Here is a 132,946-nt window from a genome sequence, read left to right on the forward strand (position 1 = left end):
ACTGGCTACAAAGTAAACAAAAACGGAATGCTGGACGACAGCAAAGACTTACTGTGGCACGAAGGCGGCGTCCACAATGTACATCCGAACATGACATGACAATCAACAATGTCCCCACAAAGAAGGATAAAAACAACCGAAATATTCTTGATTGCTAAAACAAAGGAAGACATGAAACTGCTACAGGAAAATACAGAAAAAAGAGAAAACGCCACCAAAATAGGAGCGTAAGACAAGAACTAAAACGCTACACACAGGAAAACAGCAAAAAAGTCAAAATAAGTCAGGGTGTGATGTGACAGGTGGTGACAGTACACCTACTTTGAGACAAGAGCTATATTTATGCATGCTTGGTTATACTTTAAATTCATATCCAACGACTTCTTACTGTCAACTGAGTTTAATTTTTTTAATGATTTCTGCTGGTGGATTGTTTTCCACGCAGAAAATGTGCCTTGGCTCAAAAAAAGGTTGAAAAACACGGCATTAGAGGTAGATTATGAAATAAATATGGTATATTATATGTATTTTAAGTAAATATGCAATATTAGAGGTACATTTTAAAGTGAAGAAGTAGACTATGAAGTGCGCTGACAGCAGCTAACAGTGGATGGTGCAGGTGGAGGTGTAGGTGGAGGTGGGGAATGTCAAAGCTGTGAAGCGCGTGATCTGACGGCTGACACTCGAACGCGAGCAGGGAGCGTCAAGGCGGTCTCAGGTGGTGTGATTAACATGTCAAGCCGGGGAGTGAAGGTGAGGTTCAAGGTGTGACGAGGACACTTCACGCACAAACCGCCGTTAGCGCCGGGTCACCTTCCTCCGAGGCGCGTTACGGGAGTGATTATTATCGTGCGTGAGGTCAGGCTACAGGACTGCGTTGTATCGCTGTGAAGCGGACGTTACCATGGAAACAGATTCAGGTTAGTCGCATCACGAGTACTTAGTGAAAACAATGAAATGATTACATTAAAAAAAAAAAAAAAACGACGGAACACCACGAAATGACTTTCTGACGGACATCGGGACCTCAAAAGTATTTCATGACCTTTTTGTTGGTGTCAACCTTCCAATGTCTTCGGTCCAAAACACATTGACGGACTCCCTGGTCGCTGGTCCCAGTCCTCTTCTTTGCCACAGTTCAACCCTGGAACGGATCAAGTCAATCTGAGTCGTATTCTGCTAACAATAATATTATTTGTTTTACATTTTACAACAGTAAACGCCTTTAGATAATGTGAACGACTATTACGGGCTATTATGGGCCTGCTGCAATGCAAGCAGCCCATATTATTATTGCTCATACTTCAACTTTTATTATAATTATAGTTCCGCACGTTTCTCTTCCGCTGAATACGAGACGAACCGGCCAACGAACCCCCGCGTACACTGTATTGCCGGGCAGAGACAGAGTTAAATTTTGCTCATGAGGAGAACGCATGGAGCTGCGCACTAAGTTACAGTCTCACCCTCCGCTCTGAGGAACAGTCCTCGCGCTCCTCTATTTATTCAGTTTAGGACGTTCCCCCAGTTACGTCGCTGAGGCTGCTTCTAAAGGGAGGGGTCTCACATTATGCGAGCATCTCAGTACGCACAATATGTAACCTTTTGGGGTCGCAGGAGGGGCAGGGGGGTTGGAGCCTATCTCAGCTGCATTCAGGCGGAAGGCGGGGTACACCCTGGACAAGTCGCCACCTCATAACATATATAAATATATATATATTTATATATATATAATAGGGCTGCAACTAACGATTAATTTGATAATCGATTAATCTGTCGATTATTACTTCGATTAATCGATTAATAATCGGATAAAAGAGACAAACTACATTTCTATCCTATTCAGTATTTTATTGAAAAAAAAACAGCATAGTGGCACCATACTTATTTTGATTATTGTTTCTCAGCTGTTTGTAAATGTTGCAGTTTATAAATAAAGGTTTATTTAAAAAAAAAAAAAAAGTGAAAACAAATAAATAAATAAAAAGCCTCTGTGCATGCGCATAGCATACATCCAACGAATCAATGACTAAATTAATCGGCAACTATTTTTATAATCGATATTAATCGATTTAATCGATTAGTTGTTGCAGCCCTAATATATATATATATATATATATATATATATATATATATATATATATACACTACCGTTCAAAAGTTTGGGGTCACCTAAACAATTTTGTGTTTGAGCCTTCATTTCTAAGAACAAGAATAGACTGTCGAGTTTCAGATGAAAGTTGATGTGATGAAAGTCAGATGTGATGCTCCAGAAACTCAATCTGCTCAAAGGAAGGTCAGTTTTGTAGCTTCTGTAACGAGCTAAACTGTTTTCAGATGTGTGAACATGATTGCACAAGGGTTTTCTAATCATCAATTAGCCTTCTGAGCCAATGAGCAAACACATTGTACCATTAGAACACTGGAGTGATAGTTGCTGGAAATGGGCCTCTACACACCTATGTAGATATTGCACCAAAAACCAGACATTTGCAGCTAGAATAGTCATTTACCACATTAGCAATGTATAGAGTGTATTTCTTTAAAGTCAAGACTAGTTTAAAGTTATCTTCATTGAAAAGTACAGTGCTTTTCCTTCAAAAATAAGGACATTTCAATGTGACCCCAAACTTTTGAACGGTAGTGTGTGTATATATATATATATATATATATATATATATATATATATATATATATATATATATATATATATATATATATATATATATATATATATATATATATATATATATATATATATATATATATATGTAGCTTTGATGTAGCAAACTACTTTTGTCGTGTAACTTGTAGCGTAGCTTGCTACAATTCCCTGGGGATAGCTTCCCCTGTAGCTTAGTTACATTCAACCGAGAGTAACTTGTAGCTTAGCTTACTTACAGGTTGCCCATCACTTGTTGTAGCTTTGAAGAAAACAATTTTCAAGTTCAGCAATCGCCATGTAAAATCGCTGATGCTAATCGGCAGCATGTCAATGGCATGTCCAATGTAAACTAGCATTGGGCTAGCGCTATTTTGAAAAGCGCAGCCTAACTTTTGAGTGTTTTGCTATGTCGGCATGGGAAATGACAGTATTTTTTTTTTTTTTACCTCCGGGCAGTCTACTAGGAATACACCCGTTTTTTTCTGCCAAGTGCTTTTATTGTTGAGTTTAACATAAAAACACTTCCTGTGCCTCACCTTAAATACGTACCTTGTGGGGACTCGGTACCGGACGGAATATTCCCTCCCGAAAAATCTGTTACACCTCTAATACTACTGCACAGGAGCGCTTTAGTGTATTCAAAAACAAAAAATGTTAGGATGTAAACGTTAAGTATCGTCTTCTGAAGGCAACTTTTTAAGATGCAGCCTCACTGAGCTACCTGTGTTGCATCCTTTTCATTTCTTCTTTTAATAAAACGCCTTCTCCTGAGACCGGCCTTGTTATGATGCTAAGGCAGTGCTCTGCTGTGCTGATATCATCGCACACACGTACACACACGTACACACACACACACACACACGCACGCACACACACTACAAAGAGTAAACATTACAGGATGATGCATGCTACTTGGGGCCTCCATGACTCGTAAGATAAATCAAGAACAAGGACGAGTTGTAAAGACGATGAACAGGATCCACCCTGGCTGAGCTCTGTTGTGCTCGTATGTGGAAGAAAGCATGGGAATAGTCTGTTCCAGTGTCAAACTGGAACTGCACGGGCAACGTGTCAGGTGCCACTTACTTACAGCACTGCAATATAAGTGGAAAAAGAGCTCAAGCGCTGTATAAAACTGCAAAACTCAGCATCAAGGGTTGGAATTGAGGAATGAGAGGTACTGGGTTCGACAGTTGACAGCGTTTTGTTCCACCTCAGGAGTCCTTGATTACATTTGTGTATGGAACAAAATCATGTCTTCACAAGACCCAGGATAGGCCAGGGGTTAAGACTGCTGACTCGGAATGAAAGGTACTGGGTTCAAACCCCACTCTGGTTGATGGTATTTTGTTCTACCTCATCATACTTTACTGAGCCAGGAGTCCTCGATTGTAATTTATGTATGGAACAAAAGAATGTCTTCACAAGACCCAGGATAGACCAGGGGTTAAGACTGCTGACTCTGAATGAAAGGTACTGGGTTCAAACCCCACTCTGGTTGATGGTATTTTGTTCTACCTCATCATACTTTACTGAGCCAGGAGTCCTCGATTGTAATTTGTGTACGGAACAAAATCATGTCTTCACAAGACCCAGGTTAGACCAGGTGTTGAGACTGCTGACTCGGAACGAAAGGTACAGGGTTCAAACCCCACTCTGGTTGATGGTATTTGGTTCTACCTCATCCTACTTTACTGAGCCAGGAGTCCTTGATTACATTTGTGTATGGAACAAAATCATGTCTTCACAAGACCCAGAATAGGCCAGGGGTTAAGACTGCTGACTCGGAATGAAAGGTACTCGGTTCAAACCCCACTCTGGTTGATGGTATTTTGTTCTACCTCATCATACTTTACTGAGGCAGGAGTCCTCGATTACATTTGTGTATGGAACAAAATTGTGTCTTCACAAGACCCAGGATAAACCAGGGGTTGAGACTGCTGACTCGGAACGAAAGGTACAGGGTTCAAACCCCACTCTAGTTGATGGTATTTTGTTCTACCTCATCATACTTTACTGAACCAGGAGTCCTTGATTACAATATGTGCATGGAACAAAATCAAGTCTGCACAAGACCCAGGATAGACCAGGGGTTAAAACTGCTGACTCGGAATGAAAGGTACTGGGTTCAAATCCCACTCTGGTTGATGGTATTTTGTTCAACCTCATCAAACTTTACTGAACCAGGAGTCCTTGATTACATTAGTGTATGAAGTGCTGTATAAAACTGCAAAACCCAGCATCAAGGGTTGGAATTGAGGAATGAGAGGTACTGGGTTCGAACCCCACTTTAGTTGACAGCGTTTTGTTTCACCTCATCATACTTTACTGAGCCAGGAGTCCTCGATTACATTTGTGTATGGAACAAAATCATGTCTTCACAAGACCCAGGATAGACCAGGGGTTGAGACTGCTGACTCAGAACGAAAGTTACAGGGTTCAAACCGCACTCTGGTTGATGGTATTTGGTTCTACCTCATCCTACTTTACTGAGGCAGGAGTGCTCGATTACATTTGTGTATGGAACGAAATCGTGTCTTCACAAGACCCAGGATAGACCAGGGGTTGAGACTGCTGACTCGGAACGAAAGGTACAGGGTTCAAACCCCACTCTGGTTGATGGTATTTTGTTCTATCTCATCATACTTTACTGAGGCAGGAGTCCTCGATTACATTTGTGTATGGAACAAAATTGTGTCTTCACAAGACCCGGGATAGACCAGGGGCTGAGACTGCTGACTCGGAACGAAAGGTACAGGGTTCAAACCCCACTCTGGTTGATGGTATTTTGTTCTACCTCATCATACTTTACTGAGCCAGGAGTCCTCGATTGTAATTTGTGTATTTAACAAAATAATGTCTTCACAAGACCCAGGATAGACCAGGGGTTAAGACTGCTGACTCGGAATGAAAGGTACTGGGTTCAAACCCCACTCTGGTTTATGGTATTTTGTTCTACCTCATCATACTTCACTGAGCCAGGAGTCCTCGATTACAATTTTTGTACGGAACAAAATCATGTCTTCACAAGACCCAGGTTAGACCAGGTGTTGAGACTGCTGACTCGGAACGAAAGGTACAGGGTTCAAACCCCACTCTGGTTGATGGTATTTGGTTCTACCTCATCCTACTTTACTGAGCCAGGAGTCCTTGATTACATTTGTGTTAGGAACAAAATCATGTCTTCACAAGACCCAGAATAGGCCAGGGGTTAAGACTGCTGACTCGGAATGAAAGGTAATGGGTTCAAACCCCACTCTGGTTGATGGTATTTTGTTCTACCTCATCCTACTTTACTGAGGCAGGAGTCCTCGATTACATTTGTGTATGGAACAAAATCGTGTCTTCACAAGACCCAGGATAGGCCAGGGGTTAAGACTGCTGACTCGGAATGAAAGGTACTGGGTTCAAACCCCACTCTGGTTGATGGTATTTGGTTCTACCTCATCCTACTTTACTGAGCCAGGAGTCCTTGATTACATTTGTGTATGGAACAAAATCATGTCTTCACAAGACCCAGGATAGACCAGGGGTTGAGAATGCTGACTCAGAACGAAAATTACAGGGTTCAAACCACACTCTGGTTGATGGTATTTTGTTCTACCTCATCATACTTTACTGAGCCAGGAGTCCTTGATTACATTTGTGTATGGAACAAAATCATGTCTTCACAAGACCCAGGATAGACCAGGGGTTGAGAATGCTGACTCAGAACGAAAGTTACAGGGTTCAAACCCCACTCTGGTTGATGGTATTTTGTTCTACCTCATCATACTTTACTGAGCCAGGAGTCCTCGATTGTAATTTGTGTATGGAACAAAATAATGTCTTCACAAGACCCAGGATAGACTAGGGGTTAAGACTGCTGACTCGGAATGAAAGGTACTGGGTTCAAACCCCACACTGGTTGATGGTATTTTGTTCTACCTCATCATACTTTACTGAGCCAGGAGTCCTCGATTACAATTTTTGTACGGAACAAAATCATGTCTTCACAAGACCCAGGTTAGACCTTATGTTGAGACTGCTGACTCGGAACGAAAGGTACAGGGTTCAAACCCCACTCTGGTTGATGGTATTTTGTTCTACCTCATCATACTTTACTGAGCCAGGAGTCCTCGATTACAATTTGTGTATGGAACAAAATCATGTCTTCACAAGACCCAGGATAGACCAGGGGTTAAGACTGCTGACTCGGAATGAAAGGTACTGGGTTCAAACCCCACTCTGGTTGATGGTATTTTGTTCAACCTCATCATACTTTACTGAACCAGGAGTCCTTGATTACATTTGTGTATGAAGTGCTGTATAAAATTGCAAAACCCAGCATCAAGGGTTGGAATTGAGGAATGAGAGGTACTGGGTTCGAACCCCACTTTAGTTGACAGCGTTTTGTTTCACCTCATCATACTTTACTCAGCCAGGAGTCCTTGATTACACTTGTGTATGGCACACAATCATGTCTTCACGATACCCAGTATAGACCGGGGGTTAAGACTGCTGACTCAGAATGAAAGGTACTGGGTTCCCACTCTGGTTGATGGTATTTTGTTCTACCTCATCATACTTTACTAAGCCAGGAGTCCTCGATTACATTTGTGTATGAAGCGCTGTATAAAACTGCAAAACTCAGCATCAAGGGTTGGAATTGGGGGTTAAATCACCAAAAATGATTCCCGGGCGCGGCCACCGCTGCTGCTCACTGCTCCCCTCACCTCCCAGGGGGGTGATTAAAGGTGATGGGTCAAATGCAGAGAATAATTTCGCCACACTTTGTGTGTGCGTGTGACAATCATTGGTACTTTAACTTGAAAAAGTACTCTTTGAAGACGCCTGACAGTTTTTGCAGGGAGGCACTGACACCTAGTGGCCTTTCATGAGGACTGTTGCACTTAATAAGCGGTGCGGTTTGGGTCGAACGCCACAATTGTACCATTTTAGGCCCGTAAATAAAATAAAACTACCGTATTTTCCGGACTATACGGCGCACTTAAAACCCTTTCATTTTCTCAAAAATCGACAATGCGCCTCATAACCCGGTGCGCCTAATATACGGAATAATTTTGGTTGCGCTTACTGACCTCGAAGCAATTTTATTTGGTGCATGGCGTAATGATAAGTGTGACCAGTAGATGGCAGTCAAACATAAGAGATATGTGTCGACTGAAATATGATGGTAGTAAGCAACACCAAAACTTTAAATGTTCCGTTGAGAATATAGAACATTACACACGGTACTCAAAAATCTGCCAAAATGTTTTTAGTAGGACTTTGGTAAGCTATGAAGCCGCACCGCTTGATGGGTTGTCGGCGCATTTAACATACGAGTATTATTATGGTGTGTGTGTATAAGGACCGCAAAATAGCACCTATTAACAGACATATTATCTGGCGTTTTGTTTCGCAATATTATGCAAAAGCAACTTTTCTTACTTTCTGGTACCTGCTGATCTGTATTTGGGATCTGCATAAGTCCTGAAAATGCGCGTGCGTCCGCCATTGTAGTCCGTGCCGACACCGTAGTCCATAAGCTCCTTCTTTTTCTCTATCTTCTTGTTATGGGACATTCATCCTCCGCTGTTTCCATTTCTAATATAAAGTAGCGTAAAGTTCTTACTTATATCTGTCAGTAGACTCGCAATCAAAGCGCTAAAACATACCGGTGTAGTGAGTTTACATTATTCACCCGAGGAACTTTAGTTATTAGAGGGTTACGGTCGGACGGTTCTTCACGGGACACATTTCCGGCGTTGTTCTACCTCATCATCACCGGCGTTCTTATTGCACAAGAAAATGTTTTCAATTTAGAAAAAAAAATCCTAATATGATCCCTTTAATGCGCCTTTTAATCCGGTGCGCCCTATGGTCGGAAAAATATGTGTTGTGAGCTTTATTAGCAAGTGTGTCCTACAATACAATGATGCTTGGGGATGGACAAGATTAGCTATCTACCTTTATTTTAGGATGGATTTTGTGCGATAAAAAATAGTGATGTAATCATAGTAGTATCGACTAGATACGCTCTTGTACTCGGTATCATTACAGTGGATGTCGGTTCTAGATCCACCCATGGCGTTTGTTTACACTGTTAAATTAAAGTACCAATGATTGTCACACACACACACACTAGGTGTTGTGAAATGTGTCCTCTGCATTCGACCCCTGGAAGGTGAGGGGAGCAGTGTGCAGCAGCGGTGGCCGCGCTCGGGAATCATTTTTGGTGATTTAACCCCCAATTTGAACCCTTGATGCTGAGTGCCAAGCAGGGAGGTAATGGGTCCCATTTTTATAGTCTTTGGTATGACTTGGCCAGGGTTTGAACTCACAACCTACCCATCTCAGGGCGGACACTCTAACACTGAGTAGGTAGTATCGAACTAGATTTGCTCTTGTATTCGGTATCATTACAGTGGATGCCAGGTGTAGATCCACCCATGGCGTTTGTTTACATTGTGACGCCAGTGAGCTGTTGTGTCCTCCTACGGTGTGTAGCGAAGCATGTTTAGCCATTCCCCGTCCTCCAGTGATAATGATACTTGTAAGAAACGTACTTTATTTGTCGCCATGCAGGCGAAGATTAGTGATTTAGAAGAAGCTGCAACTTTATCTTTACTTTTTAAGCTAAAATGCATCCGTTCTCGCTTTTCTGTCTACACGCTGTGTCTGCTTGTAAGTACTCTGTGTGTGTGTGCTGCCGAACATGCTCCTCCGCTTGTAAAACCAGCAATGTCACCACGTGACGACGACGCACCGTCATGACTGTAAAAAAAAAATAAAAAAATGGTACTTTTCAAACAGGGTATAGTACTGTTTTTGATTCATTAGTACCGCGATACTATACTAGTACTGGTATACCGTACAACCCTAGCACCCATAGACAGCTACCTTTTTAATAGATCCGGTTCCTAACGTTTTCAGTTCCGGAAACGTTAAGGAACCGGGTTTTGTTAGCCATCTTTGATCTGGAGGTTCGCCAGCAGCTTCATTTTAAGGTCAAATAAAAGTCATTAAGAGCTGGTAGTTATTGTGCAGTCATGTGGTGGCTTCCTCCACAGGCTGCTGAGGAATGATGCTAATGTAGCAGGAAGGAAGACGAGGAGGAGGAGGAGGAAGAGGCGGGAGGTTGAGATAAGCCCACCTCTCTCTCTCTCTCTCTCTCTCTGCTGAAGATGCTGCAATATGTCGCATGACCGCCGCCAGGACTGCGGTTAATACTCCACGTAGTGGAACCCGTTTGAGTCGACCGAGTCCGGGTCGCGTTCTAACCGCCCGACAAAGTCCACGTCGACATGAACTAAGAGATCCAAAGGCGTCGTTCCTATGAATAATGTCCTGTTTATGTCGACATGTGTTATAATGATGTTATATTCCTCCTTATCACTAAGCAGCAGCATAACCACTGTCTAATGGCACATGGAAACTGGACTTCCTGTTCAGCTTCAAAACAAAAGCACGGCTGTATTGGCCTGAATTCTACCAATGCAACAAATGAAATACACGTTTTATTTTATATATATATATATATATATATATATATATATATATATATATATATATATATATATATATATATATATATATATATATATATACACATATATATATATATATATATATATACATATATACACACATATACTGTATATATACACACATATATATATATATATATATATATATATATATATATATATATATATTTATATATATATAAATACATACATATACAAATACATATATATATATACATACATATGAGCGATGAGCTAAAAACTTTTTTTGTTGTTGTTGTTTTTTTTAGCCATTCCTAAGAATGATGAGTTGGTATGAATAAGAATCATACGGAACCCCTAAAGAGACATGGGGGAATTTTTCTTTAAAATATTTTCATTTTATTTTATTTATTTTTTTAGACATGTATCTCGTGCGCACAAGAAACTATCTCGTGCGCATGAGAAACTTTCTTGTGCGCACGAGAAACTTTTTATAAAGTTATAAAAAATTGTAAATTTTTTAAAAATATTTTTAATTTTATATTTTTCTTATAAAAAGTTTCTCGTGTGCACGAGAAAGTTTTTTATAAAGTTATAAAAAAAAAGAAAAAAAATGTTTATATATATATATATATTTTTTTTTTTAGACATGTATCTCATGGACACGATAATACATATCTAAAAATATATATATATACATTATCAATTTTATTTTTATTTTTATAACTTTATAAAAAGTTTCTCGTGCGCACGAGAAAGTTTCTTGTGCACGAGATACATGTCTAAAGAAAAAAAAAATAATTGAAAAAAATAACATTTCCCCCATGTCCCTTTAGGGGCTCCGTAGAATCACAATATGGATGTGAGTTGATTTTTTGGAGCCCCCCTAATAATAATAATAATCATCATTTTAGTCGTATCGCAGTCTACACGTATCTCTTATGTGTGACTGCCATCTACTGGTCACACTTATCATTACACCATGTACCAAATAAAATAGCTTTGAGGTCGGTAAGCACAACCAGAATTACTCCGTACATTAGGCGCACCGCGTTATAAGGAGCACTGTGGAGTTTAAAAAAAAAAAAAGAAAAGATTTAAAGTGCGCCTTATAGTCCGGAAAAATACGGTAGCGCCCACCTTGTAGTGCAGTGGTCCCTTGAAAATGTGTCCCATGGACCGGGGGGGGGGGGGGGGGATTTTTTTTTTTTTTTTTTTTTTTAAATAAAAAAATACAATCATGTGTGCTTACGGACTGTATCCCTGCAGACTGTATTGATCTATATTGATATATAATGTAGGAACCAGAATATTAATAACAGAAAGAAACAACCCTTTTGTGTGAATGAGTGTAAATGGGGGAGGGAGTTTTTTTGGCTTGGTGCACTAATTGTAAGTGTATCCTGTGTTTTTTATGTTGATTTAATAATTTTTTAATTTTTTTTTATTGTTTTTAATTCTTTTGCGGCCCGGTACCAATCGATCTGCGGCCCGGTAGTTGGGGACCACTGTTGTAGTGTGTACTGATGCACTCTTCATTACACATGTACTAAATCACGATATCCATGATTAATGGCTTTATAATTCCAGAGAGTTTATGCACGGAATGGTTTCCTTGGCTCGTTAGTGCGTGTTGGTTTTAGAAGTAATGCACACTTGTCTGCACGTGTAATATATCACCACGTTGCTGATTAAACATCTTGTAATTCCGTGAGTGTTGGGTTTCAGCAGCACAGGCGTGCACGCACATTTTAAACAGTAAAAAAAAGAGATTGATAACGTTTCCAGGGCTCTGTGTGCACGTGCAGGCTTGGTTTTAAAGATAATGCACATGTCATTGTACGTTTGTACTAGACGTACAATGACATGTCAAATATATGTAGGTTGTATATCAAAATAATGCTTTTTCCAGGCTTCTGATTGGACGATATGTGCATGCCAGCAGGTGTGTGTGTGTAGATATAGACACTTTTGAAACTACACTTGTGTGGACGGAGATCGTTTTAACCCCAAATATGTGTTGTTCGCATGGACATGTTGATGATGTGCGTTTATTAGAAAAAAAACGAAAGAAATTAAAAAAATACATCCATCTTCTTCCGCTTATCCGAGGTCGGGTCGCGGGGGCAGCAGCCTAAGCAGGGAAGCCCAGACTTCCCTCTCCCCAGCCACTTCGTCCAGCTCTTCCCGGGGGATCCCGAGGCGTTCCCAGGCCAGCCGGGAGACATAGTCTTCCCAACGTGTCCTGGGTCTTCCCCGTGGCCTCCTACCGGTCGGACGTGCCCTAAACACCTCCCTAGGGAGGCGTTCGGGTGGCATCCTGACCAGATGCCCGAACCACCTCATCTGGCTCCTCTCGATGTGGAGGAGCAGTGGCTTTACTTTGAGCTCCTCCCGGATGACAGAGCTTCTCACCCTATCTCTAAGGGAGAGACCCGCCACCCGGCGGAGGAAACTCATTTCGGCCGCTTGTACCCGTGATCTTGTCCTTTCGGTCATAACCCAAAGCTCATGACCATAGGTGAGGATGGGAACGTAGATCGACCGGTAAATTGAGAGCTTTGCCTTCCGGCTCAGCTCCTTCTTCACCACAACGGACCGATACAGCGCCCGCATTACTGAAGACGCCGCACCGATCCGCCTGTCGATCTCACGATCCACTCTTCCCTCACTCGTGAACAAGACTCCGAGGTACTTGAACTCCTTCACTTGGGGCAAGATCTCCTCCCCAACCCGGAGATGGCACTCCACCCTTTTCCGGGCGAGAACCATGGACTCGGGACTTGGAGGTGCTGATTCTCATCCCAGTCGCTTCACACTCAGCTGCGAACCGATCCAGTGAGAGCTGAAGATCCTGGCCAGATGAAGCCATCAGGACCACATCATCTGCAAAAAGCAGAGACCTAATCCCGCAGCCACCAAACCGGATCCCCTCAACGCCTTGACTGCGCCTAGAAATTCTGTCCATAAAAGTTATGAACAGAATGGGTGACAAAGGGCAGCCTTGGCGGAGTCCAACCGTCACTGGAAACGTGTCCGACTTACTGCCGGCAATGCGGACCAAGCTCTGACACTGATCCTACAGGGAGCGGACCGCCACAATCAGACAGTCCGATACCCCATACTCTCTGAGCACTCCCCACAGGACTTCCCGAGGGACACGGTCGAATGCCTCCTCCAAGTCCACAAAGCACATGTAGACTGGTTGGGCAAACTCCCATGCACCCTCAAGGACCCTGCCGAGAGTATAGAGCTGGTCCACAGTTCCACGACCAGGACGAAAACCACACTGTTCCTCCTGAATATGAGGTTCGACTATCCGGCGTAGCCTCCTCTCCAGTACACCTGAATAGACCTTACCGGGAAGGCTGAGGAGTGTGATCCCCCGATAGTTAGAACACACCCTCCGGTTCCCCTTTTTAAAGAGAGGAACCACCACCCCGGTCTGCCAATCCAGAGGTACCGCCCCCGATGTCCACGCGATGCTGCAGAGTCTTGTCAACCAAGACAGCCCCACAGCATCCAGAGCCTTAAGGAACTCCGGGCGGATCTCATCCACCCCCGGGGCCTTGCCACTGAGGAGCTTTTTAACTACCTCAGCAACCTCAGCCCCAGAAATAAGAGAGCCCACCACAGACTCCCCAGGCACTGCTTCCTCATAGGAAGACGTGTTGGTGGGATTGAGGAGGTCTTCGAAGTATTCCCTCCACCGATCCACAACATCCGCAGTCGAGGTAAAAAAATACAAAAAATAAAATAAAATTAAATGAAAATATTGACAAGAAAAGAAAGAAGAAAAAAACGAAATAAATTAAATAAAACAAATAAAAAGACAATTTAATAAAATTAAAATATTGAAAAATAAAAAAAGACGAAAAACGAAAGAAATAAAAAAAAATAATAAAAAAAATTAAATAAAATTAAAATTCGAAGAAAAAAAAAGAAAGAAGAAAAAACGAAAGAAGGTTACGGCAAGTAGAACAATTGTTGTTTTTTATCCATCTTACTCAGTGGCGAAAGAAAAATTAAATACAATTTAAATATTGACAAAAACAGAAAGAAGAAAAAGTGAAGTGAATTATATTTATATAGCGCTTTTCTCTAGTGACTCAAAGCGCTTCACATAGTGAAACCCAATATCTAAGTTACATTTAAACCAGTGTGGGTGACACTGGGAGCAGGTGGGTAAAGTGTCTTGCTCAAAGACACAACGGCAGTGACTAGGATGGCGAAAGCGGGAATCGAACCTGGAACCCTCAAGTTGCTGGCACGGCCGCTCTACCAACCGAGCTATACCGCCCCAAAAAACGAAAGAAATTTAAAAATACATTAAAAATAAATAGCATTTTATAAAATTAAAATATCGAAAAAAAGAAAGAGAAAAAACTAAATAAAAAAAAAAAAATATATCGAAAAAAAAAAAAGAAAGAAGAAAAAACGAACAGTTACAACAGCGCAGTGCAGAGGATGCTAAAGTGCTACAACAGCGCAGTGCATAGAATGCTAAAGTGCTACAACAGCACAGTGCAGAAGATTCTCACGTGCTACGACAACGCAGTGCAGAGGGTGCTAAGGTGCGACAACCACGCAGTGCGGAGGATGCTAAAGTGCTAGGACAGCACAGTGCAGGGAATGCTAAAGTGCGACAACAACGCAGTGCGGAGGATGCTAAAGTGCTAGGACAGCACAGTGCAGGGAATGCTAAAGTGCGACAACCACGCAGTGCGGAGGATGCTAAAGTGCTAGGACAGCACAGTGCAGGGAATGCTAAAGTGCGACAACAACGCAGTGCGGAGGATGCTAAAGTGCTACGACAGCACAGTGCAGAGAATGCTAAAGTGCGACAACAACGCAGTGCGGAGGATGCTAAAGTGCTACAACAGCACAGTGCAGAGAATGCTAAAGTGCGACAACAACGCAGTGCAGAGGATGCTAAAGTGCTACAACAACGCATGCAGCGCGGAGGTCATTATGTATGAAGAATTATGTCAACATGTTGTGGGGCGTTGTTGCTTCTTCCTTCTCCTTTTCGGACAACTCTTTTTATTTATTTATTTATTATTCCCCTTTTCCCATACGACTTTAGTTTGTTTGAAACCAACTTGACAGAGAGGATGTTCCCATGACAAAGAGGTGCTTTTTCATCCATTTGGACTAGAAACAAGTCTTTGCATGAAAGACATTCATGACTTCTTTGACATTCATGCGGCTCGAACCTGCGACTGCTTTGGTGCATTGTCCTCTTTTTTTTTTTTTGTGTGTGTTTTTTTTTCCTTTTCTCCCCCCCAGCCAGTCTCAAAGCTCTAACCCCATCACGCTCATCTCGCACCCCTCTTGGACATTATGCGCCGCAGCATCCCTGCCGCCATAGCAACCAAAAGGAGCATCCTGGGTGGTGGCACGGGAGAGAGAGAGAGAGAGAGAGAGAGAGAGAGAGAGAGAGAGAGGGGGGTGGGGGGAGAAGCCGAGGGAGGAGAAGTGAGCGAGGTTAACCAGAGAGGAAAAGTGACTTTAACGGGTGAGTACGGCACGTTGTGTGTTCTTGCATTGCTGCTGGATTGTGTGTTTTTGGCAACACGTAGCGGAGTTGTGTTGACTTTCTCACCGGCCGCCGTCTTCCGTTCTGCGGCATAGCGCCGACCAGATTGTCAAGTCGGGCTTTTTCCCCTCGCCGTCTTTTCCCCTGTCACTCGACTTTGATGGAGGGCCGCGGGGCTAATGAGGAGGAGATGAGCAGGAGGAGCCGGGAGGCGGGGGAGGGGGAGAAAAAAAGTCTAATTGTGACCGCCGAGTCGGCGCTTTTCAGACGCTTGTTGTGCGCGATAACGAGCCAGGCGGGAGACAAAAGGTGCAACCGGTGAATGTCACCGGTGGTTTCCTTCCAGCCGCTCCACGTTGCGCCTTCAACGCAGCAGCTGCTCGCATGAAACCTCCATCACTACACTTTCCTCGCCTTCATCCTTGTCAAAAGTTGTGACGGGCGGACGCTGCGGAGACTTTCCCTTTGGCCACTTGACAGCAAAAAAAAAAACAACATCGATTTTTTTGGGGGGTTTTTGTCAAGTTTCTCCCAAATCGGAAGTGCAGAAAGGGGTGCAATACGCATGCCAGGCCAGTAGTTGGCGATGTAACACGACATGTGGGGTTGTACGGTATACTAGTGTTAGGGCTGCAATCAAAAACTAATTTGATGATCGATTAATCTGTCCATTATTACTTCGATTAATCAATTAATTCCAGTATTTTATTGCAAAAAAAACAGCATACTGGGACCATACTTATTTTGATTATTGTTTCTCAGATGTTTGTAAATGTTGCAGTTTATAAATAAAGGTTTATAAAAAAAAAAAAGGAGCCTCTGCGCATGCATCCCTAATTTTGAGTGACCTGAACATAATCTGGACTGTACATACATTTTTAATTTTTTTTTGAAAATGTAATTTTGTTTATATATTATATGCAATCTGTTGAGTTCCCAAATTTTTTAAATTTTTTTTCAGTGTACATGAATGAAGGTGTGTGTTGCTGAACCCGACTTGGACATTATCTGGACTGGACCTGGTTTTAAAAACCCTTTAAACAAATATAATTTCATTTACAACCTGGTCTGGTGAAAATAAGGCGAAGTTGGTAGAGTGGCCGTGCCAGCAATCGGAAGGTTGCTGGTTACTGGGGTTCAATCCCCACCTTCTACCATCCTAGTCACGTCCGTTGTGTCCTTGGGCAAGACACTTCACCCTTGCTCCTGATGGCTGCTGGTTAGCGCCTTGCATGGCAGCTCCCGCCATCAGTGTGTGAATGTGTGTGTGAATGGGTGAATGTGGAAATACTGTCAAAGCGCTTTGAGTACCTTGAAGGTAGAAAAGCGCTATACAAGTATAACCCATTTATTTATCATTTATCCGATTATTAATCGATTAATCGTAGTAATAATCAAAAGATTAATCGATTATCAAATTAGTTGTTACTTGCAGCCCTAGACCAAATTAATGGCCAACTATTATTAATCGATTAGTTGTCGCAACCCTAACTAGTATAGTATCGCGGTACTGATGAATCAAAAACGGTATTATACCCGGTTGGAAAAGTCGTCGTCACGTGGTGACATTGCCGGTTCTACGAGCAGAGGAGCATGTTCGGCAGCGCGCACACACACGGGGTACTTGCAAGCAGACACGGCGTGTAGACAGAAAAGGGAGAACGGACGCATTTTGTCCTAAAAACTGACGATAAAGGTGAAGTTATAACACTGGAAGACAGTGGTCCCCAACCACTACCGGTCCGTGGATCGATTGGTACCGGGCCGCACAAGGGAGGAAAAAAAAATATAAAAAATAAAAATAAAAATATTTTTTTTAATTTCTTTTTTAATTAAATCAAAATAAAAAACACAAGATACACTTACAATTAGTGCACCAACCCAAAAAACCTCCCTCCCCCATTTACACTCATTCACACAAAAGGGTTGTTTCTTTCTGTTATTAATATTCTGCTTCCTACATTATATATCAATATATATCAATACACTCTGCAAGGGATACAGTCCGTAAGCACACATGATTGTATTTCTTTATGACCAAAAAAATAAAAATAAAAAAAAATACAAAAATAAAAAAATACCATATATATATATATATATATATATATATATATATATATATATATATATATATATATATATATATATATATATATATATATATATATATATATATATATATATCCCTACAAGCCTCTTTCGCAGATTTTATATATATATATATAAACTATATATAAAATATATAGTTTATATATATAAATATATATATATATATAAACTATATCTAAAATATATAGTTTGTATATATAAATATATATATATACATAAACTATATATAAAATATATATATATATATATATATATATATATATATATATATATATATATATATATATATATATATATATATATATATATATATATATATATATATATATAGGGAAACCTGTGAAACAGGCTTGTAGGGATGATATAGCCTCTGTGTTTTTTCCTGACCTAACATATAGATAGATAGATGGATAGATAGATATACCGGCCCCCAGACACATTTTTTTCTCTCAATTTCATTAATGGCGCCTTCACAGATGTGTAAGTTACCCATGTCTTGGGCACTAATACACCCCCATACCATCACACATGCTGGCTTTTACACTTTGCGCCTAGAACAATCCGGATGGTTCTTTTCCTCTTTGTTCCGGAGGACACGACGTCCACAGTTTCCAAAAACTATTTGAAATGTGGACTCGTCAGACCACAGAACACTTTTCCACTGTGCAATTAGTCCATCTTGGACGAGCTCAGGCCCAGCGAAGCCGATGGCGTTTCTGGGTGTTGTTGATAAACGGTTTTCGCCTTGCATAGGAGAGTTTTAACTTGCACTTACAGATGTAGCGACCAACTGTAGTTACTGACAGTGGGTTTCTGAAGTGTTCCTGAGCCCATGTGGTGATATCCTTTACACACTGATGCCGCTTGTTGATGCAGTACAGCCTGAGGGATGGAAGGTCACGGGCTTAGCTGCTAACGTGCAGTGATTTCTCCAGATTCTCTGAACCCTTTGATGATATTACGGAGCGTAGATGGTGAAATCCCTAAATTCCTTGCAATAGCTGCTTGAGAGAGGTTTTTCTTAAACTGTTCAACAATTTGCTCACGCATTTGTTGACAAAGTGGTGACCCTCGCCCCATCCTTGTTTGTGAATGACTGAGCATTTCATGGAATCTACTTTTATACCCAATCATGGCACCCACCTGTTCCCAATTTGCCTGCTCACCTGTGGGATGTTCCAAATAAGTGTTTGATGAGCATTCCTCAACTTTATCAGTATTTATTGCCACCTTTCCCAACTTCTTTGTCACGTGTTGCTGGCATCAAATTATAAAGTTAATGATTATTTGCAAAAAAAACAATTTTTTTTATCAGTTTGAACATCAAATATGTTGTCTTTGTAGCATATTCAACTGAATATGGGTTGAAAAGGATTTGCAAATCATTGTATTCCGTTTATATTTACATCTAACACCATTTCCCAACTCATATGGAAACGGGGTTTGTAGATAAATGTCCGCTGTTTGGATATTTGCTTTGGAGCATCCGCACGATCACGCTGCATTACTGCGTGTCAATATGATGCTACGCTAATATTAACCCTTTAGTGGACTGATCCTTCTTCCCTGCCTCAGAGTGGCCTTTTCTTCCTCGCTCTGTGTGTGTGTGTGTGTGTGTGTGTGTATCAGTGTTGACATGATGGCATGCGATGAGGATGTCTGCATGGGCTTGGGGGGGAGGGGGGGGGGGGGAAGGGGGTCGCTCTGGCTGTTCTCCGGATTCATGGATTTGCGGTGCCTGTTGCGTGACATCTTTCACGACTCCGTGTTTAAATGTCACTCACTGAGGCCCGCGCCGAGAAAAGGCATGCACACAGGCCTGCGATAGCGCGCGGCGGCCTGATATACGGGGGGCTGGGAGGGGGGTTAGCGCAAACTGCAGGCCTGATAATGCTGAGCCCCTCCAAAGCTCTGCTGCAGGCGCACTTGTTTCAATACCAAATTAGAGCAGATTGCACGGCAGCCGGGCGGGATCGATCGCGCGTGAGCGGAAACAGTATCGGTGAACGGGGGGGGGGGGGGGGGGGTGAGGTGCTGGACTGACAATGCCGTCACTTGTTACAGGAAGCTCATTTTTAATAGATGACATGAAACATCTCCTCTCGACGAGCCTCACTTCTATGGAGAGATCAGAAAAGCAAACCAGCCTGCGGACCCTCCATCGCCATCTTTATGGCCGATAAACAGAGCGCTGTAAATTGAATGCTCCTAAAAACCAGCCAGGCCAAACTAATCCATACTTTTCAGTACATTAGCTCTCCAGTCAAACAGGGGAAAGCAGCTTACTTTTTTTTCTCCTGGTTACGTGCTCGCTCCCATTGATGATTATCGTAAATTCCCAGACTATAAAAGCAGCGATGGTAATTTATGGGGACAAAAACAAGCAAATACACTGAAAAGGTGTGTTCTTGTTTGTGCTACGGCACCGTCTTTGGGACGAGGTTCGCGACTTGCAGGTTGCTGCAGTGTCCTTCCATTAATTGCTTTGAACCGGAAATGGTGTGGTTCAGTCCTCTGGCCGTCCATAGCGTTTTTACTTGCATGGCGTCTTCATTCATCACTCCCAGCAATGTTTGTAAGTTTGACAATATAACTAAAACTGTTCATACTGACTTAACCAACCCATGTGTGATGTAACTTCAAGCAACCTTTCTAGGTTTTACAATATAACTAAAACTGTTCATAGTTACTAAACTCTCCCATGTCTGATGTAACTTTAAGCAATGTTTGTAAGTTTTACAATATAACTAAAACTGTTCATATTCATTAGACTGTCCCATGTGATGTTTGTAGTAACTCCAAGCAACGTTTGTAGGTTTTACAATATAACTAAAACTGTTCATAGTTACTAAACCCTCCCATGTTTAAAGCAAATTCAAGCAATGTTTGTAAGTTTTACAATATAACTAAAACTGTTCAAACTGACCAGACCGTCCCATGTGTGATGTCTGTAGTAACTCCAAGCAACATTTGTATGTTTTACAATATATCTAAAACTGTTCATAGTTACTAAACCCTCCCATGTTTAAAGTAAATTCAAGCAATGTTTGTAAGTTTTACAATATAACTAAAACTGTTCATAGTTACTAAACTCTCCCATGTCTGATGTAACTTTAAGCAATGTTTGTAAGTTTTACAATATAACTAAAACTGTTCATATTTATTAGACTGTCCCATGTGTGATGTTTGTAGTAACTCCAAGCAACGTTTGTAGGTTTTACAATATAACTAAAACTGTTCATAGTTACTAAACCCTCCCATGTTTAAAGTAAATTCAAGCAATGTTTGTAAGTTTTACAATATAACTAAAACTGTTCAAACTGACCAGACCGTCCCATGTCTGATGTCTGTAGTAACTCCAAGCAACATTTGTATGTTTTACAATATAACTAAAACTGTTCATAGTTACTAAACCCTCCCATGTTTAAAGTAAATTCAAGCAATGTTTGAAAGTTTTACAATATAACTAAAACTGTTCATAGTTACTAAACTCTCCCATGTCTGATGTAACTTCAAGCATTGTATGTAAGTTTTACAATATAACTAAAACTGTTCATAGTTACTAAACCGTCCCATGTGTGATGTCTGTCACACCAAGCAATGTTTGTAAGTTTTACAATATAACTAAAACTGTTCATATATACTAGACCGTCCCATGTGTGATGTCTGTAGTAACTCCAAGCAACGTTTGTAAGTTTTACAATATAACTAAAACTGTTCATAGTTACTAAACTCTCCCATGTCTGATGTAACTTCAAGCAATGTTTGTAAGTTTTACAATATAACTAAAACTGTTCAAACTGACCACACCGTCCCATGTGTGATGTCTGTAGTAACTCCAAGCAACATTTGTATGTTTTACAATATAACTAAAACTGTTCATAGTTACTAAACCCTCCCATGTTTAAAGTAAATTCAAGCAATGTTTGTAAGTTTTACAATATAACTAAAACTGTTCATAGTTACTAAACTCTCCCATGTCTGATGTAACTTCAAGCAATGTTTGTAAGTTTTACAATATAACTAAAACTGTTCATATTTACTAGACCGTCCCATGTGTGATGTCTGTCACACCAAGCGATGTTTGTAAGTTTTACAATATAACTAAAACTGTTCATATATACTAGACCGTCCCATGTGTGATGTCTGTAGTAACTCCAAGCAACGTTTGTATGTTTTACAATATAACTAAAACTGTTGATACTTACTAAACCATCACATGTCTGATGTCTGTAGTAACTCTAAGCAATGTTTGTAAGTTTTACAATATAACTAAAACTGTTCATAGTTACTAAACCCTCCAATGTCTGACGTAACTTCAAGCAACGTTTGTAAGTTTTACAATATAACTAAAACTGTTAATACAGACCAGACGTCCCATGTGTGATGTCTAGTAACTCCAAGCAATGTTTGTAAGTTTGACAATATAACTAAAACTGTTCATAGTTACGAGACCGTCCCATGTGTGATGTCTGTAGTAACTCCAAGCAACGTTTGTATGTTTTACAATATAACTAAAACTGTTGATACTTACTAAACCATCACATGTCTGATGTCTGTAGTAACTCTAAGCAATGTTTGTAAGTTTTACAATATAACTAAAACTGGTTATACTTACTAGACCGTCCCATGTGTGATGTCTGTAACTCGAAGCAATGTTTGTAAGTTTTACAATAAAACTAAAACTGTTCATAGTTACTAAACTGCCCCATGTGTGATGTCTGTAGTAACTCCAAGCAACGTTTGTATGTTTTACAATATAACTAAAACTGTTGATACTTACTAAACCATCCCATGTCTGATGTCTGTAGTAACTCTAAGCAATATTTGTAAGTTTTACAATAAAACTAAAACTGTTCATAGTTACTAAACTGCCCCATGTGTGATGTCTGTAGTAAATCCAAGCAATGTTTGTAAGTTTTACAATATAACTAAAACTGTTTATACTTACTAGACTGTCACATGTTGTGATGTCTATCAATACTCCAAGCAACATTTGTAAGTTTTACAATATAACTAAAACTTTTTATAGTTACTAAACCGTCCCATGTTGATGTCTGTAGTACGTTTGTAAATCCAAGCAACGTTTGTAAGTTTTCCAATATAACTAAAACTGTTGGTACTTAGTAAACCATCCAATGTGTGATGTCTGTAGTAATTCTAAGCAATGTTTGTAAGTTTTACAATATAACTAAAACTGTTGATACTTACTAAACCATCCAATGTCTGATGTCTGTAGTAATTCCAAGCAACGTTTGTATGTTTTACAATATAACTAAAACTGTTCATAGTTACTAAACCGCCGTATCTGTGATGTCTGTAGTAACTCCAAGAATGGTTGGAAGTTTTCCAATACAACTAAAACTGTTGATACTTGCTAAACCATCCAATGTGTGATGTCTGTAGTAATTCCAAGCAACGTTTGTATGTTTTACAATATAACTAAAACTGTTCATAGTTACTAAACCGCCGTATCTGTGATGTCTGTAGTAACTCCAAGAATGGTTGGAAGTTTTCCAATACAACTAAAACTGTTGATACTTGCTAAACCGTCCGATTGTGATGTCTGTAGTAACTCCAAGCAATGTTTGTAAGTTTTCCAATACAACTAAAACTGTTCTACATTACAACCGTCTATATTGCAGTTAATTCATTGTGTTTGGGTAAACGCAGCATTGACGCTAGTGTTAAAAAAAAGTAGGTCAGGCTGAGCATTTGATCGGCATCGTGATCATTGACCAACATATCAAAAACAAAGAAGAAAATGGGTCTGGTTAGATAGTTGGTAGTAACATTACGCTTGTGTTTATTGTCGAGCAATATCAATCCATCAACACCAGCGTAAGTCAGCTAGCTAAGCAGGCTAACGCCATAATGATGCAACTGGGCCGCCTGTCAGCTGATGTGACAGGGTGACGGCGACGGATGCATCACTTCTTCATGCTGACTTGCTGTTTGCAGCCGTCCTTCACGGCCCACCCCCGGGGGTGAGGGGGCAAAGGTCATGTCAAAGCTCAGGGAAATCTGATGCGGTGGCAATTTTTTTTTCCCGAAGCGCAACACCATCTTGTTAGCCTACTACGCTCCACTGAGCTCCTTAATGATGGTCGTTTTATCTTAGCAAATAATAACCAGCTGCACAGAAAGTACCGAATAAGTGACATGAAAAACTGCCAAGAAACATTTGATGTCATTTCCTGTCACCACCAGGTGGCTAACTGAGGACGTGACCAAGGGTTCTTTTCAAGGCGACGTCATACACTCCAAATATGGTCACGGTCTGACCTTGCGGCGTTTACCTTTTTTTTGGGACTATTCATCAGACTCTGAAATTCACCCGAAATGGACGCTTCACGCCAACATGGCCAACTTTCCTGCTCGATGGTTTATTGAGACTTTTTCTGACCATGTCACAAAATAGAGTCCTATTTTTTCTCTCAAAAGAATAGAACTTTAACGTCGTCACACTTAAAAAGTACCGCGACATTTCATTTTCAGTGCACCCGTTCAAGAGCCGACGCACGTTGTACAGAACGATCGTCTCCTCCTGAAAAAACACGACAACTTCAACGGTCGGGGACACATTTTATCGTCGATATTTGTCGACAACGTTGACAAATTACATGCACGAGTTTTGGGTCGATATAAAATGCATGGGAAACAAACCGTTCAATAATATTTTTGGGTTGCAAAATAACTAAATACCATATTTTTCGGAGTATAAGTCGCTCCGGAGTATAAGTCGCACCGGCCGAAAATGCATAATAAAGAAGGAAAAAAAACATATATATAAGTCGCACTGGAGTATAAGTCGCATTTTTTGGGGGAAATTTATTTGATAAAATCCAACACCAAGAATAGACATTTGAAAGGCAATTTAAAATTAAAGCTGCAAGCAGCGTTGGTCAGGCCCGCATATTTGGCAGGTGCTAGTCCTAAGTGGTCAGTGTATGAAATGTAGCTCTAAGTCAGACCTACATAGAGGTTTTTGTTTCATGTCTCTACGATATTCGTACTGGGAGTTAGAGGAAGTTGTGTCTGTGTTTTTTTCCTAGGTGCTGCGGCACAGTGGTTCTTTGAAGGCTCGTAAAATCAAAGCCGTAGCACTTATCCAAACCTTGTCCTTTAATCAGAAGGGTTCAATCTCTCTCCTGTAGTAGTTTGAAGCCGAAACAACAAACGCGCTCAGAGGAGATAATGTTTGATGTTTGGTGACCGTTTTTTTACAAAAATTTTGTTTTGAAGGGGGCATTGCAAACTTCCTGTTGATTTTTGCTGAAGGATGTCAATCTATGAAATGTAGGTCTAAGTGAGACCTACATAGAGGTTTTTGTATCATGTCTGTAAAACGTTCCTACCGGAAGTTACAAGCAGTTTTGTCTGTGTTTTCCTCTGAGGAGCAGTTTTGTCTCTGTTTTATGAAAAAAATTGCGCTAGAGCGCAATTTTGAGTTTTGGGGTTCGGTTATTTTATTAGATCGCAATTTCCGCCAGTCCTGATGTGTGTGAAAAGTTTGGTGAGTTTTGAAGTATTTTAAGGGGGTCAAATTACAGCTCACTGAGGCAAAAATTAGTGTTTTTAGTATAATTTTGTCTTGAAGGGGGATTTGCCAACTTCCTGTTGGTTTTTGCCCGAGGATGTTGAATTATGAAATGTAGGTCTAAGTGAGACCTACATAGAGGTTTTTGTTTCATGTCTCTACAACCTTCCTAGTGGGAGTTAAAGGCAGTTTGTTTTTGTTTTTTCCTAGGGGGCGCTAGAGCGCAATTTTGAGTTTTGGGGTTTGGTTTTTTTATCATATGGCAATTTTCGCAGGTCCTGATGTGTGTGTCAAATATGGTGAGTTTTGAAGCATGTTAAGTGGGTCAAATTGCAGCTCGAAGAGGCGGCGGAAGAAAAATAAAAATAAAAAAAAATAATCAAACCTTAAAAAATTCAATAGGTCCTTTCGTCCCATTGTCAAAGGACTCCCTTTGGGAGTCCTTTGACAATGGGCCGAGCGGGCCCTAATAAATAAAGAATAGTGAACAACAGGCTGAATAAGTGTACGTTATATGAGGCATAAATAACCAACTGAGAATGTGCCTGGTATGTTAACGTAACATATTATGGTAAGAGTCATTCAAATAACTATAACATATAGAACATGCTATACGTTTACCAAACAATCTGTCACTGACAAAGCTTAACCTATTGTTACTATAACAATCTACAAGGTTAATGTAGGTTGCTTCTCTTTCTTCCCCTTTATTTTTCTGCATTCTTTCGTATCTCTAGTTATCATTACGTATATGTATTGTTGCATTTGAACAGCTGTATTGTTGATAATAGAGGTAAATTATTGGTATTGTTCATTATCAATAGCGCTATTTCTATTGGTATCTGTATTGCTCCATTTGTAGTGTAAAAATGCTCATTGTCATTTCTGTATTATTTTTTATTTTCGCTAACTGCTTATTTGCTATCACTTTTACTATCATATTTGTACATGTCGTATTTGCTGATGTTGCTCTGTTGTTGTTGTTGTTGTTGTTCTGTTTGCTGTTGTTGTTTTTGTCTCTCTGTCTTATCCCCCTCTTGTCCCCACAAGTCCCCCCTCTGTCTTCCTTTTTCTCTCTTTCTATCCCCTCCTGCTCCGGCCCGGCTGTACCGAATGATAATATACAAACCCCGTTTCCATACGAGTTGGGAAATTGTGTTAGATGTAAATATAAACGGAATACAATGATTTGCAAATCCCTTTCAAGCCATATTCAGTTGAATGCACTACAAAGACAACATATTTGATGTTCAAACTGATAAACATTTTTTTTTTTTTTGCAAATAATAATTAACTTAGAATTTCATGGCTGCAACACGTGCCAAAGTAGTTGGGAAAGGGCATGTTCACCACTGTGTTACATGGCCTTTCCTTTTAACAACACTCAGTAAAGGTTTGGGAACTGAGGAGACACATTTTTGAAGCTTCTCAGGTGGAATTCTTTCCCATTCTTGCTTGATGTACAGCTTAAGTTGTTCAACAGTCCGGGGGTCTCCCTTGTGCTATTTTAGGCTTCATAATGCACCACACATTTTCAATGGGAGACAGGTCTGGACTACAGGAAGGCCAGTCTAGTACCCGCACTCTTTTACTATGAAGCCACGTTGATGTAACACGTGGCTTGGCATTGTCTTGCTGAAATAAGCAGGGGCGTCCATGGTAACGTTGCTCCAAAACCTGTATGTACCTTTCAGCATTAATGGCGCCTTCACAGATGTGTAAGTTACCCATGTCTTGGGCAGTAATACACCCCCATACCATCACACATGCTGGCTTTTACACTTTGCGCCTATAACACTCCGGATGGTTCTTTTCCTCTTTGGTCCGGAGGACACGACGTCCACAGTTTCCAAAAACAATTTGAAATGTGGACTCGTCTGACCACAGAACACTTTTCCACTTTGTATCAGTCCATCTTAGATGAGCTCAGGCCCAGCGAAGCCGACGGCATTTCTGGGTGTTGTTGATAAACGGTTTTCGCCTTGCATAGGAGAGTTTTAACTTACACTTACAGATGTAGCGACCAACTGTAGTTACTGACAGTGGGTTTCTGAAGTGTTCCTGAGCCCATGTGGTGATATCCTTTACACACTGATGTCACTTGTTGATGCAGTACAGCCTGAGGGATCGAAGGTCACGGGCTTAGCTGCTTACGTGCAGTGATTTCTCCAGATTCTCTGAACCCTTTGATGATATTACGGAGCGTAGATGGTGAAATCCCTAAATTCCTTGCAATAGCTGGTTGAGAAAGGTTTTTCTTAAACTGTTCAACAATTTGCTCACGCATTTGTTGACAAAGTGGTGACCCTCGCCCCATCCTTGTTTGTGAATGACTGAGCATTTCATGGAATCTACTTTTATACCCAATCATGGCACCCACCTGTTCCCAATTTGCCTGTTCACCTGTGGGATGTTCCAAATAAGTGTTTATCAGTTTATCAGTATTTATTGCCACCTTTCCCAACTTCTTTGTCACGTGTTGCTGGCATCAAATTCTAAAGTTAATGATTATTTGCAAAAAAAAAAAAAAGTTTATGAGTTTGAACATCAAATATGTTGTCTTTGTAGCATATTCAACTGAATATGGGTTGAAAAGGATTTGCAAATCATTGTATTCCGTTTATATTCACATCTAACACAATTTCCCAACTCATATGGAAACGGGGTTTGAAAATACATTTAATAAAGTCAAATACAAATAAGGCAACAAGAGAAGTATCCTACACTTCTCTTTTGTAAAGTCAATCTGAACAGCCGATATGGGCATCTACATCTGCTATATGATTTGCCTGAGAAGCTGGACAGGACAAAAAAACCTAAAGAAAACCCAAAAATAAATAAATTAAAAAAAAAAAAAAAAAAACAATCTGTCGCGCTGATATACGCCTAGTGTCTCTAACGTGAATGAGATAAATAATATTATTAGATATTTTACGGTAATGTGTTAATAATTTCACACATAAGTCGCTCCAGAGTATAAATCGCATCCCCGGCCAAACGATGAAAAAAACTGCGATTTATAATCCGAGTTTTTTTAAAATTGTATTTATGGTACAATGTGACCATGTGGTCAGAATTGATCAAACAATTGAACAAAAAACTACAAGCAAATATCATGTGACGCTTTGGTGAGTTACTGTATCATGTGTCCAGGGACGTATTTACCGAGTTTACCATCATAATATGAATTTAAAAAAAAAGGAAAACAGATTTTGTGTCGATAAAAAATATCGATGTACCGTATTTTCCGCACCATAAGGCGCCCCGTGTTATTAGCCGCACGTTTAATGAACGGCATATTTCAAAACTTTGTTTACCTGTTAGCCGCCCCGTGCTATTAGCCGCACCTACGCTACGCTAAAGGGAATGTCAACAAAACAGTCAGATAGGTCAGTCAAACTTTAATAATATATTACAAACCAGCGTTCTAACAACTCTGTTCACTCCCAAAATGTAATGTGCAAATGTGCAATCACAAAAATAGTAACACTCAAAATAGTGCAGAGCAATAGCAACATCAATAACTCAACGTTGCTCATACGTTAGTGTCACGCAACACACAAAATAAACATTTAAAGCTCACTTTCTGAAGTTATTACTCATCTACAAATCCCTCGAATTATTCTTCTTCGGTGTGCTTCACTTGTTTTTTGACACCATCTGTGATGTGGACGCGCATGCAGTCGTAGATCAACAGGAACGGCGCTGCGTGAAAAAAGTCACCCGGTGTCTTCGCGTAAACGTCTATCAACCACTCGCTCATCTTTTCTTCAGCCATCCATCCCTTCGAGTTAGCTTTTATGATGACACCGGCTGGAAAGTTCTCTTTTGGCAAGGTCTTCCTTTTGAATATCACCGTGGGTGGAAGTTTCTGGCCGTTAGCATGGCAAGCTAGAACCACAGTAGGACGACTTCTCATTCCCTGTGGTGCGAATATTCACCGTACGTGCTCCCGTTGTATCCACAGTGCGGTTCACATGAATATCAAAAGTCAGTGGAACCTTGTACGCGTGTCTCTTAGTAGGAGACATTTTGTTGTCTTTACAGAAAAACAAATTAAATTAAATATCCGCGAGCTTCTTCTTCTCCGGGGGCGGGTGCTCACCTTGGCGGTTGCTTACAGTAGAAGAAGAAGCGCTTCCTCTTCTATGGGGCGGTTGCTTACCGTAGAAGAAGAAGCGCTTCCTCTTTTACAGGGAAAAAAGATGGCGACTGTTTACCGTAGTTGCGAGACCTAAACCTTATGAAAATAAATATGAATATTAATCCATATATAAGGCGCACCGGGTTATTAGCCGCACTGTCTGCTTTTGACAAAAATTGTGGTTTTTAGGTGCGGCTTATGGTGCGGAAAATACGGTAATCATAGTAGCATCAACTGGATACACTCTTGTACTTGGTATCATTACAGTGGATGTCAGGTGTAGATCCACTCATGGCATTTGTTTACCATTGTATCCTCCTACGGTGTGCAGTGAAGCATGTTTAGCTATTCCTCGTCCTCCAGTGATAATGCTACTTGTAAGAAACGCACTTTATTCGTCGCCGTGGAGGACATGCGCATTGTCACGACGGTTTTATAAACAGTAAACCAGGTCATGTGACCTCAAATTTTTATGAGCAAAGAATGGCGATGGTGTGCAGTACTGATGCATGAATGGATGAATGAATGGATGAATGAATGAATGGCCTCATTGCAGCAACTGAAAACGCTCCTCACTAAGGTTGCCGGCTCCCTGAAAAGAAATAAGTGACAATAAGTGGCCGACCTCATTTCTTTTTGGGTCTTTTTTTTATTTGCGTGAAAGGAGTTTTCTACGTTCCACAAAGGTTGAATGGACTCTTTTTTGTTTGTCAAAGATGTTTCAGAGTCACTTCCATTAAACCTTTGTGTGGCTCTTATGAGCTGATGACTGACAAGCTGCATTAGGGCTGCGACTAACGGCCGACGTTGATAGTCGATTAGTCGTCGACTAATCGTTAAGATTATAAAGCGTAGACAAATGCAGTGGTTCTAAATTATACATCGACTTTTAAACTCTCAGTTTTGCTCATGAATATTTATTCATACTGTACCTATGTGTTCAATTGGCTGTTACATAAATACAAATAACTACTAAATAGGGATGTCCGATAATGGCTTTTTTGCCGATATCCGATATTTTCCAAATCTTAATTACCGATACTGATATCAACAGATACCGATATAGACAGTCGTGGAATTAACACATTATTATGCCTAATTTGGACAACCAGGTATGGTGAAGATAAGGTCCTTTTAAAAAAAAATTAAATAAATAAAATAAGATAAATAAATTAAAAACATTTTCTTGAATAAAAAAGAAAGTAAAACAATATAAAAACAGTTACATAGAAACTAGTAATTAATGAAAATGAGTAAAATTAACTGTTAAAGGTTAGTACTATTAGTGGACCAGCAGCACGCAAAATCATGTGTGCTTACGGACTGTATCCCTTGCAGACTGTATTGATATATATTGATATATAATGTAGGAACCAGAATATTAATAACAGAAAGAAACAACCCTTTTGTGTGAATGAGTGTAAATGGGGGAGGGAGGTTTTTTGGGTTGGTGCACTGATTGTAAGTGTATCTTGTGTTTTTTATGTTAAATTCATAAAAAAAACAAAAAAAAAAACGATACCGATAATAAAAAAAACGATACCGATAATTTCCGGTATTACATTTTAAAGCTTTTTTCGGCATCTCTACTACTAAACCTTGGTCCATTTACAAAACCCCCAAACCAGTGAAGTTGTCACGTTGTGTAAATGGTAAATAAAAACAGAATACAACGATTTGCAAATCCTTTTCAACTTATATTACATTGAATAGACTGCAAAGACAAGATATTTCATGTTCACACTGAGAAATAAATAATCATTAACTTAGAATTTAATGGCATCAACACATTGCAAAAAAGTTGTCACAGGGGCATTTTTACCACTGTGTTACGTGGCCTTTCCTTTTAACAACACTCAGTAAACATTTGGGAACTGAGGAGACACATTTTTGAAGGTGGAATTCTTTCCCATTCTTGCTTGATGTACAGCTTAAGTTGTTCAACAGTCCGGGGGTCTCCCTTGTGCTATTTTAGGCTTCATAATGCGCCACACATTTTCAATGGGAGACAGGTCTGGACTACAGGCAGGCCAGTCTAGTACCCGTACTCTTTTACTATGAAGCCACGCTATTGTAACACGTGGCTTGGCGTTGTCTTGCTGAAATAAGCAGGGGCGTCCATGGTAACGTTGCTTGGATGGCAACATATGTTGCTCCAAAATTTGTATGTACCTTTCAGCATTAATGGCGCCTTCACAGATGTGTAAGTTACCCATGTCTTGGGCACTAATACACCCCCATACCATCACACATGCTGGCTTTTACACTTTACGCCCAAAGTTCTTTTCCTCTTTGTTCCGGAGGACACGACGTCCACAGTTTCCAAAAACAATTTCAAATGTGGACTCGTCAGACCACAGAACACTTTTCCACTTTGCATCAGTCCATCTTAGATGATCTCGGGCCCAGTGAAGCCGACGGCGTTTCTGGGTGTTGTTGATAAAACGGTTTTCGCCTTGCATAGGAGAGTTTTAACTTGCACTTACAGATGTAGCGACCAACTGTAGTTACTGACAGTGGGTTTCTGAAGTGTTCCTGAGCCCAAGTGGTGATATCCTTTACACACTGATGTCGCTTTTTTATGCAGTACCGCCAGAGGGATCGAAGGTCACGGGCATTTAATGTTACGTGCAGTGATTTTTCCAGATTCTCTGAACCTTTTGGTGATATTACGGACCGTAGATGGTGGAAATCCCTAAATTCCTTGCAATAGCTGGTTGATAAATGTTGTTCCTTAAACTGTTGGACAATTTGCTCACGCATTTGTTGACAAAGTGGTGACCCTCGCCCCGTCCTCATTTGTGAATGACTGAGCATTTCATGGAAGCTCCTTCTATACCCAATCATGGCACCCACCTGTTCCCAATTTGCCTTTTCACCTGTGGGATGTTCCAAATAAGTGTTTAATGAGCATTCCTCAACTTTCTCAGTCTTTTTTGCCACCTGTGCCAGCTTTTTTGAAACATGTTGCAGGCATCAAATTCCAAATGAGCTACTATATGCAAAAAATAACAATGTTTACCAGTTCAAACGTTAAATATCTTGTCTCTGCAGTCCATTCAATTGAATATAAGTTGAAAAGGATTTGCAAATATTCTGTTTTTATTTACCTTTTACACAACGTGCCCACTTCACTGGTTTTGGGGGTTTTGTATTTCAGTGACGTGGTAGCCAAATGTAGCATCCGGCTTTTTGTGCGTGGGCAAGCTTGTTAAACCCGCCTCTGATCACTAACCGTTTCCGGGGCCTCTTATTTAGCACTTAGCCTGCCGCCTCTGCATCCTGAGGTCCCGCCAACGTCCCTCATGCCAAGCGTGCTTCTTTAAAAGTCACACAGCGTTTTCCCCTCCTGGTGGCTCGCAAACAAATCCAGCGCTCCTCGAAACTCTCCCGCCTCCTCTCCCGCTAAAATCGGTTTCCCCGAGATAATCCGAGACGTTAAGTAGCTAAAGCGTCTTCCCCCTCAATTCGCCATCACTCGCCGCACTTGACAGGCTCGCCAGCAGAGTTAATTCATCACAACAACGCAGCGCCTTGCAGGCGTGTGGCAGGCACTTCTATTATTATTATTATTATCACTGTAATGGCCTGCGTGTTTGGAAAGGATGCAGCGAATCCATTTCAAATCCCCGCTGATGAAAATTAGCCAGACTGAAAATGAGAGTTGGGTTGTGTTTTTTTTCCCCCCACTAATGATTGCAGCCTGTTGGTTTTTATTGTGACGCTTCCAGAAACCTGACTCCTTTATTATTGTGATTGAATGGCATCATGTTGTGATGCTCTTATCCGCTCTGATACTAATAGCGATGACTCCAAAGGCTTCACTTTGAGTTATCCACTCACTTCCTGTGTATTTTCTTCCATGTTATTCTCTTAAGGCTGCGTTTAATTATGGCCGGGCTGTTTATTTAGCCAACGCGCAAAGACGAGGCGGTGTTAATTGGAGGCAGGCGATGACTGGAAAGTAGAGATGGCTTTTTTGCCAATATCCCATATTGTCCAACTTTTAATTACCGATTCCGATATCAACCGATACCGATATATACAGTCGTGGGATTAACACATGATGCATTAAACCTGGGGTGTCAAACTCAAATACAGAGTGGGCCAAAATGTAAAACTGAACAAAGCCGCGGGCCAAGGTTGAACAAATTAACATTTTAATAGGGACCCAAACAAGTTTTGCATTGAATATTGAACAAGCAAGGCTTATATAATTTTATAATGACATGCAAAATCGAGTTTCAAATAATAATAATAATAATTAAAAAATATCAATTGCATAGCAAATACAATTTAAATAACAATGGAATGCCTCTTTTCTATTCGCAGCCTTCTGAGGTAAATATCAACATTAACTTTTTCCACAGGTTAATAAAAATGAAAATAAAATAACAATGAATAAAACAACCATTCACGACTTTAAACTGCTCAGTTTGCAACACACTGATCTAATCTGATGTGCCTAAGCCAGATACCTGCCATCTTTTCTTGGATGCTAGTTCATTAATGTCGGGGCTCAGGCTTTGAGCTGAGGCAACCTTCATTATCGAACAAAGGTGTTCATCAGCCATCATATTTTTTTTTATTGTAAAGAATAATAAATGCATTTTAATTTAATTCTTCATTTTAGCTTCTGTTTTTTCGACGGAGAATATTTGTGAAATATTTCTTCAAATTTATGATTAAAATTCAAAAAAATTATTCTGGAAAATCTAGAAAATCTGTAGAATCAAATTTAAATCTTATTTCAAAGTCTTTTGAAATTCTTTTAACATTTTTGTTCTGGAAAATCTAGAAGAAATAATGATTTGTGTTTGTTAGAAATATAGCTTGGTCCAATTTGTTATATATTCTAACAAAGTGCAGATTGGATTTTAGCCTATTTAAAACATGTCATCAAAATTCTAAAATTAATCTTAATCAGGAAAAATTACTAATGATGTTCCATAAATTCTTTTTTAAAATTTTTTCAAAAAGATTCAAATTAGCTAGTTTTTCTCTTCTTTTTTTCGGTAGAATTTTGAATTTTAAAGAGTCGAAATTGAAGATAAACTATGTTTCAAAATGTAATTGTCATTTGTTTCGTGTTTTCTCCTCTTTTAAACCGTTCAATTAAGTGTAAATATCATTAATTATTAATAATAACAGAGTTAAAGGTAAATTGAGCAAATTGGCTATTTCTGGCAGTTTATTTAAGTGTGTATCAAACTGGTAGCCCTTCGCATTAATCAGTATCCAAGAAGTAGCTTTTGGTTTCAAAAAGGTTGGTGACCCCTGATGTAAACATATCCGAAAAGGAGTGAGAAGAAGTAAAAACGTATGTACTCCCACCCCTCTTATTACTTACTGTATGTTTAATAATAATAATAATAACAGTATATAAAAATGTTATGTCATATAAATACATATACATATATAAGTATGTACATATATATATATATATCTACAACACACATTTAACAAGTACCAAGGAATGTGACACAACAGCGTGTATACATAGTATACATATACATACACATACAAATGTAACAAGAAAATGTTGCAATGTTTACTCTAATAACACAAAGCTGCCAGGCAGGCTGTTTCTTTCATTAAAAAAAATAAAATAATGAATCAAAATCAATTTCATTATGAATTATTGACCTATTCAAGGCTCCAATTACATCACCACTTTGAGATATTTTTTGGGGAAAATGTTGCATATTTTGTGTTTGCCATTTAAAAAACACATTTTTATTTTTATTTTTTTGAAGAAGGGCCTAAAAGGAACAAACAAAAAACACAAACAACAATAAATCTTATAATTGACGGATAGATCTGAAGTTGATCTTGAGACTATTGTGTTAAAAGTAAAAAAAAAGTATGATTTATTTTTTAAAACTTTACTGATAATTTTTTTAAAGTGTCATTGCTCAAAAAATAATAATGAATCAATGTTGTTATGAGTTATTGACATTTTGAAGGCTCCAATTATTATATAATCTCAAATATCCCACTTAAAAAATGTATTGGGTGAAAATATTGCATATTTTGTTTTTTTCATAAAAAAACTGGGTTTTCTTTGACAAAAAAGGCATACAACTTAAATCTTTAACAACTTTATATTGACAGACAGACCTCATGTTGATCTAGAGATTTAAACCTTGAATAATAATACTACTAAACAATGACATATTTTTTTATATATTTTTTTTCCAAAACCCTTTGGGGTCCTTTGGTGGATCAAGCCTGAGTGGAGGCCTAAATGTATATTTTTTATACATATATTGTATTAATGTTTTAAATAAAAAATATCAAAATTGCCCCCGCTTGCTTTGATTTTTCAGTGTGCGGCCCTCAGTGGAAAAAGTTTGGACACCCCTGCAGTCTAATTGTTCATGTGTGAGCAAACGCAAAAACTCCCTGAGCATTCAGTGAAGGCCATGTGAGCAACATCAGACGTGCACACTGTGGCTACACCAGCAGCACACCTGTCCCAAACCTGACTAAATGACAAGTTACATCTCCATCCATCCATCCATTTTCTACCGCTTGTCCCTTTCGGGATCGCTGGAGCCTATCTCAGCTGCATTGGGGCAACAAGTCCCCACCTCATCGCAGGGCCAACACAGATAGACAGACAACATTCTCTTATTATTATAATCAAATGACAGCAGTCATTTCCATTTGTAATATAAGTGTTTAGGCCCACTTACAATGACAATAACAACAAATATTGTTTTCATGAACTGTGTACTTGTATTGTTTGTCTGGGTGGAGGTCCTGCTTTGGAAATAATTTGTACCCCTTTCAGACATTGCATTTAGTTCCCATTAAAACATCCACATGTTGCACAATGAGATGTAAGCAGGGGATCATGTGTACATTCCTGCAACTTCCTGTTTGTAAAAAATATATTTGTATTAGTATTTATTTAATATACTAAAAGCATTTCATGATTAATATTTATAAATGAAGATTCCTAATAAATGACACTAGAATAAGCACACATTTGATTGGTAAATCATAGTGTAACGACCTGGAATGACACTTTATGTGTGGTGTTGGAGTTGTCCGACTTTTTGTGTGGCTGTAAACGCATCACTGGCTAAGTGCCATATGTGCATGTGTTGGCGCAAGTGAGAAAGAGCGAGCGGCTGCTGTTGATATAACAAAGTTGCTTTTGGTCTGCTTTGTACTGCAGAAAATGACCACTTTTGCTAGATATCATTTTTTTACTAATGTTTTGGTGATGTGTTTATGGCCGACAATAAAGAGTTTTGCTCATTAAAGTGATGGATGGAATTCATGTCCTCAAAGCGTCTCGACAGATGTTACAATATTTGAACAATGATGACGAAAACAGTTTTCTCGGTCGTGTCCGTGTGTGGAAAATTGTTATGCACTTATTTTTTATTTGATTTCTAATATAAAAGTAATGTAAAGTTCTAATTTATACTTCGCCATGAAAGCGCTAAAACATACCGGTGTAGTGAGTTTACATTATTCACCCAAGGAACTTTAGTTATTAGAGAGTTCCGGTCGGACGGTTTTTCACGGGACACATTTGTTGTGAGTAATATGCAACTACAGTATTTTCCGGACTATAAGGCGCACTTAAAATCCTTTCATTTACTCAAAAATCGACAGTGCACCTTGTAACCCGGTGCGCCTAATGTACGGAATATTTCTGGTTGTGCTTACCGACCTCGAAGCAATTTTATTTGGTACATGGTGTAATGATAAGTGTGACCAGTAGATGGCAATCACGCATAAGAGATACGTGTAGACTGCAATATAAGGCCAGTGAACAGCACCAACACTTTTCGTACCTGCTGATCTGTTTTTGAGATCTGCATAAGTCCTGAAAATTTGCGCACGTCTGGCACTGTAGTCCGTGCCGATGCCGTAGTAAATAAGCTTCTTCTTTATCTCTATCTTCTTGTTATGGGACATTCATCCTCTGGTGTTGCCATTTCTAATATAAAGTAGTGTAAAGTTCTAATGTATACTTCGCCATGGAAGCGCTAAAACATACCGGTGTAGTGAGTTTACATTATTCACCCAAGGAACTTTAGTTATTAGAGAGTTCCGGTCGGACGGTTTTTCACTGGACACATTTGTTGTAAGTAACATGCAACTACCGTATTTTCCAAACTATAAGGCGCACTTAAAATCTTTTCATTTACTCAAAAATCGACAGTGCGCCTTATAACCCGGTGCGCCTAATGTACGGCTTGATTCTGGTTGTGCTTACCGACCTCGGAGCAATTTTATTTGGTACATGGTGTAATGATAAGTGTGACCAGTAGATGGCAGTCACACATAAGAGATACGTGTAGACTGCTATTTAACGCCAGTAAACAACACCAAAACGTTAAATGTTCCATTGAAAATAAAGAACATTACTGTGGAGGGGGGGGGGGCGTGGCCTGCGCGCCTGCCGCGGAACGGGGTGTGCCAGGACCGGCCTCGAAGACAGCGACAGGTGAGTAGATGGCCCAGGTGGGGCCTTGTTATCTCATCACCTGTAGCCTTTATTAGCAGCAGCCGGAATGAGACACGTTGTTGGAGTTGGAGGTGCTGATGTATATATATATATATATATATATATATATATATATATATATATATATATATATATATATATATATATATATATATATATATATATATATTTGATACTTATTTATATTGACAAATGTGCTGTTTTAGACTGCATTTATTATGTATGTCGAGCTTGTTTGCTATTGTGTGCTTAGCTGTTGTGTAGCCCCTAGCTCATAGTAGCCTATAGCCTACCATGTTTACCTTTTTGTAAATGACTTGACTCAAATAGAAGAAAAGACCAACTTTGCGTGCCTATCGGAGGACATTTAGATGGTAACTGGCTATTCTTTTTTTTTGTTGATGCTGATATCGGAGCCCTAATTTCCTGCTTACTGAATCTAAAATGCAAAATATGCTTCTCGTTTAAAAAAAAAAATTGTTAACAACATTACACTAATGGCTAAGATGGTTCGGTTTTAGCGCCACCTGTTGCCGCGTCGTAGTCTTGGATACAATATTAAGTTTATTTTGACCCCCGGGGGCCAGGAGGAAATTTGTTTTGACTTCATACGGCGACTGCTCGGCAAAAGCAATTTGATCCTCGACCCCCAGCTAACTGCAACATATTGGGGCTGGAAGTCCTTTAAAAATACATCAATCATATTTGACACGCCGTGGAAAAGGACGACGATGATTGGCCGGGGGGAAAAAAATGCTGATTCGGAAACACTTTCTCACGAGGGAAGTCGTGGAAATAGAAATAATCTGTTCCAGGGTTAAGCTGTGGCCCCCAAAGATCATGTTTTTAGTGTACAAGCAATGGTTCAGGTCACTTTTCAGAATGGCTCAAATGGAGTGAGACGTGTTTAAGTCCACGACAAATCAAGTCCTGGTCCACCACGTTGTTTTATTACTTAAGTCAACATCAATGATTGAAGCGTTTTAGTTGAGATAAAACATGAGAGCCAAAATGGGCCATTTCTAGGAAAAAATGTATGTTGACATGTGTTGTTGTATTGTTAACTTCATTATTGTCACTAAATAGCAACGTAACGGCTTTCCAATTACACAACATTAAAAAGTTCCTGCTCAGTGCAAAGTAGGTTTGAAAATAAAAGTATGGCAGTATAGTGTTTTCCATAAACTGCCAAGATACCTGTGGCGGTGGGGGCGTGGCTATGAGCGTGGCTATGGGCGTGGTCACCATGACATTTTTGAGTAATACGCATAATTTCCTACAATGATATGATTTTCTCTAAAAAGGCTCAAAAAATGTATACTTACTAATTAATAATAACAGTTTTGTTTTAAACATCCATCCATCCATCCATTTTACAATATAATTACAACACTTTATGTACATATTTATATACAGATTTGAACAATAAGTTATTCACTGAAATGTATTTATTAATTGTGGTTCTTACAAAAAATATATCTTATAAAATATAAAAGCTAAAATGTCTCTTAAAGCTCTGCCCCTTTAATTAGTGCATACTAAATAATTTAACTTTAGCCTACTACTACAACCATATTATTTACCAGCAACATAAAGTGAAACAGAGGCAGAGGTGTCCTGCCACAGTCAGTAACAAATAAACAGAAAACAGTAGTGGTCAAATACAAATAAGGCAACAAGAGAAGTATCCTACACTTCTCTTTTGTAAAGTAAATCAGCCTATATGGGCATCTACATCAACTATATGATTTGCCTGAGAAGCTGGACAGGACAAAAAAAAAAAAATAATAATAATTTTTTTATTTGTGGCGGACGTAATTCTTTCGTGGCGGGCCGCCACAAATAAATGAATGTGTGGGAAACACTGCAGTATGAACCAGAATTGTACTATGGCAACTAACAAAATGCAAACATTTATTATTATTTTTTGACTGTTATTGACAGATTAGTTTTTATAGCAGGCCTGGGCAATTATTTTGACTCGGGGGGCCAAAATTAGAGAAAAAAAAAAGTGTCTGGAGGCCGGTATATATATATATATATATATATATATATATATATATATATATATATATATATATATATATATATATATATATATATATGTATATATATATATATACATGTATATATATATATATATATATATATATATATATGTATATATATATATATATATATATATATATATATATATATATATATATATATATATATATATATATATATATATATATATATATATATATATATATATATTAGGGCTGCAACAACTAATCGATTAAATCTTAAAATCGATTATTAAAATAGTTGCCGATTAATTTAGTCATCGATTCATTGGATCTATGCTATGCGCATGCGCAGTTTAAAAAATTTTTTTTTTAAGAAACCTTTATTTATAAACTGCAACATTTACAAACGGCTGAGAAACAATAATCAAAATAAGTATGGTGCCAGTATGCTGTTTTTTTTCAATAAAATACTGGATAGGTTAGAAATGTAGTTTGTCTCTTTTATCTGATTATTAATCGATTAATCGGAGTAATAATCGACATATTAATCTATTATCAAATTAATCGTTAGTTGCAGCCCTAATATATATATATATATATATATATATATATATATATATATATATATATATATATATATATATATATATATATATATATATATTTATATACACATACATACCATCCATTTTCTACCGCTTATTCCCTTCGGGGTCACATAAGTCGCACCGGCCGAAAATGCATAATAAAGAAGGAAAAAAACATATACAAGTCGCACTGGAGTATAAGTCGCATTTTTTGGGGAAATGTATTTGATAAAACCCAACACCAAGAATAGACATTTGAAAGGCAATATAAAATAAATAAAGAATAGTGAACAACAGGCTGAATAAGTGTACGTTATATGACGCATAAATAACCAACTGAGAACGTGCCTGGTATGTTAACATAACATATTATGGTAAGAGTCATTCAAATAACTATAACATATAGAACATGCTATACGTTTACCAAACAATCTGTCACTCCCGATCGCTAAATCCCATGAAATCTTATACGTCTAGTCTCTTACGTGAATGAGCTAAATAATATTATTTGATATTTTACAGTAATGTGTTAATAATTTCACATATAAGTCGCTCCTGAGTATAAGTCGCACCCCCGGCCAAACTACGAAAAAAACTGCGACTTGTAGTCGGAAAAATACGGTACATACATATTGTTGCGTCTGGACCAGTTCTTCCTCCAAGGGAATTTAAGTTACTGGTCAATCCCAAGTTCTTTTGGATGACATATTTGCTGAGCAAGAAGGATCACCAGAACAGAATAGGAATATCAACAAGTTTTACTGAAATTTCAGGAGAACAACCCAGACTAATACATTCACCCCGTCTTCCTATGTTGTTCTAACACTCATACGGCAGAGACTACTTCTTGAATCTGCCAACAGCCCCCACCCTCCCCAGATGGGACATACAGGCTCATTGTTCAACTAAAGATAAGATATAAGGGAGTACTCCAACTCCCTACATTCCAAAGCCTCAAGGTAACTCACACAGTGTACTTGCGGGCATAAGACGAAAAAATAGAAAGAGTACAAATGGAAAAACACTAGCTGTTTCAAATATGACTATAAAAAGAAATAACTCTTAAATATGTATATATATATATATATACTAGGGCTGTGAATCTTTGGGTGTCCCACGATTCGATTCAAAATCGATTCTTGGGGTCACGATTCGATTCAGAATCGATTTTTTTTCAATTCAACATGATTCTCGATTCAAAAACGTTTTTTTTTTTGTTTTTTTTTATGAAAACAATACACAACAATACCATAATAATGCAATACAGTTTCAAAACAAAACCCGACCCAGCAACATTCAGAATAGCAATAAACAGAGCAATTGAGAGCAATTGAGGAGACACAAACATGACACGGAACAATCTAATAGTAGTGAGACAAAAATGAATATTATCAACAACAGTATCAATATTAGTAACAATTTCAAAGTAGTAGTGATTAAAAATCCCTCATTGATATTATCTTTACAAACATTAATAAAAATAAATAAATACAAAAAAAGAACAATAGTGTCACAGTGACTTACACTTGCATCGCATCTCATAAACTAAATGTCTAATGATAATGTCAATGAGGGATTTTTAATCACTGCTATGTTGAAATTGTAACTAATATTGATACTGTTGTTGATAATATTCATTTTTGTTTCACTACTTTTGGTTTGTTCTGTGTGGTGTTTGTGTCTCCTCTCAATTGCTCTGTTTATTGCAGTTCTGAGTGTTGCTGGGTCAGGTTTGGTTTTGGAATTGGATTGCATTGTTATGGTATTGCTGTGTATTGTTTTGTTGGATTGATTAATTAAAAAAAAAATAAAAAAATAAAAAAATAAAAATAAAATTATAAATAAGAAAAAAATAAAAAAATTCGATTTTTTAAAAATGAGAATCGATTCTGAATCACACAACGTGAGAATTGCGATTCGAATTCGAATCGATTTTTTCCCACACTCCTAATATATACATATATATATCCTTCACAATATACGTACACACACACACACACACACACACACACACACACACACACACACACACACACACACACACACACACACACACACACACACACACACACACACACACACACACACACACACTGAAAATCTGCTTTACAGTACACTACCGTTCAAAAGTTTGGGGTCACCCAAACAATTTTGTGGAATAGCCTTCATTTCTAAGAACAAGAATAGACTGTCGAGTTTCAGATGAAAGTTCTCTTTTTCTGGCCATTTTCAGCGTTTAATTGACCCCACAAATGTGATGCTCCAGAAACTCAATCTGCTCAAAGGTAGGTCAGTTTTGTAGCTTCTGTAACGAGCTAAACTGTTTTCAGATGTGTGAACATGATTGCACAAGGGTTTTCTAATCATCAATTAGCCTTCTGAGCCAATGAGCAAACACATTGTACCATTAGAACACTGGAGTGATAGTTGCTGGAAATGGGCCTCTATACACCTATGTAGATATTGCACCAAAAACCAGACATTTGCAGCTAGAATAGTCATTTACCACATTAGCAATGTATAGAGTGTACTTCTTTAAAGTTAAGACTAGTTTAAAGTTATCTTCATTGAAAAATAAGGACATTTTAATGTGACCCCAAACTTTTGAACGGTAGTGTATGTGTGCTTGGGTCCTATTTTTAGGAACACTAATACAAAACCTCACAATAATGTTTGATTGAATGCTAAAAACATTACGACAGACCGCCTGAAAAAAACGGAATGGAATTTTAAATTTTTTTACTGACTGAGACACCCAGAATGTACATGAAAATAAAGAATGTGGGATTTACAATATTAACTATGAAGGATAAAACACTGAATATTGACAACGCACCCCCTCTCCATCCACATATTTTACAATCAACAAAAATGCAAAAAACACAGGGAAATATGAACGTGAAGGGTAAAAATAAACCCACCTACAATCTGATATATCTGATACACCACTAAGCTTTAGAACGTTGTTGTAAAAAACGTCTGTCCCTGACACCCACATTTCAGGCTGGCCCCTCTGGAAACACTCTGTGGAAAAGCTCCCCCACCCACACTGCTTGGTGCCTGGTCTGAGCTGCTGTGATCTAGATTAGTAATCTAAACTAATTAGATTACCATAGTAACTAGTATATCATGCAAAACCATTGAAATACTTTGTACAGTTCAAGACTTACGGTCATTTGAAAACATCACCGCACATCATAATGGCAGCTACACTTTCCATCTTATAGATCTAAAAATATTATTCGGAAATGTCTGGCGGGCCAGATTGAAAAGGTTAACGGGCCGCATGTGGCCCCCAGGCCTTAATTTGCCCAGTTCTGGTTTATAGGAAAGTTTTATTGTTATTGTAGATGAGCTCAGCAACTCTGTTGGATACAAATATAAGAGTAGAACACATCTTTATTGTCTACTGAGGTGGAAAATGGTCTTTGTGGACACGGACTTGTTTCTTTCAGCAATGTCCACACATTTAAAGGCCTACTGAAAGCCACTACTACCGACCACGCAGTCTGATAGTTTATATATCAATGATGAAATCTTAACATTGCAACACATGCCAATTCGGCCGGGTTAACTTATAAAGTGCAATTTTAAATTTCCCGGGGAACTTCCGGTTCAAAACGCCTTTGGAGGATGACGTATGCGCGTGACGTCGCGAGGTCCACGGAAGAGTTTGGACCCTATTGGACACAATACACAGAGCTCTGTTTTCTTCGACAAAATTCCACAGTATTCTGGACATCTGTGTTGGTGAATCTTTTGCAATTTGTTTAATGAACAATGGAGGCTGCAAAGAAGAACGTTGTAGGTGGGATCGGTGTATTAGCGGCTGGCTGTAGCAACACAACAAGGAGGACTTTGTTGGATAGCAGACGCGCTAGCGGCGAACTCACCTTCACTTCATACGTCTCCGGGCCGCCGACCGCATCGTCGATCGCTGGAACGCAGGTGAGCACGGGTGTTGATGAGCAGAGGAGGGCTGGCTGGCGTAGGTGGAGCGCTATCGTTTTTATCATAGCTCTGACGAGGTCCCGTTGTTAAGTTAGCGTCGTTAGCAACAGCATTGCTAGGCTTCGACAGGCGTCGAATACACATTAACCGTGTATTTACATGTCCAGTGTTTGGTTCGGGGTCTCCTGATAGTAGTATTGTTGATCTTCTGTCTATCCTTCCAGTCAGGGATTTATTTATTTTGTTTCTATCTGCATTTGAGACAGATGCTATCACGTTAGCTCATGCTAAAGAGCTTCGTCGATGTATTGTCGTGGAGATAAAAGTCACTGTTAATGTCCATTTCGCCTTCTCGACTCTCATTTTCAAAAGGATATAATATCCGAGGTGGTTTAAAATACAAATCCGTGATCCACAATAGAAAAAGGAGAGAGTGTGGTCTCCAATGAGCCAGCTTGTACCTAAGTTACGGTCAGAGCGAAAAAAGATATCTCTTGAACTGCATTCTAGTCCGTCACTCTAACGTTCCTCATCCACTAATCTTTCATCCTCGCTCAAATTGATGGGGTAATCGTCACTTTCTCGCTCCTAATATCTCTCGCTCCATTGTAAACAACGGGGAATTGTGAGCAGCACTACCGCTTGTGACGTCACGCTACTTCCGGTAGGGGCAAGGTTTTTTTATCAGCGAGCAAAAGTTGCGAACTTTATCGTCGATTTTCTCTACTAAATCCTTTCAGCAAAAATATGGCAATATCGCAAAATGATCAAGTATGACACATAGAATGGATCTGCTATCCCCGTTTAAATAAAAAAAATTCATTTCAGTAGGCAGTTAAGTCAGGACTTTGGGAAGGCCATTCTAAAACCTTCATTCTAGCCTGATTTAGCCATTCCTTTACCACTTTTGACATATGTTTGGGGTCATTGTCCTGTTGGAACACCCAACTGCGCCCAAGACCCAACCTCCGGGCTGATGATTTTAGCTTGTCCAGAATAATTTGGAGGTAATCCTTCTTTCCTCCAGAAGATTTGATCTTTGTCCATGTGATGTCAGATGAAACAAAAATATACATATGCATATACACTACCGTTCAAAAGTTTGGGGTCACATTGAAATGTCCTTATTTTTGAAGGAAAAGCACTGTACTTTTCAATGACGATAACTTTAAACTAGTCTTAACTTTAAAGAAATACACTCTATACCAGGAGTCACCAACCTTTTTGAAACCAAGAGCTACTTCTTGGGTACTGATTAATGCGAAGGGCTACCAGTTTGATACACACTTAAATAAATTGCCAGAAATTGCCAATTTGCTCAATTTACCTTTAACTCTATGTTATTATTAATAATTAATGATATTTACACTTAATTGAACGGTTTAAAAGAGGGGAAAACACGAAAAAAAATGACAATTAAATTTTGAAACATAGTTTATCTTCAATTTCGACTCTTTAAAATTCAAAATTCAACCGAAAAAAAGAAGAGAAAAACTAGCTAATTTGAATCTTTTTGAAAAAATTAAAAAAAGAATTTATGGAACATCATTAGTAATTTTTCCTGATTAAGATTAATTTTAGAATTTTGATGACATGTTTTAAATAGGTTAAAATCCAATCGGCACTTTGTTAGAATATATAACAAATTGGACCAAGCTATATTTCTAACAAAGACAAATCATTATTTCTTCTATATTTTCCAGAACAAAAATTTTAAAAGAAATTCAAAAGACTTTGAAATAAGATTTAATTTTGATTCTACAGATTTTCTAGATTTGCCAGAATAATTTTTTTGAATTTTAATCATAATAAGTTTGAAGAACAATTTCACAAATACTCTTCGTCGAAAAAACAGAAGCTAAAATGAAGAATTAAATTAAAATGTATTTATTATTCTTTACAATAAAAAAAAATACATTTACTTGAACATTGATTTAAATTGTCAGGAAAGAAGAGGAAGGAATTTAAAAGGTAAAAAGGTATATGTGTTTAAAAATCCTAAAATCATTTTTAAGGTTGTATTTTTTCTCTAAAATTGTCTTTCTGAAAGTTATAAGAAGCAAAGTAAAAAAAATGTATGAATTTATTTAAACAAGTGAAGACCAAGTCTTTAAAATATTTTCTTGGATTTTCAAATTCTATTTGAGTTTTGTCTCTCTTAGAATTAAAAATGTCGGGCAAAGCGAGACCAGCTTGCTAGTAAATAAATACAATTTAAAAAATAGAGGCAGCTCACTGGTAAGTGCTGCTATTTGAGCTATTTTTAGAACAGGCCAGCGGGCTACTCATCTGGTCCTTACGGGCTACCTGGTGCCCGCGGGCACCGTGTTGGTGACCCCTGATCTATACATTGCTAATGTGGTAAATGACTATTCTTGCTGCAATATCTACATAGGTGTATAGAGGCCCATTTCCAGCAACTATCACTCCAGTGTTCTAATAGTACATTGTGTTTGCTCTTTGGATCAGAAGGCTAATTGATGATTAGAAAACCCTTGTGCAATCATGTTCACACATCTGAAAACAGTTTAGCTCGTTACAGAAGCTACAAAACTGACCTTCCTTTGAGCAAATTGAGTTTCTGGAGCATCACATTTATGGGGTCAATTAAACGCTCAAAATGGCCAGAAAAAGAGAACTTTCATCTGAAACTCCACAGTCTATTCTTGTTCTTGGAAATGAAGGCTATTCCACAAAATTGTTTGGGTGACCCCAAACTTTTGAACGGTAGTGTACACACATATATATATATATATATATATATATATATATATATATATATATATATATATATATATATATATATATATATATATATATATATATATACAAACGTTTGTACATACAGGTTTTGGAGCCATCCAAGCAACGTTACCATGCTTATTTCAGCAAGACAATGCCAAGCCACGTGTTACATCCTCCTTCAAAACCGCAATTATCCTCCTTCAAAACCGCAATAAAAGTTCACCTCCAGGCAGCTACAACCCTAAACTAACACCCTCCCCGGATTGCTAAAAATCAAATGTAAACAATCAAATGCAGATACTTTTTCTTTTTCTTATGCCTTCTGATCTCTCTCTCTCTCTCTCTCTCTCTCTCTCTCTCTCTCTATGTCCACTACTTGATGTCCATATCCCCCCCCCCCCTCCACACCCCTGATTGTAAATAATGTAAATAATTTAATGTGATTATCTTGTGTGATGACTGTATTATGATGATAGTATATATGATAGTATATATCTGTATCATGAATCAATTTAAGTGGACCCCGACTTAAACAAGTTGAAAAACTTATTCGGGTGTTACCATTTAGTGGTCAATTGTACGGAATATATACTTCACTGTGCAACCTACTAATAAAAGTCTCAATCAATCAATCAATACATCAACGTGGCTTCATAGTAAAAGAGTGCGGGTACTAGACTGGCCTGCCTGTAGTCCAGACCTGTCTCCCATTGAAAATGTGTGGCGCATTATGAAGCCTAAAATAGCACAAGGGAGACCCCCGGACTGTTGAACAACTTAAGCTGTACATCAAGCAAGAATGGGAAAGAATTCCACCTGAGAAGCTTCAAAAATGTGTCTCCTCAGTTCCCAAACGTTTACTGAGTGTTGTTAAAAGGAAAGGCCATGTAACACAGTGGTGAACATGCCCTTTCCCAACTACATTGGCACGTGTTGCAGCCATGAAATTATAAGTTAATTATTATTTGCAAAAAAAAAAAAAAGTTTATGAGTTTGAACATCAAATATGTTGTCTTTGTAGTGCATTCAACTGAATATGGGTTGAAAAGGATTTGCAAATCATTGTATTCCGTTTATATTTACATCTAACACAATTTCCCAACTCATATGGAAACGGGGTTTGTATTTATTTCGACTAGCTGACACATACAGAAGAGTGTGATACGAGTCATCAGGTTAAACTATTAAATCAAACACAAGTCGCAAGCAGGATTTTTTTTTTTTTTTTTGCCTGCTGTCCTCGGTTGTTAAAGGTCACGTCAAGGCGGGAACGGAACAATGAACCCGCCTGTTGAAGGCGCGCCGCTATCAGTGCGGCGCAGCTTCTCCGCCGGGCCTGCTTGCACATGGCAAATATTGAATAATATTCAATTATTTAAACCTGACTGAGCAAACGGAAAGACGACGTGCCGTGTTGAACGTGTCAGACCATCTGCAGACTTGAACCATCTTTGTGTTGTCGCTGCAGTTAGCGTTTACATATTTACTCACACAAAAACATCTTTTTTGGCCCGACAAAGTTGATTCTCAGATAAAGGAAAACCTTAAAGGCCTACTGAAATGAATTTTTTTTATTTAAACGGGGATAGCAGATCTATTCTATGTGTCATACTTGATCATTTCGCGATATTGCCATATTTTTGCTGAAAGGATTTAGTATAGAACAACGACGATAAAGATCGCAACTTTTGGTATCCGATAAAAAAAAGGCTTGCACCTACCGGAAGTAGCGTGACGTAGTCAGTTGAACATATACGCAAAGTTCCCTATTGTTTACAATGATGGCCGCATGAAGTGAGAGAGATTCGGACCGAGAAAGCGACAATTTCCCCATTAATTTGAGCGAGGATGAAAGATTTGTGGATGAGTAAAGTGCAAGTGAAGGACTAGTGGGGAGTTGAAGCTATTCAGATAGGGAAGATGCTGTGAGAGCCGGGGGTGACCTGATATTCAGCTGGGAATGACTACAACAGTAAATAAACACAAGACATATATATACTCTATTAGCCACAACACAACCAGGCTTATATTTAATATGCCACAAATTAATCCTGCATAAAAACACCTGCGTGTTTGTTATGCTAGCTCCTATGTTAGCTCCTAGCTCCATAGAACACGCCAATACAATTCAAACACCTGATCAACACACACAATCACTCAGCCCAAAAGACCGTTCACCTAACCCAAGGTTCATAAAGCTTATATATTTTTAAAAAGTTACGTACGTGACGCGCACATACGGTCAAGCTATCAAATGTTTAGCAGCCAAGGCTGCATACTCACGGTACCTGATATTCAGCTGGGAATGACTACAACAGTAAATAAACACAAGACATATATATACTCTATTAGCCACAACACAACCAGGCTTATATTTAATATGCCACAAATTAATCCTGCATAAAAACACCTGCGTGTTTGTTATGCTAGCTCCTAGCTCCTATGCTAGCTCCTAGCTCCATAGAACACGCCAATACAATTCAAACACCTGATCAACACACACAATCACTCAGCCCAAAAGACCGTTCACCTAACCCAAGGTTCATAAAGCTTATATATTTTTCAAAAGTTACGTACATACGCAAAAAAAAGTTGCGCACATACGGTCAAGCGATCAAATGTTTAGAAGCCAAAGCTGCATACTCACAGTAGCACGTCTGCGTCTTTGTCATCCAAATCAAAGTAATCCTGGTAAGAGTCTGTGTTGTCCCAGTTCTCTACAGGCGTCTGTGTATCGAAGTCAAAAGTCCTCCTGGTTAGAGTCTCTGTTATCCGAGTTCTTCCATCTTGACTGCATCTTTCGGGAATGTAAACAAAGAAGCGCCGGCTGTGTACTGTTGTTGCTGACTACGTTCGAAAAATACGTCCATTTCGCACCGACAACTTTCTTCTTTGCTTGCTCAGCTTCCTTCTCCATAATGCAATGAACATGATTGCAACAGATTCACGAACACAGATGTCCAGAATACTGTGGAATTATGAAATGAAAACAGAGCTTTTTCGTATTGGCTTCAATGTGGAAGGCATACCCGTGTTCGCCGGTCTACGTCACGCGCATACGTCATCCTCAGAGGCGTTTTGAACCGGAAGTTTAGCGGCAAATTTAAAATGTCACTTTATAAGTTAACCCGGCCGTATTGGCATGTGTTATAATGTTAAGATTTCATCATTGATATATAAACTATCAGACTGCGTGGTCGGTAGTAGTGGGTTTCAGTAGGCCTTTAAATAAGTATCAGATTTACACAAGTGTGTTAGCCTTGATGCTGGAACTTGTGTGTGTGTTCTGGCTTAATGGGGACATCGCTCTGTTTACACACTCACCTTTAGGGGACCTCTAACGGTATGGGGACCATATTAACTAATTATGAACCATATTAAGTTTTTTCCCCCAGGGTCCCCAGTAAGAATGATCAGCACATTACTTCATCAATCCAGAGATTTAAAGACGTGTATGAGCTAACTGGGCAGGGGACATTTTACACCATTTTTTTTTATGCCTCCACAACCTGTAGAAAGGCTGGCCCCCACAAGTTCCAAATGATAACACGTGTGTGTGTGTGTGTGTGGCTTTAATGCTCATAAGTTGTGTTTTCATCAGACCGAGTGTGTCTACAAGAAGCACTATTGTGTAGTTAACCCACATTGCCTTTTAACATCATTCTCACTTAGCAACACTAGCATGGCTACATGCCAACATTACATTTGAACATTATGCTAGGTTAGCAACACTAGCACGGCTACGTGAGCTACATGCTGACGTCACATTTTAACATCGTGCTAGGTTAGCAACACTAGCATGGCTACGTGAGCGACATGCTAACATTACATTTTAACATCACGCTAGGTTAACAACACTAGCATAGACATGTGAGCTACATGCTAGCGTCACATTTTAACATCATGCTAGGTTAGCAACACTAGCATAGTTATGTGAGCAGCATGCTAAGATTGCATTTTAACATCACGCTAGGTTAGCAACACCAGCATGGCTGTATAGGCCTACATGCTAATATTACCTTTTAACATCATGCTAGGTGAGCGACACTAGCATAGCTAGGTGAACTACATGCTAACGTCACATTTTAACATCGTGCTAGGTTAGCAACACTAGCATAGTTATGTGAGCAACGTGCTAATATTACATTTTAACATCACGCTAGGTTAGCAACACTAGCATAGCTATATGAGTTACATGCTAGCGTCACATTTTAACATTGTGCTAGGTTAGCAACACTAGCATAGCTATGTGAGCTACATGCTAACATTACATTTTAACATCACGCTAGGTTAGCAACACTAGCATGGCTATATAGCCCTACATGCTAATATTACCTTTTAACATCATTGTAGGTTAGCAACACTAGCACAGCTATGTGAACTACATGCTAACATTACATTTTAACATCATTCTAGGTTAGCAACACTAGCATAGCTATGTGAACTACATGCTAGCGTCACATTTTAACATCGTGCTAGGTTAGCAACACTAGCATAGTTATGTGAGCTGCATGCTAAGATTGCATTTTAACATCACGCTAGGCTAGCAACACCAGCATGGCTATATAAGCTTACATGCTAATATTACCTTTTAACATTATTGTAGGTTAGCAACACTAGCATAGCTATGTGAACTACATGCTAGCGTCACATTTTAACATTGTGCTAGGTTAGCATCATTAGCATAGTTATGTGAGCTGCACGCTAAGATTGTTTGTTTACATTGTGACGCCGGTGAGCTGTTGTATCCTCCTGCGGAGATATCGATCCGATACCAAGTAGTTACAGGATTATAAATCATAATTTAAGTTCTCATGTGTCCACGGACGTATTTACTGAGTTTATAAACATAATATGATTTTTTTTTTTAAAGATTTTGTGACGATAATAAATATCGATGTGATCATAGTAGTATGGACTAGATACACTCTTGTACTTGGTATCATTACAGTGGATGTCAGGTGTAAATCCACTCATGGCGTTTGTTTACATTGTGACGCCGGTGAGCTATTGTATCCTCCCACGGTGTGTAGTGAGGCATGTTTAGCTATTCCTCGTCCTCCAGTGATCACGTTACTTGTAAGAAACTCACTTTATTTGTCGCCATGGAGGCAAAATTAGTGATTTAGAAGTAGCTACAACACTAGTTCGCCGTGTTTTGACGCACCTCTTCCTGAGACAAGAAGACAAGCATGTTATTGTTTGTTTTCAGACCAAAATGCGTCCGTTTTCCCTTTTCTGTCGTCATACCGTGTCTGCTTGCAAGTACTCTGTGTGTGCGCGCTGCCGAACATGCTCCTCTGCTCGTGAAACAGCAATGTCTTGACGCGACGACGTGCCCGGGAACCGGTACTTTTTCAAACAGGGTATAGTACCGTTTTTGATTCATTAGTACTGCGATACTATACTAGTACCCGTATACCAGGGGTCACCAACGCGGTGCCCGTGGGCACCAGGTAGCCCGTAAGGACCAGATGAGTAGCCCGCTGGCCTGTTCTAAAAATAGCTCAAATAGCAGCACTTACCAGTGAGCTGCCTCTATTTTTTAAATTTTATTTATTTACTAGCAAGCTGGTCTCGCTTTGCCCGACATTTTTAATTCTAAGAGAGACAAAACTCAAATAGAATTTGAAAATCCAAGAAAATATTTTAAAAGACTTGGTCTTCACTTGTTTGAATAGATTCATAAATTTTTTTTTTACTTTTCATCTTATAACTTTCAGAAAGACAATTTTAGAGAAAAAATACAACCCTAAAAATTATTTTAAGGATTTTTAAACACATATACCTTTTTACCTATTAAATTCTTTCCTGACATTTTATTTGAAATAAAATATTTCTTCAAACTTATTATGATTAAAATAAAAAAAAACTATTCTGGCAAATCTAGAAAATCTGTAGAATCAAATTGAAATCTTATTTCAAAGTCTTTTGAATTTCTTTTAAAAATTTTGTTCTGGAAAATCTAGAAGAAATAATGATTTGTCTTTGTTAGAAATATAGCTTGGTCCAATTTGTTATATATTCTAACAAAGTGTAGATTGGATTATAACCTATTTAAAACATGTCATCAAAATTCTAAAATTAATCTTAATCAGGAAAAATTACTAATGATGTTCCATAAATTCTTTTTTTAATTTTTTCAAAAAGATTCAAATTAGCTAGTTTTTCTCTTCTTTTTTTCGGTTGAATTTTGAATTTTAAAGAGTCGAAATTGAAGATAAACTATGTTTCAAAATTTAATTGTCATTTTTTTTTCGTGTTTTCTCCTCTTTTAAACCGTTCAATTAAGTGTAAATATCATTAATTATTAATAATAACATAGAGTTAAAGGTAAATTGAGCAAATTGGCTATTTCTGGCAATTTATTTAAGTGTGTATCAAACTGGTAGCCCTTCGCATTAATCAGTACCCAAGAAGTAGCTCTTGGTTTCAAAAAGGTTGGTGACCCCTGCCGTATACCGTACAACCCTAATGTACAATGTCATATACTGTATGATGTCATTCAAAATGTTAAATCCCACAAATTGTTCAATGGTGACACACTGAATGAAGCCCATTGTTTGTAAAAAAAAAAAAAAAAAAAAAAAAAAAGTTAACATATTGAGCTTTCTAGTGGCTTAATATTTTAAGTAGGACAAAGCAGAAAGTAGTAGAATCCCCGCATGGGCATCGTTTACCTCCTCATACATCGACTTATCCTCCGGTGTTTAACACCACCTCGCCAGTGCTGCAGCTTTAGGATGTGTGTGTGTGTGCGTGTGTGTGTGTGTGTTGGGGACGAGTAGGGGATTATGGGATTTGGTGGAAAAGACACCGTGGAGTAAGCGCTCCAAAAATGGCTGCGGTGCCCACATCGAGATTAGTGGGAATTATTCGCCGCCCTCAGGGAAAGTAGACAAGAAGACAAGCGCGTTGACGAAAAGGGCTTTCACAAATGAATGTCGCCGGCCGCTAAATCCTGTTTTTGTACATATCCTGTGTCGTGAAATGTCAAACTTCCCCCCCCCCGTTCCCGAGAGACTTTTCTTCTTCGGGCAAACTTAATTAGCACTTACGTTCAAGTAAATCATACAGTACATGTATTTGCATACAAATGGTAAATAAAAACAGAATACAATGATTTGCAAATCGTTTTCAATTTATATTCAATTGAATAGACTGCAAAGACAAAGATATTTAACGTTCACACTGAGAAACTTTGTTATTTTTTTTTGCAAATAATCATTAACTTAGAATTTAATGGCAGCAACACATTGCAAAAAAGTTGTCACAGGGGCATTTTTACCTCTGTGTTACATGGCCTTTCCTTTTAACAACACTCAGTAAACGTTTGGGAACTGAGGAGACACATTTTTGAAGCTTCTCAGGTGGAATTCTTTCCCATTCTTGCTTGATGTACAGCTTAAGTTGTTCAACAGTCCGGGGGTCTCCCTTGTGCTATTTTAGGCTTCATAATGCGCCACACATTTTCAACGGGAGACAGGTCTGGACTACAGGCAGGCCAGTCTAGTACCCGCACTCTTTTACTATGAAGCCACGTTGATGTAACAAGTGGCTTGGCATTGTCTAGCTGAAATAAGCAGGGGCGTCCATGGTAACGTTGCTTGGATGGCAACATATGTTGCTCCAAAACCTGTATGTACCTTTCAGCATTAATGGCGCCTTCACAGATGTGTAAGTTACCCACGTCTTGGGCACTAATACACTCCCATACCATCACACATGCTGGCTTTTACACTTTGCGCCTATTACAGTCCGGATGGTTCTTTTCCTCTTTGTTCCGGAGGACACAACGTCCACAGTTTCCAAAAACAATTTGAAATGTGGACTCGTCAGACTACAGAACACTTTTCCACTTTGCATCAGTCCATCTTAGACGAGCTCGGACCCAGCGAAGCCGGCGACGTTTCTGGGTGTTGTTGATAAATGGCTTTGCATAGTAGAGTTTTAACTTACACTTACAGATGTAGCGACCAACTGTAGTTACTTACAGTGGTTTTCTGAAGTGTTCCTGAGCCCATGTGGTGATATCCTTTACACATTGATTTCGGTTTTTGATGCAGTACCGCCTGAGGGATCGAAGGTCACGGGCATTCAATGTTACGTGCAGTGATTTCTCCAGATTCTCTGAACCCTTTGATGATATTACGGCGCGTAGATGGTGAAATCCCTAAATTCCTTGCAATAGCTGGTTGAGAAATGTTGTTCTTAAACTGTTGGACAATTTGCTCACGCATTTGTTGACAAAGTGGTGACCCTCGCCCCGTCCTTGTTTGTGAATGACTGAGCATTTCATGGAAGCTGCTTTTATACCCAATCATGGCACCCACCTGTTCCCAATTAGCCTGTTCACCTGTGGGATGTTCCAAATAAGTGTTTGACGAGCATTCCTCAACTTTCTCAGTCTTTTTTGACACTTGTGCCAGCTTTTTTGAAACTTCCAAATGAGCTAATATTTGCAAAAAAATAATATTTACCAGTTCGAACGTTAAGTATCTTGTCTTCGCAATGTATTCAATTTAATATAAGTTGAAAAGGATTCGCAAATCATTGTATTCTGTTTTTATTTACCATTTACACAAAGTGCCAACTTCACTGGTTTTGGGTTTTGTAAAATATTGCAACCCTCTGTGCAAGACTCAAACACCAGGCGTAGTAGCCGGAACACAGGCTTTTATTGGCAGCGTTGCAAGTGGCTAACAGTCACACGAAACCCTGTCACGGGTTACTTTCATCGGCTATAACACACGCCACTTTTGTGACTCCTCCCACATACACGCTACATCCTATGCGTCACTTCCGCAAGCTCCAAACACAAACACGTTACATAAACATGCTAACAACAATACATTCCTCATCCTCGACGGAACAACAGTCTCTGTGGCGCTGTTGTTCCTGTTCTTCCCCAGGAAGCTAAAGCCTCTTGTGTCTTTGAGGACGAGGCAACCGTCTCTGTGGGTAGTCAGGGGAGACATTTGGTGGGGTGGGGGGGGGGGGGGGGGTTCGCTCCCGCTTTTTTGGGAAGGTGGGGAGGGCGTGTCGTCTATATGGTGCCAGTGTGTCTCTGTGGATGACAACTTTCCTGACTTTGGGTGGCAGCTGCACCCTGTAGACATCCTCCCCAACCCTTTCCAGCACACTGCAGGGCCCCTCCCAGCTGCGTCCAGCTTGGGACATCGGCCCTTTTTCCTCTTCTAATATCATAGTTCCGCTTTTGGCGCGACCAAGCGTTTGCCACATGGTCTCTGGCAAAGGTGTGTGCGGATTTCACCCAATCGTGCAGCTTCTTCGCATATTGTGGGCCAGGTGGAACATCAGGAGCATCAGCGAGTCTGCCGAAAGCGACCTCTGCAGGGGTGCGCAGCTCTCTTCCAAGTATCAGCAAAGCAGGAGTGCACCGGGTGGAGTCCTGAACAGCCGACTTGTAGGCCATAAGGATCAGTGGAAGGTGGGTGCCTCAGTCCCGCTGGTGTCCTGTGGTCAAGATAGCTAGTTGTTGTGCCAGCGTCCAGTTAAACCTTTCCATCAGGCAGGCACTCTGGGGGTGCAGAGGGGTTGTGCAGGTCCTCTGCATTTCCAGGCGGTCACACATGACTGCAAACTCTTTTGACTCGAAATTGCAGACCCTGGTCGCTGTGCAGGATGGTGGCTGTCCCAAACCGGCTGAACATCCCTTCCACTAAGGCATCTGCTAAAGTCTCAGCCTCTTGGTGTGGAAGAGCATATGCCCCTGGCTATTTGTAAAAAAAAAGTCCATGGCCACTAAGACATAATGTTTACTTTTGTCTGTTCAAGGAAAGGGTCCCATGAAATCTACGGCCACTCTCTCCATCGGCGTACTTGCCGGCGACACTGGTCCAGCGGCTCCTTGTGTGAAGAACAGGCATCGCAGCCGCGGCAGAAGTCTTCTACATCTTTGCGCTGCCGTCCCCAGTTGTAGCACTGTCGCAGGCGACAAATGGATTCTGAGACGCCAAAGTGGCCTGAGCCAGTACCGCCATGACACGCTGCCATTACCACTGTCCTTACCACTGTCCTTATGGGTTTGGGCACCACAATCTGCCATCTCTCCTCCCCCACAGCAGGGTCCCTCCACGCCATCTGCAGTGCACCTTTATTTAAATAAAGCCTGTCAAACTTGGCCCACAGTCCCTTTGCGAAGATGAAGAGCCCTGGGACCTCACACCAGGGTGGCCTCTGCCACTGCTCCAGCCAAATCAGCACTGAAACTTGCTCTGCATCTTGTTCTTGCTGTGTCCGCCGCTCTACTGCGTCTAAAGCCTGGATCATTCGGCAAGAGAGTGCATCCGTGTTGCTGTGGCATGCACCAGCCCTGTGCTCCACAGTAAAATGGAAGGACTGTAGCCACCTTACCCTTCGGAACCTTAAACGACATCAGCCACTGCAATGCCGCATGGTCAGTCCGGATGGTGAATATTGTGCCACAAAGGTAGTCCCTGAAGTGCCTTGCAGCCATCACCACGGCTAGGAGTTCTGGCCTTGTGACACAATAGCGCCGTTCACTCTTACACAGGATACGGCTGAAATACGCCACTACTCTGTCAACGTCTGGCCCCTTTCGTGACAGCACCGTTCCCAGCCTTGTCTAGGATAAAGGCAAGTGCTGGGTCAGGGGGTGGCAGTAATGGGAATTCAGTCAGCGCTCTTCTGAGGTTATCAAAGGCCTGTTGACATTCCTTGCTTCAACTGAAATCTAAATCTTTCCGCAACACGTTGAAAAGTGGTGCCGTAATAGACGATAATCCTCTCACAAACCTCCTGTAGTAGGAGGTCAGACGCAGGAAGTTCTTCACCTGAGTCTGGTCTGCAGGCATGGGCTTATTCTTGACAAAATGGATCTTTTCTTCAGTGTTCTGATGCTCTCACATCCCAATTTATACCCCAAAAACTCAACTTCTTTCCTCATAAGGTGGCACTTGTCAGGATGGATCTTCAGGCCTGCGGCCACCACACTCTAACCTGACTCTCGCCAGATCCTTGTAGTTGGCTGAGCTCCACACAAAGATCTGGGACTTCTTAATAGGAGATGTATTTCAGAATGCGGGGCCTTGTAAAAAAGTCATTGTATAAATTGGATAAACCACTTGTCTGTTATCTTGAATGACGTGCTACTTCAACCACTCACATCGAAATCAACCCGTGACGCTGATGAGAGCGACGCTGGGAAATCCAAAACAGAACAGCCGACATATTGGATAACGACAGAGCGAAAAGTTAGAGAACTTTTACTGAAACAACGCAGCAATGTCAGTAGACGATCGATGTCGCAAAACAGTTGCAATAGCAGAATCAATGTCAGCACGCGACTCCTCGCTGCATGCCGCCATTGTTGTTTGAATCAAACAGTCGCTTCGGCGCTAAGTCACATCTATGAAATCCCGCCCGGCGATCCTGATTGGTTCATTATTTTTTTGCTATCTTGAAGGAGTTTGCAATGCCCTCGAGCCCAGATCCTTGTGTGGAGCTCAGCAAACTACAAGGATCTGGCGAGAGTCGGGTTAACCACACTCCGCAGCTGGCGTAAAATGAGCTTCCATGCACTAACAGGTCGTCGAGGTAGACGGAACACTTTTGACGAGGGACCCAAGCTAGTGCGCGGTCTATCAACCTCTCAAATGTGGCAGGGGCATTAGAGGCCGAAGCTCATTAGTTTAAACTTCCACAGTCCTTCAGTGGTACAGAAAGCAGTCTTTGGCTTGGACTCGGGTGAGAGTGGGACTGTCAATACTGTCAGGTTCAAACACCGATGACATCTATTAAACGGACAAGAAGCAAGGAATTAAACAGAGACAGGATTCAATTTAGCTCAATGAGGAGAGCGCGTACACCTGTACTCTTGTACTGTGTCGCCCCACGCTCTGACGAAAGGATTGCACGCCTCCTCTTTTATTTGGACTTTCCCTGATTACATGGCAACAGCTGTTTCTAAGGGGAGAGGGGGTCGTTAACAGCCGTTGCCCTCGGTCACAAAACAGTTCAAAGAAAAGATGCCTCGAGCTTGCGTCAGGTCCTGCTTCCTCTCCGCTTTGTAGATCTCGGGTCAAGACAAGATCTTCCTGTGGATTACAATAGATCATACTTGCCAACCTTGAGACCTCCGATACCGGGAGGTGGGGGTGAGGGGGCGTGGTCGGGGTGGGGGGCGTGGTTAGGGGCGTGGTTAATAGGGGAGTATATTTACATCTAGAATTCACCAACTCAAGTATTTCATATATATATATATGGAAGAGGGGTTAGTGCGTCTGCCTCACAATATGAAGGTCCTGAGTAGTCCTGGGTTCAATCCCGGGCTCGGGATCTTTCTGTGTGGAGTTTGCATGTTCTCCCCGTGACTGCGTGGGTTCCCTCCGGGTACTCCGGCTTCCTCCCACCTCCAAAGACATGCAGGGGGGATAGGTTGATTGGCAACACTAAAAATTGGCCCTAGTGTGTGAATGTGAGTGTGAATGTTGTCTGTCTATCTGTGTTGGCCCTGCGATGAGGTGGCGACTTGTCCAGGGTGTACCCTGCCTTCCGCCCGATTGTAGCTGAGATAGGCTCCAGCGCCCCCCGCAACCCCGAAGGGAATAAGCGGTAGAAAATGGATGGATGGATGGATATATATATATATATAAATATATATATATATATATATATATATATATATATATATATATATATATATATATATATATATATATGTATGAAATACTTGACTTTCAGTGAATTCTAGCTATAAAGCTAGAATTCACTGAAAGTCAAGTATTTCATACATATATATATATATATATATATATATATATATATATATATATATATATATATATATATATATATATATATATATATATATATATATATATATATATATATGTATGAAATACTTGACTTTCAGTGAATTCTAGCTATATATATATATATATATATATATATATATATATATATATATATATATATATATATATATATATATATATATATATATATATATATATCCATCCATCCATTTTCTATATATATACATATATGTATATATATTTATTTTATTATACATATTGATAAAATAAATACTTGAATTTCAGTGTTCCGGGGGCTATCCAGTAGATGGCAGTATTGTCCTGTTTAACTTCTCCTCCGTTCATGACTCGGCCACCGTGTTCAATGGAGAAGTCTGTTGTACAAAATGTACAGGCAACATAATTACATACCCCTTCCCCTTCGAACTGTCCTGGATGAACTGAAATTCTTGTTCCCATTCGTTTTGGAACTTGCAAGCGTATTTCTTCATCTTGCTCGTCGACGGCGTCGCCATGTCTGTAACTTCCTCGTTCTTCTGCTTCGTCTCCTTGTTGTGTGCGCAGTTGTGCACTCTACTCTCTAAAAGCCGTAGATGTTATGACGTCATTGGGCAGGCAAGCAGTTTATATTGTGGGAAAGCGGACGTGAGAACAGGCTGTCTCCACTCTCAGGTCCGCATTGAGCTGGAGGGGGCGTGGCCTCCAGCTCTAGCTGAATACCGGGAGTTTGTCGGGAGAACATTTCTGCCGGGAGGTGATTGGGAGAGGCGCTGAATACCGGGAGTCTCCCGCTAAAAACGGGAGGATTGGCAAGTATGCAATCGATCAAAGAAACCGACACCTTCATGTCGCTTCCCATTGTACACAGTGGAGTTTTACAAGCCTTTTGCTTGGTAAGATCAGAGACAGCTTTTGTCTGCTCGCCGGGAACTTATGGGAACAGACAGTTTTGTGATAACTTACATACAATTATTCTGACAAATACCCACTCCTGGGGTCAAGTGAAGAAAACCATGCAGACCCTGCCACCAAGTCATGGGACTTGTCAATCCTGGGGAAGGGGTACGAGTCATTTCTAGTGACTTTGTTGTTTGTCTGTCGACACAAAAGCAAATCTTAGAGCTGTTCTTTTTGGGCACCATCACCACAGCAGAGACTCAAGGCCATCAGACGGCTCAACTATGCCGGCTTTCAGCATCTCATCCAGCTCTTTGTCTGATGCCTCCTGGCGAGCAAGGGCAAGGAGACACGGACGCACCTTGATGGGCTGAGCCTCCCCAGTGTCTATGGTGTGTTGCACCATGTGAGTCAAGCCCACTTCACACTCTTGCAGTGCAAAAATGTCTTTGAACTCCAGAAACAACTGCCACAGTCTGGTGGTGATTTAGACCCTCACAGTTCTTTATCCAGATGTCTTTCATTGCAGAAGTCCGCTTCTCCCCATCTGTCTGCGTTACGGTGCTGACGGTGCCTCCATGGTGCTGGCTGCCACTGCACCAGATGTCGAACATGCCGTGGGGGGGTGACAGCTGCACCACAAAAAAACAGGCAACTCTTGCCCAGGTCTACAATGGCCCTAATAGTCAAGCCTGAGGATGCAGGACTCTTGCTCATCAGCCACCCATGCAGTAAAAGGCACCGCATGGCCTCCCGCACAACCTTGAACAGTGCCTTCCCCTTCCCTCTCACGGGTGCCAGCGCGCCAGTCACAGTTGTCAGCTGCACCACAGTAGCCTCCGGCAGAGCTCCCGCAGGAACAATATCGCGTTGGACTCCGTGTCTAGGAAGGATGTGAACTTCTTGCCTGCCACTGACACCGTAATTTGGCAAACGTCCCCAACATGCCCCCAACAGGCAGCACCCTAAGGCTTTCAGTGGCACATAGGAGTGTTTTCATGCATATTTGTACGTGCTTTGGTGATGTAATGACGCTAGCATCATTAGCATTAGCGAATAAACACGTTTACAAGTGTATTTGTTAGTATTATTAACTTACAATGGCATTCTTTTTGTGTTGCTTCAGTTTTGTAAATTCACAAAAACGTCACCGACTGCTTGGTATCGAATCGATACCTAAATGTGTGGTATCATCCACAACTAATGTAAAGTATCAAAGAAGAGAAGAATACGTGATTATTACATTTTAACAGAAGTGTAGATAGAACATGTTGAAACAAAAAATAATCAGATATTAACAGTAAATGAACAAATAGATTAATAATACATTTTTACATTTTGTCCTTTATAATGTTGACAAAATAATAGAATGATAAATGACACAATATGTTGCTTTTTGAGAACCGGTACCCGTTATCGAGACCACTATAGTAAAGAAAAAGAGTTGGTTCTTTATTCAAATCCCGGGGAATGAATCCCAAATGGGCAATGTTATGCCCATTTGATTGTAGACTCTTACTGACACCTTGTGGCGATATGAAAATACTACGCGTCATTAGTCTGGCCACTTCCGGGTTGGCGAGTCAGTCTAGTTCATGAAACAATTGAGAAGTAGACAAGTTGTGTTAGCTCTTACAAGCCTTGGAAAAGATAAGTCTGTAAGTAAACTGTTTAACTTGTTTATGTAACTCAATATTAAGGTGGAAAGTGGTTAAATTTAAAACTAAGATGTTTATTGAAAAACGATTTTTGTGCACGGTTTCAAAGGATGTTTTGAGGACTTAAAATGGCTGCCAGTCGTGTATTTCCACCATCGAAATAGTTTCAACACTCAGAAGTATTTGTTTGATGATAGTACTGTATATTTGTGTGAAGCTAATATTTACATATTGTGTATTAAATTTGAGTATGTTAATTGAATCACATAGCTAATACATTTGTCATTGTGTGTATTTCAGTAAAAAAAAAAATAATAACAGTCCAGTGCAAGACAAAAGTAAAGATTGGAAAAGACAACAATAAAGAGCCTAAATGGATTAATCTGCTTTGGAACTTTATTAGACGTCTTGGATTGTTTGTTAGCTGTCTGCCTGTGTGTGTAGTTAGTATGTTCCAATAGCAGTAGAAGTGCACTTTTTGGAGAGCTGTGTTATTTTCAGTTTTGTGCCCAAGGGACTGAAAATCCCACTTAATATACTTTGGGTAACAACAGTCAATATTTATTTTTTTAGGGGGGGTAACAGTCAATATTTATTTATTTATTTATTTTAATTTTTTTTTTATAAAATAAAAGTGAGCTTTTGTTAAACCAAATATTGTGTTTTTTTCCATATTTAACAACCTATCTGGATTCGATAAGAGAATCGATAAGGAATCGGTTCGATAAGAGGATTCGATAATGGGCTCGAACTCGATAATTTCTTATCAAACATCATCCCTAAAAGTACCAATGATTGTCACACACACACTAGGTGTGGCGAGATTTGTCCTCTGCATTTGACCCATCCCTTTGTTCACCCCCTGGGAGGTGAGGGGAGCAGTGAGCAGCAGCAGTGGCCGCGCCCGGGAATCATTTTTGGTGATTTAACCCCCAATTCCAACCCTTGATGCTGAGTGCCAAGCAGGGAGGTAATGGGTCCCATTTTTATAGTCTTTAGTATGATTCAGCCGGGGTTTGAACTCACGACCTACCGATCTCAGGGCGGACACTCTAACCCAGGGGTCACCAACGCGGTGCCCGCGGGCACCAGGTAGCCCGTAAGGACCAGATGAGTAGCCCGCTGGCCTGTTCTAAAAATAGCTCAAATAGCAGCACTTACCAGTGAGCTGCCTCTATTTTTTAAATTGTATTTATTTACTAGCAAGCTGGTCTCGCTTTGCCCGACATTTTTAATCCTAAGAGAGACAAAACTCAAATAGAATTTGAAAATCCAAGAAAATATTTTAAAGACTTGGTCTTCACTTGTTTAAATAAATTCATTAATTTTTTTACTTTGCTTCTTATAACTTTCAGAAAGACAATTTTAGAGAAAAAATACACCCTTAAAAATGATTTTAGGATTTTTAAACACATATACCTTTTTACCTTTTAAATTCCTTTCTCTTCTTTCCTGACAATTTAAATCGATGTTCAAGTAAAATTTGTTATTTTATTGTAAAGAATAATATATACATTTTAATTTAATTCTTCATTTTAGCTTCTGTTTTTTCGACAAAGAATATTTGTGAAATATTTCTTCAAACTTATTATGATTAAAATTCGAAAAAATTATTCTGTTTCAAGTTTTTATAGTTTATATAAAACTATAAAAACAAATCTAGAAAATCTGTAGAATCAAATTTAAATCTTATTTCAAAGTCTTTTGAATTTCTTTTAAAATTTTTGTTCTGGAAAATATAGAATAAATAATGATTTGTCTTTGTTAGAAATATAGCTTGGTCCAATTTGTTATATATTCTAACAAAGTGCAGATTGTATTTTAACCTATTTAAAACATGTCATCAAAATTCTAAAATTAATCTTAATCAGGAAAAATTACTAATGATGTTCCATAAATTCTTTTTTAAATTTTTTCAAAAAGATTCGAATTAGCTAGTTTTTCTCTTCTTTTTTTCGGTTGAATTTTGAATTTTAAAGAGTCGAAATTGAAGATAAACTATGTTTCAAAATGTAATTGTAATTTTTTTTTGTGTTTTCTCCTCTTTTAAACCGTTCAATTAAGTGTAAATATCATTAATTATTAATAATAACATAGAGTTAAAGGTAAATTGAGCAAATTGGCTATTTCTGGCAATTTATTTAAGTGTGTATCAAACTGGTAGCCCTTCGCACTAATCAGTACCCAAGAAGTAGCTCTTGGTTTCAAAAAGGTTGGTGACCCCTGCTCTAACCACTAGGCCACTGAGTATATTCCCGTTAATTCCCATGGAAAGCTTCAAACTTTGAATATTCCCGGAATTTTGCAACAACTACTGGCCATTGCAGCGTTCCGTCGCCAAAATTTCCCGCAAAAAAGCGACGTTGTAAACGCAGCGCGAGCCTGCCTGCGGCTTCTCGCTGAAGATGTGATGAGCGTGTCTCCGACAGACGACCCGGTTGCCGTGGAAACTCCGTTTGATTCGATGGAAGGGGGAAAAAACAAACAAAAAAAAAACACCCCTCGGGCGTCAATTTAGTGTCTCACTTCATTTCAGCGCAGACGTCCGTTCAACGCGTGAACAAACACGTCAACTTAAATTGTGTGCGGAAGGAACCGGAAGGCCGTTGCCCTCCCTACTTCGACCCGGCGGCCACCTGAGAGGGCGTGGGGGCGACGGCCCCCCGATTGATTCCGCCGGAGAAGTATTGATTGCGAGGAAGTGTTTCTCAGCATGAAGGGTCAGCGGGAAAAAAAATAAAAAATAGGCGCGGGCGTTGTCGTTAATAGCCGCGGGTCGCTCCATTCTCACGCTGTCAGGGGGAAATGGCGTCCGGCGGGAATAATGCACTCGCTCAGCTGCGCTCCATTAGGTGCGCGGCGGCGGGGGGGAAGAGCGACGACTTCTTTATCGCTGCCCATCGGGCTTAAAGTCACGCCCGCTGAAGTCGCTGGCTGCTTTTCAACTTCTATTTGTGGGGGCCGCTACGCTACACGCTCCTCCCGCGTCTGATTGACGAGGGAGCAGGTGCGGGCGCGGCGGCGGCGCGGATGTTTCCTCGTTAACCTTTTCGCCAGAACGCATTTATTCTCTTCCGTCCAGTTCCTAAAACTACAGTACTACCTATGTTTGAGGTGAGCCGAGACACAGGGGATTCAATGCAGTCTGCTGAAAATAATGGAAAGCATCACAGTAGGGTTGTACGGTATACCGGTACTAGTATAGTATCGCGGTACTAACGAATCAAAAACGGTGCTATACTCGGAAAAGCATGACGATGCGTCGTCGTCATGACATTGCTGGTTTTACGAGCAGAGGAGCATGTTCGGCAGCGCGCGCGCACGGAGTACTTACAAGCAGACACGGTGTGTAGACAGAAAAGGGAGAATGGACGCATTTTGGCTTAAAAACTGACGATAAAGAAGAAGTTATAACACTGAAACGCCCTCAGGAAGAGGTGCTTTAAGACATGGCCAGATAGATGGATACCTACTCAGTGGACTAGTGGGTAGAGTGTCCGCCCTGAGATCGGTAGGTCGTGAGTTCAAACCCCGGCCGAGTCATACCAAAGACTATAAAAATGGGAGCCCTGCTTGGCACTCAGCATCAAGGGTTGGAATTGGGGGTTAAATCACCAAAAATTATTCCCGGGCGCGGCCACCCGCTGTTGCTCACTGCTCCCCTCACCTCCCATGGGGCGAACAAGGGGATGGGTCACATGCAGAGGACAAAATTCACCACACCTAGTGTGTGTGTGACAATCCTTGGTACTTTAACTTAACAGTGTTTTAGCTACTTCTAAATCACTAATCCTCGCCTCCTTTGCGACGAATAAAGTGAGTTTCTTGCAAGTATTATTATCACCGGAGGACGAGGAATAGCGAAACATGCTTCGCTACACACCGTAGGAGGATACACAAGCTCACCGGCGTCACCGCTAACAAAAGCTAGCGCGTCTGAATTTAAACAAACGCCACGGGTGGATCTACACCTGACATCCACTGTAATGATACCAAGTACAAGAGCGTACTACTATGATTACATCGATATTTTCTATCGTCACAAAATCTTTTTTCTTTTCTTTTTCAAAATTCATATTATATTAATGAACTCAGGAAATACGTCCCTGGACACCTGAGAACTTAAATTATGACCAATGTATGACCCAGTAAATGCTTGGTATCGGCTAAATTTGTGGTATCATCCAAAACTAATGTAAAGTATCAAAGAAGAGAAGAATAAGTGATTATTACATTTTAACAGAAGTGTAGATAGAACATGTTGAAACAGAAAATAATCAGATATTAACAGTAAATGAACAAGTAATAATACATTTTTACAGTTTGTCCTTTATAATGTTGACAAAATAATTGGTGTATAAATGACACAATATGTTACTGCATACGTCAGCAGACTAATTAGGAGTCTTTGTTTGTTTACTTACTACTAAAAGACAAGTTGTCTAGTATGTTCACTATTTTATTTAAGGACTAAATTGCAATAATAATATTTGTAATGTACCCTTAGATTTTTTGTTAAAATTAAGCTAATAATGCCATTTTCTTGTGGTCCCCTTTATTTAGAAAAGTATCAAAAGGTATCGACAAGTATCGTAACACATTTTGGTACCGGTCCCTAAAATATCGGTATCGGGACAACACTACGGCAAAGTTGGAACAATCACAAGACACATTATAAGATATTCAACACTCCACTACCGTGTGGCGGCTAAAGGGGATAGTGCACCCCTCCAATTGTCACGTTTCATGTGTCAGGTAAACCGCGTCGAATGGGGCCATATGAATCCCCGTCCTACTGTATTGGAAAATACTCGTAGTAAAAATGGGAGCTATTACCTCCCTGCTTGGCACTCTGCATCAAGGGTTGGAACTGGGGGTTAAATCACTGACATCGATTCCCGAGCGTGGCCACCGCTGCTGCTCACTGCTCCCCTCATCTCCCAGGGGGTGGAACAAGGGGATGGGTCAAATGCCTAGGTTAATTTCACCACACTTAGTGTGTGACAATCATCAGTACTTTAATTAATTTAATTAATTAATTTAAATCACCGAAATCGATTCCCGAACGCGGCCACCGCTGCTGCTCACTGCTCCCCTCACCTCCCGGGAGGTGATCGAGGGTGATGGGTCAAATGCAGAGAATAATTTCGCCACACCTAGTGTGTGCATGTGACAATCATTGGTACTTTAATTAATTTCATTAATTGATTTAAATCGCCAAAATCGATTCCCGGGCGCGGCCACCCGCTGCTGCTCACTGCTCCCCTCACCTCCCAGGGGGTGATCAAGGGTGATGGGTCAATTGCAGAGAATAATTTCACCACACCTCGTATGTGTGTGACAATCATTGGTACTTTAATTAATTAATTTGAATCACAAAAATCGATTCCCGGGCGCGGCCACCGCTGCTGCTCACTGCTCCCCTCACCTCCCAGGGGGTGATCAAGGGTGATGGGTCAGATGCAGATAATAATTTCTCCACACCTAGTGTGTGCATGTGTGTCAATCATTGGTACTTTAATTAATTTAAATCACCAAAATCGATTCCCGAGCATGGCCATCGCTGCTGCTCACTGCTCCCCTCACCTCCCAGGGGGTGGAACAAGGGGATGGGTCAAATGCAGAGGTTAATTTCACCACACTTAGTGTGTGTGTGTCAATCATTGGTACTTTAATTTAATTAATTAATTTAAATTACCAAAATCGATTCCCGAGCATGGCCACCGCTGCTGCTCACTGCTCCCCTCACCTCCCAGGGGGTGGAACAAGGGGATGGGTCAAATGCAGAGGTTAATTTCACCACACTTAGTGTGTGTGTGACAATCATTGGTACTTTAATTTAATTAATTAATTTAAATCACCAACATCGATTCCCGAGCGTGGCCACCGCTGCTGCTCACTGCTCCCCTCACCTCCCAGGGGGTGGAACAAGGGGATGGGTCAAATGCCTAGGTTAATTTCACCACACTTAGTGTGTGACAATCATCAGTACTTTAATTAATTTAATTAATTAATTTAAATCACCGAAATCGATTCCCGAACGCGGCCACCGCCGCTGCTCACTGCTCCCCTCACCTCCCGGGAGGTGATCGAGGGTGATGGGTCAAATGCAGAGAATAATTTCACCACACTTAGTGTGTGTGTGTGTGTGTGTGAGACAATCATTGGTACTTTAACTTTAAATATGTAAACAAAGACAAGATGGTTCAGTAGAGATGGAGAAGAAGACTACAAAGTTGAACTTTTAGTTCTGCATCATAAACTTTTCAACAAATAAAACCCTCAAGTTGGGAAAAAAAAAAAGTCAGCAAAATCCACAGAAGTTTGATAAGAATCGTCCAACATACGAACAAGGTGAAGCTACAAAAGGGTTGATTTGGAACGAGAAAGGGAGCGTTAAGGGACTCGAACCCCCGATCTTCAAAAGTCAATTAAGGTCACGTTACATGCGAGCGTCATTTTAGTTTGCGACGTTTTCTGCGTTTGGGAGGAATCCCGCTGAGGTCGTCAAATGTGGAGCTGCGCATGTGGAGTGTCAGCAGAGTGCTGGGTCAGCGTCAATTTGCCGCGATGAAGGATGATCGCTGTCAGCCGCCGTTCAGTCGGACCGGGCTTAGGCCGTGAGAGCCTCTGTGAAATCTCCCACGTGGACATCTGAGACCTCCTCGGCTCTAAATCCCTGCGCCAGCGGAAATCCTGTCCCGCTTTTTGGCTCAGCTTAAAAGTGTTTGAGTTAAGAAGCGAGACCATAACAACCCATTCAGTAAATACGCACTTATTTTTTACATTCCGGACCACCCGCTGTGCAAGAATTGTATCATTTGTATTACTATATTTATTTAAAGTTTTTACAAACCCCAAAACCAGTGAAGTTGTCACGTTGTGTAAAAGGTAAATAAAAACAGAATACAATAATTTGCAAATACTTTCCAACTTATATTCAACTGAATAGACTGCAAAGACAAGATATTTAACGTTCAAATTGGTAAACGTTATTTTTTTTGCAAATATTAGCTCATTTGGAACTTGATGCCTGCAACGTGTTTCAAAAAAGCTGGCAGAAGTGGCAAAAAAGACTGATAAAGTTGAGGAATGCTCGTCAAACACTTATTGGGAACATCCCACAGGTGAACAGGCTCATTGGGAACAGGTGGGTGCCATGATTGGGTATAAAAGCAGCTTCCGTGAAATGCTCAGTCATTCACAAACAAGGACGGGGCGAGGGTCACCACTTTGTCAACAAATGCGTGAGCAAATTGTTTAAGAACAACATTTCTCAACGAGGTATTGCAAGGAATTTAGGGATCTACGCTCCGTAATATCATCAAAAGGTTCAGAGAATCTGGAGAAATCACTGTATTTAAGCAGCAAGGCTGAAAACCAACATTGTATGCCCGTGACGGTACTGCGTCAAAAAGCGACATCAGTGTGTAAAGGATATCACCACATGGGCTCAGGAACACTTCAGAAAACCACTGTCAGTAACTACAGTTGGTCGCTACATCTGTAAGTGCAAGTTAAAACTCTACTATGCGAAGCGAAAGCCATTTATCAACAACACCCACCCAGAAACGCCGCCGGCTTTCGCTGAGCCTGAGCTCATCTAAGATGGACTGATGCAAAGTGGAAAAGTGTTCTGTGGTCTGACGAGTCCACCTTCGAAATTGTTTTTGTAAACTGTGGGCGCCGTGTCCTCCGGACCAAAGAGGAAAAGAACCACCATGTAATAGGTGCAAAGTGTAAAAGCCAGCATGTGTGATGGTATGGGGGTGTATTAGTGCCCAAGACATGGGTAACTTACACATCTGTGAAGGCGCCATTAATGCTGAAAGGTACATACAGGTTTTGGAGCAACATATGTTGCCATCCAAACAACGTCTGTTTCATGGGCGCCCCTGCTTATTTCAGCAAGACAATGCCAAGCAACATTCTGCACGTGTTACAACAGCTGGCCTGTCTGTAGTCCATCACATGGACAAAGATAAGACCTTCTGGAGGAAAGTTACGTGGTCAGATGAAACAAAAATTGAGCTGTTTGGCCACAATACTCAGCAATATGTTTGGAGTACAAAAGGTGAGGCCTTTAATCCCAGGAACACCATTCCTACCGTCAAGCATGGTGGTGGTAGTATTATGCTCTGGGCCTGTTTTGCTGCCAATGGAACTGGCGCTTTACAGAGAGTAAATGGGACAAAGAAAAAGGAGGATTACCTCCAAATTCTTCAGGACAAGCTAAAATCATCAGCCCGGAGGTTGGGTCTTGGGCGCAGTTGGGTGTTCCAACAGGACAATGACCCCCAAACACACGTCAAAAGTGGTAAAGGAATGGCTAAATCAGGCTAGAATTAAAGTTTTAGAATGGCCTTCCCAACGTCATGACGTGTAGACAATGCTGAAGAAACAAGTCCATGTCAGAAAACCAACAAATTTAGCTGAAGTGCACCAATTTTGCCAAGAGGAGTGGTCAATAATTCAAGCAGAAGCTTGTGGATGGCTACCAAAAGCGCCTTATTGCAGTGAAACTTGCCAAGGGACATGTAAGCAAATGTTAACATTGCTGTATGTATACTTTTGACCCTCACATTTTCAGTAGACCCATAATAAATTCATAAAAGAACCAAACTTCATGAATGTTTTTTGTGACCAACAAGTATGTGCTCCAATCCCTTTATCACAAAAAAAATAAGAGTTGTAGAAATGATTGGAAACTCAAGACAGCCATGACATTATGTTCTTTACAAGTGTATGTAAACACCATAATACACTATATTACCAAAAGTAGTTGGCCACCTGCCTTGACTCACATATGAACTTGAAGTGCCATCCCATTCCTAACCCATAGGGTTCAATATGATGTCGGTCCACCCTTTTGCAGCTATTACAGCTTTAACTCTTCTGGGAGGGCTGTCCACAAGGTTGCAGAGTGTGTTTATAGGAATTTTCCACCATTCTTCCAAAAGCGCATTGGTGAGGTGGAGAAGGCCTGGCTCTCAGTTTCCGTTCTAATTCATCCCAAAGGTGTTCTATTGGGTTCAGGTCAGGACTCTGTGCAGGCCAGTCAAGTTCATCCACACCATGTCTTTATGGACCTTTGTTTTGTGCACTGGTGCACAGTCACGTTGGAAGAGGAAGGGGCCCGCTCCAAACTGTTCCCACCAGGTTGGGAGCATGGAATTGTCCAAAATGTTTTGCTATCCTGGAGAATTCACAGTTCCTTTCACTGGAACTAAGGGGCCAAGCCCAACTCCTGAAAAACAACCCCACACCATAATTCTTCCTCCACCACAATGCCGTCGGAAATGTAGCGTTCTCCTGGCGAGCTCCAAACCCAGACTGGTCCATCAGATTTCCAGATGGAAAAGTGTGATTCATCACTCCAGAGAAGGCGTCTCCACTGCTCTAGAGTCCAGTGGCGACGTGCTTTACACAACTGCATCCCACGCTTTGCATTGGACTTGGTGATGTATGGCTTAGATGCAGCTGCTCGGCCATGGAAACCCATTCCATGAAGCCCTCTGCGTCCTGTACGTGGGCTAACTGGAAGGTCACATGAAGTTTGGAGCTCTGCAGCAACCGACTGTGCAGAAAGTCTTTGCACTATGCGCTTCAGCATCCGCTGACGCCTCTCTGTCAAGTTTACGTGGCCTACCACTTGGTGGCTGAGTTGCTGTTGTTCCCAAAATCTTTAATTGTCTTATAATAAAGCCGACAGTTGACTTTACTTGGTCATTTAAAAAGCAGCTCGCCTGCTGAAAAAGTGCGGGCATCCCAAAGGGTTAAGAGCTCCGTCACAGAACCAATTAAGCTGTTGAATTGAGATACAGCTGTATCCATCACTATTCGACTCCTCTAAGCGTGGACCGAGACTGCAATTATTCCAGTGCAGCCCGACCGCCCGGCATGAAATAATCACATTTTAAGTGGTAATTGTGTTTAAGTCCGCGTCTTGAGTGACGACGGCTAACTAACAAGTCTTTGCACTATGCGCTTCAGCATCCGCTGACCCCTCTCTGTCAAGTTTACGTGGCCTACCACTTGGTGGCTGAGTTGCTGTTGTTCCCAAAATCTTCAATTGTCTTATAATAAAGCCGACAGTTGACTTTACTTGGTCATTTAAAAAGCAGCTCGCCTGCTGAAAAAGTGCGGGCATCCCCAAGGGCAGGGGTCGGCAACCCAAAACGTTGAAAGAGCCATATTGGACCAAAAATACAAAAAACAAATCTGTTGGAGCCGCAGAAAATGAGAAGCCGATAATCAGAATAGTTGTATTGCCATTGTTTGAGAACGGGTTCACAAACTAGGAATTTTTCTTGGTGCAAACGTGCGACATAAAACACATATAACACATATTTGGTATAAAAAGAGCTGTGACTGAGCTATCAGATAGACTTAGAAGGGATTCAAGGAATTCAAGGAGCTGCTGTTAGGAGTTCTTGTTCATTTGCCTGATGGCCGAGGGGAAAAAACTGTTCAGGTGGCGGGAGGTGTGGGTCTGGATGGAGCGTAGTCTCCTGCCTGAGGGGAGAGGGGAGAATAGTGTGTGTCCAGGGTGAGAAGAGTCAGCTGTGATCCGACCCACACGCCTCCTGGTCCTGGAGGAGAACAAGTCCTGGAGGGATGGGAGCTTGCAGCCAATCACCTTCTCCGCAGCACGTACGATGCGTTGCAGTCTATTCTTATCCTGGACTGTGGCGCCGGGGAACCACACTGTGATGGAGGAGGTCAGGATGGACTCTATGATGGCTGAGTAAAACTGCACCAGCATCTCGGTCGGCACCTTAAGTTTCCTCAGCTGCCGCAGGAAGTACATCCTCTGCTGGGCCTTCTTGATGAGGGAGCTGATGGTCGGCTCCCACTTGAGGTCCTGGGTGATGGTGGTGCCCAAGAAACGGAAGGAGTCCACAATGGGGACGGGGGAGGGAGAGTCAATCAGGGTGAGGGGGGATGGTGGGGCTGTGACTTTCCTGAAGTCCATGATCATCTCCACTGTTTTCTGGGCGTTCAGCTCCAGGTTGTTGAGGCTGCACCAGGACGTCAGCCGGTCCACCTCTCTCCTGTAGGCGGACTCATCGCCATTCGAGATGAGCCCGATGAGGGTGGTGTCATCCGCAAACTTGAGCAGTTTTACAGATTGGTGACTGGAGGTGCAGCAGTTTGTATACAGGGAGAAGAGCCAGGGGGAGAGTACACAGCCCTGAGGAGTACCAGTGTTTGTGGTTCGACTGTCCGAGACAATCTTCCCCAGCCTTACGTGCTGTCTTCGGTCTGTCAGGAAGTCATTAATCCAACTGCAGAGGGAGTCGGGCACACTGAGCTGGTAGAGCTTGTCTCGTAGCAGTCCAGGGAGGATGGTGTTGAAGGCAGAGCTGAAGTCCACAAACAGGATCCTAGCGTAGGTTCCTGGGGAGTCCAGATGCTCCAGGATGAAGTGGAGGGCCAGGTTCACTGCATCATCCACAGACCTGTTGGCTCTGTAGGCGAACTGCAGTGGGTCCAGGAGGAGGGCGGTGATGTCCTTGAGGTGGGGCAGGACCAAGCGCTCAAAGGACTTCATGACCACAGACGTCAGCGCGACCGGCCTGTAGTCATTTAGTCCTGTGATCCGTGCTTTCTTGGGGATAGGGACAATGGTAGAGGTCTTAAAGCAGGACGGCACACGGCATAGCTCCAGAGAGGTGTTAAAAATGTCAGTGAAGACAGGAGCCAGCTGGTCCGCACAGTGTCTGAGAGTGGAGGGGGAGACACCATCCGGCCCGGGGGCCTTCCGCGTATTCAGCTTCAAGAACTGCCGGCGTACATCCTCTTCTTTAATGGAGAGGGTCTTTACAGTCTTATTGTGTTTTTGGAGTCCTGTGATGTCATTGGAGTCCTTTGAGTCCTTTAACTCCTTTAATGATGTGCTGGCATTGGTGGGGAGGGTGATGGTGGGGGGAGCATGGCTTTGATGAGCTGAAGGCCGTTCATGACGACAGTAATGTGTGTTGAGGCCCTGAGCGAGAGTCCGGTTCTCGCTCAGGGCCTGGGGGGTTTTGGGCTTATAGTTCGTAAGGGCCCTTAGACCTCTCCAAACTGCCGCAGAATCATTGGAGCGGAACTGTTCCTGTAGACGGTTAGAGTACACAGATTTAGCTTTCTCCACTTCCCTGGTGAAGTGGTACTTCGCTTCTCTGTATGTACTTCGGTCCCCGCTTCTCCACGCAGCCTCCTTCTTCTTGCGCAGCTGTCGGAGCTTGGGTGTGAACCAGGGCTTGTCGTTGTTATAACAAACCCTGGTGCGCGTTGGAATGATGCGCGCCTCATGAAGGCAACACATGATATAAGTGTCTATATTAGCTATATTAGCCTACTATCAAAATGACTATGTGTCGCAGGCTGAAGCAAATCTTTGTTGGCAGAAATGTTGAAATGTAATATTTATTCTACACATTTTTACAACATTAGAACACATTAGTAAATCAGAGGCTACTCAGAAGGTGAGATAACTCCTGGAAATGACTGGCTTTTAATTGCCGAAGGTATAGATGTGTGTGTCCAAATTAAAGGCTGTCTTCTTTCAATAGATGTATTACAATCTTTGGCGAGCTAGGTAATGTTTGCTGTGGTCTGGAACAACATGGCACACAAACAACTATGAGAAACGCAGCCAATATTACATACAGATAACGTGTCATGAGACATGCAAAACTAAATTATATACAAAGAGGATACAAGTAAAGGATATTAAATGAGCTCAAATATAGCTACAAATGAGGCATAATGATGCAATATGTACATAAGAACCCCGTTTCCATATGAGTTGGGAAATTGTGTTAGATGTAAATATAAACGGAATACAATGATTTGCAAATCCTTTTCAACCCATATTCAGTTGAATGCACTACAAAGACAACATATTTGATGTTCAAACTCATAAACTTTATTTTTTTTTTGCAAATAATCATCAACTTAGAATTTCATGGCTGCAACACGTGCCAAAGTAGTTGGGAATGTCATGTTCACCACTGTGTTACATGGCCTTTCCTTTTAACAACACTCAGTAGATGTTTGGGAACTGAGGAGACACATTTTTGAAGCTTCTCAGGTGGAATTCTTTCCCATTCTTGCTTGATGTACAGCTTAAAGGCCTACTGAAATGAATTTTTTTTATTTAAACGGGGATAGCAGATCTATTCTATGTGTCATACTTGATCATTTCGCGATATTGCCATATTTTTGCTGAAAGGATTTAGTATAGAACAACGACGATAAAGATTGCAACTTTTGGTATCTGATAAAAAAAAAGGCTTGCACCTACCGGAAGTAGCGTGACGTAGTCAGTTGAACATATACGCAAAGTTCCCTATTGTTTACAATGATGGCCGCATGAAGTGAGAGAGATTCGGACCGAGAAAGCGACAATTTCCCCATTAATTTGAGCGAGGATGAAAGATTTGTGGATGAGTAAAGTGCAAGTGAAGGACTAGTGGGGAGTTGAAGCTATTCAGATAGGGAAGATGCTGTGAGAGCCGGGGGTGACCTGATATTCAGCTGGGAATGACTACAACAGTAAATAAACACAAGACATATATTTACTCTATTAGCCACAACACAACCAGGCTTATATTTAATATGCCACAAATTAATCCTGCATAAAAACACCTGCGTGTTTGTTATGCTAGCTCATAGCTCCTCTGCTAGCTCCTAGCTCCATAGAACACGCCAATACAATTCAAACACCTGATCAACACACACAATCACTCAGCCCAAAAGACCGTTCACCTAACCCAAGGTTCATAAAGCTTATATATTTTTAAAAAGTTACGTACGTGACGCGCACGTACGGTGCGTGTTATGCTAGCTCCTAGCTCCTCTGCTAGCTCCTAGCTCCATAGAACACGCCAATACAATTCAAACACCTGATCAACACACACAATCACTCAGCCCAAAAGACCGTTCACCTAACCCAAGGTTCATAAAGCTTATATATTTTTAAAAAGTTACGTACGTGACGCGCACGTACGGTACGGTACGTGTTATGCCAGCTCCTAGCTCCTCTGCTAGCTCCTAGCTCCATAGAACACGCCAATACAATTCAAACACCTGATCAACACACACAATCACTCAGCCCAAAAGACCGTTCACCTAATCCAAGGTTCATAAAGCTTATATATTTTAAAAAAGTTACGTACATACGCAAAAAAAAGTTGCGCACATACGGTCAAGCCATCAAATGTTTAGAAGCCAAAGCTGCATACTCACAGTAGCACGTCTGCGTCTTTGTCATCCAAATCAAAGTAATCCTGGTAAGAGTCTGTGTTGTCCCAGTTCTCTACAGGCGTCTGTGTATCCAAGTCAAAAGTCCTCCTGGTTAGAGTCTCTGTTATCCGAGTTCTTCCATCTTGACTGCATCTTTCGGGAATGTAAACAAAGAAGCGCCGGCTGTGTACTGTTGTGGCTGACTACGTTCGAAAAATACGTCCATTTCGCACCGACAACTTTCTTCTTTGCTTGCTCGGCTTCCTTCTCCATAATGCAATGAACATGATTGAAACAGATTCACAAACACAGATGTCCAGAATACTGTGGAATTATGAAATGAAAACAGAGCTTTTTCGTATTGGCTTCAATGTGGAAGGCATACCCGTGTTCGCCGGTCTACGTCACGCGCATACGTCATCCTCAGAGGCGTTTCGAACCGGAAGTTTAGCGGCAAATTTAAAATGTCACTTTATAAGTTAACCCGGCCGTATTGGCATGTGTTATAATGTTAACATTTCATCATTGATATATAAACTATCAGACTGCGTGGTCGGTAGTAGTGGGTTTCAGTAGGCCTTTAAGTTGTTCAACAGTCCGGGGGTCTCCGTTGTGCTATTTTAGGCTTCATAATGTGCCACACATTTTCAATGGGAGACAGGTCTGGACTACAGGCAGGCCAGTCTAGTACCCGCACTCTTTTAATATGAAGCCACGTTGATGTAACACGTGGCTTGGCATTGTCTTGCTGAAATAAGCAGGGGCGTCCATGGTAACGTTGCTTGGATGGCAACATATGTTGCTCCAAAACCTGTATGTACCTTTCAGCATTAATGGTGCCTTCACAGATGTGTAAGTTACCCATGTCTTGGGCATTAATACACCCCCATACCATCACACATGCTGGCTTTTACACTTTGCGCCTATAACAATCCGGATGGTTCTTTTCCTCTTTGGTCCGGAGGACACGACGTCCACAGTTTCCAAAAACAATTTCAAATGTGGACTCGTCAGACCACAGAACACTTTTCCACTTTGTATCAGTCCATCTTAGATGAGCTCGGGCCCAGCGAAGCCGACGACGTTTCTGGGTGTTGTTGATAAACGGTTTTCGCCTTGCATAGGAGAGGTTTAACTTGCACTTACATACGTAGCGACCAACTGTAGTTACTGACAGTGGGTTTCTGAAGTGTTCCTGAGCCCATGTGGTGATATCCTTTACACACTGATGTCGCTTGTTGATGCAGTACAGCCTGAGGGATGGAAGGTCACGGGCTTAGCTGCTTACGTGCAGTGATTTCTCCAGATTCTCTGAACCCTTTGATGATATTACGGAGCGTAGATGGTGAAATCCCTAAATTCCTTGCAATAGCTGGTTGAGAAAGGTTTTTCTTAAACTGTTCAACAATTTGCTCACGCATTTGTTGACAAAGTGGTGACCCTCGCCCCATCCTTGTTTGTGAACGACTGAGCATTTCATGGAATCTACTTTTATACCCAATCATGGCACCCACCTGTTCCCAATTTGCCTGTTCACCTGTGGGATGTTCCAAATAAGTGTTTGATGAGCATTCCTCAACTTTATCAGTATTTATTGCCACCTTTCCCAACTTCTTTGTCACGTGTTGCTGGCATCAAATTCTAAAGTTAATGATTATTTGCAAAAAACATTTTTTTTATGAGTTTGAACATCAAATATGTTGTCTTTGTAGCATATTCAACTGAATATGGGTTGAAAATGATTTGCAAATCATTGTATTCCGTTTATATTTACATCTAACACAATTTCCCAACTCATATGGAAACGGGGTTTGTACATCTGTATCCATCACTATTCGACTCCTCTCAGCGTGGACCGAGACTGCAATTATTCCAGCGCAGCCCGACCGCGCGGCATGAAATAATCACATTTAAGTGGTAATTGTGTTTAAGTCCGCGTCTTTAGCGACGACGGCTAACTAACAAGTCACCTGAGGTTGCAGGGATCAAGATCAAACACCCGCGGCGCTCTGACCAAAAAAAAAAAAAAAACGCCGCTGCGTTAGCGACGTCTCCGGAGGACGCCGCCGTTTAAACGCCGGCGGCTCCTTTGATTCCGCTCGGTCGGCCCCTCGGTTGTGCGAGACAATAAAGACGGAAGCGGCTCACGAGCCCGACACGATGCAGATCAAAGTAATCTGCTTCTCTATTAATAACACTTTCATTGTGAGAGCTGCAATCTGCTCGCAGCTTCCAGCCGCTCGTGTTTGTCTTCAGCGCAGGAAAGATTTAGCTCGGCAAACATTTGCGGGGAAGGAAAAAAAAAGAAGAAGAAAAAAAAAAAAAAGAAGCTAATTCAATGTGCCCTGAAGCGTCTTCCTGCTATCAGTGCACTATTACGCTGAAAGAGCAGCACTCAGCTGTGGCACATAAATTAAAGTCGAGGCGGTGCGTGGAAAAGAAAACACTCCCGCGAACTGCGGGGAATTGAATTCAGGCCGGGGCCGGCGGGGAATGTTCCAGGTATCAGATGCGGAAATATGATTATATGGCATCAAGAAACTGCATGTTTTGCCCGTTCTCCCCCCGGGCCCCGTGCATCCTGTCCAGGTCTTTGAGTGCGCGCCTTCAAAGACAATCTCTTGGTATCGGTTAGCCTTTCTGCCGCCTCCTCTCTCATCCCGGCCGTCCTCTTGTATTAGCATTTAAATGCTTTATATTTCAACTGTAATTTGTCTTTACTAGGGGTGTAACGGTACGTGTATTTGTATTGAACCGTTTCGGTACGGTGGCTTCGTTTCGGTTCTGAGGTGTACCGAACGCGTTTCCACACGGACATATTAAGTAGCGTACCGCATGTTGTGTAAACAATGCACACGGCAGGCTAGCAGCGACCGGGCTAGGACAACATATAAAAGCCAGAGCTGGAAGACACTCCTGCCTCGCTAAAATCTCCCGTTCGGGAACATTTCGGCTCGCGGTGCGATACAACAATGGAGGACGGAGGTTTGCCGACATTGTTCAGCAGCTGCTTCTGACAACACGTCAAACATGCTAACCCATTTGAAGCGTCACCACCGCATTCAAGCAGCCTCTCCTCGGCGAGTCAGGCAGGGCTAAAGCAATAACAAATGTTTTTATAGCAGCAGATATAAGTCCATATTGCATTAGAAACTAGATTTTGACCCACTTCTATGGTGGAAGAACAATGAGCCCATATATCCTCTTACTGCCAAGTTAGCCAGGCTGGAGTTGACTTGAAACGGTTTAATGTTGCACTTTTTATATGTAGAAGAAAAGTTTTGTCATTTTATTTAATCTGAGCAACAACTTGAGGCAGTTTAATGTTGATTAACGTGGACCCCGACTTAAACAAGTTGAAAAACGTATTCGGGTGTTACCATTTAGTGGTCAATTGTACGGAATATGTACTGTACTGTGCAATCTACTAATAAAGGTCGCAATCAATCAATCAAAAAAAGCACTTTATATGTAGAAAGGTTTTGTTAACAAACCATTTTGAGCCTTATTTTATTTAGTTTTTATTTTATATATGTTGACCACATTAACCCTGGCAATGGACCCTGTGTGTATATGTATGTCATGCCATTGTTTACAAATTTAGTAAATAAATACCGTATTTTCCACACTATAAGGCGCACCTTCAATGAATGGCCTATTTTAAAACTTTGTTCATATATAAGGCGCACCGCAGTATAAGGCGCACCGCATTATAAGGCGCATAAAATAGACGCTACAGTAGAGTCTGGGGTGACGTTATGCATCCCGTAGTTGCGAGACCTGTTGTGGCTCAATATTGGTCCGTATATAAGGCGCACCGGATTGTAAGGCGCACTGTCAGCTTTTGAGAAAATTGGAGGTTTTTAGGTGCGCCTTACAGTCCGGAAAATACGGTAACCAAAAATTTTTATATTTTGTTGTTTTCTTACTGTACCGAAAATGAACCAAACCGTGACCTCTAAACCGAGGTACCGTATTTTTCGGACTATAAGTCGCAGTTTTTTTCATAGTTTGGCCGGGGCTGCGACTTACATATACTCAGGAGCGACTTATGTGTGAAATTATTAACACATTACCGTAAAATATCAAATAATATTACTTAGCTCATTCACGTAAGAGACTAGACGTTTAAGATTTTAATGGGATTTAGCGATTAGGAGTGACAGATTGTTTGGTAAACGTATAGCATGTTCTATATGTTATAGTTATTTGAATGACTCTTACCATAATATGTTACGTTAACATACCAGGCACCTTCTCAGTTGGTTATTTATGCCTCATATAACGTACACTTATACAGCCTGTTGTTCACTATTCTTTATTTATTTTAAATTGCCTTTCAAATGTCTATTCTTGGTGTTGGATTTTATCAAATAAATGTCCCCCAAAAATGCGACTTATACTCCAATGCGACTTGTATATGTTTTTTTCCTTCTTTATTATGCATTTTCGGCCGGTGCGACTTATACTCCGATGCGACTTATACTCCGAAAAATACGGTACTAATAAAAGTCTCAATCAATCAATCAATCAAAAAAAGCACTTTATATGTAGAAAGGTTTTGTTAAGAAACCATTTTGAGCCTTATTTTATTTAGTTTTTATTTTATATATGTTGACCACATTAACCCTGGCAATGGACCCTGTGTGTATATGTATGTTATGCCATTGTTTACAAAATTTGGTAAATAAATAACCAAAAAAATTTATATTTTGTTGTTTTCTTACTGTACCGAAAATGAACCGAACCGTGACCTCTAAACCGAGGTACCGTATTTTTCGGACTATAAGTCGCAGTTTTTTTTCATAGTTTGGCCGGGGGTGCGACTTACATATACTCAGGAGCGACTTATGTGTGAAATTATTAACACATTAGCGTAAAATATCAAATAATATTATTTAGCTCATTCACGTAAGAGACTAGACGTATAAGATTTCATGGGATTTAGCGATTAGGAGTGACATATTGTTTGGTAAACGTATAGCATGTTCTATATGTTATAGTTATTTGAATGACTCTTACCATAATATGTTACGTTAACATACCAGGCACGTTCTCAGTTGGTTATTTATGCCTCATATAACGTACACTTATTCAGCCTGTTGTTCACTATTCTTTATTTATTTTAAATTGCCTTTCAAATGTCTATTCTTGGTGTTGGATTTTATCAAATAAATGTCCCCAAAAAATGCGACTTATACTCCAGTGCGACTTGTATATGTTTTTTTCCTTCTTTATTATGCATTTTCGGCCGGTGCGACTTATACTCCGGATCGACTTATACTCCGAAAAATACGGTACTAATAAAAGTCTCAATCAATCAATCAAAAAAAGCACTTTATATGTAGAAAGGTTTTGTTAAGAAACCATTTTGAGCCTTATTTTATTTAGTTTTTATTTTATGTATGTTGACCACATTAACCCTGGCAATGGACCCTGTGTGTATATGTAGTTATGCCATTGTTTACAAATTTTGGAAATAAATAACCAAAAAAAAGTATATTTTGTTGTTTTCTTACTGTACCGAAAATGAACCGAACCGTGACCTCTAAACCGAGGTACGTACCGAACCAAAATTTTTGTGTACCGTTACACCCCCAACGTTCCCTCTAAGGTGCGCGCCTGTGCAATTGCGCACTGCTCAAGCGTCCTCTGCACACGGCAAATCTATGCCACGCACAAAATCAAACAAGAAAATAAGCGGATAACAATTTTCCACACACGAACACGACAAGAGAAAACAGTTTTCGTCATCATTGTTCAAATATTGTAACGTCTGTCGAGACGCTTTGAGAACATGAATTCTATCCATCACTTTACTGAGCAAAACTCTTTATTGTCGGCCATAAACATATCAACAAAACATTAGTAAAAAAAAGATATCTAGCAAAAGTGGTCATTTTCTGCAGTACAAACCAGAGCAAAAGCAACTTTGTTATATCAACAGCAGCCGCTCGCTCTTTCTCACTTGCGCCAACACATGCACATATGGCACTTAGCCAGTGATGCGTTTACAGCCACACAAAAAGTCGGACAACTCCAACACCACACATAAAGTGTAATACCAGGTCGTTACACTATGATTTACCAATCAAATGTGTGCTTATTCTAGTTTCATTTATTAGGAATCTTTATTTATAAATATCAATCATGAAATGCTGTTAGTAAATTAAATAATTACTAGGTATGTCTGATAATGGGTTTTTGCCGATATCCAATATTCCGATATTGTCCAACTCTTAATTACCGATACCGATATCAACCGATACCGATACATACAGTCGTGGAATTAACACATTATTATGCCTAATTTGGACAACCAGGTATGGTGAAGATAAGGTCCTTTTTAAAAAAATTAATAAAATAAGATAATTAAATTCAAAACATTTTCTTGAATAAAAAAGAAAGTAAAACAATATAAAAACAGTTACATAGAAACTAGTAATTAATGAAAATGAGTATAATTAACTGTTAAAGGTTAGTACTATTAGTGGACCAGCAGCACGCACAATCATGTGTGCTTACGGACTGTATCCCTTGCAGACTGTATTGATATATATTGATATATAATGTAGGAACCAGAATATTAATAACAGAAGGAAACAACCCTTTTGTGTGAATGAGTGTGAATGGGGGAGGGAGGTTTTTTGGGTTGGTGCACTAATTGTAAGTGTATCTTGTGTTTTTTATGTTGATTTAATAAAAAAATGAAATAAAATACATTTTAAAAAAACGATACCGATAATAAAAAAAACGATACCGATAATTTCCGATATTACATTTTAAAGCGTTTATCTCTAATAAATACTAAAACAAATATATTTTTTACAAACAGGAAGTTGCAGGAATGTACACATGATCCCCTGCTTACATCTCATTGTGCAACATGTGAATGTTTTAATGGGAACTAAATGCCATGTCTGAAAGGGGTACAAACTATTTCCAAAGCAGGACCTCCACCCGGACAAACAATACAAGTACACAGTTCATGAAAAACAATATTTTTTGTTATTGTCATTGTAAGTGGGCCTAAACACTTATATTAGAAATGGAAATGACTGCTGTAATTTGATTATAATAATAAGAGAATGTTGTCTGTCTATCTGTGTTGGCCCTGCGATGAGGTGGGGACTTGTCCAGGGTGTACCCCGCCTTCCACCCGAATGCAGCTGAGATAGGCTCCAGCACCCCCCGCGACCCCGAAAGGGACACGCGGTAGAAAATGGATGGATGGATGGAGATGGAACTTGTTATTTAGTCAGGTTTGGGACAGGTGTGCTGCTGGTGTAGCCACAGTGTGCACACAGTGTTTCCCACACATTCATTTATTTGTGGCGGCCCGCCACGAAAGAATTACGTCCGCCACAAGTAAAAATAAAAATAAACTTTTTTTTTTTTTTTTGTCCTCTCCAGCTTCTCAGGCAAATCATATAGTTGATGTAGATGCCCATATCGGCTGTTCAGATTTACTTTACAAAAGAGAAGTGTAGGATACTTCTCTTGTTGCCTTATTTGTATTTATATTGGAAACACAACATGTGTATATAACAAAGGGTGCAAAGTCTGCAGGCAGTAGGAAACACATGGTTAAGTGTTGGGAGTAAAACTGATGGCAGTCTAAAGTTCAAGATTTTTGGAGCTCTTTGTTCAGTGGATCAGATGTTTGATGAAGCTCTGTGTCTATCTACCACCACTACTGTTTTCTGTTTATTTGTTACTGACTGTGGCAGGACACCTCTGCCTCTGTTTCACTTTATGTTGCTGGTAAATAATATGGTTGTAGTAGTAGGCTAAAGTTAAATTATTTAGTATGCACTAATTAAAGGGGCAGAGCTTTAAGAGACATTTTAGCTTTTATATTTTATAAGATATATTTTTTGTAAGAACCACAATTAATAAATATATTTCAGTGAATAACTTATTGTTCAAATCTGTATATAAATATGTACATAAAGTGTTGTAATTATATTGTAAAATGGATGGATGGACGTTTAAAACAAAACTGTTATTATTAATTAGTAAGTATACATTTTTTGAGCCTTTTTAGAGAAAATCAAATCATTGTAGTAAATTATGCAAATTACTCGATGATGTCATGGCGACCACGCCCATAGCCACGCCCCCACCACCACAGGTATCTTGGCAGTTTATGGGAAACACTGGCACGTCTGATGTTGCTCACATAGGCTCCACTGAATGCTCAGGGAGTTTTTGCGTTTGCTCACACACATGAAAAATTAGAGGGAACATTGCACTTTAAAGTCATCTGAAGACCGAGAAAATGAAATGAAATTCATTTATACAAGAAACTCGCTGTTTTTTACATAACGTTAAATGTCCTTTTTCAGCCGGACCCTTGCTGGCAATGTCGGGACATCAATAAATCATCATGATATCATTTGACTGTGATTGATGATGCATTTGTGTTTTCATGTCGCTGTGTGCAAGCGTGAGAATGAGCTGAGCATTGACCTAACAAAGTGTCTCTCTGTGTCCTCCCGCCCTCGCCCTCGCCATCTGCTCCTCCATATTGTGTTCCCGGACCCCGCGGCGCGCCACCAGACGCTACTTTTGGCCTCCTGCTCGCCGTGTTTGTGCTCTGCGGCCTGGTTCTGCTGGGCCTCCTGGCCTTTGGCTCCTGGAAGCTGTGCGGGCCGTCCGGCCGGAGCAAAGCCAGCTTCCCCGGTCCGTCCCGGAGCCCGGAGCACCACCCGCTGCAGCCGGCCTCGCCGCCGCCGCCGCTGCCGGGCCCCCACCACCACTACCAGCAGCATCGACAGCAGTGGCAGCCGGCGGTTACCATGGCGACAGAGAAAGTGAAAGACCCCGTGGGCCCTATGGGCTTCCTGGAGGCGGCCGTGAAGATAAGTCATACATCTCCTGACATCCCCACCGATGTTCAGCTCTCCATGAGGGAGCACTTCCTGCGCCGCACGCAGCGCATGCAGAGGCAGACCACGGAGCCCGCCTCCTCCACCCGGTTAGTCCACAGTCACACACCACCAGGTTTGCAACCATCAACTACTAGGCAGTAAGAGGGCGACCGCGATGTGTCCTCGTCGCGTGATAACGAGCTTTGTCGGTAAGGCAGGATCTCAAATGAAATCGGATCATTGCGGGATAATGGCCAGATGAAATGAATAAGAAGCGCTTTGTTACGTAAGATGTCAGCCATGCCGCCTCGAAGGCACCGCGTCTCCTCGCCGGTCATTACGGTGACGCTAATTACACCGGACAAATTCATCATGAGCTGGGGGGGGCTAAAGCGGCTTCAGCCTTTCTGGCGTGCTATAAAATACACTTGTGGATTTTATAGCACGCTTGTGTTACTATAGCTCAGTTGGTAGAGCGGCATGTGCCAGCAACTTGAGGGTTCCAGGTTCGATCCCCGCTTCCGCCATCCTAGTCACTGCTGTTGTGTCCTTGGGCAAGACACTTTACCCACCTGCTTCCTGTGCCACCCACACTGGTTTAAATGTAACTTAGATCAGTGTTTTTCACACTAGCATGCGGTGAGATACAGTCTGGTGTGCCGTTATCTAATTATCTAATTTCACCCATTTGGGTTAAAAATATTTACTGCCAACCAATAATTATAGTCTGCAAATGATGTGTTGTTGTTGAGTGTCGGTGCTGTCTAGTAACCGTGTAATACTCTTCCGTATCAGTAGGTGGCAGCCGGTAGCTAATTGCTTTGTAGGTGTCGGAAACAGCGGGGGGCAGCGTGCAGGTAAAAAGGTGTCTAATGGTTAAACCAAAAATAAACAAAAGGTGAGTGCCCCCTAAGAAAAGGCATTGGAGTTTAGGAATGGCTACGCAGAACGAAACTACTTTGTAGCCAGTTCAGTTTTAAACAAAAACAGAATGCTGGACGACAGCAAAGACTTACTGTGGAGCAAAGAGGGCATCCACAATGTACATCCGTACATGACATGACAATCAACAATGTCCCCACAAAGAAGGATAAAAATAATACAATATTCTTGATTGCTAAAACAAAGAGAAATATCGCTCAAAGGATGACATGGAACTGCTACAGGAAAATACCAACAAAAGAGAAAAAGCCACCAAAATAGGAGCGCAAGACAAGAACTAAAACACTACGCACAGGTATCGAATATCGGCCCAGGCCGAGGTATGACCAATACTGCTCCTGTAACTACTTGGTAGTGTAATACACAGTACAGGCCAAAAGTTTGGACGCACCTTCTCATTTCAGTGCGATTTTCTTTATTTTCATGACTATTTACATTGTAGATTGTCACTGGGGCGTTATAGTTTGGTTGGTAGAGCGGCTGTGCCATCAACTTGAGGGTTCCAGGTTCGATCCTCGCTTCCGCCATCTTAGTCACTGTCGTTGTGTCCTTGGGCAAGACACTTTACCCACCTGCTCCCAGTGCCACCCACACTGGTTTATATGTAACTTAGATCAGTGTTTTTCACACTAGTGTGCCGTTATCTAATTATCAAATTTTACCCATTTGGGTTAAAAATATTTATTGCAAACCAATAATTATAGTCTGCAAATGATGTGTTGTTGTTGAGTGTCGGTGCTGTCTAGAGACCGTGTAATACTCTCCCATATCAGTAGGTGGCAGCCGGTAGCTAATTGCTTTGTAGGTGTCGGAAACAGCGGGAGGCAGGGTGCAGGTAAAAAGGTGTCTAATGGTTAAACCAAAAATAAACAAAAGGTGAGTGCCCCTAAGAAAAGGCATTTAAGGAAGGAAAGGAGTTTAGGGATGGCTATGCAGAACGAAACTACTTTGTAGCCAGTTCAGTTTTAAACAAAAACAGAATGCTGGACGACAGCAAAGACTTACTGTGGAGCAAAGAGGGCGTCCACAATGTACATCCGTACATGACATGACAATCAACAATGTCCCCACAAAGAAGGATAAAAATAATACAATATTCTTGATTGCTAAAACAAAGAGAAATATCGCTCAAAAGAAGACATGAAACTGCTACAGGAAAATACCAACAAAAGAGAAAAAGCCACCAAAATAGGAGCGCAAGACAAGAACTAAAACACTACGCACAGGTATCGAATATCGGCCCAGGCCGAGGTATGACCAATACTGCTCCTGTAACTACTTGGTGGTGTAATATACAGTACAGGCCAAAAGTTTGGACGCACCTTCTCATTTCAGTGCGATTTTCTTTATTTTCATGACTATTTACATTGTAGATTGTCACTGGGGCGTTATAGTTTGGTCGGTAGAGCGGCTGTGCCAGCAACTTGAGGGTTCCAGGTTCGATCCCCGCTTCCGCCATCTTAGTCACTGCCGTTGTGTCCTTGGGCAAGACACTTTACCCACCTGCTCCCAGTGCCACCCACACTGGTTTAAATGTAACTTAGATCAGTGTTTTTCACACTAGTGTGCCGTTATCTAATTATCAAATTTTACCCATTTGGGTTAAAAATATTTATTGCAAACCAATAATTATAGTCTGCAAATGATGTGTTGTTGTTGAGTGTCGGTGCTGTCTAGAGACCTTGTAATACTCTCCCATATCAGTAGGTGGCAGCCGGTAGCTAATTGCTTTGTAGGTGTCGGAAACAGCGGGAGGCAGGGTGCAGGTAAAAAGGCGTCTAATGGTTAAACCAAAAATAAACAAAAGGTGAGTGCTCCTAAGAAAAGGCATTTAAGGAAGGAAATGAGTTTAGGGATGGCTACGCAGAACGAAACTACTTTGTAGCCAGTTCAGTTTTAAACAAAAACAGAATGCTGGACGACAGCAAAGACTTACTGTGGAGCAAAGAGGGCGTCCACAATGTACATCCGTACATGACATGACAATCAACAATGTCCCCACAAAGAAGGATAAAAATAATCAAATAATCTTGATTGCTAAAACAAAGAGAAATATCGCTCAAAGGAAGACATGAAACTGCTACAGGAAAATACCAACAAAAGAGAAAAAGCCACCAAAATAGGAGCGCAAGACAAGAACTAAAACACTACGCACAGGTATCGAATATCGGCCCAGGCCGAGGTATGACCAATGCTGCTCCTGTAACTACTTGGTAGTGTAATATACAGTACAGGCCAAAAGTTTTCGTTATTTTCATGACTATTTACATTGTAGATGGTCACTGGGGCGGTGTAGCTTGGTTGGTAGAGTGGCCGTGCCAGCAACTTGAGGGTTCCAGGTTCGATTCCCCGCCCCCGCCATCCTAGTCACTGCCGTTGTGTCCTTGGGCAAGACACTTTACCCACCTTCTCCCAGTGCCATCCACACTGGTTTAAATGTAACTTAGATATTGGGTTTCACTATGTAAAAGCGCTTTGAGTCACTAGAGAAAAGCGCTATATAAATATAATTCACTTCACTATTCAATTCCCACTCAGGACGTGTTAAAAGTGAAAGAGAGGAAGTATTTCTTGTGTCCTGCATTTACTGTACTCGCTAAACAAATCCAAGCAGTCACAGAAGGCGACCTGTTCGCCACGGGCGCGGGGGATCCAGACATGCAGCACACCTCCACAAGCCCGGGGACTGTGCATTAGGACTGGTGTGGAAGCGTGCGGAACAACTCCACACAGCCTGCAGCTCAGCCTTTGACTAGCGGGAGTCACGATTACCTAGTGTACAAAGTACGGCCATTTACGAACCGCAGCTGGGTTTTTTTTTTTGGGGGGGGGCTTGTGGCACATTATTTAAATAAAATAAGCAAAAAGATTTAATAAGAAAAATATTTATAAAATAATCTAAATGAAAAATGTGTCTGATATCAGAAAAAAACAAGCATCAGATTTGCATGTAAAAATGTAAACTTACTTAGTTAACAATTAAATGTCCTCCAATAAGCACACAAAGTATTTTTTTTAATTTTTGTCAAGTCATCTACATAAGGTAAACATAGGCTTCTAGGAGCTAGTAGCTACACAACAGCTCAGCACACAATAGCACGCAAGCTAGACACATGTAATAAGTGTCCTTAATTGAAGAACATTGCAGTCTAAAACAGCACATTGTCAATATAAATAAGTATCGACTAACAATAGTTGCATACTTCATGAATTATTGTGGCCACTAAGTGTCCTCAAAAAACAATTGCCACTCCACTTCAACTCAAAGACGGCAGAAGTCCATTGCGGATGGTAAATAATAAATAGGTTAGTGCAGTATTTCCCATAAACTGCCAAGATAACTGTGGCGGTGGGGGCGTGGTCATCATGACATCATCGAGTAATTTGCATAATTTACTACAATGATATGATGTTCTCTAAAAAGGCTCAAAAAATGTATACTTACTAATTAATAATAACAGTTTTGTTTTAAACGTCCATCCATCCATCCATCCATCCATCCTACAATATAATTACAACACTTTATGTACATATTTATATACAGATTTGAACAATAAGTTATTCACTGAAATATATTTATTAATTGTGGTTCTTACAGAAAATATATCTTATAAAATATAAAAGCTAAAATGTCTCTTAAAGCTCTGCCCCTTTAATTAGTGCATACTAAATAATTTTACTTTAGCCTACTACTACAACCATATTATTTACCAGCAACATAAAGTGAAACAGAGGCAGAGGTGTCCTGCCACAGTCAGTAACAAATAAACAGAAAACAGTAGTGGTCAAATACAAATAAGGCAACAAAAGAAGTATCCTACACTTCTCTTTTGTAAAGTAAATCTGAATAGCCTATATGAGCATCTACATCAACTATATGATTTGCCTGAGAAACTGGACAGGACAAAAAAAAAAATAAATAAAAATAAAAACAATTTAAAAAATTTTTTTTAAAACATTTTTTATTTGTGGCGGACGTAATTCTTTCGTGGCGGGCCGCCACAAATAAATGAATGTGTGGGAAACACTGTAGTGTTTTTCATACCGACTGTTGTTCTCTGTGAGATACGCTGGATTAGTTTTTGCTTAAATCGTGAGTGAAGAACGCTTGACAAATGGGGTTTCGTCGACATGAAGACCTGATAAGTCCCAAAGAGTAAGAGACGATACAGTATTAATTGCTCAAAGATGCCACATGGTGGTTGTTTGAGCACACTGCAGCTAGTCCCGGAGTACTTAACCTACCCCACTCCTTAATGTTTCGGCCACACGCAGGGTTCTCACAGGGATGAGGCAAAAATGTATCCGGTTTTACTTGATAAAACCTTTTTTTTAACATCCCACACTGCAAAATAATAAAAGCATTCATGACTCCTGCTGATGTTGTATCAAATAAAAATCGGTATTGGCCAGAATTCAAGGCTTCTATATGGGTATTAGGATTGTACGGTATACCAGAACTAGTATAGTACCGCGTTACTAATGAATCATATTCGGTACTATACCGCCTCTAAAAAGTACCGGTTTCAACAACCCCCCGACCCCTTTTTTTTTTTACCGTCGTCGTCGTCCAGTCGTGACATTGCAGAGGAGCATGTTTGGCAGCGCACACACACAGAGTACTTCCAAGCAGACACAGTGTGTAGACAGAAAAGGGAGAATGGACGCATTTTGGCCAAAAAAGTAAAGATAAAGGTGAAGTTATAACACTGAAACGCCCTCAGGAAGAGGTGCTTTAAGACATGAAGAGGTAGCTAGCAGCTAACGTCCAGCCGCAATCTGCAGTGTATTAACTATTTCTAAATCACTAATCCTCGCCTCCATGGCGACAAATAAAGTACGTTTCTTAGAAGTATCATTATCACTGGAGGACGAGGAATAGCTAAACATGCTTCACGACACACCGTAGGAGGATACAATAGCTCACCGGCGTCACAATGTAAACAAATGCCATGGGTGGATCTACACCTGACATCCACTGTAATGATACCAAGTACAGGAGTGTATGTAGTCGATACTACTATGATTACATCTATATTTTTTTAGCATCATTTAAAAAAAAAAAATTATATTATGTTTATAAACTCAGGAAATATGTCCCTGGACACCTGAGGACTTTGAATATGACCAATGTATGATCCTGTAACCACTTGGTATCGGATCCATACCTAAATTTGTGGTATCATCCAAAACTAATGTAAAGTATCCAAATAACAGAAGAATAAGTGATTATAACATTTTAACAGAAGTGTAGATAAAACATGTTAAAACAGAAAATAAGCAGATATTAACAGTAAATGAACAAGTAGATTAATAACCAATTTTTACAGTTTGTCCTTTATATAATTTTGACAAAATAATAGGTAGATAAATAACACAATATGTTACTGCCTACGTCAGAAGACTAATTAGGAGCCTTTGTTTGTTTACTTACTACTAAAAGACAAGTTGTCTAGTATGTTCACTATTTTATTTAAGGACTAAATTGCAATAATAAACATATGTTTAATGTACCCTAAGATTTGTTGTTAAAATAAAGACAATAATGCAATTTTTTTGTGGTCCCCCTTATTTACAAAAATACCGAAATACATTTTGGTACCGGTACCAACATATTGGTATCGGGACAACTCTAATCGGTATGGCATCAGTCGTGCACAAGTTGTATTGGGATACCCCAAATGTTTACCTAGTGGCCTAGTGGTTAGAGTGTCCGCCCTGAGATCGGTAGGTTGTGAGTTCAAACCTCGGCCGAGTCATACCAGAGACTATAAAAATGGGACCCATTACCTCCCTGCTTGGCACTCAGCATCAAGGGTTGGAATTGGGGGTTGAATCACCAAAAAATATTCCCGGGCGCAGCCACCGCTGCTGCTCACTGCTCCCCTCACCTACCAGGGGGTGATCAAGGGTGATGGGTCAAATGCAGAGAATAATTTCACCACATCTAGTGTGTGTGTGACAATCTTTAACTTAACTTTTAACTTATACCAGAGATTTTACATAAGCTGGTATCAGACCGATATCAAATCGAGATCCACCTAGATTGGAGCGCACCAGGTGTGCTGGGGATAAGCGAGATGAAATGCAACATTTGCTCAGACTTCCTGTCCCCCTTGTCCGTCCGCAGGCACAACTCCTTCAAGAGACACCTTCCCCGGCAGATGCAGGTGGGCAGCCTGGACCTGGGCAACGACTTCATGTTGGACAAGGAGGAGAAGTCCACCAGCATCGGCCGCATCCAGCCGGAGCTCTACCAGCAGAAAACCTTGGAGTCGGAGGACTCGTCCAAGAACGGCAGCAGCAAAAACTGCGGCAGGATTAACATCTCCCTCAAGTACGACTACGACAGCGAGGGCCTGGTGGTCAACATCATCCAGGCGGAGGACCTGCCCGCCAAAGACTTGTGCGGCACGTCCGACCCTTACGTCAAGATCTACTTGCTGCCCGACCGCAAGAAGTTCCAGACGCGCGTCCACCGGAAGACCCTCAACCCCACCTTCGACGAGAGCTTCCACTTCCCCGTGCCTTACGACGAGCTGGCCGCCAGGAAGCTCCACATGAGCGTCTTCGACTTTGACAGGTTTTCCCGGCACGACATGATCGGGGAGGTGGTGCTGGAAAACCTGTTTGAGATGTCCGACCTGTCCCGCGACACCAACATTTGGAGGGACATCGACTACGCCACCAGCGTAAGGATCTTCTTCTCCACAAAAAAAAAACGATACACAGCCGAATCGCAGTTCTTATCATTCATCTTGATTCTAAAGCGATTCATCATTTTCAAAAATCCATTACAAAAAAAATAAATATATATACAGTATATACAAACACTGTTTCCATATGAGTTGGGAAATTGTGTTAGATGTAAATATAAACAGAATACAATGATTTGCAAATAATTTTCAACCCATATTCAGTTGAATATGCTACAAAGACAACATATTTGATGTTCAAACTGATAAACATTTTTTTTTTTTGCAAATAATCATTAACTTTAGAATTTGATGCCAGCAACACATGACAAAGAAGTTGGGAAAGGTGGCAATAAATACTGATAAAGTTGAGGAATGCTCATCAAACACTTATTTGGAACATCCCACAGGTGAACAGGCAAATTGGGAACAGGTGGGTGCCATGATTGGGTATAAAAGTAGGTTCCATGAAATGCTCAGTCATTCACAAACAAGGATGGGGCGAGGGTCACCACTTTGTCAACAAATTCCTGAGCAAATTGTTGAACAGTTTAAGAAAAACCTTTCTCAACCAGCTATTGCAAGGAATTTAGGGATTTCACCATCTACGCTCCGTAATATCATCAAAGGGTTCAGAGAATCTGGAGAAATCACTGCACGTAAGCAGCTAAGCCTGTGACCTTGGATCCCTCAGGCTGTACTGCATCAACAAGCGACATCAGTGTGTAAAGGATATCACCACATGGGCTCAGGAACACTTCAGAAACCCACTGTCAGTAACTACAGTTGGTCGCTACATCTGTAAGTGCAAGTTAAAACTCTCCTGTGCAAGGCGAAAACCGTTTATCAACAACACCCAGAAACGCCGTCGGCTTCGCTGGGCCTGAGCTCATCTAAGATGGACTGATACAAAGTGGAAAAGTGTTCTGTGGTCTGACGAGTCCACATTGAAATTGTTTTTGGAAACTGTGGACGTCGTGTCCTCCGGACCAAAGAGGAAAAGAACCATCCGGATTGTTATAGGCGCAAAGTGTAAAAGCCAGCATGTGTGATGGTATGGGGGTGTATTAGTGCCCAAGACATGGGTAACTTACACATCTGTGAAGGCGCCATTAATGCTGAAAGGTACATACAGGTTTTGGAGCAACGTATGTTGCCATCCAAGCAACGTTACCAAGGACGCCCCTGCTTATTTCAGCAAGACAATGCCAAGCCACGTGTTACATCAACGTGGCTTCATAGTAAAAGAGTGCGGGTACTAGACTGGCCTGCCTGTAGTCCAGACCTGTCTCCCATTGAAAATGTGTGGCGCATTATGAAGCCTAAAATAGCACAAGGGAGACCCCCGGACTGTTGAACAACTTAAGCTGTACATCAAGCAAGAATGGGAAAGAATTCCACCTGAGAAGCTTCAAAAATGTGTCTCCTCAGTTCCCAAACCTTTACTGAGTGTTGTTAAAAGGAAAGGCCATGTAACACAGTGGTGAACATGCCCTTTCCCAACCACTTTGGCACGTGTTGCAGCCATGAAATTCTAAGTTAATTATTATTTGCAAAAAAAAATAAAGTTTATGAGTTTGAACATCAAATATGTTGTCTTTGTAGCGCATTCAACTGAATATAGGTTGAAAAGGATTTGCAAATCATTGTATTCCGTTTATATTTACATCTAACGCAATTTCCCAACTCATATGGAAACGGGGTTTGTATATGTATATATATATACTACCGTTCAAAAGTTTGGGGTCACATTGAAATGTCCTTATTTTTGAAGGAAAAGCACTGTACTTTTCAATGAAGATAACTTTAAACTAGTCTTAACTTTAAAGAAATACACTCTATACATTGCTAATGTGGTAAATGACTATTCTAGCTGCAAATGTCTGGTTTTTGGTGCAATATTTACATAGGTGTTTAGAGGCCCATTTCCAGCAACTATCACTCCAGTGTTCTAATGGTACAATGTGTTTGCTCATTGGCTCAGAAGGCTAATTGATGATTAGAAAACCCTTGTGCAATCATGTTCACACATCTGAAAACAGTTTAGCTCGTTACAGAAGCTACAAAACTGACCTTCCTTTGAGCAGATTGAGTTTCTGGAGCATCACATCTGTGGGGTCAATTAAACGCTCAAAATGGCCAGAAAAAGAGAACTTTCATCTGAAACTCGACAGTCTATTCTTGTTCTTAGAAATGAAGGCTATTCCACAAAATTGTTTGGGTGACCCCAAACTTTTAAACGGTAGTGTATATATATATATATATATATATATATATATATATATATATATATATATACATATATATATATATATATATATATATATATATATATATATGAAACTCTAGCATAGCTATGTGAGCTACATGCTAACATTACATGCCAACACCATACTAGGTTCCCAACACTTGCACAGCTATATGTTAAAGTACAATTATTAATTTATTTATTTTTGTAATAAAATAAATAATTACACAAAATAAATGGATGGATGGAAATAATATATAAATCCAATCCAAAGAAGGCATTTTAAGGCCATCTACGTGCAACCAGAAGGAGCGTTTCTAACGTGTTTAAAAAAAAGTTTAATTATAATAAATTATACCAAATGATAAATTGTGAGAATCGGTTTGAATGGAGAATCGATTCCGAAACGAATCGTCACCCCAAGAATCGGTCTGAATAGTAGTGTGCCCTTGACAAATATGTTTTTGTTGGCCTTGCCTTGATTCGATCATCGAATCTGTGTTTCTTTTTGCCTTCGTTTGCAACCAGTGTCACAAAAAAAGACAAAAAAAAAAAAAGTAACTCGAAGCGTCATGGCTGTCGGAAGTGTGTCACACTGGAAACACTTCCTGCGCGGTGTCACTTCATGCTTTGGCGACACCTGACTGCTGCGCTCTGCCGCTCTGAGCTCAACTTTCACAGCTTTCACAGCCAATCCCCCGCTGACGGCGCAGAGAAGACATATGGCGTGAGACAAGCACCTGCTCTGGCTGGAGGCCTGCTTTCATGCCACTGCCTTTTCACTGAAAACTAATGAAAAAAAATAAAAAGTGTCCCATGACTTCATAGAGCAGGGGTTCTTAACCACTTTAACCCCGGGGCCTAACTTTTTCACCACAAAGGGGCCCACTCAAGTAATCTTACTTATTCAATATTCATATCTAACCTACTTACAGTTTAACAGGCTAAACCTTGTCAAATGAAATTAAACATGTGTTAATCACAATGGTTATTTATTATCAAGGCTTAGGTCAGGCTGATCACAGAAATAAGTACTATATAAATATACTGCAAAAGAAAGGAGTCATAAAAACTGATTAAAATAAATGTACCGTATTTTTCGGACTATAAGTCACAGTTTTTTTCATAGTTTGGCCGGGGGTGCGACTTATACTCAGGAGCGACTTATGTGTGAAATTATTAACACATTACCGTAAAATATCAAATACCGTATTTCCTTGAATAGACGCAGGGGCGCTAATTAATTTAAAATCTGCTGACACTCCGCCGCTTACCAGAAGCCTGCGAGATGGCCATGCATGCGCTAATTATTTTAAAACCTCTTCTCACTCCGGCGCTTACCTTATCATGAAAAGCACATTTAATAAAAAAAACGTTATTATGGTCTTACCTTTAGGTATAAATGAGTCCATGCCAGCTCCTTTTGAAGAAAAGCATCGATATAGAAGACTTCCTTCAGTTTTAAAAGTCTCTCTGTCTCGATGGAGATCTTCCTTTTAAGTATTACCTCCTGCTTCGATTGAAAGTCCAGTTTAGAAAACTGTTTTATTTTAGATATGTAATCCTCCATGTAAAACAATGGCTGCGCACTCTTGCTGGTGTTGTCTTCTTCTGCAGCACAGGTATTCTGCAGTACCAGCAGTCGCAAGAAGGATCACTAGTGCCCTCTACCACCAGGAGGCGGGAGTCATTTAATGACTCATATTTGACCCGGCGGAAGTGCCAAGCATGCGCTAATAATTTTGCGAAACGAGTTTGACCCGGCTGTAATTCTAGGCATGCGAATACCATATTCCCGGCGCCAATTCAAGGAAATACAGTAATATTATTTAGCTCATTCACGTAAGAGACTAGACGTATAAGATTTCATGGGATTTAGCGACTAGGAGTGACAGATTGTTTGGTAAACGTATAGCATGTTCTATATGTTATAGTTATTTGAATGACTCTTACCATAATATGTTACGTTAACATACCAGGCACATTCTCAGTTGGTTATTTATGCCTTATACAACGTACACTTATTCACCCTGTTGTTCACTATTCTTTATTTATTTTAAATTGCCTTTCAAATGTCTATTCTTGGTGTTGGCTTTTATCAAATAAATTTCCCCAAAAAATGCGACTTATACTCCAGTGCGACTTATATATGTTTTTTTCCTTCTTTATTATGTATTTTCGGCAGGTGCGACTTATACTCCGGTGCGACTTATACTCCGAAAAATACGGTACATAAAATAATGCATTGCTAAAATAAATCATTCAATTAATAATAAATACAATGTTTCTTAGATAAACTGTCAGTAAAATTAGAGTGAAAATAAAATGACAGCTTAACCACTTTATTCATATTTTTTTGCCCTTGAGAAACTTCTTTATGACTCAAAACCAGATTCATTATGCTTTAAACCAGACCTGGGCAAATTAAGGCCACATGCGGCCCATTAAGCTTTTCAATCTGGCCCGCCGGACATTCCCCAATATTGTTTTTAGATCTATAAGATGGAAACTGTAGCTGCCATTATGATGTGCAGTGATGTTTTCAAATGACCGTAAGTCTTGAACTATACAAAGTATTTCAATGGTTGGAATCTGCCCTTTTGCATGATATACTACTTACTATGGTAATCTAATTAGATACTATGGTAATTAGAGATGTCCGATAATATCGGACTGACGATTGAGGAACCAACACAAGCTGGCTGAACCCGAGCCCAAAGCCAAGACAAAGAGACTTAAAAACTCTACCCTGCATACTGCAATTAAACTGTATAATGACACTATCCAATTAATAAGTAATACAGTCATATACCAGAATGCTAATAGTTTCCATGCTGCGGTTGCCTGAAAATGTTTTTTGTTTTTTTTATATAAAATACTATCTGTTCTTTTCATTTTTTTTATCTTTGTTTGTTTGATATTCATTGCAAAGTTCAGCTGTTTTTTCAGTGGGGCCTTGGCTCCACTGCAAGCATGAATTAATAAAGTCAAGTCAAGTTCTATATTATCGGCCGATAAATGCTTTAAAATGTAATATCGGAAATTATCGGTATCGGTTTCAAAAAGTAAAATTTTTGACTTTTTAAAACGCCTCTGTACGGAGTGGTACACGAACGTTGGGAGAAGTACAGAGCAGTTGCGTCTCCCAGTCATACTTGCCAACCCTCACGATTTTCCCGGGAGACTCACAAATTTCAGTGCCCCTCCCGACAATCTCCCGCGGCAACCATTCTCCCGAATTTCTCCCGATTTCCACCCAGACAACAATATTGGGGGCGTGCCTTAAAGGCACTGCCTTTGCGTGCCAGCCCAATCAGATAATAGCTACGGCTTTTCACACACACAAGTGAATGCAATGCATACTTGGTCAACAGCCATACAGGTCACACTGAGGGTGTCCGTATAAACAACATTAACACTGTTACAAATATGCGCCCACACTGTGAACCCACACCAAACAAGAATGACAAACACATTTCGGAAGAACATCCGCACCGTAACACAACATAAACAAAACAGAACAAATACCCAGAACCCCTTGCAGCACTAACTCTTCCGGGACGCTACAATATACACCCCCCGCTACCTCCCCACCCCCACCTGAACCCCGCTCACCTCAACCTCCTCATGCTCTCTCAGGGAGAGCATGTCCCAAATTCCAAGCTGCTGTTTTGAGGCATGTTTAAAAAAAATAATGCACTTTGTGACTTCAATAATAAATATGGCAGTGCCAAGTTGACATTTTTTCCCCATAACTTGAGTTGATTTATTTTGGAAAACCTTGTTACATTGTTTAATGCATCCAGCGGGGCATCACAACAAAATTAGGCATAATAATGTGTTAATCCCACGACTGTATATATCGGTTGATATCGGAATCGGTAATTAAGAGTTGGACAATATCGGAATATCGGATATCGGCAAAAAAGCCATTATCGGACATCTCTAGTTACTATGGTCATCTAAGTCACAGCAGCTCAGACGAGGCACAAAGCAGTGTGGGTGGGGAGTGTTTCCAGAGTGGCCAGCCTGAAATGCGGGTGTCAGGGAGATCATTACAACAAAGTTGTAAAGCTTAGTGATATATCAGATACATCAGATTGTAGGTGGGTTTTTTTTACCCTTCACGTTCATATTTCGCTGTGTTTGTTGCATTTTTGTTGCGTTTCGCTTGATTGTAAAATATGTGGATGGAGAGTGGGTGTGACGTTTGTATCGATGTCAATATTCAGTGTTTTGTCCTTCATAGTTAATATTGTAAATCCCACATTCTTTATTTTCCATGTACATTCTGGGTGTCTCATTCAGTAAAAAAAAATTAAAATTCCATTGCGTTTTTAAGGCGGTCTGTCGTAACGTTTTTAGCATTCGATCAGACATTATTGTGAGGTTTTGTATTAGTGTTCCTAAAAATCAGATATACTAGCCCCCCAGACACATGTTTTTCTCTACATTTGGCCCCCCCCCGGAGTCAAAATAATTGCCCAGGCCTGCTTTATATGGACACCTGCTCACCTGTGTCTTGTTGTGCGTCCTCAGGAGAGCGTGGACCTCGGTGAGATCATGTTCTCACTCTGCTACCTCCCCACTGCTGGCAGACTCACACTGACGGTCATCAAGTGCAGGAACCTGAAGGCCATGGACATCACTGGATACTCAGGTGTGTCTTCGACCCTGGGAAAAATAAAATAATATATATATATACACACAGTATATGAATGTATAATATTCACAAATATATGTACATTCATCTGAACTCTCATGACAATTATACTCTGAATTCACCAACAGTGACCTTCTACTATATCACAGTGTAACTAGATGAAGCAGATCCTGAAGGAATTGCGTGTGAATGCTCCAACTGCTGAAGCTGAACTTCAAAATGACTAATCGTTAAAGTAGAGCACACAATTCCTGAACAGGCTGAATATTTTGAAGTTGGAACAGTTTGAATCAGATAAAAAATGTGGTATTTGTGGAACTTTGAAGAACGTCCCATTGATTTCAATGGGGAATTTCCCCAAAAATTGGGAATTTCGGGTCAAGCGGGAATTATTTTGAAAAGGGTAAATAACTTGAATGGTTAGTGTTGGATTTTTCAAATCGGTCAAGAAATAATGAAGTAGTAACATGTTGAATTGAGAAAGGGTATTACGGAATTTAGGAAAACCGGGAATTTTTCCAGTTGTTTTTTGTCCTAATTAAGAGGAATGTTTTGACAAAGGAACGGTTACAATGCGTTGAAAAATGTGGAAGGTGTAGTCGCCAGAAAAACGGGTGGAAAAAGGGCTTTGGAAAAACCAGGAATTCTGGAAAATCCTGGAATTTTTGGAACTTGGAAAAAAGGTAGTTTGAATGTCCAGGATGGTGGAATGTGTTGAAGGTGGAACGGTTTGAATCAGTTGAAAAATGTGTAAATGGTGGTAGTTTGGCAAAAAAATTGGCCAATTCATTTTCAATTGGGAAAAATGTCCCGGAAAAACTGGAATTCTGAGAAATCTGGGAATTTTTGGAATTTGTCAAGGGAAAGCCTGCGATTCCCGAATAGGCTGAACAGTTTGAAGTTGGAACGGTTTGAATCGGGTGCAAAATCTGGAGAAGAAAAATAAGTTTAAAAAAACTTTGCAGCATTCACACAATAAACATGTGTCATGAACATGACTTTGATTGATTGATTGAAACTTTTATTAGTAATTTTTCAACTTGTTTAAGTCGGTGTCCACGTTTATCAATTCATGGGTTACTTTGAAAATGGTAAATAACTTCAATGGTCTGAATGAGTTAAAATAGTTGGTGTTGGAATTTTTCAAATCGGTCAAGAAATGTTCAAGTAGTACAACATGTTGAATTGAGAAATTGTATTACGGAATTCCTGGAATTTCGGGAAAACCATGAATTTTTCCAGTTCAAAAAACTTTGGTTTTTTTGTCCTAATTAAGAGGAATGTTTTGACAAAGGAAGGGTTAAAACGTGTTGAAAAATGTGGAAGGAGTAGTCACCAGAAAAAAGGGTGGAAAAAGGGCTTTGGAAATCCCAGGAATTCTGGAAAATCCTGGAATTTTTTGGAACTTGGAAAAAAGGTTGTTTGAATATCCAGGATGGCAGAATGTGTTGAGGGTGGAATGGTTTGAATCGGTTGAAAAATGTGGAAGTTTGAAAAATGGCCAATTAATTTTGAATGGGAAAAATGCGCCGGAAAACATGGAATTCTGGGAAATCTGGGAATTTCTGGAATTTGTCAAGGTGTACAGCTCCAATAATGGACATTGGAGTGTTACTTTCAAAGGCAAAATTAAAGTATTGCTAGAAACATAATTTTATATGGGACTTTATTGTACTATATGTATAGTACATGTTCCAAAAAGAAAAAAGCATAAAACACCACCAGAATTAGAGATATTACAAGTCAAAGTGATGAAGCTTAGTGTTACGCTCATCACTTGGTGTAACTAAACATTACCCTATAACAGGGGTGGGCAATTATTTTTTACCGGGGGCCGCATGAGCAACCCGAGCACTGCTGGAGGGCCACACCGAAAATATTTCAATTAAATTTTGCTCAAATTATTTTTGATATACCGTAAGATAAATAATAATAATAATAATATTTTCATTTAACCTAACTTATCTTTATACAAAAGCAGATGGCTTTTGATGGTTTTATTTTTAACACTTTCTTACACAACACTTCCTGATGTATAATATAATGCAAAAATTTCAATTTCTGTCACTTTATCCTGCATCCTCTTTGTTGTGAACGTAGCACACCTGTAAGGTGATTGGCGAAAAAGGAGGAAGCGTTGTTGTTGCGGAAATGAGGAGTGAGGATAGACGTGCGTGTGGAAAGAACGAGATATGTTGAGCTGTGTTAGTATAGGTTGCTCAATAAAAGTTTAAAAAGAGCACCAGACTTGGTGTGCACTTCTTCTGGACGCTACAATTGGTGTCAGAAGTGGGATGAAATGCCTCCCAGTTCGCCTTGCCATCAAACCTGGGAGTCTTCATTGAGGGCGGAATTCCCCCATGTCAAGCAGCGTGCGTTGCACCTCTAGATGCTGCCTCTCTCCTTCCTCCCTCTCTCTCTCTCTCTCCTTAAGTCCCCACTCAATGTACTTCCCCTCCTGTTCCATCTTGACAAAGTCGCCAGGAAACATCGTGGCACGTACCTCCCGATGACGTAGCAGGCTGAGCACATGCACAAGCAGCGCAGTATGCGCGCACAAGCAGCACAGTATGCGCGCACAAGCAGCACAGTATGCGTGCACAAGCAGCGCAGTATGCGCACACAAGCAGCACAGTATGCACAAAGTTTTACTTCTGACACCAATTGTAGCATCTAGAAGAAGTGCACACCAAGTCTGACGCTCTTTTTAAACTTTTATTGAGCAACCTATACTAACACAGCTCAACGTATGTCGTTCCTTCCACACGCATGACTATCCTCACTCCTCATTTTGCAACTCAAGAACACAACATCAATTTCATCAGGTCGTTACACTATATATTCTTTAAACACAGCAACCTGTGCAGTCCATGTCTTGTTGAAAACACGCCATTCGTCATCAACTTTCCTTTTTTAGCGTCTCGGGGATAACCAGGCATCACTTGTCGCTGTGTGCCTTCACTCACAGGTTACACACGGACATACGCCCATAAATAACACTTTTCAAAATAAAAGCAGCACAGTTGTAATGCACGCACGACATAGATGTTTTTTAAAATTTATTTTGTAATTTGTGATTGCCGCTGTTCACTCACAATCGCGCACAAGCATACGTCCACACGGAAGTAATACAAATAACGCTTTTCAAAACAAAAGCAGCACCGTTGTATTGCACACTCGAAATAGATACTTTTTTAAATGTATTTTGTAATTTATGATTGGCCTCACGCGGGCCGGACAGGGACATACAAAGGGCCGGATGCGGCCCGCGGGCCGCAGAATGCCCAGGTCTGCCCTATAAGATGAAGGCAATTGCATTTTATTGATATTTGAAATGTATTCAATGTTTATCAATAAATATCTAAATATACTAAATGTAGAAAAGGGAATAAATATTCAAAATAAGATCATTAAATGAAATCTAGTTTGGTTACGCCATCATGAGCGCAACACAAGGTTATAAAAGTGTCAACTACAATTCTAAATAAGATGTCAAAAGCAAACTGAAATCAAATACACACAGCTTGAAGATTGATCAATACCTATTTAAATTTAGTAATACATAAATATGATGATTTATCAAAATATAAAAGAAATATACCTGAACAGAACGTTCATGATGGTTACACCAAAAAGTAACGCTATGAATCGCGTTTTTCCAAGTTTTTGCTGCATTTGTATGCCATTTCCAAGCATCTCCTTTTTATTATCGTTGATTTTAAAATGTCAAACTAATGCATAATATGTATGCATGCCCTAATAAACAAAAAAAAGTCATATTCATTTTGATTGTTACATTTTGAAGCACATTTGTGCAGGTGGGTGCGAATGTACCCATTACCAGAGCTGTCGAAGAGGCTGAACAGTTTGAAGTTGGAACGGTTTGAATCGGGTGAAAAATGTGGAAGGTAGAGAGCACCAAAATCTGGAGAAGAAGAAAAAAAGGTTTAAATAACTTTGCAGCATTCACACAATGCGTGTCATAAACATGACTTTGACATTCAAACATCAACACATCATAATCTCAAATCTATATACAATAGTTGTCAGCTGTGTTAGCAGTATTTCACTTCACACTTCTTCAGACGTGTTCTTTTCAGTTTTACACCACAAAAGTAACAATGGGCAACGTTAAGTCTCAATTATGACGTCATCAAAACCCACGCATGCGCCTTTTCTTCAACGTCGGCGAGTTAAGCAGGCGACATATTAGGACATTTGAATAGCGCTTGAAACAACTCAGAATACCTCCTGAGTGTTGTTAGCGTGTATGTAAAACAACATAGCAAGTTATCTTCGTTGTCGAACATCATTTAGATTCGTAGCGTACCCGAAGAAGACAAATAAGGACGTTTCTTCCATGGCGGCGCAGCTCCTACTGCTGGCCTCTGCAGGCATCACTAATCGATCACCAGGTACACGAGAGCTCGATCAAAACACACATCTTTACTGTATTAGAACTATTTTTACATGACTTAGAATATGTCAATACTTCTTCAGACATGTTATTTTCAGTTTTACCCCACAAAAGTAACAACAATGAGCAACATTTAGTCAAATCACAGCTCCGACTCGCACCATTATGACGTCATCAAAACACGCATGCGCCGTTTGTTCAACAAATTAGGACATTTAAAATGTCGCTTGAAACAGTTCAGAATACGTTCCGAATGTTGTTGGCGTTTATGTAAAAACAACCCAGCAAGTCCTCTACGAGTCTACGATGTCGAAACATTATTTAGATTCGTAGCGTACCCGAAGAAGACAAATAAAGACGCTTCCATGGCGGCACAGCTCCTGCTCCTGGCCTCTGCAGGCACCACTAATCGATCACCGTGTACATGACAGTTCGATCAAAACACACATCTTTACTGTATTTGAACTATTTTTACATCAAGTGTAATTTGTCAATATTTCACATTACATGTTTTTATTGACTGTTTAAGAGCCTTAAATGAGTTAAGTCTATATATCAAAATGTCCCTTAAATTGTGTGTTTTTGTGTCTGTACTGTCCAATCATATAAATACATGACCTTATTTAGTTAATAATAATAACATGCTAGCACGCTAACATTAAAATGCTAACTATTTTTGCAAATTTCACACTTTTTTTTCTCGAATTCCACAGCCATAAAACTCATATTTTTTAATTTTTTTTCATTTCATTTATTTATTTATTTCAGGCAATGGCATACAAAAATACTAATAATAATTAAAAAAAAGTACAAAGATGACAACACATAATAATATAAATTAATATAGTGCAAAAGGTAAGGTATAGTATGTAATGCATGATTGTCCAGTTTTGCCTGAAAGGGAGTAGGAAGAAGAAAACTTACTTATTATTATACAAACCCCGTTTCCATATGAGTTGGGAAATTGTGTTAGATGTAAATATAAACGGAATACAATGATTTGCAAATCCTTTTCAACCCATATTCAGTTGAATATGCTACATAGACAACATATTTGATGTTCAAACTGATAAACATTTTTTTTTGTGCAAATAATCATTAACTTTAGAATTTGAGGCCAGCAACTCGTGACAAAGAAGTTGGGAAAGGTGGCAATAAATACTGATAACGTTGAGGAATGCTCATCAAACACTTATTTGGAACATTCCACAGGTGAACAGGCAAATTGGGAACCGGTGGGTGCCATGATTGGGTATAAAAGTAGATTCCATGAAATGCTCAGTCATTCACAAACAAGGATGGGGCGAGGGTCACCACTTTGTCAACAAATGTGTGAGCAAATTGTTGAACAGTTTAAGAAAAACCTTTCTCAACCAGCTATTGTAAGGAATTTAGGGATTTCACCATCTACGGTCCGTAATATCATCAAAGGGTTCAGAGAATCTGGAGAAATCACTGCACGTAAGCAGCTAAGCCCGTGACCTTCGATCCCTCAGGCTGTACTGCATCAACAAGCGACATCGGTGTGTAAAGGATATCACCACATGGGCTCAGGAACACTTCAGAAACCCACTGTCAGTAACTACAGTTGGTCGCTACATCTGTAAGTGCAAGTTAAAACTCTCCTATGCAAGGCGAAAACCGTTTATCAACAACACCCAGAAACGCCGTCGGCTTCGCTGGACCTGAGCTCATCTAAGATGGACTGATACAAAGTGGAAAAGTGTTCCGTGGTCTGACGAGTCCACATTTCAAATTGTTTTTGGAAACTGTGGACGTCGTGTCCTCCGGACCAAAGAGGAAAAGAACCATCCGGATTGTTATAGGCGCAAAGTGTAAAAGCCAGCATGTGTGATGGTATGGGGGTGTATTAGTGCCCAAGACACGGGTAACTTACACATCTGTGAAGGCGCCATTAATGCTGAAAGGTACATACAGGTTTTGGAGCAACGTTACCATGGACGCCCCTGCTTATTTCAGCAAGACAATGCCAAGCCACGTGTTACATCAACGTGGCTTCATAGTAAAAGAGTGCGGGTACTAGACTGGCCTGCCTGTAGTCCAGACCTGTCTCCCATTGAAAATGTGTGGCGCATTATGAAGCCTAAAATAGCACAAGGGAGACCCCCGGACTGTTGAACAACTTAAGCTGTACATCAAGCAAGAATGGGAAAGAATTCCACCCGAGAAGCTTCAAAAATGTGTCTCCTCAGTTCCCAAACGTTTACTGTGTGTTGTTAAAAGGAAAGGCCATGTAACACAGTGGTGAACATGCCCTCTCCCAACTACTTTGGCACGTGTTGCAGCCATGAAATTCTAAGTTAATTATTATTTGCAAAAAAAAAAAAAAGTTGATGAGTTTGAACATCAAATATGTTGTCTTTGTAGTGCATTCAATTGAATATGGGTTGAAAAGGATTTGCAAATCATTGTATTCTGTTTATATTTACATCTAACACAATTTCCCAACTCATATGGAAACAGGGTTTGTATATACATTAGAAATACTTTATTATTTACATTTGGTTATTTACAATCCGGGGAGGTGGGATGTGGAGGGGGGAGGGTGTTAGTCTAGGGTTGAAGTTGCCTGGAGGTGTTGTTTTAGTGCGGTTTTGAAGGAGGATAGAGAAGCACTTTCTTTTACACCTGTTGGGAGTGCATTTCACATTGATGTGGCATAGAAGGAGAATGAGTTTAGACCTTTGTTAGATCGGAATCTGGGTTTAACGTGGTTAGTGGAGCTCCCCCTGGTGTTGTGGTTATGGCGGTCATTTACGTTAAGGAAGTAGTTTGACATGTACTTCGGTATCAGGGAGGTGTAGCGGATTTTATAGACTAGGCTCAGTGCAAGTTGTTTTACTCTGTCCTCCACCCTGAGCTAACCGTTAGCATGTTTATGTTAGCATGATAGCATGATATCATTAAAGTGCTTGCTTTTTGAGCTAATTTTGCAACCATTTACCCTAGAGTCATATAACTCGGTATGTTACACTTGTTAACTGATAACATGCTAACATTAGCATGATAATTTTTGAGCAAAATTTGCCACCGTTTACTCCAGAGTCATATAATTTGGTATGTGACACCCGTTAAGTGTTAGCATGCTAGCAAGCTAATATTAGCATGCTAACTTTTTTCCCCTTATGTTTCCTCTACTTCCGCAGCCATACACCTTACAGCCATGTTACTTGATATGTGTGATAGCATGCCATCGTTTGCACACATGCTAAGTGTTAGCATTTTTAATGTGCCCATGCTAACGTTTCAGGCTAGCTCTGTAGCTCGTTTTGTACAGCTACACCTAAAACTCACGGATTCGGACACTCGGCGCCATCTTCAAAGTACGGGAATTTTCTAGTTAATAATAAAATGCAAGACATGTGATATCAAGCCATTGTGGACTAATATTTTTTTTGTGTCGCACCACTGATACCGCTTGAGAAATATGACATTTAAATGTCACGCTTTAAGCCCTAATTTGGGATTAATGGGACATGTCTTTAATGATTGATGATTTCATGTGTTTGAAATGATTATTTTCATTTGTGCATCAGAGACCAGAATGTCTATGAGGTCAATGTGTGTGTTTTTTTTTACGAAAGCTTTTTCCGCCACTTAATGTGTGTAATGCTCCAGCGCCCCCCGCGACCCCAAAGGGATTAAGCGGTAGAAAATGGATGGATGGATGGATGGATGTATTTTGTGATCTATTTTTTTTACATTAAATTATGCTGACAATTTCATAGAAAAAAAAATGTGAGTAAAATGCTTAGTAAAAAAATGAGTTTATAAAAACTCAGTGCAGAAAATAGTTGTGGAATTATTCCTTGCTTAAAAACTCAGGACCAACTTCCGGTATAAAAAAAACAACAAAAACAAAACGTGTCACGTGACTTCAAATTTGAGACCTCATTGGCTGGTTCTGAGACACCATCGATTACCTCCTCCTTAATTTACCGAAATAGCTCTTGAGTTTTGAAGCAACATATTTTACGGCATTACATTTTTACACACTGATTTTTTAATAACTGAATTTTAAAACACTCAGTTTTAACAAACTGAATTTTTATACACACGCATTTTGCTCACTAATTTGTGTTCAGTTAAATTGTCAGCATAATTTTTTTAATCAGTTCACAAAATTCCAATGCAAAAAATTCAGTTCCATAAATTCTGTGTAAAAAAACTTGGGTAATAAATACACAAATTAACCTGAATTCTCAATTCGTCTTCCCTTTCATGAGAGCGAAGCCTGGCAACAATTGCATATTGCCTGTTCTGCCCTCACTATACGTGTTGAGGTTATACAGCTTGGCAGACAGCTAACAAACAATCCAAGACGTCTAATAAAGTTCCAAAGCAGATTAATCCATTTAGGCTCTTTATTGTTGTTGATCTTGCTTTGTCTTTTCCTATCTTTACTTTTGTCTTGCACTGGACTGTTATTTATTTATTTTTTTTAACTGAAATACACATAATGACAAATGTATAAGCTATGTGATTCAATTAACATACTGAAATGTATTACACAATATGTAAATATTAGCTTTACAATACTTCTGAGTGTTGAAACTATTTCGATGGTGGAAATACACGACTGGCAGCCATTTTAAGTCCTCAAAACATGCATTGAAACAGTGCACAAAAATCTTACTATCAAATTGAAACACTTTCCAACTTAATATTGAGTTACATAAACAAGTTAAACAGTTTACTTACAGACTTATCTTTTCCAAGGCTTATAGGAGCTAACACAACTTGTCTACTTCTCAATTGTCTCATGAACTGAACTGACTCGCCAACCCGGAAGTGGCCAGACTAATGACGCGTAGTATTTTCATATCACCACAAGGTGTCAGTAAGAGTCTACAATCAAATGGGCATAACATTGCGTCCCACAGGGCATTTCCTGTGGGAAGGGATTCTTTCTCAGGGATTTGAATAAAGAACCAACTCTTTTTCTTTACTATAGTGGTCTCGATAACGGGTACCGGTTCTCAAAAAGGGATTTGAGTCCAAGGACTCGGTTCTTTTCTTATCGAACAACCGGGAAAACCGGTTTCAAGCATCATCCCTACCTGCTACCCTGGTCCGGAAAAGTCAGTTTGCATCCCGGGAGAACAATCCTCGCAGTAAGTTGCGAAAACCATGTCATGACACGAATAAGTGTTTGATGCGCATTCCTCAACGTTCTCAGTCTTTTTTGCCACTTGTGCCAGCTTTTTTTTTAAAAACATGTTGCAGGCATCAAATTCCAAATGAGCTAATAGTTTTCCAGTTGGAACATTAAATATCTTGTCTTTGCAGTTTATTCAATTGAATATAGGTTGAAAAAGATTAGCAAATTATTGTATTCTGTTTTTATTTACCATTCACACAACGTGACAACTTCACTGGTTTTGTAGATCAAAAACGTCTATTTCATTTTGAAGTGTCCTTTTCTGCTTCCAACCAGATCCGTACGTGAAAGTGTCGCTTATATGCGACGGCCGGCGTCTGAAGAAGAAGAAGACGAGCATCAAGAAGAACACTTTGAATCCCACCTACAACGAGGCCATCATCTTCGACATCCCGCCTGACAGCATGGACCACGTCAGCCTGCACATCTCCGTCATGGACTACGACTTGTACGGGAACACACAAAACGGCCTCCGATTAGCAGGACTCGTCGGGAATATTTCGAGAGCCGTCATTTGACGCGACGGTGGTCTTCTCCCGCAGGGTCGGTCACAACGAGGTCATCGGCGTGATGCGGGTGGGCTGCAAGGCCGAGGGTCTGGGCAGGGACCACTGGAACGAAATGTTGGCTTACCCTCGCAAACCCATCGCACACTGGCACCCCCTGCTGGAGTCCAAGAAGTCGGAGAAGGAGGTGAGCGCATTCCTCGCATTAAAAGTCCCCCCAAAAACTGGGAGTCACATGCAAATTGTTACTTTTTAATAACTAAACGTCATCTAAGACATCTAAACCTTTTCATTTAAATGTGCAATTTTAATAACAATGAGAAGGATACAATAGCTCACCGGCGTCACAATGTAAACAAACGCCATGGGTGGATCTACACCTGACATCTACTGTAATGATACCAAGTAGAGGAGCGTATACAGTCGATACTACTATGATTACATCGATATTTTTTCGTTTAAATGTATATTATGTTCATAAACTCAGCAAATACGTCCCTGGACACATGAGAACTTTGAATATGACCAATGTATGATCCTGTAACTACTTGGTATCGGGTCGATACCTAAATTTGTGGTATCATCCAAAACTAGGGATGTCCGATAATGGCTTTTTGCCGATATCCGATATTCCAATATTGTCGAACTCTTAATTACCGATACCGATTTCAACCGATACCGATATATACAGTCGTGGAATTAACACATTATTATGCCTAATTTGGACAACCAGGTATGGTGAAGATGAGGTCCTTTTTAAAAAAAAAAAGATAAAATAAGATAAATAAATTAAAAACATTTTCTTGACTAAAAAAGAAAGTAAAACAATATAAAAACAGTTACATAGAAACTAGTAATGAATGAAAATGAGTAAAATTAACTGTTAAAGGTTAGTACTATTAGTGGACCAGCAGCACGCACAATCATGTGTGCTTACGGACTGTATCCCTTGCAGACTGTATTGATATATATTGATATATAATGTAGGAACCAGAATATTAATAACAGAAAGAAACAACCCTTTTGTGTGAATGAGTGTAAATGGGGTAGGGAGGTTTTTTGGGTTGGTGTACTAATTGTAAGTGTATCTTGTGTTTTTTATGTTGATTTAATAAAATAAAAAAATAACAATTTTTTTTTAAAAAACGATACCGATAATAAAAAAATCGATACCGATAATTTCCGATATTACATTTTAACGCATATATCGGACATCTCTAATATATATATATATATTTATTAAAAAAATTTAAATTAAATCAACATAAAAAACACAATATATACATTATATATCAATATAGATCAATACAGTCTGCAGGGATACAGTCCGTAAGCACACATGATTGTATTTCTTTATGACAAAAAAACCCCCAAAAAAACAAACATAACCGCCCCGGTCCGTGGGACAAATTTTCAAGCGTTGACCGGTCCGCAGCTACAAAAAGGTTGGGGACCACTGACATAGCTCACCGGCGTCACAATGTAAACAAATGCCATGGGTGTATCTACACCTGACATCTACTGTAATGATACCAAGTGGAGGAGCGTATCTAGTCGATACTACTATGATTACATCGATATTTTTTCGTTTAAAAAAATGTATATTATGTTCATAAACTCAGTAAATACGTCCCTGGACACATGAGAACTTTGAATATGACCAATGTATGATCCTGTAACTACTTGGTATCGGGTCGATACCTAAATTTGTGGTATCATCCAAAACTAGGGATGTCCAATAATGGCTTTTTGCCGATATCCGATATTCCAATATTGTCCAACTCTCTGTGTTTTTTATGTTGATTTAATAAAAAAAAAAAAAACTAAAAAAAAAAACGATACAGATAATAAAAAAATCGATACCGATAATTTCCGATATTACATTTTAACGCATATATCGGACATCTCTAATATATATATATATATTTATTAAAAAAAATTAAATTAAATCAACATAAAAAGCACAATATATACATTATATATCAATATAGATCAATACAGTCTGCAGGGATACAGTCCGTAAGCACACATGATTGTATTTCTTTATGACAAAAAAACCCCAAAAAAAACAAACATAACCGCCCCGGTCCGTGGGACAAATTTTCAAGCGTTGACCGGTCCGCAGCTACAAAAAGGTTGGGGACCACTGACATAGCTCACCGGCGTCACAATGTAAACAAATGCCATGGGTGTATCTACACCTGACATCTACTGTAATGATACCAAGTGGAGGAGCGTATCTAGTCGATACTACTATGATTACATCGATATTTTTTCGTTTAAAAAAATGTATATTATGTTCATAAACTCAGTAAATACGTCCCTGGACACATGAGAACTTTGAATATGACCAATGTATGATCCTGTAACTACTTGGTATCGGATCGATACCTAAATTTGTGGTATCATCCAAAACTAGGGATGTCCGATAATGGCTTTTTGCCGATATCCGATATTCCAATATTGTCCAACTCTTAATTACCGATACCGATATCAACCGATACCGATATATACAGTCGTGGAATTAACACATTATTATGCCTAATTTGGACAACCAGGTATGGTGAAGATAAGGTCCTTTTTTTAAAAAAAAAGATAAAATAAGATAAATAAATTAAAAATATTTTCTTGAATAAAAAAGAAAGTAAAACAATATAAAAACAGAAACTAGTAATGAATGAAAATGAGTAAAATTAACTGTTAAAGGTTAGTACTATTAGTGGACCAGCAGCACGCACAATCATGTGTGCTTACGGACTGTATCCCTTGCAGACTGTACTGATATATATTGATATATAATGTAGGAACCAGAATATTAATAACAGAAAGAAACAACCCTTTTGTGTGAATGAGTGTAAATGGGGTAGGGAGGTTTTTTGGGTTGGTGTACTAATTGTAAGTGTATCTTGTGTTTTTTATGTTGATTTAATAAAATAAAAAATTAAATAAATAAAAAACGATACCGATAATAAAAAAATCGATACCGATAATTTCCGATATTACATTTTAACGCATATATCGGACATCTCTAATATATATATATATATATTTATTTAAAAAAAAAAAAGAAATCAACATAAAAAACAAAATATTTACATTATATATCAATATAGATCAATACAGTCTGCAGGGATACAGTACGTAAGCACACATGATTGTATTTCTTTATGACAAAAAACAAAAAAAACAACAACAAAAAAAACATAACCGCCCCGGTCCGTGGGACAAATTTTCAAGCGTTGATCGGTCCGCAGCTACAAAAAGTTTGGGGACCACTGACATAGCTCACCGGCGTCACAATGTAAACAAATGCCATGGGTGGATCTACACCTGACATCCACTGTAATGATACCAAGTGGAGGAGCGTATCTAGTTGATACTACTATGATTACATCGATATTTTTTCGTTTAAAAAAAATTTATATTATGTTCATAAACTCAGTAAATACGTCCCTGGACACATGAGAACTTTGAATATGACCAATGTATGATCCTGTAACTACTTGGTATCGGATCGATACCTAAATTTGTGGTATCATCCAAAACTAGGGATGTCCGATAATGGCTTTTTGCCGATATCCGATATTCCAATATTGTCCAACTCTTAATTACCGATACCGATATCAACCGATACCGATATATACAGTCGTGGAATTAACACATTATTATGCCTAATTTGGACAACCAGGTATGGTGAAGATAAGGTCCTTTTTAAAAAAAAAAGATAAAATAAGATAAATAAATTAAAAACATTTTCTTGAATAAAAAAGAAAGTAAAACAATATAAAAACAGTTACATAGAAACTAGTAATGAATGAAAATGAGTAAAATTAACTGTTAAAGGTTAGTACTATTAGTGGACCAGCAGCACGCACAATCATGTGTGCTTACGGACTGTATCCCTTGCAGACTGTATTGATATATATTGATATATAATGTAGGAACCAGAATATTAATAACAGAAAGAAACAACCCTTTTGTGTGAATGAGTGTAAATGGGGGAGGGAGGTTTTTTGGGTTGGTGTACTAATTGTAAGTGTATCTTGTGTTTTTTATGTTGATTTAATAAAAAATAAAAAAATTAAAAAAACGATACCGATAATAAAAAAATCGATACCGATAATTTCCGATATTACATTTTAACGCATATATCGGACATCTCTAATATATATATATATATTTATTTAAAAAAATAAAATGAAATCAACATAAAAAACACAATATATACATTATATATCAATATAGATCAATACAGTCTGCAGGGATACAGTCCGTAAGCACACATAATTGTATTTCTTTATGACAAAAAACAAAACAAAACAAAAAAAAACAAAACATAACCCCTCCGGTCCGTGGGACAAATTTTCAAGCGTTGACCGGTCCGCAGCTACAAAAAGGTTGGGGACCACTGACATAGCTCACCGGCGTCACAATGTAAACAAATGCCATGGGTGTATCTACACCTGACATCTACTGTAATGATACCAAGTGGAGGAGCGTATCTAGTCGATGCTACTATGATTACATCGATATTTTTTCGTTTAAAAAAATGTATATTATGTTCATAAACTCAGTAAATACGTCCCTGGACACATGAGAACTTTGAATATGACCAATGTATGATCCTGTAACTACTTGGTATCGGATCGATACCTAAATTTGTGGTATCATCCAAAACTAGGGATGTCCGATAATGGCTTTTTGCCGATATCCGATATTCCAATATTGTCCAACTCTTAATTACCGATACCGATATCAACCGATACCGATATATACAGTCGTGGAATTAACACATTATTATGCCTAATTTGGACAACCAGGTATGGTGAAGATAAGGTCCTTTTTTTAAAAAAAAGATAAAATAAGATAAATAAATTAAAAACATTTTCTTGAATAAAAAAGAAAGTAAAACAATATAAAAACAGTTACATAGAAACTAGTAATGAATGAAAATGAGTAAAATTAACTGTTAAAGGTTAGTACTATTAGTGGACCAGCAGCATGCACAATCATGTGTGCTTACGGACTGTATCCCTTGCAGACTGTATTGATATATATTGATATATAATGTAGGAACCAGAATATTAATAACAGAAGGAAACAACCCTTTTGTGTGAATGAGTGTAAATGGGGGAGGGAGTTTTTTTGGGTTGGTGTACTAATTGTAAGTGTATCTTGTGTTTTTTATGTTGATTTAATAAAAAAAAACAAAAAAAAACGATACCGATAATAAAAAAATCGATACCGATCATTTCCGATATTACATTTTAACGCATATATCGGACATCTCTAATATATATATATATATTTATTAAAAAAAATAAAATTAAATCAACATAAAAAACACAATATATACATTATATATCAATATAGATCAATACAGTCTGCAGGGATACAGTCCGTAAGCACACATGATTGTATTTCTTTATGACAAAAAAAAACAAAAAAAACCATAACCGCCCCGGTCCGTGGGACAAATTTTCAAGCGTTGACCGGTCCGCAGCTACAAAAAGGTTGGGGACCACTGACATAGCTCACCGGCGTCACAATGTAAACAAATGCCATGGGTGTATCTACACCTGACATCTACTGTAATGATACCAAGTGGAGGAGCGTATCTAGTCGATACTACTATGATTACATCGATATTTTTTCGTTTAAAAAAATGTATATTATGTTCATAAACTCAGTAAATACGTCCCTGGACACATGAGAACTTTGAATATGACCAATGTATGATCCTGTAACTACTTGGTATCGGATCGATACCTAAATTTGTGGTATCATCCAAAACTAGGTATGTCCGATAATGGCTTTTTGCCGATATCCAATGTTCCAATATTGTCCAACTCTTAATTACCGATACCGATATCAACCGATACCGATATATACAGTCGTGGAAATAACACATTATTATGCTTAATTTGGACAACCAGGTATGGTGAAGATAAGGTCCTTTTTTAAAAAAATGATAAAATAAGATAAATAAATTAAAAACATTTTCTTGAATAAAAAACAAAGTAAAACAATATAAAAACAGTTACATACAAACTAGTAATGAATGAAAATGAGTAAAATTAACTGTTAAAGGTTAGTACTATTAGTGGACCAGCAGCACGCACAATCATGTGTGCTTACGGACTGTATCCCTTGCAGACTGTATCCCTTGCAGACTGTATTGATATATATTGATATATAATGTAGGAACCAGAATATTAATAACAGAAAGAAACAACCCTTTTGTGTGAATGAGTGTAAATGGGGGAGGGAGGTTTTTTGGGTTGGTGTACTAATTGTAAGTGTATCTTGGGTTTTTTATGTTGATTTAATTAAAAAAAACAACAACAAAAAAAAACGATACCGATAATAAAAAAATCGATACCGATAATTTCCGATATTACATTTTAACGCATATATCGGACATCTCTAATATATATACAGTATATATATATATATATATATATATGTATTAAAAAAAATAAAATTAAATCAACATAAAAAACACAATATATACATTATATATCAATATAGATCAATACAGTCTGCAGGGATACAGTCCGTAAGCACACATGATTGTATTTCTTTATGACAAAAAAAAAAACCCAAAAAACCAAACATAACCGCCCCGGTCCGTGGGACAAATTTTCAAGCGTTGACCGGTCCGCAGCTACAAAAAGGTTGGGGACCACTGACATAGCTCACCGGCGTCACAATGTAAACAAATGCCATGGGTGTATCTACACCTGACATCTACTGTAATGATACCAAGTAGAGGAGCGTATGTAGTTGATACTACTATGATTACATCGATCTTTTTTAGCATCATTTAAAAAAAATGTATATGATGTCTCTAAACTCAGGAAATATGTCCCTGGACACATGAGGACTTTGAATATGACCAATGTATGATCCTGTAGCTACTTGGTATCGGATCGATACCTAAATTTGTGGTATCATCCAAAACAAATGTAAAATATCAAACAAGAGAAGAATAAGTGATTATTATATTTTAACAGAAGTGTAGATAGAACATGTTAGAGCAGAAAATAAGCAGATATTAACAGTAAATGAACAAGTAGATTAATAATCCATTTTTACAGTTTGTCCCTTATAATGTTGACAAAATAATAGGTAGATAAATGACACAATATGTTACTGCATACGTCAGCAGACTAATTAGGAGTAGAGATGTCGGATAATATCGGCCTGCCGATATCATCAGCCGATAAATGCTTTAAAATGTAATATCGGAAATGATCTGTATCGTTTTTTTTATTATCGGTATCGATTTTTTATTTTTTTTTAATTAAATCAACATAAAAAACACAAGCCACACTTACAATTAGTACACCAAACCAAAAAACCTCCCTCCCCCATTCACACTCATTCACACAAAAGGGTTGTTTCTTTCTGTTATTAATATTCTGGTTCCTACATTATATATCAATATATATCAATACAGTCTGCAAGGGATACAGTGCGTAAGCACACATGATTGGGCGTGCTGCTGGTCCACTATTAGTACTAACCTTTAACAGTTAATTTTACTCATTTTCATTCATTACTAGTTTCTATGTAACTGTTTTTATATTGTTTTACTTTCTTTTTTTATTCAAGAAAATGTTTTGAATTTATTTATCTTATTTTTTTTATTTTAAAAAGGACCTTATCTTCACCATACCTGGTTGTCCAAATTAGGCATAATAATGTGTTAATTCCACGACTGTATATATCGGTATCGGTTGATATCGGTATCGGTAATTAAGAGTGGGACAATATCAGCAAAAAGCCATTATCGGACATCCCTAATTAGGAGTCTTTGTTTGTTTACTTACTACTAAAAGACAAGTTGTCTTGTATGTTCACTATTTTATTTAGGGACACAATTGCAATAATAAACATATGTTTCATGTACCGTAAGATTTTTTTTATTAAAATAAAGCCAATAATGCCATTTTTTGTGGTCCCTTTTATTTAGAAAAGTATCGAAACACATTTTGATATTGGTATCGGGACAACCCTAATTCCGTAATACCTCATTTATTTTATTTCTAGACCTTGGAGATATTTTTTGAGAAAATTGCATAGACTATGACGTGTATGTCACAAATCAAATGCATTATTATTATTATTGGTAATTAATTTCATAAATTAATGTATTTAATTTTTTTGTGGGTGATGTTTTGTACCAGGCTTCATTTTTCCACAATTATTTAGCTTATTGATGGCAGACTAAAATGGACGTGTGTGTGCGTGTGTGTGTGTGTGTGTGTGTGTGTGTGTGTGTGTGTGTGTGTGTGTGTGTGTGTGTGTGTGTGTGTGTGTGTGTGTGTGTGTGTGTGTGTGTGTGTGTGTGTGACAGTGGAAAGCGAGGACGGCGAGCTTTGACAGCCAGGGCTCCTGCCCCTCCCCTCGCCCCCCAGCGACACCCTGAGAGGCGCCACCTGAGACCCCACCCCCCGCCACCCAGTGTGGGGGTTAAGCGGCGGTGGTGCCGCTGTGTTTCCTGCCTCCTGCTGCTCCACTTCCTGTCTGTCTGACTGTGTACTCACCCCCCAACCAGGCTCCTTCCTCCCACTCCCGCCTTCAGCAGGTCAGATCAGACGTTTGGGCGTTTGAGGGCATCGCGGTGGGCCGTCCCTCCTGGCTTTCCAGAAGGTTAAACCAAGCGCATAGTCCTTGTCGACGGGAAGGTCCGGGGGTTTACCGCGGGAGATTTCTTCGTCTGAAACAGGAAGTCAGAGGAGACAAAAATAAAATAAGTGTTGCGTATAAAAAAACAAAAGTAAAAAAAAAAAATTTTGTGTTAAATCAACAACAATATTATGTAATATTTGATTTTTCCCCGCTAAGCGACTTTGCAGCCAAAATGGAAGATGTGTAATTGTTTTGTTTAAATTGATTTAAACAATCTTAATATTAATAAAAACTTAATTCAATTAAAAAATAGGTTATGACTAGGGCTGCAACTAACGATTAATTTGATAATCGATTAATCTGTCGATTATTACTTCGATTAATCGATTAATAATCGGATAAAAGAGACAAACTACATTTCTATCCTTTCCAGTATTTTATTGGGAAAAAAAACAGCATACTGGCACCATACTTATTTTGATAATTGTTTCTCAGCTGTTTGTACATGTTGCAGTTTATAAATAAAGGTTTATTTAATTTTTATTTATTTATTTTTTTTAAAGCTTCTGTGCATGCGCATAGCATAGATCCAACGAATCGATGACTAAATTAATCGGCAACTATTTTTATAATCGATTTTAATCGATTTAATCGATTAGTTGTTGCAGCCCTAGTTATAACCCATAACACTGAATCAGTGCCATTTACTTTCTCTCCTTTTTTCAAACCCTAAATCTGACAATACACATATTTAAATTCACTTCAGCACAATGATCCTGAGCCAAAGATAACAGGAGTGAGTTTTTAATCACATCAAATAAACACAAATGACAAACATGTACGACAGGAAAACGTAACAACGAAATAATGCGCTGCATTGTCAACCCTCTGTCATAGTTGAAATATGATACATCATAAAATAACTTAATTTTCTTCGTCGCATGGCCCGCAGAGGATGTGAATGATGCAACTTCCTGTGGACCATGTGACCTGTGAAATGTCTTTTATTTATTTTTTTTTAGTATAATTGTACTTTGGAGAAGAAGTGACACGAATATGTAAAAAAAAAAACATGTATGTTTTCAATGGTTATATTTCATGGTAAAGTCTAACAACTATTTTTCCAATGTTCAAAGTAGTTTAAATCCATCTTTTAAATTGTACTTATTAAATATGCAATCCCATTAATTGCTTCATAAAATGAGCACGTACAGTTAACTTTATCCTGCTTTTATACATTTAATAATGGCACTGGTTGGGTGGAAACGCCCATAAATAAATGAGCACAAGTCGTCACTTTCTCCGGGCGTTTTTTTCCCCTCCTTGGTGGTTTCTCCTCGTTTTGTACATTTTCGTGTATATTTTCACGTACAGTTGTGTTTCTTTCCCGGTAACCAGAGCGCGCGTGCGGCGCGTGCATGAAGCAGCCATGTTTGAGCCTACACAGTGTGGCGTAACCAACGGTGATGTTTGGGGAACTAAACAATCCCTCTTCTGATACAATCACACGGACGCACGAAAAAAGTGTGCAAAAAAAAAAAAAGGAACGAAATGAGCAGTTTGGTAGCAGCAGAACATGGCGGCGAAAAACATTAAAAGTAGCGAGCTTAAATGAACGTCACGAAAAACTGTCGATGCCAAATTGTACGCACACGACGGCGCAGCAGCGTCACTAAACACATGCAACTTCACAAAAAGCAACGACGTCTGAAAGACACACGAACCCTCAAAACACAAAGCAAGTGCAAACCCCGTTTCCATATGAGTTGGGAAATTGTGTTACATGTAAATATAAACGGAATACAATGATTTGCAAATCATTTTCAACCCATATTCAGTTGAATATGCTACAAAGACAACATATTTGATGTTCAAACTGATCAAAACAATTTTTTTTTGCAAATAATCATTAACTTTAGAATTTGATGCCAGCAACACGTGACAAAGAAGTTGGGAAAGGTGGCAATAAATACTGATAAAGTTGAGGAATGCTCATCAAACACTTATTTGGAACATCCCACAGGTGAACAGGCAAATTGGGTACAGGTGGGTGCCATGATTGGGTATACAAGTAGATTCCATTCACAAACAAGGATGGGGCGAGGGTCACCACATTGTCAACAAATGCGTGAGCAAGTTGTTGAACAGTTTAAGAAAAACCTTTCTCAACCAGCTATTGCAAGGAATTTAGGGATTTCACCATCTACGCTCCGTAATATCATCAAAGGGTTCAGAGAATCTGGAGAAATCACTGCACGTAAGCAGCTAAGCCCGTGACCTTCCATCCCTCAGGCTGTACTGCATCAACAAGCGACATCAGTGTGTAAAGGATATCACCACATGGGCTCAGGAACACTTCAGAAACCCACTGTCAGTAACTACAGCGGGTAGCTACATCTGTAAGTGCAAGTTAAAACTCTCCTATGCAAGGCGAAAAATGTTTATCAACAACACCCAGAAATGCCGTCGGCTTCGCTGGGCCTGAGCTCATCTAAGATGGACTGATACAAAGTGGAAAAGTGTTCTGTGGTCTGACGAGTCCACAGTTGAAATTGTTTTTGGAAACTGTGGACGTCGTGTCCTCCGGACCAAAGAGGAAAAGAACCATCCGGATTGTTATAGGCGCAACGTGTAAAAGCCAGCATGTGTGATGGTATGGGGGTGTATTAGTGCCCAAGACATGGGTAACTTACATATCTGTGAAGGCGCCATTAATGCTGAAAGGTACATACAGGTTTTGGAGCAACATATGTTGCCATCCAAGCAACGTTACCATGGACGCCCCTGCTTATTTCAGCAAGACAATGCCAAGCCACGTGTTACATTAACGTGGCTTCATAGTAAAAGAGTGCGGGTACTAGACTGGCCTGCCTGTAGTCCAGACCTGTCTCCCATTGAAAATGTGTGGCGCATTATGAAGCCTAAAATAGCACAACGGAGACCCCCGGACTGTTGAACAACTTAAGCTGTACATCAAGCAAGAATGGGAAAGAATTCCACCTGAGAAGCTTCAAAAATGTGTCTCCTCAGTTCCCAAACGTTTACTGAGTGTTGTTAAAAGGAAAGGCCATGTAACACAGTGGTGAACATGCCCTTTCCCAACTACTTTGGCACGTGTTGCAGCCATGAAATTCTAAGTTAATTATTATTTGCAAAAAAAAAAAAAAAAATAATGAGTTTGAACATCAAATATGTTGTCTTTGTAGTGCATTCAATTGAATATGGTTTGAAAAGGATTTGCAAATCATTGTATTCCGTTTATGTTTACATCTAACACAATTTCCCAACTCATATGGAAACGGGGTTTGTACAAAGAAAAGCGAAAGTTAGCATGTTGAAATACCCTTTACAAAGCTAAAAATCTACCCAAAAGACCACTTTGATGCTGCCAACAATTGATTTGAAGGGTATTTCAACAAGTTAACAGTACAGTAGCTACTTTATTTTGATATAAGTGATGCCCATAAGGGTATTCTAGTCAAATATGCAGAGATAAAATGTGTCAGTATCAAAATATTACTTGAAATCCATTTTTGGCAGCAGCAAAGTGGTCGTTTGGGTACATTTTAGCTTTGTAAAGGGTATTTCAACAAATAAACAGTACAGTAGGTACTTGATATTGATATATGTAATGCTCATAAGGGTATTCTAGTCAAATGCGTGTGTAAATATACAATTATTACGTTGAATCACTTTTTGTTGGGCAATATTACATTTAATGAAATGTTACATAAATGAATACATCCAAACACTTTATGAATATTTATGATGTGCAGGAAAAAATAACAGTTACAATTGTATGTATCTTCTAAACAAGAAAGAGGTTTTATCACATCAACATCAGACTAACAACTGTCCTTTAAATGTCATTAATACAACAGAAAAGGCAAACTGTCATTCTCCGGACACGATATAGGCTTAAATAATGTCAAACACGTAGCATTACAATAACCACGAAGATAAAGTGTTTGTTTTACACCTAGTAATCCGCTGTGGACAGACAAAGGCAGGTTTAGCGAGCGGTGCGCGCTCCCGCGAAGGAAATCCATTTTTGGCATTTAATCACGTCTTTTGGCACAACACCGGCAAATATGAACAACACAAAACACTGGCGGAAAGCGATAATCGTTAAAAAATAAATACAAAATTAAAGCTGCAAGCAGCGTTGGTCGGGCCCGCATATTTGGCAGGTGCTAGTCCTAATTAGATCGCAATTAACGCCAGTCCTGATGTGTGTATAAAGTTTGGTGAGTTTTGAAGTATTTTAAGGGGGTCAAATTACAGCTCAAAGAGGTAAAAATTAGTGTTTTTATGAAACTTTTGTTTTGAAGGGGTGATTGCCAACTTCCTGTTGATTTTTGCTGAAGGATGTCAGTGTATGAAATCTAGCTCTAAGTCAGACCTACATAGAGGTTTTTGTTTCATGTCTCTACTATCTTTGTACTGGGAGTTAGAGGAAGTTGTGTCTGTGTTTTTTTCCTAGGTGCTGCGGCACAGTGGTTCTTTTCTTTGAAGGCTCGTAAAATCAAAACCGTAGCACTTATCAATAGTCTTTCGTCAACTTTTAATCAGAAGGGTTCAATCTCTCTCCTGTAGTAGTTTGAAGCCGAAACGACAAACGCGCTCAGAGGAGATAATGTTTGATGTTTGGTGACCGCTTTTTACAAAAATTTTGTTTTGAAGGGGGGATATCAAACTTCCTGTTGATTTTTGCTGAAGGGTGTCAATCTATGAAATGTAGGTCTAAGTGAGACTTACATAGAGGTTTTGTTTCATGTCTCTAAGACGTTCCTACCGGAAGTTACAAGCAGTTGTGTCTGTGTTTTCCTCTGAGGAGCAGTTTTGTCTGTTTTATTCAAAAATTGTGCTAGAGCGCAATTTTGAGTTTTGGGGTTTGGTTTTTTTATTAGATGGCAATTTTCGCTGATGTGTGTGTCGAATATGGTGAGTTTTGAAGCATGTTAAGTGGGTCAAATTGCAGCTCGAAGAGGCGGCCGGTATAATAATAATATACCTTACAATAACAATAAATCCTTTCGTCCCAATGCAAAAGGACTCCCGTTGGGATTCCTTTTACATGGGCCGTGCGGGCCCTAATTAAAGCTGCAAGCAGCGATGGACGGGACCGACTTTGAGGGCTCATAAAATCCAAACCGGAGCAGTAATTAAAACTCTTTCATCAGCTTTTAATCAGAAGGGTTCAATCTCTCTCCTGTGCTAATTTGAAGCCGACACGACAAACGCGCTCAGAGGAGATAATGTTTGAAAAAAAGTGACTGTTTTTACACAACTTTTGTTTTGAAGGGGGAATTGCAAACTTCCTGTTAATTTTTGCTGGGGGTTGTCAGTGTATGAAATATAGGTCTAAGTGAGACCTACATAGAGGTTTTTGTTTCATGTCTCTACGACATTCCTACTGGGAGTTAGAGGCAGTTTTGTCTGTGTTTTCTTCCTAGGGGGCGCTAGAGCGCAATTTTGAGTTTTGGGGTTTGGTTTTTTGATTAGATCGCAATTTTCGCCAGTCCTGATGTGTGTGTCCAATTTGGTGAGTTTTGAAGCATGTTAAGGGGGTCAAATTTACAGCTCAAAGAGGCGGCGGTATAATAATAAAACGCTAGAAATACAATAGGGTCCTCCGTCCCAAAGGGACTCGGTCCCTAAAAAACAGAGTTTTGACCCGGAGAAGGCAGGGTCGGTAAAAAGAAATAAAAATAAAATCCGCGGACTTCGGGAAATGCCCGTCCTTTCTTATTTCACTGCGTAAAAAGACACAAAAAGTGCGTTAACGCCAACATTGTGGATCTGATCGGTCTGACAAAAGCCCTGCTCAAGATGGCTGCCGTGTTGACGTGCCTGACAAGCAGCTACGTATTCATATTCATGGGTAGGTCTTAAAAGGGACATACAAATGTGTGGGCGGGATGCACGTAAGAGAGTTGTATGAGTTAAAAGGTACATTTTCTGTCTTTATTACATTTTTTAAACAGTTACCAATTTAACAATTTGTGATTTCCTTGTTTTAGGGGTCTGTGTGTGTTTTGGACAGCCACAATAAAACTGCGCTCAGGAGACCAAATCCCCAAACGTTATTATTAAAAGGTGAAAATGAGTACAGGCTTTCCGTTGATAGCGACAAATATTCACTCTCTGTGTGGAGAAAAAAACGGGCATGCTGACGTCGCTAACGTTACCCGTAGTAGCACAAACGTAGCAAAACTCTCCCCAGGGAGTGGAAACGTTGCAAAAAGGTTGCGTTTTTACGTTGTGAAAAAAAAAAATGATTCAAAGTGCGCCTTGTATTTACGTAACTCGTACGATGTTTTGTATCATTAGCGTTTGTAACAATGTTTTCAGCACAACTTAGCTCGGATGCTAACAGGACGCATTTTTAAGAGGGAGAGAACTGTTTGGACAAAGGCTCACACTCGACCGTAGTGGCCAAAACGAGGCCTAAAAAAAGTGATTTGTCCTAACTTAAATTCAAACCCAACGCCTGTAAGGTTGTTTTATTTAAGGGGGTGTTTGCAACCTTTCTGCTGATGGCTAGCGGGCGCTAACTTTCCAATGTGTTTTAAGCATTATATCCCGCCCGGAATGATGTAGCTAGGCTCGTCCAAACACGCGCGTTAGCTTTGTGTGTTGTTAGAATCAGAATCAGAATCAGAATAGTTTTTATTGCCATTGTTTGAGAACGGGTTCACAAATTAGGAATTTTTCTTGGTGCAATCGTGCAACATAAAACACGTATAACACAAAATAGGTAATAAAAAGAGCTGTAACTGATAATTAACTGTAGCTAATGATAGCGATTTGGCTAGCTGATGTTAGCTATCATCAAAGACAATTACAATCTGGCCTGAAAATGCTCTGTCAGGTTCAAACACTGATGACATCTATTAAAGGAACCATGCAGAGACAGAGTTCAATTTAGCTCATGAGGAGAACGCATGGAGCTGCACACTTAGTCACAGTCTCGCCCTACGCTCTAAGGTACAGCTCCCGCGTCCCTCTATTTATTCAGGAGTTCCACAGTCAACATCACTGAGGCCGTGCTCACATATATCATGCAAAGCAGGTCCAGTACGCACAATACGTGACGGAATGTGCTGGGGGCCTTTGTGATTTCGCCTTGTCTCTGCTTCGTCTGCGTGCTGTCGTCTTATCTTCGTTGAGGTCCTTGAAGTCCTTGGCTGTTAGCGGGCTAAAACAAAGATAACATCTGCAGCTGAGGCCACCCCTCAGACAATAAGTTTTTGTCCTTGCACAGATAGAAAAAGTACAGCTAGATCAACGGACTCTAAGCATACTAAAGTTGTGTGATAATATATACATGATTATTCTAACAATCATTGAATTTGATGTCTATCGTAACAACATGACTGCAAATTGGCAGCTGGAAATTTGGACCGACGAGCAATTTGTATTAAATATAATAAGTAACTGTGAAAAAAACGACTTTGAGCAAGCTGCCAACAGCCCCTTGTACAACATCAAAACGATCTGGGATAGGCGGCCCCGGAAGGAACGGGTGAATGGATGGATCTGGAATAGTGATTGGACAAAGACTGTCAGGGTCAGTTTTTTGTTTGACTGGTGGACAAAAAAAATACAACAATTGCAAAAAATATCTGGTAGCAAATCAGCTTTGGTTTGGCGTTTGTAACTTTGTTTACGGTGCCCTGACCCCTGGTGGACAAAACAAATATCTGATACATGGAAACCGTCATTGTATCACAACCTAAAGTTAAAGGCCTACTGAAATGATTTTTTTTTAATTCAAACGGGGATAGCAGATCCATTCTATGTGTCATACTTGATCATTTCTTGATATTGCCATATTTTTGCTGAAAGGATTTAGTAGAGAACATCGACGATAAATATCGCAACTTTTGGTCGCTGATAAAAAAAGCCTCGCCTGTACCGGAAGTAGCGTGACGTCGCAGGTTGAAAGGCTCCTCACATTTCCCCATTGTTTACACCAGCAGCGAGAGCGATTCGGACAGAGAAAGTGACAATTACCCCATTAATTTGAGCGAGGATGAAAGATTTGTGGATGAGGAATGTGAGAGTGAAGGACTAGAGTGCCGTGCAGGACGTATCTTTTTTCGCTCTGACCGTAACTTAGGTACAAGCTGGCTCATTGGATTCCACACTTTCTCCTTTTTCTATTGTGGATCACTGATTTGTATTTTAAACCACCTCGGACACTATATCCTCTTGAAAATGAGAGTCGAGAACACGAAATGGACATTCACAGTGACTTTTATCTCCACGACAATACAGCACTTTAGCTACGGAGCTAACGTGATAGCATCGGGCTTAACTGCAGATAGAAACAAAATAAATAAACCCCTGACTGGAAGGATAGACAGAACATCAACAATACTATTAAACCATGTACATGTAACTACACGGTTAATACTTTCCAGCCTGGCGAAGCTTAACAATGCTGTTGCTAACAACGCCATTGAAGCTAACTTAGCTACGGGACCTCACAGAGCTATGCTAAAAACATTAGCTATCCACCTACGCCAGCCAACCCTCATCTGCTCATCAACACCCGTGCTCACCTGCGTTCCAGCGATCGACGGAGCGACGAAGGACTTCACCCGATCATCGATGCGGTCGGCGGCTAGCGTCGGATAGCACGTCTGCTATCCAAGTCAAAGTCCTCCTGGTTGTGTTGCTGCAGCCAGCCGCTAATACACCGATCCCACCTACAGCTTTCTTCTTTGCAGTCTTCATTGTTCATTAAACAAATTGCAAAAGATTCACCAACACAGATGTCCAGAATACTGTGGAATTATGAGATGAAAACCGAGCTTTTTTGTATTGGATTCAATGGTGTCCGAATACTTCCGTTTAACTACTGACGTCACACGCATACGTCATCATACATAGACGTTTTCAACCGGAAGTTTAGCGGGAAATTTAAAATGGCACTTTATAAGTTAACCCGGCCGTATTGGCATGTGTTGCAATGTTAACATTTCATCATTGATATATAAACTATCAGACTGCGTGGTCGGTAGTAGTGGCTTTCAGTAGGCCTTGAACGCGTTCAAAGTCCACGTTGTTTCATGAATATCACGACAAAAGGGATCGGGCGAAGAGGCGTCTCATCAGATTCTATAAGAGTTAGTTTTAAAAGTTGATTAATTGGATGAAACCAACAAAATGAAAAAACTAACACACTTGTGAAAGGATTTTTCAACTGGAAAAAAGGTCTGCTGCCCCCAAGTGGCCATAAAAACCAGAAAAGGACATTTTAATAAGCGTGATGTAAACACACCCTGGAAAGCTCATTGACAAAAGGAACTTTGATGTTTTCCTGGCAAGTATTTATCGTTTTGCTAAACCACGCCCCCTATCTGCCGCTCCTGGACGTCAAGATGGCTGCATAAAGCTTGCATAAATCAACGGCGCGTCTCCAGTGGGTCGACTTTCCAGGCTTTGGGACGCGCGCAGATGTTTCCGGCAGGGTCTGTTTTAGACATTTACCGCTGCGTCGGCGAGGCGGGGGTCAGCCCAGTCCGTCGGGTGGGATTCTTAAGAGCGCTGACATTTTGTCTAATTGGTGCTCGTTAAGAGGCAGCGGTCAATGCGTTTTTTTGGGGTTTTTTTTACCTTTTATTAGCGAGCGTCCACAACCTCAATGCCTTATTGTCATATTAAGGCAAACACACAGCATGAAACCACATACTAGACCGGAGCCTCTCAGAAGACCAGCACAATCCATAAGAACTTTCCCCATGGTTGCAGACGAGCACAACATAGCCCGCCAATTATTTCGATTACTGATAATGTCGAGCAAAAAAATCAGGTAAAAACAAACAAAAAGTCGTTATTACGATAATAAACTATTTTCCCTAAAGTACACTACCGTTCAAAAGTTTGGGGTCACCCAAACAATTTTGTGGAATAGCCTTCATTTCTAAGAACAAGAATAGACTGTCGAGTTTCAGATGAAAGTTCTCTTTTTCTGGCCATTTTGAGCGTTTAATTGACCCCACAAATGTGATGCTCCAGAAACTCAATCTGCTCAAAGGAAGGTCAGTTTTGTAGCTTCTGTAACGAGCTAAACTGTTTTCAGATGTGTGAACATGATTGCACAAGGGTTTTCTAATCATCAATTAGCCTTCTGAGCCAATGAGCAAACACATTGTACCATTAGAACACTGGAGTGATAGTTGCTGGAAATGAGCCTCTATACACCTATGTAGATATTGCACCAAAAACCAGACATTTGCAGCTAGAATAGTCATTTACCACATTAGCAATGTATAGAGTGTATTTCTTTAAAGTTAAGACTAGTTTAAAGTTATCTTCATTGAAAAGTACAGTGCTTTTCCTTCAAAAATAAGGACATTTCAATGCGACCCCAAGCTTTTGAACGGTAGTGTAGGTACAGTGTGAACGCGACACGAGTGTAACGAGTGTTCTTTGCGCAGAAAATCTTGGACCTACGCGCAGAGTAAGAGCATCCAAAATATTTGGTACTTAATCATTACGTAATGATAGGGGTGTAACGGTACGTGTATTTGTATTGAACCGTTTCGGTACGGGGGGTTCCGGTTCAGTTCGGAGGTGTACCGAACGAGTTTCCACACGGACATATTAAGTAGCGTAACGCACGTTGTGTAAACAATGCACACCGAGGCACAACATAAGGCATGCTAGCAGCTAACGGGCTAGGATAGACTGACCATACGTCCTCTTTTCACCGGACATGTCCTCTTTTGCGGAGCTGTCAGGGCGGAGTTTCTTAAACGCCTCAAATGTCCGGCATTTTGAGTTAGAATTGCGTGTATTTTCAATGTACGCTCAGGGTTAAGAAGGGGTTAAAAACAAAACAAATTGTGCGCGCAGCAGCATTGGTGAGGGAGGGGCAGAGACAGAGACAGAGAGAGAGTTATGATAAATTGCTTTTTATCCATAGATTTATCAGATTTAATTTTTTATTATCTTTACAAGGGGTGTCAAAAGGGTGCCCCGGAGGCCATTTGCGGTCCACAGCTAATGTTTTAAAGGCCCACGGCACATTCTAAAAATACTATTAAAATAAACAAAAACATAACAAAAGTGAAATGAAAAAGCTTAAAGGTGAAATGTAATTTAGAAAAAGTTGCAAAGTTGACTAATAAATCAAAGCTGTTTTTTTTTCTTTCAAACTGTCATGGCTCAAAACATAATATTGAATCAAAATCAATGTTATTATGAATTATTGAACTAGCCAAGGTTCCCATTACTTCACATCAAATATTCCACGAAGAAAAATATTTTTGGTGGAAGATTTTGCAAATTTGGTAAATAAATAACCCCAAAATTTATATTTTGTTGTTCTCTTACTGTACCGAAAATGAACCGAACCGTGACCTCTAAACCAAGGTACGTACCGAACCGAAATGTTTGTGTACCGTTACACCCCTACGTAATGAGCCTCACAAGTAACGGTTGTTTACAAATAAGCTTGTTTTATACTTATGCTTTGAAGTTCTTGGCGTAGATTGTGAAATTCTACGGCGAAAACCCTAGGGGCTCTGTTTTCCGCGAGTCAACACACTGAGTAACCATGACAACTATTTGTTTTTTTTAGCTTCCTGCGTCGCGAAAAGAACTATGGGCGACTGAAGGTAGAGAACATGGAACTACGAAACCCACAACCAGTGAAGTTGTCACGTTGTGTAAATGGTAAATACAAACAGAATACAATGATTTGCAAATCCTTTTCAACTTATATTCAATTGAATAGACTGCGAAGACAAGATACTTAATGTTCAAACTGGTAAACTTCTTTGTTTTTTGCAAAAATTAGCTCGTTTGGAATTTGATGCCTGCAACATGTTTCAAAAAAGCTGACACAAGTGGCAAAAAAGACTGAAAGAGTTGAGGAATGCTCATCAAACACTTATTTGGAACATCCCACAAGTGAACAGGCAAATTGGGAACAGGTGGGTGCCATGATTGGGTATAAAAGTAGATTCCATGAAATGCTCAGTCATTCACAAACAAGGATAGGGCGAGAGTCACCACTTTTGTCAACAAATGCGTAAGAACAACATTTCTCAACCAGCTATTGCAAGGAATTTAGAGATTTCAGTATCTACGCTCCGTAATATCATCAAAAGGTTCAGAGTATCTGGAGAAATCACTGCACGTAAGCAGCAAGGCTGAAAACCAACATTGAATGCCCGTGACCTTCGATCCCTCAGGCGGTACTGCATCAGTGTGTAAAGGATATCACCACATGGGCTCAGGAACAATTCAGAAAACCACTGTCAGTAACGACAGTTGGTCGCTACATCTGTAAGTGCAAGTTAAAACTCTACTATGCAAAGCCAAAGTCATTTATCAACAACAGCCAGAAACGCTGCCGGCTTCGCTGGGCCCGAGCTCAACTTAAGCTGTACATCAAGCAAGAATGGGAAACAATTCCACCTGAAAAGCTTCAAAAATGGGTCTCCTCAGTTCCTAAACGAGTGTTGTTAAAAGGAAAGGCCATGTAACACAGTGGGAAAAATGCCCCTGTGACAACTTTTTTGCAATGTGTTGCTGCCATTAAATTCTAAGTTAATGATTATTTGCAAAAAAAAAAAAAAGTAGTTTCTCAGTTTGAACATTAAATATCTTGCAGTCTATTCAATTGAATATAAGTTGAAAAGGATTTTCAAATCATTGTATTCTCTTTTTATTTACACAACGTGCCAACTTCACTGGTTTTGGGTTTTGTAATTTATGTGCTACGGCCGTCACTTTATGTGAGATTTTATTGCAAATGAAAAAAGATGTTCTGGAAGGTAGTTCCAAATGTAAGGGCTGCCGGAAAAAAAATCTAAATTTGGATTCTTATTTAATCCGATTTTTTTTTTACCTCGTCTTTCCGCAGCCTGTTGGTAAAAAGGCTTTGTTATTCTTTACGTAGCAAAATAGTTTGAATCGAATTGTCACCTCAAGATCGGAATCAAATCGAAGTTCAAGTCGTATCCTCGCAGGAAACAATGTACAAAAAGTTTTGGTCGGATTGTTTTGCGTGCTTGAAACCGTGTAGCGAAGCAGACCATTGACACGTTACGCTCTTCCAGTTCTACGATCCTCCAGACCTTGAAGGGTACGTTTTGTTTCCCGTCAACTTCCATTTGGGCTACCAAACCATCACTTCCCGGGAACTTATAGGTCCGATTCCAAGTTGTTTGCTGAACCGTTCAAATCCCATCGTCTTTGTACATTCTCCCGGACTGTTATCTTTTAGCTCCGTATGATTTCTTGATACGATAGCACTGACATTTCTTATTGGACATTTTGTATTTGTAACAAAGATCCACATGTGCGATATCGTGAAGAGTTGCGTTGTTATTTAGCTCCGATAATTTGTTGTAGACATTCTATGGAGCACACTGTTTTCCTTCCATGTTGGTGTTCTGTGACATGATCTTTCTTTTGATTAAAGGATCTTGTAAGCAAAGCCGGCTTGTCTTTGTGTGTTTTGAGGCCGTAACGACGACGCGAGATGAGACGACACAGCGGGGGATGCTCGACGACATCCAATTAAAGCCTTCCTATCGTGTGGTGTATTGGAGGAATGACGCATATATTAGAATAACAAGCCGGAGTATGTGATATTTGCCCCGGTTTGATTAGCGAAGAAGCAAAAATAAGGAATTATGAAACTATATTCAGGTCAGCGTCTAACATAGCGCACCTATTCAGCCCTCAGGGGGAAGCATATTAGCAATGAGCAGAATGGAAGACAACTTAAAGTCTTCATTGAAATCCTTGACGAGACCAAGACAACAATCAACCGTTTCTGTAGACGTCCATGAAGACATGGTAAAGGCTTGGTCATGTTCAGCAACATGAGCGTCCATCCATCCATCCATCTTCTTCCGCTTATCCGAGGTCGGGTCGTGTGGGCAGCAG

At 39.9% G+C, this 132,946-nt stretch overlaps 1 protein-coding gene across 1 annotated transcript; it reads left to right on the top strand.

The window, feature by feature from the left end:
• Window positions 1-15,656: 15,656 nt before the first annotated feature.
• On the top strand, window positions 15,657-120,777 carry syt6a (synaptotagmin VIa). Its single transcript, XM_062052576.1, has 7 exons — window positions 15,657-15,676; window positions 85,429-85,846; window positions 92,812-93,373; window positions 100,164-100,284; window positions 110,163-110,334; window positions 110,429-110,579; window positions 118,755-120,777. Exons 2-7 carry the CDS (start codon window positions 85,668-85,670, stop codon window positions 118,824-118,826), a joined length of 1,257 nt encoding a protein of 418 aa, XP_061908560.1. The 5' UTR covers window positions 15,657-15,676; window positions 85,429-85,667; the 3' UTR covers window positions 118,827-120,777.
• The last annotated feature ends 12,169 nt before the right edge of the window (window positions 120,778-132,946 follow it).

Source organism: Entelurus aequoreus, linkage group LG07 (genome assembly GCF_033978785.1).
Source record: "Entelurus aequoreus isolate RoL-2023_Sb linkage group LG07, RoL_Eaeq_v1.1, whole genome shotgun sequence".
NCBI classification, from domain to species: domain Eukaryota; kingdom Metazoa; phylum Chordata; class Actinopteri; order Syngnathiformes; family Syngnathidae; genus Entelurus; species Entelurus aequoreus.

Excerpts from the sequence above, each read along its gene's own strand:
- syt6a (XM_062052576.1), top strand. The coding sequence starts at position 85,668 with ATGGCGACAGAGAAAGTGAAAGACCCCGTGGGCCCTATGGGCTTCCTG. Across the intron at positions 100,285-110,162 it reads GGACATCACTGGATACTCAG|ATCCGTACGTGAAAGTGTCG; the intron begins GTGTGTCTTCGA and ends GCTTCCAACCAG. Across the intron at positions 110,580-118,754 it reads CCAAGAAGTCGGAGAAGGAG|TGGAAAGCGAGGACGGCGAG; the intron begins GTGAGCGCATTC and ends TGTGTGTGACAG.